The sequence below is a fragment of the Schistocerca cancellata genome, chromosome 3 (genome assembly GCF_023864275.1).
Source record: "Schistocerca cancellata isolate TAMUIC-IGC-003103 chromosome 3, iqSchCanc2.1, whole genome shotgun sequence".
In the NCBI taxonomy this organism is placed as follows: domain Eukaryota; kingdom Metazoa; phylum Arthropoda; class Insecta; order Orthoptera; family Acrididae; genus Schistocerca; species Schistocerca cancellata.
The window spans coordinates 51282704-51426882 of record NC_064628.1 but is presented as its reverse complement, the minus strand read 5'-3'; positions in this window follow the sequence as shown (position 1 = coordinate 51426882).

Below are 144179 nucleotides of genomic sequence, written 5' to 3'. Positions count from 1 at the left end.
GACCACAGTAGTTGAGTCCCATAGTGCTCAGAGCCATTTGAACCACCTCAGATCGGATATTACGTACATATTTTATGTGTTTCATGATAGTAACTTTGAACTAGATCTCGGTAACGGTTTGCGACATCGAAAAAATTTTCAAAGTTTCCAGAGTACATCATTTTGTGAGCGTATGGTGAAAATGACGAGTATTTATCATGAACAGAAGTTATAGAAGTGTCCATCCCCACAATAGGAACTTTTCGTACCCAAAAATCATGATTTTTTTGGGTTTTCCACAGGGACCACCAATGAACAGAACTTGCTTTTATAAGACGCCCCGAAATCCACCCTAGACTACACCTAACGTTCGATTTGCCTGGGCTGGAGAAAGTGCGTAACGTTTACATTTTCTGTCAGACGTGTAGGATAGCTATAGTAAGACCGTTCTTCCGATAGGTATAAAAACGGTCACTAGGCAGAGTGCTACCCAAAACGCTTGCCCACTTATCCTAGCTATCAATAGAACCCGAGATATGACCCCACGAAAAAATCACGTTTTCGCGCACAGCTTTTTGGAAAATATAGGTACAGTGCACTTTCATATGTTAATTTAATCGCGCAAACATTACATGGCAGTAAGCGTAACTTTTGCATCATCCATTGAATATTAAGGTTTTGGGGTTAACATTTAAATAAAGTTAACTCGTAAATAGCCAGTTTCTAGTGGTCTTCTAATTGGAAAATAAGGGCAATGCTCCATAAGACAGACCTGCTAGGTTAAAACACTTTAAGAATGGATATGTGACTTTATATGTACTGTAAAGTACACATATAGTCACAACGAACGCACACTGATTCATTACTCTCTTAATAATAAGGGACGATGAATAATTTACATTCGAAGGCCGTGCAGTCCAGAATCGGTATGACAGACAAAAGCGCCGTGAGCACTGAGGCAATCATCACCCGTTTGGTAAAGCACCATGTCCCGCTGCGTGAAGACGTTCGTAACTGCCTGCTGCACATACTCATCCGACAGGAATCTTCGGTTCTTCAGAGGCCTAAAAAAATGGACCGAAGGCGTGATAATCGCATGGAGAGAGGACTATAGGGTGGGTGCTCGGATTTTGTTGTCCGTAATTGATGAGGCTGGCCTCCCATACTGACCGGTGTCTTGTGTCGAATCGCGATCAGCCTGTAAATTGGCGCATCATTCCACAACGGTGGTTTTGGGCACACATGCTTCTCCAAGCACAATATTTATTCTTCGATGAATTTCTACACGTGCTTGTCCTTCAGCAGCTAAGAAAAAGAATAACAGCACGTCGGTTCTGTTTGAACGCATTTGGTGACAGCGTCACCAAAGCTCACGTTTCACATTTACTGCAGGCACTTCGGAACGACACGAATGCCACACTAATCCCTTGTCTGCAGGTCGGTGCCTGCATACCCGCTCCGGAGTCACGCTACGTTGTATGTACGCTACAGCAACGCCCTCAAATGGATCCTTGTACATGTGTGTATTTGCCATGTTCACAGGACCTACTATGTGGGCGAAGAGGGGAGGCCACAAAGCCATGCTCTAGTCTGGTATGCCTAAATACACTCCTGGAAATGGAAAAAAGATCACATTGACACCGGTGTGTCAGACCCACCATACTTGCTCCGGACACTGCGAGAGGGCTGTACAAGCAATGATCACACGCACGGCACAGCGGACACACCAGGAACCGCGGTGTTGGCCGTCGAATGGCGCTAGCTGCGCAGCATTTGTGCACCGCCGCCGTCAGTGTCAGCCAGTTTGCCGTGGCATACGGAGCTCCATCGCAGTCTTTAACACTGGTAGCATGCCGCGACAGCGTGGACGTGAACCGTACGTGCAGTTGACGGACTTTGAGCGAGGGCGTATAGTGGGCATGCGGGAGGCCGGGTGGACGTACCGCCGAATTGCTCAACACGTGGGGCGTGAGGTCTCCACAGTACATCGATGTTGTCGCCAGTGGTCGGCGGAAGGTGCACGTGCCCGTCGACCTGGGACCGGACCGCAGCGACGCACGGATGCACGCCAAGACCGTAGGATCGTACGCAGTGCCGTAGGGGACCGCACCGCCACTTCCCAGCAAATTAGGGACACTGTTGCTCCTGGGGTATCGGCGAGAACCATTCGCAACCGTCTTCATGAAGCTGGGCTACGGTCCCGCACACCGTTAGGCCGTCTTCCGCTCACGCCCCAACATCGTGCAGCCCGCCTCTAGTGGTGTCGCGACAGGCGTGAATGGAGGGACGAATGGAGACGTGTCGTCTTCAGCGATGAGAGTCGCTTCTGCCTTGGTGCCAATGATGGTCGTATGCGTGTTTGGCGCCGTGCAGGTGAGCGCCACAATCAGGACTGCATACGACCGAGGCACACAGGGCCAACACCCGGCATCATGGTGTGGGGGGCGATCTCCTACACTGGCCGTACACCACTGGTGATCGTCGAGGGGACACTGAATAGTGCACGGTACATCCAAACCGTCATCGAACCCATCGTTCTACCATTCCTAGACCGGCAAGGGAACTTGCTGTTCCAACAGGACAATGCACGTCCGCATGTATCCCGTGCCACCCAACGTGCTCTAGAAGGTGTAAGTCAACTACCCTGGCCAGCAAGATCTCCGGATCTGTCCCGCATTGAGCATGTTTGGGACAGGATGAAGCGTCGTCTCACGCGGTCTGCACGTCCAGCACGAACGCTGGTCCAACTGAGGCGCCAGGTGGAAATGGCATGGCAAGCCGTTCCACAGGACTACATCCAGCATCTCTACGATCGTCTCCATGGGAGAATAGCAGCCTGCATTGCTGCGAAAGGTGGATATACACTGTACTAGTGCCGACATTGTGCATGCTCTGTTGCCTGTGTCTATGTGCCTGTGGTTCTGTCAGTGTGATCATGTGATGTATCTGACCCCAGGAATGTGTCAATAAAGTTTCCCCTTCCTGGGACAATGAATTCACGGTGTTCTTATTTCAATTTCCAGGAGTGTATATAAGTTTCCTTTCCATTCAAATTGCATTTCGGTTATGGTATGAAGGGAAGCCGATCCGTTACCTGATATGTGACACCTACAAATTATGTCTCAACGTATGCAGTTTTCAGCGTATTTTAGGCAAAACATGACGAAGGAAATTGGAAACTTTTAAACACGGTGAAATCAAATACAATATGGTGGACCTTATTTTTCTGCCATAAGCCAACTGCAGTATAGCTTGTTCCAGTATAGCTTGTTCTACTTTCTTTGTGATGTCTCAGTGGAGAGCTCGCGGAAGGAAGGCATAAGCACTTTGGCCCGTCGCCGTGAGAGATATTTTGCAGGTTGAAATCCCCCACACTGCAAATTGCACTACAATCTGACCACTTGCATTGGTGGAAATAGTGCAGGGAAGTAACAAGGTCTCGTGAAAGCGCGTTACAGCAACGTTCATGTTCACATGTCGTACTTACTTGTAGCTACGAATCTCAAATGAAATAAAATGAAAAAAATTAAACAAATGCCACAGCAACAAGGTAAAGCAGTTTACTGTGTAATGTCCAGTGCAGTGCCACTTAGTGTCACCTCATGCAGACAGGCAAGCACCGTGGTGTATGTCATGAAAACTTCAAAATTCTACCAATGAATATCAAGCAGTACTTGGGGTCATTGCTTCAAAAAATTTTTGACAAGGTATGTATTTCCTCCTTCTCATTCCTTCTTTTCCAGCTACCATTATGCCCCTACAACTTGCATCTGCCTCCTGCATCTCCTCATCCTCTCCTTTTCTCTGTCCATCTCCTCTGTTCAGTTACGCCACATCCTCTGTCCACCTCATCCTCCCCTCCCTCTCTCTTTCTTTCCTCTTTCTGTCAGTCCACTCCTACCTTCTATATGTTCATCACCTCCTCCCCTCTCTCTATGTCCACATCCTCCTCTCCACTCTCTCCATCTTATCCTAATCACTTTCTCACAATCCATTTTCCCCACCCCATTTCCCATTTCTCTGCTCAGCTGTGCCCATCTGCACATATAGCCACTGCAGTGGCATACTGATACTAGGTGCACAACACTCCTGTTTTGGAGAGCAGCCTACATGTGAGGGGTGGAAACCATTTTCTGCCTTTGGGAACTAGGAAATTTTAACTAGCATGGTAATGATGCTCAAACAGCAAGTAGTTTATGTATTAAATATGGTTGAAATCAGTCCAATGGCTTAGGTACGTATACTAGCCTTTTCATTGGAGCTTTGCACACATATGCATTCAACACATATATTGCACAAACCTCCTCCTTTGCACTTCCTATGTCCACCTTTTTCTCCCACTGTCTACCTCTTCTGCCCAAGTCTGTTTGTACACTCCTCCCCACTCTCTCTCTCTCCCCTTGTCTTCTCCTGATTCCTCTATTTTCGACTCTGCCCCCTCTCTCTGACCCCCTCTCTCTTCCTATTCCTTTTCCTTCTGCCCACTATGACACTATACATTTTATCTGCCTCCTGCATCTTCCCCTCCTCTTCCCTGTCTCTGACACCTACTCCTCTCCTCTTATAAACTCCTTCTCCTTCTCTCTCTGTCACTCCACTCAGTCCTCAATATCTCTGTCTATCCCCTCCTGCCTCACCTCTTTGTCCATCATTGACTTTCCCTCCCTATCCATCCCCTCCCGATTCCTCTCTGTCCATCCCATCTCTTACCCATCTCAATATTCTAGCAGCCATGCACATCTTCACTTGTAGCCCCTGCAGAACAGGCAAATAAATAAAAACTCCAAAGCACACAGATCATGAAGGACAACTTACAGGTCAGGGGCTGGAGAACTGTCTGTTGCTCTGGACTTTTAGGCCACCCTGCAAAGCAGATTGATAAGGCAGGTCGATACTACAACTACACAGCTCACTTGTTGTACAGGGCAGCCTATATCGCTAGGGTTGAAAAAATGGAGCTAGGAGATTATAAACCTCACAGTGGTAATATTCAGAAAGCTTACTGTTTGGGTGCCAAATTTGGTTTGGGTTTGGCAAAAGATCTCAGACTGACAGATTCATCTGTAGAACAATACACTTAGTTTCTATATTGCCAATACTTCGTACAATCATCAATACACATCACACTTTTTCTACTTCAGTGCTTTCATTTCCATTCACTTGTAAAAGAATTTTCAGTTCTAAGTATTGAAAAAGTTTCCGACAATTCAGCAGCTAATATGTTGAGATACTGATCTGAATCAAGATCTTGTACTTGAAATGAAAAGAACTGATCGCTCTTCTCCCAGAAGAAAAAGTTATCCAAGCCTCTGACGACAACAGTGGGTAACAAGTAATCTAACAAGACTCCCCTCACTAGAAACTGATAGAAATTAGCAAATCGAATCGATCCAGTTTCAGTCCATGTCCTGCCCAACATCACAGGAAGAGTCGATGCGATGGTACTCGACATTCTTTGTATCTGGCATACACTGTCAAGTTGTTACCTCAGCCCAATAAAGGAGAAAGTAATGGTGTTTTGGTCTTTTGTCAGCAGAGCGTGAAGGTCTCATTTTCTACCAGCAAGAGAGATACGCCACCCAGAAAAAGGCGTAGCAAGCTGGGTGGACCTTCATATCCCAACGAAAAACTGAACTGACTTATTTAAAATTAATATTTGGGTGCTAAATAAGACACTGGTGTGAGTAACAGTAAACAATTTTACTATGGGAAATGTAATAGAGCCCTCGAAGAAAAAGAATAGTACGACATGTTTGGCGTGCGTAAACACCCTTCAGGCGTTGACTGTTGGATTACCTCTCCTGCACTCTGTCACCTGACCAAGAGGCTCTAAACACCAAATCCTCAATTTATGTGAGTTCACTGGCATAACACAACATCTCACAAGACTTTGCCTTATTGTCCAGAAAAAGAGACAACATATTGGGTGCATCATAAGAGGTAGCGAAAAGTGACAATGATGGAGGTATACGGTAATGAAAGCAAAAGCACTCCCGTAAAGAAGGGTCTGAAAAGGAGCCATTTGTGAGAGATAACTGAGAATATATGGTTACTAGCCGCCACTGACTTTCTCATGGAATCTCGTCCTCGTTAGTACAAGTGCACATTCTAAAACGAAGAAGAGGCACATCACCAAGGAATTATCTGAATGGGACGAAATGAGTAGATGTGATGTACAGGTACAGACAAATTAATAATTTATTCAATAGAAAGAGCTTCAGAAATTGGGCAAGTCAATAACGCATTGATCGACCTCTGGTCATGATGCAAGCAGTTATTCGGCTTCGCGTTGATTGGTGGAGTTCTAGGATATCTTCCTGAGGATATCGTGCGAAATTCTGTCCAACTGACGCGATAGATTGTCAAAATCCCCTGCTGGTTGGAATGCCCCACCTATAATTCTCGAAACGTCGACGTATCGCTGTGCTATAAATGTGCTGTAGACGACAACCAAAGCGGTCCTGCTGTGAAAAGGAGTGGCACATCAGTCCATCACCCCTGGTTCTCGGGCCCTATTGCGGGCGACACTCAGGTTGGTATCGCATCTCTATCAGGGACGCCTGCAGACACGTCTTCTCTGGTCATCGGGGTTCAGTTTTAGGTGGGACTCACCACTGAAGACAATTCTACGAGGGCAGTTCAATAAGTAATGCAACACATTTTTTTTCTCGGCCAATTTTGGTTGAATAAACCGGAAATTTCTTGTGGAATATTTTCAAACATTCCCGCTTCGTCTCGTATAGTTTCATTGACTTCCGACAGGTGGCAGCGCTGTACGGAGCTGTTAAAATGGCGTCTGTAACGGATGTGCGTTGCAAACAGCGGGCAGTGATCGGGTTTCTTTTGTCGGAAAACCAGGGCAACTCAGATATTCATAGGCGCTTGCAGAATGTCTACGGTGATCTGGCAGTGGACAAAAGCACGGTGAGTCGTTGGGCAAAGCGTGTGTCATCATCGCCGCAAGGTCAAGCAAGACTGTCTGATCTCCCGCGTGCGGGCCGGCCGTGCACAGCTGTGACTCCTGCAATGGCGGAGCGTGCGAACACACTCGTTCGAGATGATCGACGGATCACCATCAAACAACTCAGTGCTCAACTTGACATCTCTGTTGGTAGTGCTGTCACAATTGTTCACCAGTTGGGATATTCAAAGGTTTGTTCCCGAACTTCTCCTTCTTCATGACAACGCAAGACCTCACTCAAGTCTTCGCACCCGAGAGGAGCTCACAAAACTTCAGTGGACTGTTCTTCCTCATGCACCCTACAGCCCCGATCTCGCACCGTCGGATTTCCATATGTTTGGCCCAATGAAGGACGCAATGCGTGGGAGGCACTACGCAGATGATGAAGAAGTTATTGATGCAGTACGACGTTGGCTCCGACATCGACCAGTGGAATGGTACCGTGCAGGCATACAGGCCCTCATTTTAAGGTGGCGTAAGGCCGTAGCATTGAATGGAATTCCGTTGAAAAATAGTGTTGTGTAGCTAAAAGATTGGGGAATAACCTGGTGTATTTCAATGCTGAATAAAACAACCCCTGTTTCAGAAAAAAAGTGTTGCATTACTTATTGAACTGCCCTCGTACTACAGTCATTGAGTTTCCAGGCCGACGAAGAGTCTGGCGATGCCTCAGACAGGTGTGGTATACCAACCTGCCGTAGCCCGCCATATGGTCCCACAAGCAACAGTAATGATCATTCTTTTAGTGACATTTATTTCCATAACAGGACCCCTTTAATTGTTGTCCGCGACACCCTTACAGTACAGTGGTGCGTTGACGATAATCTAGATCCCGTTTTGTTGCCCTTTTTAGAGAGCCTATCTCGGCTTACATTTCAGCAAGATAATGTCCGCTAGCATACGGTGAGAGTCTCCACTGCTCGTCTTCGTGTTTGCCAAACCCTACCTTCGCCAGCAAGGTTGCTGGTTATCTCCCCAATTGAGAACGCTTGGAGCATTATGGGCAGAGCCCTCCAGCCATCTCGGTATTTTGGTGACCTATGGAACCAGTTGGACAAAATTTGTCACGACATCCGTCAGGAGGACATCCAACACCTCTGTTAATTAATACTAAGCCGAATGGCTTCTTGCATCAGGGCCAAAGGTTGACCAACGCGTTATCGGCTTGTTCAATTTGTGAATCTCTTTCTCTTGAATAAAGTTGCCAGTTTTCTGAAACTGTAATCATTTGTTTGTACATGTACATCGCATCTACCGATTTCCGTACCATTCGTATATTTCCTTCGTGGAGTGTCATTTTTCTTTTTTGTCTTAGAGTGGATCTAAAATGTAAATATGTTGTTGCTAAATTCTTCGAAGTGCAAGGAGGTCACTGTGAAAGTAATGTATCTCTTGTTAAAGGCTCCCTGTTAAATGTATGTAAGGCACTATAACTCGTTGCTGATGCTTTACGTATAGACTGTCTTGTCGAACGTGGAGTCTATGACTGTATATGTGGCGTCGGTTCTTTCAGATACGTTAGAAAGGAAAGGTACCACATATACAGGGTTGTCCAGAATTTTTAGTTCCAGTTTCGAAACGTTGCAGAAAGAGAACCACTGCTTAAAATGATGTCAAATATGAATAGCTTATTCATTACGCAGGGGAAAATGTCATGGGGCAAAAAAATCTGACGAATGTTTGACCGATATATGGAGCTGTAAGCGCCATATCACGCACTCCAACAGACGCGCGGCACATGGCTATTCTTTAGTTTGCGCCCGACACGTCCAACCTGACTCTCTCTGTGATGGATTGCCCACTGCTGGTAATGCTTTTTTGCAAGGAGCCCTACACAAGGGTATGAAAAAAGGATTTTGTCCGATATCTGCTAAGGGTTTGAAGAAACTGATTACAAAATAAAAAAAAAAACAAGTTCTTTTGAAGTGCAATGTGACAGAGGGAGGGAAGCATTTGATACGACATCAGTCGAAGATGTGGCCACAGCACTGCAGGAGGGGTCGAGCTGTGGTATGCAAACATGCAGAGCACGGAGAATTGCTCGAACGTCGGGCATGACAGCGAGCAAGCTGCATAAAATCCAACGAAACATCCTGCATTGCTATTCATACCAAATCACCCATGTTCAGCAGCACCTTCTGAGCTGCTAGCAAGAATAACGTCCGCTCTGGGATTTCTTACTCGCATGGAAGTGGCCAATGAGTGGCCATGGAACATTCTGTGGACAGCCGAAACCCATTTCCATCTCCGAGGACGTGTCAGTACGCAGAATTGCAAAATATGGGCAACAGAAAATCCGGACGCACATCCACCGTATCACTTCATTCTCCAAAGGTGACTGTGCGGTGCAGGTTGACGGCATCATTTATCGTAAAACCGCATTTTTTCGATGATTTCTGCGGGTCCTGTTACCCGTACCGTCACTGGTAAATGCTTTGCGAGTCTTCTGCACACCAGCGTCATTCCAAATCTTCAACAGCGCGGATTTGTGCGTAGTATCATTTTTATGCAAAACGGCGTTTCCCCGCCCAGACGGTGGAGCTGCTGCTTCAGAGGCATTGCGGAAATGTTGGAATTATCTGCGGTTATTTTCCTACAGTCTGGCCGTCCAGATCACCTGATCTTAATACGTGTGACTTCTGGCTGTCGGATTGCCCAAATAATGTTGTGTTCCAATTACGAACGTAGCTGAACTGCAGACACACGTTGCGCAACATATCCTGAACGTGACTCCCAAGACGCTCCGATCTGTTGTGAAACATGCTACGAGGAGGAGTTGGAAAATAAGTTGCCCCTGTCGACTGTGGGCAGAGTTTTGTGATATGGGCGAAAGACAACACGGCAGGTGAACGCGCAGTTGCAAGACACCGATACACCATTGGGTAGAGGTCGACCGCGGTCAAGCAGAAGGCGCTGTCGCAGTGCCTGCGCAAAGCGGAGGGCAGCCGCTCGGTCTTTTCCCGGAGCTATGGAGCGAAGGTGCGTGTTGGAGTCGTGGCCAGAGGCGGAAGTGAGAGCTGTTATCAGCTATGAATCGGCACGTGGAGTATCAGGCACAGAAATTCATAACCGCCTTGGTGAGGTGTATGGGTCAGGTGTGGTGTCGAGGCAACTGGTGCGGAGATGGTGCCAGCAATTCAGTGGTGGACGTCAGCAAGTGCAGGACATACCGAGACCTGGATGGAAGCGCGCGGCCACCTCAGATGCAAATGTCAGGAAGGTGGATGACATGATTAAGGGGCTCCGGAACGCCCTATACTTGCAATGTTAAAATAACGCTTATAAATTACATCTTTCCTCACAAAGTATTTGAGGTAGGAAGTTGAACTTCTTACAGATTATTTATTGGAATATGGGCTACAACTTAACACAGGGATTTTACAAAATTTTAGTTCAGTTATTAAAGATGATTTTTTTTCAATTGTAATGAAAATTCACAACATTTTTTTGCAATTTTTTATTTATATATTCAAAAATATACAGTTTTTTGGAAACAGGCTGTGTTAAATTATGCAGAAGGTACTGTGTAACATTTACTGAAAGTTTGAAACAAATATGTTTGGAAGATCCTTAGAAAACATGTAATTAGTATGAGAAAATAAAAGTTTTGGGAATCGAGCGACAAAGATTGGATTAACTTTTTAGTGCAGGTCCATAGGATGGATTATCTTCATCCTCTGCAAACTCCTCCTCCAGCTTTCTCTTGTTCCTCCTCCTGTTTACTCTTGCTTGTATTTCTAGACTCTTTACAGCCCTGTCTGCACCCCGCAGGCATTCCTTGTCTAAAGCAAGCATCGCTCGTACCATGTTAGAACCTATCTTCATTCCCATATTTCTAAATACCTTGCACCTTACAATGTTGCCATCATTGAAAGTCGCAATAGCATCATACACACCAAAGTGAAGTGTTTCTATTCCAACAAATACACTCTTGGGGATTCTTGACCATATAACACTATTTACATTTTCATTGGGGTTTTGAGTTTTTCCGTGAATACACTTTTTCAACAATTCAGGTGCTGCTAAGTCTCTGAAAATAGGTTAGCCACAACACATACTTTATCTCACATCACTAAAATGTACCTGATGAACACGGACGTTAATAATAACACAATTTGACAGCAGTTTAACAGCGCCACAGTGGGTCACGCCCATGTAGAACACATTTCAAAAAAAATTTAAAAATATTTGTAGTCTTCGGAATTGAATAAATTCTATATCTATTAAAAGGTAATAGTCTGCAGATTCAGAAAACGCAAAAAAGTAAAAATTGAACTTTTCATGATTTTGAGCCTTTCCGGAGCCCCTTAAAGGGAACCGGCGTATCACCATCGATTGAATAGCGGCATAACTTGGAATCGGATATGAGCGAGCTCACGAGATCATCCACGACATTCTTCGATACAGGAAGGTGTTAGCACGATGGGTGCCCCGCCAGCTGACTCCGACACACGTGGAACAACGCATGGCGTTCAGCCTGGAACAGCTCGTGCGTTACCATGAATCAGGCAATGACCTTCTGTTTTGGATTGTGACGGGGAATGAAACGTGGGTCCACCATTTACACGCCAGAATCGAACGCCGCATCCATGGAGTGGAAACATCCGTCATCACCTGTCCGAAAGAAGTTCGAAAGCACTCCGTCTGCAGGTAAAGTGCTACTCACCGTTTTCTGGGACGCCAAAGGAGTTTTGCTGCTGGACTTTCTGGAGGATGTAACCATCAATGCATCGCGGTACTGTGCCACTCTGTCGAAATTGAAAGAGGTGATTCGGAAAAAGCGGCCTGGCCATCTCAGATCTGGCGTTGTGCTGTTGGATGACAATGCGAGACCACATACGGTGACGGCAACGCAAAACCATATTGCAACTCTTGGTTGGGAGCGCCTACACCATCCGCCTTACAGCCCGGATCTCGCACCAAGTGACTTCCATCTGTTTCTTGCTTTGAAGAAGACACCCGGCGGAGGGCGCTTTGGCAGCAATGCTGACGTCAAACAAGCCGTTCAACGCTTCTTCCGTATGCAACGCCCTGATTTTTTCCTGGAAGGCTTTATGAAGCTTATAAAGCGGTATGACAAATGTATCAATGTACTTGGAAATTATGTAGAAAAATAAAGGTATTTCTTATCTTTGATGTCTCATTCTCTTTCTTTTTCCTTTCACATGCAACTCCGACCACAGTCGACATGGGAAACTTATTTTCCAACTCCCCCATGTACATCTCGATTTCAACTTGGTGGTGGTAAACGGAGGACAGCATACTGAACATGTCTTGCGCCAGTCTCACTACAATTAGAAACCGTTGCCATTTAATTCTTTACGCGGTTTAGGCCCCAGGGCGATAAAAACTCATTTTGACCATCCGATGTGGTATGACCTTGCCGTGGTGGGTGGGCTTGCCTGACCAACAGTGCCACAGCTGTTGATTGCCGAACTTGTGCAGTTATGCACATTGAACAGTACGCAGGGTGTAACGTGCAGCTCAAACCATTCTTCTATCGCTTCTACACAGAGTACGCGAAAGAACTTGTCCCCCTTCTAACAGCCGTGTACCGCAAGTCTCTAGAGGAACGGAAGGTTCCAAATGATTGGAAGAGAGCACAGGTAGTCCCAGTCTTCAAGAAGGGTCGTCGAGCAGATGCGCAGAACTATAGATCTATATCTCTGACGTCGATATGTTGTAGAATTTTAGAACATGTTTTTTGCTCGAGTATCATGTCGTTTTTGGAAACCCAGAATCTACTATGTAGGAATCAACATGGATTCCGTAAACAGCGATCGTGTGAGACCCAACTCGCTTTATTTGTTCATGAGACCCAGAAAATATTAGATAGAGGCTCCCAGGTAGATGCTATTTTTCTTGACTTCCGGAAGGCGTTCGATACAGTTCCGCACTGTCGCCTGATAAACAAAATAAGAGCCTACGGAATATCAGACCAGCTGTGTGGCTGGATTGAATAGTTTTTAGCAAACAGAACACAGCATGTTGTTATCAATGGAGAGACGTCTACAGACGTTAAAGTAACCTCTGGCGTGCCACAGGGGAGTGTTATGGGACCATTGCTTTTCACAATATATATAAATGACCTAGTAGATAGTGTCGGAAGTTCCATGCGGCTTTTCGCGGATGATGCTGTAGTATACAGAGATGTTGCAGCATTAGAAAATTGTAGCGAAATGCAGGAAGATCTGCAGCGGATAGGCACTTGGTGCAGGGAGTGGCAACTGACCCTTAACATAGACAAATGTAATGTATTGCGAATACATAGAAAGAAGGATCCTTTATTGTATGATTATATGATAGCGCAACAAACACTTGTAGCAGTTACTTCTGTAAAATATCTGGGAGTATGCGTGCGGAACGATTTGAAGTGGAATGATAATATAAAATTAATTGTTGGTAAGGCGGGTACCAGGTTGAGATTCATTGGGAGAGTCCTTAGAAAATGTAGTCCATCAACAAAGGAGGTGGCTTACAAAACACTCGTTCGACCTATACTTGAGTATTGCTCATCAGTGTGGGATCCCTACCAGACCGGGTTGACGGAGGAGATAGAGAAGATCCAAAGAAGAGCGGCGCGTTTCGTCACAGGGTTATTTGGTAACCGTGATAGCGTTACGGAGATGTTTAACAAACTCAAGTGGCAGACTCTGCAAGAGAGGCGCTCTGCATCGCGGTGTAGCTTGCTCGTCAGGTTTCGAGAGGGTGCGTTTCTGGATGAGGTATCGAATATATTGCTTCCCCCTACTTATACCTCCCGAGGAGATCACGAATGTAAAATTAGAGAGATTCGAGCGCGCACGGAGGCTTTCAGACAGTCGTTCTTCCCGCGAACCATACGCGACTGGAACAGGAAAGGGAGGTAATGACAGTGGCACGTAAAATGCCCTCCGCCACACACCGTTGGGTGGCTTGCGGAGTATAAATGTAGATGCAGATGTAGATGTAGATGTAGATTACCCCATTTGCTTTAAGACACGTACAGCACCACCTATTTTTATAATTGCCGTTAAATTTTCTTGTTCCATGACGTTTCCTCCCGCGTCATTAATATGCTGCTCAAATTTGACGACATTATGAGTAGTGGTTCTGTTTCTACGGTGTTTTGAAACTGGAACTTTAATTATGGAGACCCTATATAACCAAGGCCAGGACGGACAATGATCACTTCCGTGCAGGTGCATACCACGATCTAACTCTTACGGGAATCGAAATGCTGCGAGTACTGACGATAATGGACAGGGGGCTCTACATTGGTATTGCTTGGATAGCTTGAGAAGTTATTTCTGACGGAAGGAATGTTAGGATAGTCCGTGCAGAGTCGATGATCATTGTGTGCAGATGGCGCAGCGGTTAGCGTAGTTGCCTATTCAAACGCAGTGACTTGGATTCGTGGTCTGACTGTGCTTTACCTTTTACGAGAGGGCAGTAAGAATGTACTCGATTTTTGGGCCTTCCTTCAGGAACATCACTCACAGATTATGCGAAGTCCGAGATATAGAACATATTACGCTAATTTTTTAGGGAGTGCCTTGCTTGATTCCTCACACAGCTGGGGTGTACCGGGTAAGAGAATGTAGTTATTGCCTATAAGTATTGAGAACCAGAAAGGACCAGGACAGTGGAGAGGACCCACCACCATACGTGAAGACGTACCCGCCACCAACGCCAGGTACAATGGGATTGGCGAGGAACGCCCCCAAGAAGAGGGACACGGTCCGTTATTGTTTTGTAGTGATAGAAGCAGTTTGTATTTTTTATTGTTACACCATTATGTAAAAAAAGTAAGAAGGAGATTCGGGTTCAAATCTCGGTTCAACATAAATTTTCAACTTTCCTCATCGATTTAAATCAGTGCCCACTGGCGGATAATGTCATTAATTCCGGTGTGCCTTTGACCAAGGTCTGAAGGACGAAAGAAGATCCCTGACAGTTATAGTGGGCTTTAAGCTGGTGCTTCGCGACTCTCCTACGACCAGTCACATACCATGATTTTGTTTACGTTGCTATGGCAACATATCAGTGTTGCCGCAGTTGTAGGTGACTATGGTTTTCATACGGTATTGATGGCAGACTTTTGCACTTCCCGATTGAAAGCTGGAAACAGTATTGTCATTTGTCAGCGATATTCTCTCTCTGTAAGCGTATACCGAACGTATTGAATTTTCGTTGTTTCAAAATGAAATTTTGTGCAACGCATCAAGTGGTAAGTTTCGATTATATTTCTGTCCAGTGGTTGAGAATTTTCCTTCAAGTAATACTCCTCGCGAATTTTTCGTGTTTCTCTGTTCGCTTCATCCTTCAAAATACTGTACCGTGCAACTGTTGAACACATAGGACTTCAGAAACAGTGTATACTACAATGTTATTGAACAGAACAGAGACTCAAATGTATTTGAAACCTGCACTTCGCATATGTTAAGTGAACACGATAGTAACTTCTTTAACAGGCCATCTAAGTTATACTACACTGAATGAAGATTGTGACCGAACATGCCACTACGGTGTTGTCTTTCATGTTCTCTTTGCTGAAAATATGCACAGGACGAAATTATATTACATTCGTTTACGTACCCAGTTTGCAAGTACTCCTGCGGTAAAATCCATCTGTGCGATTTTCTCACCCTGTACGCGTGTACGCGCGCGTGTGTGTGTGTGTGTGCGTGAGTGTGTGTGTGTATGTGTGTGTATGTGTGTGTGTGTGTGTGTGTGTGTGTGTGTGCGTGTGTGTGAAGAGATGACTTAAAGAGGTTTCAATTTAGTCTAAAAATTTTTTTGTTGGATGCGCATTGTAAGAAGTTCTTGAAACTGTTATACATAAATCTGTCTTCTTCATTTAGATTATTTCTTCAGCGACTATGGGTAACAAGTTACTGAAGCAAATAGATTAGCGACAGGGAATCCATTAAATTGCTAATCTGAAACCTAATTTGTATTACAAGGACGGCGCGGCCGTGTTCTGTGACGTTCTGATACGCAGCAGCACGCGTAGATTGCAGCACGCAAAGGCTGTCCGCTTTGTGGTTGTATGATCGGACGACGACGCTACTACGTCAGCAGTTCTGTCTGATGTAACACCGGCTGGATAAGGCATCACAGCACAAAGTACTCTGTTCGGTTTGCCACAATGGCGCCTCCAGATCTTCTGTGTTTATGGATCAGAGAAGTTGTAGTGTGCTTTCATAACAATTTTCGCGGTTTGGCTAGGTTTTAAGTCGAGATGAATCCAAGGTAAAGCAGGTTTTTGCAAATTTCATCTTAATATCGCCTTGCTTCCCTAAAAAAGGCTACTGATTTACTTTATTCGAGTTTATAACAAATAGGCAATACATTGCAGAGAAAGTACTGCACTAATATTTAATACATCTACATCTACATCTACATCCATACTCCGCAAGCCACCTGACGGTGTGTGGCGGAGGGTACCTTCAGTACCTCTATCGGTTCTCCCTTCTATTCCAGTCTCGTATTGTTCGTGGAAAGTAGGATTGTCGGTATGCCTCTGTGTGGGCTCTAATCTCTCTGATTTTATCCTCATGGTCCCTTCGCGAGATATACGTAGGAGGGAGCAATATACTGCTTGACTCTTCGGTGAAGGTATGTTCTGGAAACTTTGACAAAAGCCCGTACCGAGCTACTGAGCGTCTCTCCTGCAGAGTCTTCCACTGGAGTTTATCTATCATCTCCGTAACGCTTTCGCGATTACTAAATGATCCTGTAACGAAGCGCGCTGCTCTCCGTTGGATCTTCTCTATGTCTTGTATCAACCCTATCTGGTACGGATCCCACACTGCTGAGCAGTATTCAAGCAGTGGGCGAACAAGCGTACTGTAACCTACTTCCTTTGTTTTCGGATTGCATTTCCTTAGGATTCTTCCAATGAATCTCAGTCTGGCATCTGCTTTACCGACAATCACCATTATATGATCATTCCATTTTAAATCACTCCTAATGCGTACTCCCAGATAATTTATGGTATTAACTGCTTCCAGTTGCTGACCTGCTATTTTGTAGCTAAATGATAAAGGATCTATCTTTCTGTGTATTCGCAGCACATTACACTTGTCTACATTGAGATTCAGTTGCCATTCCCTGCACCATGCGTCAATTCGCTGCAGATCCTCCTGCATTTCAGTACAATTTTCCATTGTTACAACCCCTCGATACACCACAGCATCATCTGCAAAAAGCCTCAGTGAACTTCCGATGTCATCCACCAGGTCATTTATGTATATTGTGAATAGCAACGGTCCTATGACACTCCCCTGCGGCACACCTGAAATTACTCTTACTTCGGAAGACTTCTCTCCATTGAGAATAACATGCTGCGTCCTGTTATCTAGGAATTCCTCAATCCAATCACACAATTGGTCTGATAGTCCATATGCTCTTACTTTGTTCAATAAACGACTGTGGGGAACTGTATCGAACGCCTTGCGGAAGTCAAGAAACACGGCATCTACATGTGAACCCGTGTCTATGGCCCTCTGAGTCTCGTGGACGAATAGCACGAGCTGGGTTTCACATGACCGTCTTTTTCGAAACCCATGCTGATTCCTACAGAGTAGATTTCTAGTCTCCAGAAAAGTCATTATACTCGAACACAATACGTGTTCCAAAATTCTACAACTGATCGACGTTAGAGATATAGGTCTATAGTTCTGCACATCTGTTCGACGTCCCTTCTTGAAAACGGGGATGACCTGTGCCCTTTTCCAATCCTTTGGAACGCTACGCTCTTCTAGAGACCTACGGTACACCGCTGCAAGAAGGGGGGCAAGTTCCTTCGCGTACACTGTGTAAAATTGAACTGGTATCCCATCAGGTCCAGAGGCCTTTCCTCTTTTGAGCGATTTTAATTGTTTCTCTATCCCTCTGTCGTCTATTTCGATATCTACCATTTTGTCACCTGTGCGACAATCTAGAGAAGGAACTACAGTGCAGTCTTCCTCTGTGAAACAGCTTTGGAAAAAGACATTTAGTATTTCGGCCTTTAGTCTGTCATCCTCTGTTTCAGTACCATTTTGGTCACAGAGTGTCTGGACATTTTGTTTTGATCCACCTACCGCTTTGACATAAGACCAAAATTTCTTAGGATTTTCTGCCAAGTTGGTGTTGGTGGAGCGCCAAGTTTTCAAAATGCTCAAAACGTAGAAAAAAAGGGGAACAAATGTTATATTTATTTACAGAATGTGACTGACACTATTTTCAGATTTATGATATACTGTAGGCCGAAGATAGGTATTTCAGATGTCTTACTCGTTAATTCTCTAATTAATAATTAATAGTCTACGTGCAATGAACTGATTATAATGTCGTCGAGGACTACGTGCCCATTTTTTGGTCTACTGAATGTTGTCCTTTTTATGGGGTTTTCCAGCCATAGGTTATATAACTGCTTTTCTGATATTTCGTCAGTAAAACGAACTGCGGCAGTCAAAGATTCAGCCCCGGTTACACTGCGGTGACAGAATATACGGCACACATAATGGAGCGAGAACTTCTAACGATGCGAGTAACTGATGGTAGTGAAACGTCGGAAATATCCAGCAACCGTCTGCTGAGGAACCTGTCAACACGGACCGAATCAAAGGCATTCGTAATCTTTCGCATGTCCCAGTCATTGCACTTTATTAGCCTCTACAGCAGTGGTTATTACAGCCTGAGGAGTAAAATGTAATTTTAACATATGACACTTTGTTGTGAAACGTATGTACGAACACATTACTGCTTATGAAACGTGTGTATGAACATCATCTTTCTCGCGTACACCACGCATTACACACATACTTTGTACTTTGTACCCTGCATCTGTGACAGTAAAACTGAGACATATAAGTCACATATGCTTAAGCATCTAATCAAAATGCCCTCTCCGAGTTGGAGGTAGTTCTAGCAATAGATCAGAAATTGCTTCGTTATTCAATTCGCAACAATAAGCGAACTAACTGACAGCACAACAGCAAGTATGTAATGGCTACTCCAGTGCTGTGGGCCTACGCTGTATTATTATTATTATTATTATTAGTGGCAGTGGCCAGACTGAAAGCATTGGAGCCAGCTAAGAAGTAAGGAGTCCATCAGTCGAGTGATATAAAAACACTAGGCCTAAGTAAAGTTTACACATTTTAATTCAGTAAATTTTAAATGGAGGCGCAGGAGATGGATGAAGCAAAGTTGCTAGGGAGAGGTCTGGTACAAAGGAACCATGCTTTCTAACATATATTTACCTCAATGTCGATAGTGAGCTTTCTTTTGTGAGAAGTAGTTTTGAGTAAAACTCGCAATGCACTGAGAATTGATTTATCATTCTATAAAAAAGGTTATTCTAAATAAGTGTACCTATAGTCTAACTGACTCATTAGTTTGTGGTTTAACAAACACCTATAAACAGTCATATATTATTTATCATCCGTCATTTTAAAACTGAAAGTGTTCAAATATATTGTTTTTCATTATAAAGTGTAGTAAGGTAGCAATCTGCCCACCTGAGTAGCAGCGCCTTCTAACTCGCTGCTTCCGTAGCGGGAAGGTGTGCCGGTCACCGGCACGAATCCGCCCGGCGCATTAGTGTCGAGGTCTGGTGTGCCGGTCAGCCTGTGGATGGTTTTTACGATGGTATTCCACCTACCTCGGCGAATGCGGGATAGTTCCCCTTATCCCGCCTCAGTTACACTATGTCGACGATTGCTGCGCAAATACTGTCCCCACCTATGCGTACGCGCATCATTAATCTAGCACGCAAACATTTGGGGTTACACTCGTCTGATATGAGATGTTCCCAGGGTGTTCCACTGGGGGGCCGAACCGCACAATAACCCTGGGTTCAGCGTGGTGCACCGGTGAGGTGGGTGGACTGCTGTGGCCTGTTGTGGGGTTTTGAACCACTGAGGGCTATGGCAGGGCTAAGCCTCTCCGTTGTTTCTAGGTCTTCGGTTTAATATACGAGGTGCATTCAAGTTCTAAGGCCTCCGATTTTTTTTCTAATTAACTACTCACCCGAAATCGATGAAACTGGCGTTACTTCTCGACGTAATCGCCCTGCAGACGTAAACATTTTTCACAACGCTGACGCCATGATTCCGTGGCAGTGGCGAAGGCTTCTTTAGGAGTCTGTTTTGACCACTGGAAAATTGCTGAGGCAATAGCAGCACGGCAGGTGAATGTGCGGCCACGGAGAGTGTCTTTCATTGTTGGAAAAAGCTAAAAGTCACTAGGAGCCAGATCACGTGAGTAGGGAGCATGAGGAATCACTTCAAAGTTGTTATCACAAGGAAACTGTTGCGTAACGTTAGCTCGATGTGCGGGTGCGTTGTCTTGGTGAAACAGCACACGCGCAGCCCTTCCCGGTCGTTTTTGTTGCAGTGCAGGAAGGAATTTGTTCTTCAAAACATTTTCGTACGATGCACCTGTTACCGTAGTGCCCTTTGGAACGCAATGGGTAAGGATCACGCCCTCGCTGTCCCAGAACATGGACACCATCATTTTTTCAGCAATGGCAGTTACCTGAAATTTTTTTGGTGGCGGTGAATCTGTGTGCTTCCATTGAGCTGACTGGCGCTTTGTTTCTGGATTGAAAAATGGCATCCACGTCTCATCCATTGTCACAACCGACGAAAAGAAAGTCCCATTCGTGCTGTCGTTGCGCATCAACATTGCTCGGCAACGTGCCACACGGGCTGCCGTGTGTCCGTCCGTCAGCATTAGTGGCACCCACCTGGATGACACTTTTGGCATTTTCAGGTCGTCATGCAGGATTGTGTGCACAGAACCCACAGAAATGCCAACTCTGGAGGCGATCTTTTCAACAGTCATTCGGCGATCCCCCAAAACAATTCTCTCCACTTTCTCGATCGTGTCGTCAGACCGGCTTGTGTGAGCCCGAGGTTGTTTCGGTTTGTTGTCACACGATGTTCTGCCTTCATTAAACTGTCGCACCCACGAATGCACTTTCGACACATCCATAACTCCATCACCACATGTCTCCTTCAACTGTCGATGAATTTCAATTGGTTTCACACCACGCAAATTCAGAAAACGAATGATTGCACGCTGTTCGAGTAAGGAAAACGTCGCCATTTTAAGTATTTAAAACAGTTCTCATTCTCGCCGCTGGCGGTAAAATTCCATCTGCCGTACGGTGCTGCCATCTCTGGGACGTATTTGACAATGAACGCAGCCTCATTTTAAAACAATGTGCATGTTTCCATGTCTTTCCAGTCCGGAGAAAAAAAATCGGAGGCCTTAGAACTTGAATACACCTCGTACAATGCGCAAGTAGCAATTTGGTGATGATGGGGGGAGCGAGGGGGTAGTATCTAATGACTGATTGCGCTTGTGGATAACAATCTCAGAAAGGTTGGGAATCATTGCTCTGTAGGATATCTTAAAACTTTAATTTAAAAATTATGTATATGGTGTAGATTCCTTAACCGAATAAAATAAGTAAATTTTGGTAGGATAGGAATGTTAAGCAACAACTGCTAGTCTCAATGCAGGTGTCAGAGCACTCACTGAGGAGTCGAACCGCTTACTACTGTCATGGTCCACCTTTGGAATGTAACAGAGCAGAGATTACACGTAGTGTGTGAATTCGACAAGTTTTAAGTGGGTTTTCGAAGGCATGTTGCAGCAAATGCCTATGCACAGGTTATACAGTTACGAGCCTATAGTTTACGACTTCCAAGCGCTACTTACTCTCTGGGAACACTTATATCAGTGTCCATGATGTTACATCTAAGAAGTGTAATTGGAACGTTTTAGGAATGGATCTACTGCTTACTGGTTTGGCGGGCAGTTACACGGAGGGTGGGGAGTGAGTCATTGCCTTGTCCTTGAACGCCAACTTACAGGAAACTGCGTTTCCTTTATTCACTTCGTTGTGGCAGCTGGTTGAGTGCGGGTTGTTAGGGCTTGTTGCCGGATCCTGTCTGTGTGAAAATGGACGTAGAAATGGAGCAACGAGTTGGTGTGAAATTTTGTTTTAAAACCGTGAAATCAGCTTCTGAGACTTACGAAGTATTAAAAACAGCTTTTGCAGATAATTTTATGAGTGGAGCCGAGGCTGTTCCCCGGATAAGTTACTGCAATATGACGATGTATTACTATATTATAGTTTTTAGTTTTTGACGTTGTCCATTACGGACAAATCGTAGTTCCTTTTATTCTGAAGAAGGTTGGGTTATCCCAGCTGAAACCTTGGTAAATCTAGGTAAACATTGCAATTGAGGCTGTTGCTAATTTAAAATTAATATTTATACAGTTACTTGCAGGGCCACGAAATGTTGAAAATATTAAAATTGTATGAGCCAGTCAAATGTCTAGTTCAACAGATTTAAAAATGGCCGCGAATCATTTGAAGATGAACCACTTTCTGGCCGTCCTTCCACCTCAAAAACGAATGAAAATGTCGTAAAAGTTCGCTACGTAGTGCGCTCTGATCCTAGACTTGTAATTAGGGAGACGGCTGATGAACTTAAGTTTCCATGCAGTTCAGGCAATTTTAACTGAATATCTGAACATGTGTCGGGCGTCTGCAAAATTCATTCCAAAAGTGTTGTCAAGTGACCAGAGGCAATAGCGACTTCAAGTGTGCCAAGAACTGATTAATCAGATTAAAAATTACCCAGATTTGTTAAATAGGGCAATCAGAGGTGAAGAATCGTGGGTATACGGATACGATCCCGAAACCAAAGTGCAGTCTTCGCAGTGGAAGACTCGAGGTTCACCGCAACCGAAAAAAGCACGGCAAAGTCGGTCGAAGGTGAAGACAATGTTGGTGATTTTTTTCGATTCTACCGGTATTGTGCATCATGAATTTACCCCTCGAGGGCAGACGATTAACCAGGAATACTACAAATGTGTCCTTGAGCGTTTGCGCGAAAAGGTGCGGAAGAAAAGGCCTGCATTGTGGAAAGACAGGAGACGGGTGCTAGACCCTGAGAATGCTACGGCTCATCGTGCCTTCTCCATCGTTGGATTTTTGACCAAATTCAAAATTCCTGTGCTTCCACAAACGCCATATTCCCCCGATCTGGGCCCTTCGGATTTCTACCTGTTTCCTAAACTGAAATTTTCACTGAAAGGGAATCGATTTGACTCGATTGAAGACATCCAGGCAAATATGGAGAGCGTCCTTAACACACTTCAGGAAAAAAAATTCCAGGAATGTTTCCAAAATGTGCAAATAACGTTGGAGTCGGTGTGATCAGTCAGAAGGGGACTATTCTGAAGGAGATGCATCACAGTAGCATGTAAGTACCACCATTGTACAATTACAAGCCCATTCTTAAAAGTTTCCAATCACACCTCGTATTTTGAAACAAGCGCTACCTATGGCCTTAATACACGGCTTGAGACCTTTGCTTTCATGTTACGCATTACAGTGTCAGGTGACGCCTCAGAAGGAAGTGAGCATGTTGAGTGGTACTTAAATAAATAAATTAGTGAAATCAAAGTGAACTAGAAATCAGAATATAAATGAAAAATTTGGTTTAGTTTAGAGAGTTACATACTGGCAAACAGCGGGCAAAACAGCAGAACAGAAGAGACAATGCCCGTGAAGTCAGCAAGTTCCACATAAGCGGGCGCTGTCGATTCAGCCGTCAGGGCATCGCCCGACCGGCTCACGTGTTTCTCAGTTGTCGCATGTGATCAAAGGCCCTCGCCTACATTCCAAGAGCCAATGACCGACGTTAAGAAGATTCTTCGAGAAGCTTTTCAACGTGACAGAAGAAGCAATGACCGTAAAGTCGCTTACCTCCAGTAAACTGAAGTGAATAAATACGCGAGACGCAGTGGGCCTGACAGACGGAGACGAAGACGGAGACGAGAGACGAAGACGAGAGACGAAGAAGACGAAGAAGTGAAGAAGCGTAGCAGTAATTTTCAGTCGGTTTCGGTGCTGAAGACCGTCATGCAAGAAGAGACTACATCATGCACAGACGCACCAAGTCCGCTGCTGTAATGGAATAGCAAGCAGCAGCCTCGGCGCCAGAAAACAGAAGTTAAAAGGTATTTGAAGACTGATTTTTACGTACCCGGGTGACTCGTGAGGACGGGAAGGAGACGGCCTCACATCAGCAGTCACCTGTGAGCTGGGATGAAGATCTGACAGCCGAAGACTGGCAAGCGGGAGTCCGTTGTTCGAGTCCGGGACACTGGCCTTCCCGCGCCGCGCCGCTCCGCTGGCCGACGCACAACACACGCGGCCGCTTAGAGAAGAGAAACACTGGGACGCCACATCCAAGGTATCGCCATCCGATGCACGACTTCGCTCGCAATAATTATACGGGCCACCTCGCGCTGCGCGTCTCCAGTCAGCCGGGCGAGACGGCGACACGAGATACACACTGCTACGCGTAATCAGACGCCGCCGCCGCCGCAGCAGAAGGCTTCGCAAACGACACAGCTGCCGCTCTCCGAGCCAGTAACATCCAGTAAGATATAGTTGTACGAAACTTTCAATAAAAGTTATCTTATGTAAAAATGCTGTTTCATTCTACCTCATACCCGAGCCAAGGAAGAACCCACCCTGCCCACATGTTGTTAAGAGAGAAAAGTTAATTTATTTAATATTTTCACCCTGACAGAATGCTTTAGAATGCTCATCCTGGCAATTGACAGCATCAAAAGAGAAAACCCAGTTACATTTAGTGACAGAAGTATTACATTTAGTATCAGAACTGTTACAAGCACAGTGTGCCAGTGTTTTCGTGAGGTACACAGATGGCTGTGTCATTTGTGGACATTTTGTTCAACCAAGCACATGCACTCAGACATCTTAATGCAGTGCTAGTTGCAAAGGTGGTTTGTCTAATCCGAAAAAGACGGACTTTCGGTCGTGTTGCTGCATATGCCAGTGAATCTCCATGTATCAATGACAGGGTGTGGACACGCTACAGGGAGGAAGGTCAGTACACAAAGCGAGTTGTAGAAGGTCGCCGACGCATTACAAGCACACGGGAAGACCGATATCTGACCGTGTCAGCGTTGCGGCGTCGAACGGATACCGCCAGAGAACTGCAAGACGGTCTTAGAAGTGCCACTGGAGCCGCTGTGTCCGATCAGACTGTAATCTACATCTACATCTACATCTACATCCACACTCCACAAGCCACCTCACGGTGTGTGGCGGAGGATACCCTGAGTACCTCTATCGGTTCTCCCTTCTATTCCAGTCTCGTATTGTTCGTGGAAAGAAGGATTGTCAGTATGCTTCTGTGTGGGCTCTAATCTCTCTGATTTTATCCTCATGGTCTCTTCGCGAGATATACGTAGTAGGGAGCAATATACTGCTTGACTCTTCGGTGAAGGTATGTTCTCGAAACTTTAACAAAAGCCCGTACCGAGCTACTGAGTGTCTCTCCTGCAGAGTCTTCCACTGGAGTTTATCTATCATCTCCGTAACGCTTTCGCGATTACTAAATGATCCTGTAACGAAGCGCGCTGCTCTCCGTTGGATCTTCTCTATCTCTTCTATCAACCCTATCTGGTACGGATCCCACACTGTTGAGCAGTATTCAAGCAGTGGGCGAATAAGCGTACTGTAACCCACTTCCTTTGTTTTCGGATTGCATTTCCTTAGGATTCTTCCAATGAATCTCAGTCTGGCATTTGCTTTACCGACGATCAACTTTATATGGTCATTTCATTTTAAATCACTCCTAATGCGTACGCCCAGATAATTTATGGAATTAGCTGCTTCCAGTTGCTGACCTGCTATTTTGTTGCTAAATGATAAGGGATCTATCTTTCTATGTATTCGCAGCACATTACACTTGTCTACATTGAGATTCAATTGCCATTCCCTGCACCATGTGTCAATTCGCTGCAGATCCTCCTGCATTTCAGTACAATTTTCCATTGTTACAACCTCTCGATACACCACAGCATCATCTGCAAAAAGCCTCAGTGAACTTCCGATGTCATCCAAAAGGTCATTTATGTATATTGTGAATAGCAACGGACCTATGACACTCCCCTGCGGCACACCTGAAATCACTCTTACTTCGGAAGACTTCTCTCCGTTGAGAATGACATGCTGCGTTCTGTTATCTAGTAACTCTTCAATCCAATCTCACAATTGGTCTGATAGTCCATATGCTTTTACTTTGTTCATTAAACGACTTTGGGGAACTGTATCGAACGCCTTGCGGAAGTCAAGAAACACGGCATCTACATGTGAACCCGTGTCTATGGCCCTCTGAGTCTCGTGGACGAATAGCGCGAGCTGGGTTTCATACGATCGTCTTTTTCGAAACCCATGCTGATTCCTACAGAGTAGATTTCTAGTCTCCAGAAAAGTCATTATACTCGAACATAATACGTGTTCCAAAATTCTACAACTGATCGACGTTAGAGATATAGGTCTATAGTTCTGCACATCTGTTCGACGTCCCTTCTTGAAAACGGCGATGACCTGTGCCCTTTTCCAATCCTTTGGAACGCTACGCTCTTCTAGAGACCTACGGTACACCGCTGCAAGAAGGGGGGCAAGTTCCTTCGCGTACACTGTGTAAAATCGAACTGGTATCCCATCAGGTCCAGCGGCCTTTCCTCTTTTGAGCGATTTTAACTGTTTCTCTATCCCTCCGTCGTCTGTTTCGATATCTACCATTTTGTCATCTGTACGACAATCTAGAGAAGGAACTACAGTGCAGTCTTCCTCTGTGAAACAGCTTTGGAAAAAGACATTTAGTATTTCGGCCTTTAGTCTGTCATCCTCTGTTTCAGTACCATTTTGGTCACAGAGTGTCTGCACATTTTGTTTTGATCCACCTACCGCTTTGACATAAGACCAAAATTTGTTAGGATTTTCTGCCAAGTCAGTACATAGAACTTTACTTTCGGATTCATTGAACGCCTCTCGCATAGCCCTCCTCACACTACATTTCGCTTCGCGTAATTTTTGTTTGTCTGCAAGGCTTTGGCTATGTTTATGTTTGCTATGAAGTTCCCTTTGCTTCCGCAGCAGTTTTCTAACTCGGCTGTTGTACCACGGTGGCTCTTTTCCATCCCTTTCGATCTTGCTTGACACATACTCATCTAACGCATATTGTACGATGGTTTTGAACTTTGTCCACTGGTCCTCAACACTATCTGTACTTGAGACAAAACTATTGTGTTGAGCCGTCAGGTACTCTGTAGTCTGCTTTTTGTCACTTTTGCTAAACAGAAAAATCTTCCTACTTTTTTCAATATTTCTATTTGCGGCTGAAATCATCGATGCTGTAACCGCTTTATGATCGCTGATTGCCTGTTTTGCGCTAACTGTTTCAAATAGTTCGGGTCTGTTTGTCACCAGAAGGTCTAATATGTTATCGCCACGAGTCGGTTCTCTGTTTAACTGCTGAAGGTAGTTTTCAGACAAAGCACTTAAAAAAATTTCACTGGATTCTTTGTCCCTGCCACCCGTTATGAACGTTTGAGTCTCCCAGTCTATATCCGGCAAATTAAAATCTCCACCCAGAACTATAACATGGTGGGGAAATCTACTCGAAATATTTTCCAAATTATCCTTCAGGTGCTCAGCCACAACAGCTGCTGAACCAGGGGGCCTATAGAGACATCCAATTACCATGTCTGAGCCTGCTTTAACCGTGACCTTCACCCAAATCATTTCACATTTTGGATCTCCGTCAATTTCCTTCGATACTATTGCACTTCTTATCGCTATAAACACGCCTCCCCCTTCACTGTCCAGCCTGTCTCTGCGGTATACATTCCAATCTGAGTTTAGGATTTCATTACTGTTTACGTCTGGTTTCAGCCAACTGTCTGTCCCTAGTACTATATGGGCGTTGTGACGGTTTATTAATGAGAGCAGTTCTGGGACATTTCTATAGCCGCTCCTGCAGTTTACTATTAGCACAATATTGTCATTCCCTGTTGCATTTTGTCTACTCCTACCTTGCCGCGTCTCAGGAGGCGTCTTGTCGGGCCTAGGGAGGGAATTCTCTAACCTAAAAAACCCCCATGTGCAAACGTACTCCGCTACCCTTGTAGCCGCTTCCGACGTGTAGTGCACGCCTGACCTATTCAGGGGGACCCTACATTTCTCCACCCGATAGCGGAGGTCGAGAAATTTGCACCCCAGATCTCCGCAGAATCGTCTGAGCCTCTGGTTTAAGCCTTCCACGCGGCTCCAAACCAGAGGACCACGATCGGTTCTGGGAACGATACTACAAATTGTTAGCTCTGATCCACCCCACGAGCGATGCTTTCCGCCTTCACCAATTCCGCCAACCGCCTGTACGAACTGAGGATGACCTCTGAACCCAGACGGCAGGAGTCATTGGTGCCGACATAAGCAACAATTTGCAGTCGGGTGGTTACGAGGAAGGACCTTACGATCCAGACATGCTGTTAGAGTTCGCCGCTTGACACAATAATGCATTGTACCTCGTCTTCAGTTCCGCCGCTCCCATGTCATCTGCCAGTTCCATCACTTATGAAATGTGTTATCCTCAGACGAGTCCAGATATACTCTGACGCAAAGTGATGACCGTGTTTGTGTGCGGAGAACTGGGGTGAGCGGTCTCTGCCAAATGTTGTCCAGGAAATTGAAAGATTTCCAAGGTTCTGTGATGTTGTGAGGGGCTTCAGTGTTGACACCCATACGGATGTTGTCGTTTTCCAAAGTGATCTTACCGCCAAACAGTACTTCAAACGTACGAACAGATCCTGTTGGTCTTCGTACATCCATATTTAAACTGGATGAGGGTGGGACACAGCTTGTATAATTTTTATTAAAAATGGAATTCCTCCATCTGTACTTATGTTTTTTTATTTACTTCGCTACTAGTTTCAACGTTGCGTCAACGACATCTTCAGGCCCATACACTTTGATGAAATCAGTTGTGTTGTAAGTAGGCTGTTTAGTTTTTTTATGTTGGTAGCTCCACGTATCGCTCTGTATGAAAATCACTGGCTGTGCTGTGTGCAGTCTTTGTCTGGTTGGACTCACTGTTGGAACATTCGCTTGTGTACTGTTGGGCTGTTAGATGTGAACAGCACGTAGCGTTGTGCAGTTGGAGGTGAGCCGCCAGCGGTGGTGGATGTGTGGACAGAAATGCCGGAATTTTGAGAGATTACTATGTGAGCACGATCTGGACGTGTGTCCGTCAGAAAAAGGAAATTTGTTTAATTGGATGTCACAAAATTATATATATATATATATATATATATATATATATATATATATATATATATAATGACTTTTGAACGCTATTAAGGTAAATACATTGTTTGTTCTCTGTCAAAATCTTTCTTTTGCTAACTATACCTATCAGTAGTTAGTGTCTTCAGTAGTAGGAATCTTTTATTTAGCTGGGAGTATTGGCGCTCGCTGTATTGCAGTAGTTAGAATCTTTTATTTAGCTGGGAGTATTGGCGCTCGCTGTGTTGCAGTAGTTCGAGTAACCAAGATTTTTGTGAGATAAGTGATTCATGAAAGGTAAAGGTCATTGTTGTATGGACTATTGAAAGTCAGATTGCGTTGCACTAAAATATTATGTTTCAGTTTAGTGATGATCAGAATAAGTAAAGAGAAAACTGTCTGAGTACGTTGAGTTTTGCTCAGCTGTTTGTAAATCAGATAACGTAACAGGTTTACCAGCACAGTAATTCACAATTTTTCAAAGGGGACATTTCAGTGTGTGGCTCAGTCTAGAAGTCCGCGGTGAGATGAACACGTGCTCCACATGGATAGCGGGCAGTAACTAATGTGGGCTTAAACTTGGCCTTAGTTACTGCCCGCTATCCATGTGGAGCGAGTGTTGGTCTCACCGCGGACTTCTAGACTGAGCCACAGACAACATATTTCATCGAAGTGTACGGCCCTGAAGATGGCGTTGACGCAACGTTGAAACTAGTAGCGAAGTAAATAAAAAAATTTAAGTACAGTTGGAGGAATTCGATTTTTAATTAAAAAAAGATCCTGTTGGATCATGTGGTCGATGTTGCATACGGCGGTGGCCCTGAATTCCTTCTGATGTCCACGAGCTATGTGACAAGCGTCAGCAGGAATGTTTTGCGAAACCTGGACATAGAAATAGTGGAATGTTTGACTGTGAATCCCAACGTAAACCCCATCTGGTGTATGTGGGGCGTGCTTGTCAGACGTTTTCGTGGTCGTCCTGTTCCACCACAAAGTCTCCGAGAACTCTTACGGGGTCTCATTGAAGAGTAGGAACGAATAGCGTAGGAAGACCTCTGTAGACTTATACGGAGCATTACGCGTAGATGTCAGGCGGTGATAAACAATAAAAGCTCCCAGCATGACAGGATAAATGATTGTTTCCGATTTGCTTTGCTACACCTGTCGGAAGTTTCAGTTCTTTTTATGTAAACGATCGAGGACGTAATGATGTTTTGTAGTGTACTTAATTTGTGAAAGATAACGTATCCAGTCCTCTATTATTGCTTAATGGAGTATCGCAGAAGCCCAAAGTTACGTTCCTCTCATTCTTGTGAGCGGAGTATTATTTCCTAAGGCTGCACATACACTACTGACCATTAAAATTGCTACACCAAGAAGAAATGCAGATGATAAACGGGTATTCATTGGACAAATATACTATATTACAACTGACATGTGATTACATTTTCACCTTATTTGGATGCATAGATCATGAGAAATCAGTACCCAGAACAACCACCTCTGGGCGTAATAACGGCCTTGATACACGTAGGCATTGAGTCAAACAGATCTTGGATGGCGTATACAGGTACAGTTGCCCATGCAGCTTAAACACGGTACCACAGTTCATCAAGAGTAGTGACTGGCGTATTGTGACGAGCCAGTTGCTCGGCCATCATTGACCAGACGTTTTCAATTGGTGAGAGATCTGGAGAATGTGCTGACCAGTGCAGCAGTCGAACATTTTCTGTATCCAGAAAGGCACGTACAGGACCTGCAACATGCGGTCATGCATTATCCTGCTGAAATGTTGGGTTTCGCAGGGATCGAATGAAGGGTAGAGCCACGGGTCGTAACACATCTGAAATGTAACGTCCACTGTTCAAAGTGCCGTCAATGCGAACAAGAGGTGACCGAGACGTGTAACCAATGGCACCCCATACCATCACGCCGGGTGATACGCCAGTATGGCAATGACGAATACACGCTTCCAATGTGCGTTCACCGCGATGTCGCCAAACACGGATGCGACCATCATGATGCTGTAAACAGAACCTGAATTCATCCGAAAAAATGACGTTTTGCCATTCATGCATCCAGGTTCGCCGTAGAGTGGACCATCGCAGGCGCTCCTGCCTGTGATGCAGCGTCAAGGGTAACCGCAGCCATGGTCTCCGAACTGATAGTCCATGCTGCTGCAAACGTCATCGAACCGTTCGTGCAGATGGTTGTTGTCTTGCAAACGTTCCCATCTGTTGACTCAGGGATCGAGACGTGGCTGCACGATCCGTTACAGCCATGCGTATAAGATGCCTGTCATCTCGACTGCTGGTGATACGAGGCCGTTGGGATCCAGCACGGCGTTCCGTATTACCCTCCTCAGCCCACCGATTCCATATTCTGCTAACGGTCATTGGATCTCGACCAACGCGAGCAGCAATGTCGCGATACGATAGACCGCAGTCGCTATAGGCTACAATCCTACCTTCATCAAAGTCGGAAACGTGATGGTACGCGTTTCTCCTCCTTACACGAGGCATCACAACAACTTTTCACCAGGGAACGCCGGTGAACTGCTGTTTGTGTGTGATAAATCGGTTGGAAACTTTGCTCATGTCAGCACGTTGTAGGTGTCGCCACCGGCGCCAACCTTGTGTGAATGCTCTGAAAAGCTAATCATTTGCATATCACAGCATCTTCTTCCTGTCGGTTAAATTTCGCGTCTGTAGCACGTCATCTTGGTGGTGTAGCAATTTTAATGGCCAGTAGTGTATGATGAACGCAGGCTACCTGCATAACGGAAGCCCGTGTGAGGCGACTTGAAACAGTGCGAACAATATCTCCACGGCCAGCACACAGCAGCGGCTGTGCGACAGCTACAGCCACAGCGGATACTTAACACCTGCCTAGTCGGAATGAACGAAACGCTCTGCCCGCTTCCACGCGACAGGTTGCCAACTTCATACATCTACACCTACATCTACATGACAACTCTAAAAATCACACATTAAGTGCCTGGCAGTGGGTCCATCGAACCTCCTTCGCAATAGTTCCGTTTTCTCGAATAGCGCACGGAAAAAACGGATACTTATATTTTTCCGTGCGAGCTCTGATTTCCCTTAATTTTATTATGACAGTCGTAATTCCATTTACTCTTAGAGTGAAATCAGTGGTTTGATTGCCTTTTCTAGATTAGATTTTTAATAATGCAACTCATAAAAATCGTTCTCATGATTTATGATCAAATGTGGAAAATGTAAAATCCGAAAAGGCTTCAGAGTACCGCGAACTTTCATAGACATCGTGCATTGCATGTTTCGGGACAGAAATAGTACTGAAATATTCAGTAGTAAAAGTAGTATCGACGGACTCATTTGATCCGAATGTTGCATTACAGTCTGAAGATGTCTGTTATGAATGGCAGTCTGTGTTCTGTTTGCAAGTAACTCTTCAATGGAGTGACAAGCCGGTCTGATATTCCGCATGCTAGCGCTTTCTTCATTAGTGCAGAACTGTATGGAACACCATCCGGAAGTCCAAAAAAAGGCGTGCCGTGTAGGCGCTTGCATCTACTTCCGGCAGCGAGATATATATTATAACCATCTTATCTCAAATAACATATTGTCAAAGTCACAGTTCGGATTTCTAAAGGGTTCTGATATGGAGAAGGCTATCTTCACTTACAGTGAATATGTTCCTAATTCATTAGATAAAAAATTGCAGGCAACTGGTATATTCTGTAATCTGTGAAAGGCATTTGACTGTGTAAATCAAAATATCCTTTTAAGCAAATTAGAATATTATAGTGTGACAGGAAATGCTGCAAAATGGTTCAAATCGTATATCTCTGGCAGGAAACATAGGGTGTTATTAGGGAAGAGACATGTATCAAGCTATCAGGCATCGTCCAACTGGGAACTAATTACATGTGTGGTCCCACAAGGATCCATTTTAGGGCTCTTACTTTTTCTTGTGTATATCAATGACCTTTCATCAGTAACATTACCAGATACCAAGTTCGTTTTGTTTGCCAATGATACAAACATTGCAATAAACAGCAAATCAAGTGTAGTCATAGAAAGAACAGCTAATAAAATATTTGTGGACATTAATCACTGGTGGTTCCTAGCCAATTCTGTCTCACTAAACTTTGAAAAAAAAAAAAAAAAACACTACATGCAGTTCACAACTTGTAAGGGGTGTCCCACGAGTATATGCCTAACATACGATGACAAGCATATAGAAGGAGTGGACAGTGTTAAATTCTTGGGATTACAGCTTGATAATAAATTCAACTGGAAAGAGTACACCACAGGACTGCTGAAGCGTCTTAGCAAATCTCTATTTGCAATGCGAATTGTGTCAGACATAGGGGATATAAAAATGAAAAAGCTGGCATACTACGCTTACTTGCATTCCGTAATGTCATATGTGGTAATTCATCAAGCCAAGCTAAAGTTTTCCGGGCACAAAAACGTGCAGTAAGAGTTATATGTGGTGTGAACTTAAGAACATCCTGCAGAAGCCTGCTTAGGGAACTAGGGATACTAACTACTGCTTCCCAATATATTTATTCTCTAATGAAATTTGTCATTAAAATGTCAGTTTTTCAAACCAATGGCTCAATTCATGGAATCAATACTAGAAATAAGAATAATCCTCACAAGGATTTAAAGTCACTTAGTCTTGTACAAAAAGGTGTGCATTATTCAGGAACACACATTTTCAATAACTTGCCAGCAGCCATAAAAAACTAAACAGTCAATGAAATTCAGTATAAGAGAAGCCTAAAGGATTTATTGGTGGCCAACTCCTTCTACTCCATTGATGAATTTCTCAGTAGAACCAACTGATTTGTACGTATATGTATGTATATAAATACAATATAACTTCTGCACCATTTCAGTACAGTAATGTGTTCTTCGTAAATAAGTATTATAGTAGTTGTATTGGACGTTTATTACCTTATAAATAAATAAAAAACATTTTTTATTTTAAATTTAGTGCATTAGTATTTGTAAAATGATCTTTTCATATAGTGTTCATTAAAAAATGACCATCACGCCACTTGGGACATGTGGAATGGTACGTTAGCTTATTTGCTTGAGTTGTAAATATTTGTCTTGTATTGTTATTTTTCTGAGATGTTCTCTATCCTGGAGGACCCCCTCACTACGGATCAATTGGAATGAAAGAAAATCTAATCTCATCTAATGGATTTTACACGATCGTTGTTTTTGAAACCCGTGTTGACTTCTACAATGGAGATTTTCGGTATACGCGAGTATAAAACATGATACAAAATTCTACAGGAGACTAATATTAGAGATATAAGCCTCTAGTTTTGTGCGTTTGTTCGACGACCCTTCTCGAGAACTGGAATGACGAGCGCTTTCTTCCAGTCACTAGGAAACGCTTCGCTCCTCCAGCAACCAAAGGTAAGCTTCAGTTAAAAGAGAGTAAGTTCTTCCTCACAGGCCATATAGAACCTAATGGGTATCCCATCAGGTCCAGTCGTCTTTATTGTTTTGAGCGATTGTAATTGACCTCCTATACCGCGGCCTGTTATTTCGATTAAGGGGCTCCGGAAAGGCTCAAAATCATGAAAAGTTCAATTTTTACTTTTTTGCGTTTTCTGAATCTGCAGACTATTACCTTTTAATAGATATATAATTTATTCGATTCCGAAGACTACAACTATTTTTAAATTTTTTTTGAAATGTGTTCTACATGGGCGTGACCCACTGTGGCGCTGTTAAACTGCTGTCAAATGGTGTTGTTATTAACGTCCGTGTTCATCAGGTACATTTTAGTGATTTGAGATAAAGTATGTGTTGTGGCTAACCTGTGATGGTTCAATATATATCGCTGGTGTGATTGTCGATTGTTTCATGTTTATTTACTCTGTCGTTATCTCGAAAATATTCGTAATTAATTCTGTTTCTTGAGTCTCTGTTTTGTTGAAGTATAATAATGAGTAAAAGTAAAGTTATTAGAAATCCTCTGAAGGCTTTTAAGAAAAGGAGAAATGTTGGAAAGCCAAAGGTATGTGTTATTACTGTAAATAATAACATTCTAACATGGTACGAGCGATGCTTGCTTTAGACAAGGAACGCCTTCGGGCTGCAGACAGGGCTGTAAAGAGTCTAGAAATACAAGCAAGAGTAAACAGGAGGAGGAACAAGAGGAAGCTGGAGGAGGAGTTTGCAGAGGATGAAGATAATCCATCCTATGGACCTGGAATGCACTAAAAAGTTAATCCAATCTTTGTCGCTCGATTCCCAAAACTTTTATTTTCTCACACTAATTACATGTTTTCTACAGATCTTCCAAACATATTTGTTTCAAACTTTCAGTAAATGTTACACAGTACCTTCTGCATAATTTAACACAGCATTTTTCCAAAAAAACTGTATATTTTTGAATATATAAATAAAAAATTGCAAAAAAATGTTGTGAATTTTCATTACAATTGAAAAAAAAAATCATCTTTAATAACTGAACTAAAATTTTGTAAAATCCCTGTGTTAAGTTGTAGCCCATATTCCAATAAATAATCTGTAAAAAGTTCAACTTCCTACCTCAAATACTTTGTGAGGAAAGATGTAATTTATAAGCGTTATTTTAACATTGCAAGTATAGGGCGTTCCGGAGCCCCTTAAATTCAGTTTGGCGTCCGTGCGACTGCTGAAAGGGTCGTATACCTTCGTATTGTTGAGCCGCGACGCTTACGCGGGCGCGTGGGCGACTCACTCGCAGCGGGCCACCCCGGCAGCACTTAGAGCTGTCGGCGATCTCGCATCAGCGGTGATGGCGGCGTGCGCGTGGAGTGCACGCCAAACACAGCGTCAAGTCACGTCCGTTCACGTCACAGGGCGACTATTGCCGTCCGATAAGCGTCGCATCTGCGCTGTTGACGCACGCGCACTATTTAATAAGCGACGCTGCTGGCTGAACCCTGAAGAAGGCTTGCTGTTTGCCCAGCCCCTGATTAGCGGTTTCACGCGTCACAATCACACTACGCTGATCGGCTTCTACTGCGACCTTCCAGCATATTTGCGAAAGATACATCCGCCCTTAGGAGGGTGTTGCAAGTTTTGCCAAGCGAGATTTATCTGCCTGTACTGCTGGTATTTACTTATTGATTATTATTTCACAGTTTCACGTCTACTACACTTACATCTGCATACTTACTGCACAAGACAGTGTACTGTGCATGGCGCAGGATACATCGTACCAAGCGTTCGGTTTAGTAAAACATCGTTACAAAATACTGACGCTAATTATTTACAGAGTAATGGAAATCTGATGCAAGCCTAGTTCCGGAGAAATGCGAGGCAGTACTGCTCCTACGACTTAGTAGAAAGGTTAACCCTAGATTATTAAATGTTTGTAAAATATACAATTGCAGTTAGTAGCTATTTGCGGTTCCCGCCAATCTCGGATTGTCAGGATGGGTGTAAAACAGTACACTCTGTACTTATTTTGTACTTGATATAACATTGGAGACCTTATAACTGTAATTAACTAGTGTGTAAACTATAAATTGGGACTTTCTTTGAATAATATATGGAGTAGCAAAATTTAACAATGGTTTAGTGACAAAGTAACATTTGAAACTTCCTGGCAGATCAAAACTGCGTGCCGGACTGAGACTAGAACTCGGGACCGTTGCCTTTCGCGGGAAAGTGCTCTACCAACTGAGCTACCCAAGCACGACTCACGCCCCGTCCTCACAGCTTGCAGAACTTTCAAAGGTCCCGAGTTCGAGTCTCGGTCCAGCACACAGTTTTAATCTGCCAAGAAATTTCATATCAGCGCACACTCCGCTGCAGAGTGAAACTCTCGTTCTGGAAACATCCCCCAGGCTGTGGCTAAGCCATGTCTCCGCAGTATCCTTTCTTTGAGGAGTGCTAGTTCAGCAAGGTTTGCAGGAGAGCTTCTGTAAAGTTTGGAAGGTGGGAGACGTGGTACTGGCAGAAGTAAAGCTGTGAGGAGGGATGTGAGTCGTGCTTAGGTAGCTCAGATGGTAGAGCACTTGCCCGCGAAAGGCAACGGTCCCGAGTTCGAGTCTCGGTCCGGCACACAGTTTTAATCTGCCAGGAAGTTTCATATCAGGGCACACTCCCCTGCAGAGTGAAAGTCTCATTCCGGAAAGTGACATTTTCCTCCCTTTATTGTCTAGAGTTAAAGAAAAGCAAACCAACGTTTATAGTATATGTAGAATTCGAGGAAGCTTTTGACAGTGTTTACTGGACTAATCATCGTAAAGGTAGCAGGGATACAATTCTGGGAACTAAAGGTTATTTACATCTAGTACAGAAACAAGGCTGAAGTTATAAGAGTCTAGCGATATGAAAGGGAAGTAATCGTTGAGAAGAGAGCTACACAGAGTTGTATTCTATTCCCCTTGTTATTTAATCTGAACACTGACCAAGCAGTAACGGCAACCATGCAGAAATTTTATTAAGGGAAACTGTAGTGCAGAATTCAAAACTCTGAGGTATGGTAGAGTAGCTGGACGGAATGAACAGCGTTTTTCTTTTCATTTCTGTTTAAAAAGTGGTAATATGGGCATCAAGAAAAGTGAAATCAACAAAAGTGAAACAATGGTAATGGAAGATCTGTATGTACATCTATATTTAGATCTTAATATGTATCTATATAAAGCTGAGCATATGTATGAGTGTGTAAGAACTCCCCCTGGACCACAAAGTGGGCCAAATTTAACGCGTAACCTCCATGCCCCAAGAGGGCCAACATAGGGGACACTTACGAAGCTATGAGCCACGGAAATGGAGGCACCCGAACGCATCACAACAAGACTGGCTCGCCAGAAGAAAAAAGATGACCACAGCATTTACGAAAAGACTATGTAACATCAGTATGACCTTATTGTAAAGTAGTTTTTGTAATACCATTTAGCCTGAAGATGAGGTATTACCTCGAAACATGTCGCTAAATAATTAAGTAATACAAAAGTTGACAAAGTATGTGATTGGTAGCGGTAATTTAAAACAAATTCATTACATATTTCTTGAGACAGTCACGGTCGAAGAATAGTCAAAATGCCTTAAAATTCTTATACACAGTAAGTTTCATAGGCTTACAGGTCCGCTAGAGAAGTGAAGCCATGGATTCTGTGAGGGCAGAGGTATAGGTTCTTCATATAACGACGAAAATATAACTTCCTTTGATGGGTGGTGCAGATCTCTCTGCAAATACTGAACGGAGACATATCTTCATGAATCTTAGTCATATTATCGCCAGTCTGTTACTTTCACCTATCGGAGATGGGCAAATGCTGCTGAGAAACAGGGGACTTGGAACTGTAGATGAGTGTTTCAGCAGATATCGGTACAACGTGGTGGAAACTACAAAAGATGCATGGCTCAGCGTGTGATGGTAGTTTATGGTCGGATGTTTCCTGCTACATGCAAAAATGCAATATTTCAGATTGTTTGTTGTGCCGCAGACGATAATAAAAATCAAAGTAGCGACATTTTATTTACCTGCACAACATACACAAGGTGCTAAATGACAATAGTTGTTCAAAGTAGCTCCGATGCAGACATGGCAGGCATAAAAGAACTTAGCATGAGATCACGTACATGTTGGCCAGACTTCCATATCCAGCAATTTTAAGTAACCACATGATAATGCAATTTATTTGACTGTACAACAGAGATTCGTAGGTTCTAGCGTTCCCGTGGTAGAGGTATAGCATACACTCCTGGAAATTGAAATAAGAACACCGTGAATTCATTGTCCCAGGAAGGGGAAACTTTATTGACACATTCCTGGGGTCAGATACATCACATGATCACACTGACAGAACCACAGGCACATAGACACAGGCAACAGAGCATGCACAATGTCGGCACTAGTGCAGTGTATATCCACCTTTCGCAGCAATGCAGGCTGCTATTCTCCCATGGAGACGATCGTAGAGATGCTGGATGTAGTCCTGTGGAACGGCTTGCCATGCCATTTCCACCTGGCGCCCTCAGTTGGACCAGCGTTCGTGCTGGACGTGCAGACCGCGTGAGACGACGCCTCATCCAGTCCCAAACATGCTCAATGGGGGACAGATCCGGAGATCCTGCTGGCCAGGGTAGTTGACTTACACCTTCTAGAGCACGTTGGGTGGCACGGGATACATGCGGACGTGCATTGTCCTGTTGGAACAGCAAGTTCCCTTGCCGGTCTAGGAATGGTAGAACGATGGGTTCGATGACGGTTTGGATGTACCGTGCACTATTCAGTGTCCCCTCGACGATCACCAGTGGTGTACGGCCAGTGTAGGAGATCGCTCCCCACACCATGATGCCGGGTGTTGGCCCTGTGTGCCTCGGTCGTATGCAGTCCTGATTGTGGCGCTCACCTGCACGGCGCCAAACACGCATACGATCATCATGGGCACCAAGGCAGAAGCGACTTTCATCGCTGAAGACAACACGTCTCCATTCGTCCCTCCATTCACGCCTGTCGCGACACCACTGGAGGCGGGCTGCACGATGTTGGGGCGTGAGCGGAAGACGGCCTAACGGTGTGCGGGACCGTAGCCCAGCTTCATGGAGACGGTTGCGAATGGTCCTCGCCGATACCCCAGGAGCAACAGTGTCCCTAATTTGCTGGGAAGTGGCGGTGCGGTCCCCTACGGCACTGCGTAGGATCCTACGGTCTTGGCGTGCATCCGTGCGTCGCTGCGGTCCGGTCCCAGGTCGACGGGCACGTGCACCTTCCGCCGACCACTGGCGACAACATCGATGTACTGTGGAGACCTCACGCCCCACGTGTTAAGCAATTCGGCGGTACGTCCACCCGGCCTCCCGCATGCCCACTATACGCCCTCGCTCAAAGTCCGTCAACTGCACATATGGTTCACGTCCACGCTGTCGCGGCATGCTACCAGTGTTAAAGACTGCGATGGAGCTCCGTATGCCACGGCAAACTGGCTGACACTGACGGCGGCGGTGCACAAATGCTGCGCAGCTAGCGCCATTCGACGGATAACACCGCGGTTCCTGGTGTGTCTGCTGTGCCGTGCGTGTGATCATTGCTTGTACAGCCCTCTCGCAGTGTCCGGAGCAAGTATGGTGGGTCTGACACACCGGTGTCAATGTGTTCTTTTTTCCATTTCCAGGAGTGTATTTCCACGACGGGTAAAAAGAAACGGCCAACAGAAGGTGCTTTCTTCGCTGAAATGCAGGATGTTGGTTTTCAAGCTGTCAGCGTGGCGGGTGGAAGGTGCGCCGCTATGTTACAGAATCGCATCATCAGTAGCCTGGCTGATAAACTCCTGCTGGAAGGTGCGACTTTTGTGCAGGATGGCGCCCCACCCCACGGTGCTACTCAAGTGATAGATCTCTGGCGCACGTCGTTTGGTGAGTGTCGCCTACCGGGCCGCCATTTCTGTCACTTCTTCAGTGTGTGTGGTTATTGGTTGTGGGGTTACCTGTAGTCTACCGCTATCGTCCGATCTCATTCGGCATGTTACAAGTCAACATCCGACGGCACTTTCCCACCAACCTAATGATATGCTGTACGGTGCTGTTCACAACATTGTCCCTTGATTACAAAAAAAAAATGGTTCAAATGGCTCTGAGCGCCATGGGACTTAACTTCTAAGGTCATCAGTCCCCTAGATCTTAGAACTACTGAAACCTAGCTAACCTAAGGACATGACACACATCTATGCCCGAGGCAGGATTCTAACCTGCGACCGTAGCGGTCGCTCGGTTCCAGACTGTAGCGCCTAGAACTGCCCGGCCACCCCGGCCGGCCCTTGATTACAGATATTATTTATGAATGACTCTCCGAATGTTGAGCATTTGTTATAAATATAATGAAACAGGCGAAATACCCTCAGACTTCAAGAAGAATATAATAATTCCAATCCCAAAGAAAGCAGGTGTTGATAGATGTGAAAATTACTGAACAATCAGTTTAATAAGCCACAGCTGCAAAATCCTAACACGTATTCCTTACAGACGAATGGAAAAACTAGTAGAAGCCGACCTCGGGGAAGATCAGTTTGGATTCAGTAGAAATACTGGAACACGTGAGGCAATACTGACCTTACGACTTATCTTAGAAGAAACATTAAGGAAAGGCAAACCTACGTCTCTAGCATTTGTAGACTTAGAGAAAGCTTTTGACAATGTTGACTGGAATACTCTCTTTCAAATTCTAAGGGTGGCAGGGGTAAAATACAGGGAGCGAAAGGCTATTTACAATTTGTACAGAAACCAGATGGCAGTTATAAGAGTCGAGGGACATGAAAGGGAAGCAGTTGTTGGGAAGGGAGTAAGACAGGGTTGTAGCCTCTCCCCGATGTTATTCAATCTGTATATTGAGCAAGCAGTAAAGGAAACAAAAGAAAAATTCGGAGTAGGTATTAAAATCCATGGAGAAGAAATAAAAACTTTGAGATTCGCCGATGACATTGTAATTCTGTCAGAGACAGCAAAGGACTTGGAAGAGCAGTTGAATGGAATGGATAGTGTCTTGAAAGGAGGATATAAGATGAACATCAACAAAAGCAAAACGAGGATAATGGAATGTAGTCGAATTAAGTCGGGTGATGCTGAGGGAATTAGATTAGGTAATGAGACACTTAAAGTAGTAAAGGAGTTTTGCTATTTGGGGAGCAAAATAACTGATGATGGTCGAAGTAGAGAGGATATAAAATGTAGACTGGCAATGGCAAGGAAAGCGTTTCTGAAGAAGAGAAATTTGTTAACATCGAGTATAGATTTAAGTGTCAGGAAGTCATTTCTGAAAGTATTTGTATGGAGTGTAGCCATGTATGGAAGTGAAACATGGACGATAACTAGTATGGACAAGAAGAGAATAGAAGCTTTCGAAATGTGGTGCTACAGAAGAATGCTGAAGATTAGATGGGTAGATCACATAACTAATGAGGAAGTAATGAATAGGATTGGGGAGAAGAGAAGTTTGTGGCACAACTTGACCAGAAGAAGGGATCGGCTGGTAGGACATGTTCTGAGGCATCAAGGGATCACCAATTTAGTATTGGAGGGCAGTGTGGAGGGTAAAAATCGTAGGGGGAGACCAAGAGATGAATACACTAAGCAGATTCAGAAGGATGTAGGTTGCAGTAGGTACTGGGAGATGAAGAAGCTCGCACAGGATAGAGTAGCATGGAGAGCTGCATCAAACCAGTCTCAGGACTGAAGACCACAACAACAACAACAACATAATTGTTGTTGATGAGAATCACTTGCTTTGCTAATTATTGCTTTCGTGTCATATGAAGCGTCATTGGTTTGTCATTTTTTGCACATTTCTTGGTTTCATTACCACCTCATGTAATATCAAGCACGTGAGTCAATTTGTACCTCTCTATTTACATTATCTTGTGAGGTACAGAATTTTCAAATTGTAACGGACTTCTCGGTCACTCTGCAGATGTAAAACTGTGGTGCTCTGTACTGGGGTTCCTAAGCATTAAAATTCCGATAAATTAGACCTAGAATAATTTTGTGGTCATGTTACATGTTTGGCCGCAGCCATCTTACTTGAGCTTTCATTACAGCTCATTACATTAACAGTTGAAATATACCATATACATAATATGTTTCTGGATAGAAATTGTTTGTAATAAATACTAATATTTGATATAGACTAATACTTCGAAATACAAGAAAAAATATTAATTCATATTACTGCAAAACTATCACTCACCAATTAAACCAACTACTGCTACAATGACTACCAACACTAAGGTTACTGTTTCTTTGCCGGTCGAAGTGGCCGAGTGGTTCTAGGCGCTACAGTCTGGTACCGCGTGACCACTACGGTCACAGGTTCGAATCCTGCCTCGGGCGTGGATGTGTGTGATGTCCTTAGGTTAGTTAGGTTTCAGTAGTTCTAAGTTATAGGGGACTGATGACCTCAGAAGTTAAGTCCCATAGTGCTCAGAGCCATTTTTTTTACTGTTTCTTTAGTTTTCTCATTCGAATCACCACATCTTTGGAGAACTTATATGATTGTTGTGCGTTATTTTCAGCTACTGGATCTGCCCTGGAACTTCACCGATCAATTCGCGGTTGTGAACGTGATTATTACGTAATTAAACTCTCCTTCTTTGTATGGGACTGGCCCACACTGCTGCTGAGGTCACTCCATGTGGTTTCTATGCCTTAGAAAAGTCTCAGAGTTATAAAATGAAGACTCGTATTCTACAGTGGAAACGTGCCAGATTACGTGGGTACTGAAGAGGACACCAACAATGTTTCCACTGCAGAATACGAGTCTTCAGTTTATAACTCTGAGACTTTTCTAAGACATAGTACCCACATGGAGGGACCTCAGCAGAAGTGTGGGCCAGTCCCACACAAAGAAGCAGAGTTTAATTACGTAATAATCACGTTCACAATCGCGAATTCACACTGTACTTGTAACCACAATGTCAGTGATAGTAATCATGGGCATATTGCTTTGTTAATTAAAAAGTTAATAAAATCACTCGAGTAATTTACACATGAAAATCAATATTTCTAAGCCACTGGAAATGACCAATGGGTCGTCTAACTAGAGGACAATTAAATGCTGACAACAGCTTAATTTCCATGTTCACCGATCAGTTAATGTAGAAAAGGTACAATATGACGAAAATTAGTAGAAGTTTGTGCCGTCACGTTTAGATTTCGGCTGCAGAAACGCCACTGTGTAGCAACGCTAGTTTCTGCCACGTCCGTTGATCAGACGTCAGGACAAGATAGCCAACTTGAATGCCATGAGGAGAAGCCGGCCCTATGGGCAACAGCATTAGGAACCGTACTCATTGCAACCCTCAGTTAAGTCGGCTATAGGAACCTTTTTCTCTGGGAGGGGGCACAATGCGATGCTACACCCAAGTTTATAAAACCATGTATGAGTGCTCTCTGGGACCCATTCCATTGCAGACAAGAGTCAGTCCCCCATTTCGTTGCAGTTCTTAGTCAGTATCTCACTACTATTGGAGCCTGCCGTTGTGGTCGAACGGTTCTGGGCGCTTCAGGTTGGAACCGCGCGACCGCTACGGTCGCAGGTTCGAATCCTGCCTCGGGCATGGATGTGTGTTAGGTTTAACTAGTTCTAAGTTCTAGGGGACTGATGACCTCAGATGTTAAGTCCCATAGTGCTCAGAGTCATTTGAACCATTTGAACTACTATTGGTAAGAGTGTGGAAGTTGCCAACATCTTTTTGTACATATATTGGCTATGATCACCTTGGAAGCAGCCGTGTGCACTGTCAACACATTTTAGTTACTATGCTTCTGGATACAATGTTCGTGGCCACTACAACCGTTTTTGTTATGTGCTTGCACTGCGAGCAGCTGGCATCGCAATTTCATGGACACTGAGAGGGTGAAGCTTTATCGTGCTGTCCCTGTCTTTGTGTTTGACATTCGATTCTGAGAGTTCATCTAAATCCTCTACCTCAAATTTATTTTGTTTAAGTGAACAGTATATTGATTCATTTTAAATTTGACTTTTCTCCCTGTCCCCTTCATTCTTTTCGTTATTTATTCTGCTACTTGAAACTCCTGTAGTAGGAAGACAAGTCTCACATTTCCACAGCCAGGAGACAGAAGATTGGCAGGAGAGATTACTTTTATCTGCTAACAGGGGGACAGTAGCAGTGTGGTACTGGGCATTCTGTCAGAATGTGACGACGCAGCATCTGTCAGCACTTTACAGCTGAGACAATTGTGCGTGTCACTTCATCAGCGATTTCTTATCTTCAAGGTCACTCGGAGAATTACGACATCTGGCCATTTGCCAAGCCAAGGGGAAGGGCCTGCTCCCCATTCTCAAAAAAAAAAAATGGTTCAAATGGTTCTGAGCACTATGGGACTTAACATCTTAGGTCATCAGTCCCCTAGAACTTAGAACTACTTAAACCTAACTAACCTGAGCACATCACACACATCCATGCCCGAGGCAGAATTCGAACCTGCGACCGTAGCAGTCACGCGGTTCCGGACTGAGCCCCTGAATCGCTAGACCACCGCGGCCGGTTCCCCATTCTCCCGAGCACCGCTGCTGTTACGCAAACCCAATGGCATGCAATTTGCATGCTTGTTGTCAGCTTGAAGTACCTCCAACCCGAGCACCACTACTGAGCAGGAATGGCGTGCAAGCTCAGCTTCCCACCTTTGAGCAGTATGTTTCATAATAATGTGATAGTGACTGCATCATCATTTGCTGTCCAGTATGAAGTGATGCCAGCAGCAGCAGCAGCGATCAGCTGGAGAGAAGAAGATTATCAGTATGTACTATGTCAATACATCTCTAATTATTATTATTATTATTATTATTATTATTATTATTTTTATTATTATTATCTGTGCACTGTAGACTTCATTATACTTTTTCCTATTATTGTTTCTGACTACGTTCCATTGATAGATGAGGACATGCAATATCTCTCAGGTCCTGAGCCCATAACTACAAAGTCGGTGCAGGCTGAATTTACTGAAGGAATGTCCATGTATGAACCTCATATATACGCTCGAATACAATTCAGGCTGAATTCGAAGCATATAAAAACAACTATTTGTATACTTCTATAAACCTGGATGATTGTGTGTTAGTAAAAAAGTTCTATAAACTAAAACTGTTATTATTTGCGGTAGCTGAGTGGTCAGCGCGACAGAATGTCAATCCTAAGGACCTGGGTTCGATTCCCGGCAGGGTCGGAGACTTTCTCCGCTCAGGGACTGGATGTTGTGTTGTCCTAATCATCATCATTTTATCCTCATCGACGCGCAAGTCGCCGAAGTGGCGTCAAATCGAGACTTGCACCCGGCGAACGGCCTACCCGACGGGAGGCCCTAGTAACACGTCATTTGCATTTATTTATTCATAGTAGAGAGATCAAATAATAATAACACAGATATAGCAAATTAGCTGACACTTTATTACCAGAAAAAACACATTTTTTCAAAAAAAGATGCCATAAAAGCAGAATGCTTTTACGAGGGTTGACTGAAAAGTAATGCCTCCACCTTATTAACTCTTCAACAGTTGGCAGAATTGGTATGCCGCAGGCACTGGTTTGTTCCGTAGCCTCTTCTCTACAGTTCCCGTTGGCGGGAAGCCTTAGCATTGAACGGTTATGTTATTACAGTTTAAAATATGGAACCCTGCGCAGACGGTCGCTCAACGCGATTTAAGCAACGTGCACTCATTGAATTCTTGACAGCAAAAGGTACCACCCCAAAGGAGATTTCATCAGAGAATGAAAGCAATTTATGGTGATTGCGTTGATGTGAGTACTGTACGTCGTTGGGCGAGTAAGTTTAAAGATGTTGAGGCGGGAACATCTGACCTGCGTGGCAAACTCCTGTGACAGCAGCCACGAGTTTCACAAGCAAAATGTTGACAGATTGATTCAGGACGATCTTCGTATCACTCAGAGAGAAACTGCAAGCACAATCGGCATTTCACAAGAACGTGTGGGTCACATTATTGCTTCGCTTGTCTATCGGAAGATCTGTGCACGATGGGTACTCCAGATGCTGACTCCTGAAATGAAAAATTGGTTGGCACATATGATAATATAAAATTCAAATGTGCGCGCGCACACACACACACACACACACACAATTTACTCAAGTGAATAGTGTGAGAACGGGAGGTTTCTGAACTCATCTGCACAGACGAAGCATTTGTTGTCATGGTGCGAAAGACTGACTTTAGTTGGAGTACAGTATGCACGTCATGGCCCTCTGACCAAAAGACTACTTACTGCATCATATGAGGCGATTTATCATGCTTATAGTCTTCAATCATGAGCTCCTGTGAGACATCACGATGCCCGCCCTTAGCCTGCCTCTGGGTGGCACCTACATCTACACGTTCTTAGCCCTAAAAACTCCACAACCTGTGAGCAATTTGCCTTGTCTTTCATCAGGCCGATAACCTGGTCGACCTGAGGTGTTACACTGAAAGGATTATCAGCCTACATCTAGACATGTCGAATTTATTGCGATCGCACTCAACGACTTTATATGTGTCACAGCCTTACACTAAGTAGATAAAACTATATCTATATGAAGTAAGCTGACATCAGCAAAGTTTGATTTAGCACACTTGTAGTGGAATCGCTGCATACACAGTTTGGAGTGGTGCAGAACACACACATCGAAATAGACAGGCTTAATTAACTTCGCTGAAACGTTAGCTATCTCCACAGCGACTAGACCTTCATTAAATATCTTCGTATATCCATAATTAAAACGGACGACTTGGGACGTCAGCTGGTATAATATATGTTAAAAATGACGTAATTCCTCCAGCTGTATTACGGTGTTGGTTTTATTGGCAACTAGTTTCGATGTTGTTACATCATCATCTTCAGGCCCTAAACACAACATACCATACATAAACAACCAATGCAACAACGGTATGTTATGAGTTATTCCGCAAAACAATTCTATTATAACCATATTACATAATGGATAATTTTAATGAAGCTAATTACATTTTTGGTCCTTTCCGTTAAAATTCAATCACTCTGGACATTAGCCATTTACGTGGTATCACTAAATACAAATGAAGCTGTATATGCACAATCGTTTTATTATAGGTTAATATCAGGTATTAAAATGGGAGTATATAAATGCTTAAGCGACAAGCCGTTATTCTAATGGATAATAATATATGTGTGGAACATTGTACATTATTTTTTTAATTTTTTTAAAATAATGAACTATCAAAAGGAGAACATACGCATTGCCAATCAGACATATGTTAGGTAAACTTCATTGTTTACTAGCAGTGAAAGGTGGGCAAGGTAGATTGGAGTTATGTTTGCAAAATTCTGTACTGTCGTCGTACTAATGTTACAGTGGCATAATTTACTTAGACAACTTCATTCCTAACACCACGAAAGAAATGATAAAGGACCGAGGCAGATGCAGCGACAGGGAAGTGACTGATTTTGTGTCTTTTACAAGTTCCTAACCAGAAACTAATTTTAAAATATCTTCTGTGTGCTTTAATAGTTTAGTTTCTTGAGTTTCTGTGTGTTACTTTAATATCTAATAGCGACAGTTCTCGCTTTTTCGTTTGCATCGGAAAGTAAACAGATTTTGTGACAAATTACAAGTTCCTAATCAGGGGCGAATTATTTAGTGTCACCTGAGTGCTTCGGCAGTTAGGCTTTTGAATCTATACATATTAATCTAATTTATTAAACAAGTTCCTGAGTTTCAGCCAGTGTCTGCAGTAGAGTTCTGCAGCATGTGCCGATACTCCATTTATATGGGTAGTTTAGTTTTCCACAGTCTTTAGTATGGGTAGGGACTGTAATTGTTGTGTGTGGATGCGAGCCGACTTGGTGACACTTTGCTCTCAGCTCCAGGCTGTGATGGCTTCAGTCACACAGCTTGAGGCTGCAGTGGATGGGCACCACTGTTGTGGGTCGGCAGTGGGGATCCAACGGACGTCCAGCACGTCTGAGTCCACTGATCAGTCCTCACCGGTGGCCATCCCAGTTACTGCTTGCACTAAGGTTGACCCCTCACCTGTGGTCGCGTGGGAGGTCGCCCCAGGGTATAGCAGGCGGCGAAAGACTTCCCAGATGGCCGCACGTAAGGCCTCGCTGGTTAGTCTGACAAAGAGGTTCCAGTTGCTGTCACTGACACTGTCACTGAGCCAGATGCCATCGCCTGTCCTGTTTCAGAGGAAACCACTCAGCCTGCGAGATCCAGACAATCACAGAGGGTGGGATTATTGATAGTTGGCAGCTTCAAGGTTAGGCGCGTTATGGGGCTCCTTAGGGACGTGGCTGCCAAGAAGGTTAAGAAAGCCAATGTGCACTCCATCTGCATATCAAGAGGAGTCATTCCAGATATGGAACGGGTCCTCCCAGGTGCCATGAAGAGCACAGGGTGAAGCCAACTGCACGAGGTGGCTCACGTCAGTACCAATGATGTGTGACACTTTGGATCAGAAGAGATTCTCTCTGGTTTCGAGGGGCTAACAGAAGTGGTAAAGGCTGTCAGTCTTGCTTGCGAGATGAAAGCAGAGCTGATCATTTGCAGCATAGTCGACAGGACCGATTGCGGACCCCTGGTACAGAGCCAAGTAAAGGATCTGAATCAGAGGCTCAGACGTTTCAACGACCGTGTAGGCTGCAGATTCCTTGACTTGCGCCAAAGGGTAATTGGGTTTCGGGTTCCGCTGAATAGGTCAGTGGCGGCTACACGGGTATCAGGGGCTGTGTGGCGTGGACTGGGCGGTTTTTTAGGTTAGAGGGTCTCGGGAAAACACAAAAAGGGCTTCAGTCACAGAGGGTGCAGGCCGAACACAGGAAGAACATATATACAAGAATCATCCATATAACATCTGTAAATTGCCGTATCTTTGTTGTGAAAGTACGAGAGTCCCGAGCGCTAATAGAAAGCACTTATGCTCAAATCGTTATAGCCGCTGAAAGCTGGCTAAAGCCAGATATAAGCTCAGCCGAAATTTTTGCGAAGAGCCTAATGGTATTCCGAAAGGATTGGCTAAACACGGTTGGAGGTGGCGTGTTTGTTGCTGTTAGAAGTAGTTTATCTTGCCACGAAATTGATGTAGATAGTTCTGTGAGCTAGTATGGGCAGAGGTCATTGTTGGCAACCAGAATAAAACAAAAATTAAGACCTTTTACCGACCTCCCAAATCAGATGACACAATTGCTGAAATGTTCAAAGAAGACTTGAATTTGATTTCAAACACGTACCTGACTCGTACGGTTTTAGTTGGTGGTGTCTTTAATTTACTCTCGATAAGTTGACGAAAATAAATGTTTAATTTCGGGGGTACGAATAAAACAACATCCGAAATTATGCTAAACGCATTCTCTGAAAATTATTACGAGTATTTAGTTCATGAGCCCATTCGAATTGTAATCGGTTGTGAAAACACATTTGACCTCTTAGCAGCAAATAATCCTGAGTTAATAACAAACTTCAAAACGGATGCAAGGATTAGTGAACACAGGGCTGTCGTAGCGAGAATGAATATTGTAACCCCCAAATCCCCCAAAAATAAACGAAAAATATACCTATTCAAAAAAGCAGATTAGAAAATCACTTGACGCCTTCCTCAGAGACAGTCTCCACTCTTTTCAAATTAACGATGTAAGTGTAGACCAGATGTAGCTTGAATTCAAAGAAATAGTATCGGTAGCAATTAAAACATTTATACCAAATACATTAACAAACGACGGAGTCGATCCTCCTTGGTACACAAAACGGGTCAGAACACTGTTGCAGAAACAACGAAACAAACATGCCAAATTTAAAATCCCCAAGATTTGCGATCTTTTACAGAAGCTCCAAATTTTGTGCCTACTTCAGTGCGAGGTGCTGACAATAGTTTCCACAACTAACTTTGTCTCGAAACCTGGCAGAAAATCCAAAGAGATTCTGGCCGCATGTTTAGTATGGTAGCAGCGACACATATTTAATGCCTTCTCTGCGCGATAGCAATGGAGGTACTATCGAAGACAGTGCTGCCAAAGCAGAGTTATTAAACGTACCCTCCCGAAATGTCTTCACAAAAGAAGATGAAGCAAATAATCCAGAATTCGAATCAAGAATAGCTGCCAACATGAGTAACGTAGACGTTAATATCCTCGGAGTAGCGAAGCAACTTAAATCACTAAATGAAAGCAAACCGTCTGGCCCATACTGTATACTAATTAGGTTCCTTTCAGAGTATGCTGATGCAATAGCCCTATACTTAACACTCATATACAACCGCTCGCTCGACGATGGATCCGTACCCAAAGACTGGAAAGTTGCACAGATCCTACCAATATTAAAGAAAGGTAGTAGGAGTAATCCACTAAATTACAGGCCAATATCATTAACATCGATGTGCAGCAGGATTTTGGAACATATATTGTGATCGAACATCATGAATTACCTCGAAGAAAACGGTCCATTGACACAGAATCAACATGGATTTAGAAAAAATCGTTCTTGTGAAACACGACTAGCTCTTTATTCGCATGATGTGTTGAGTGGTATTGACAAGGGATTTCAGATTGATTGCGTATTTCTGGATTTCAGGAAGGCTTTTGACACTGTAGCACACAAACGGCTTGTAGTGAAATTGCGTTCTTGTTGATTATCGTGATGACGTTTGGTTTGATGATGTTTGGTTTGTGGGGCGCTCAACAGCGTGGTTATCAGCGCCCGTACAATTATCCAATCTTTGCTCAGTCCAATTGCGCCACTTTCCTGGATGATGATGAAATGATGAGTACAACACAAACACCCAGTCATCTCGAGGCAGGTGAAAATCCCTGACCCCGCCGGGAATCGAACCCGGGACCCCGTGCCCGGGAAGCGAGAACGCTACCGCGAGACCACGAGCGGCGGACAGTTGTTGATTATCGTCACAGTTATGTGACCGAATTTGTGATTTCCTGTCAGAGAGGTCACAGTTCGTAGTAACTGTCGGAAAGTCATCGAGTAAACCGGAAGGTATTTCTGGCGTTCCCCAAGGTAGTGTTATAGGCCCTTTGCTGTTCCTTATCTATATAAACGGTTTGGGAGACAATCTGAGCAGCCGTCTTAGGGTGTTTGCAGATGACGCTGTCGTTTATCGACTAATAAAGTCATCAGAAGATCAAAACAAATTGCAAAACAATTTAGAAAAGATACCAGAATGGTGCGAAAATTGGCAGTTGACCCTATCTAACGAAAAGTGTGAGGTCATCCACATGAGTGCTAAAAGAAATCCGTTAAACTTCGGTTACAAGATAAATCAGTCAAATCTAAAGGCCGTAAATTTAACTAATTACCTAGGAAATACAATTGGAAGGAACACATAGAAAATGATGTGGGAAAGGCTAACCGAAGGCTGGGTTTTATTGACAGGACGCTTAGAAAATCTAATCTATATCTACATCTACATTTATACTCTGCAAGCCACCCAACGGTGTGTGGCGGAGGTCACTTTACGTGCCACTGTCATTACCTCCCTTTCCTGTTCCAGTCGCGTACGGTTCGCGGGAAGAACGACTGCCGAAAAGCCTCCGTGCGCGCTCTAATCTCTCTAATTTAACATTCGTGATCTCCTCGGGAGGTATAAGTAGGAGGAAGCAATATATTCGATACCTCATCCAGAAACGCACACTATCGAAACCAGGACAGCAAGCTACACCGCGATGCAGAGCGCCTCTCTTGCAGAGTCTGCCACTTGAGTTCGCTAAACATCTCCGTAACGCTATCATGCTTACCAAATAACCCTGTGACGAAACGCGCCGCTCTTCTTTGGATCTTCTCTATCTCCTCTGTCAACCCGACCTGGTACGTATCACACACTGATGAGCAATACTCAAGTATAGGTCGAACGAGTGTTTTGTAAGCCACTTCCTTTGCTGATGGACTACATTTTCTAAGGACTCTCCCAATGAATCTCAACCTGGCACCCGCATTACCAACAATTAATTTTATATGATCATTCCACTTCAAATCGTTCCGTACGCATACTCCCAGATATTTTACAAAAGTAACTGCTACCAGTGTTTGTTCCGCTAATCATACAATAAAGGATCCTTCTTACTATGTATTCGCAACACATTACATTAGTGTATGTTAAGGGTCAGTTGCCACTCCCTGGACCAAGTGCTTATCCGCTGCATATCTCCCTGCATTTCGCTGCAAATACCTAGGAAATACAATTGGAAGGAACACATAGAAAATGATGTGGGGAAGGCTAACCAAAGGCTGAGTTTTATTGACAGGACACTTAGAAAATCTACATCTACATTTATTAAGCCAGACAGAAGCTCAGCCGAAATTTTTTTGTAGAGCCTAATGGCATTCCGAAAGGATTGGCTAAACACGGTGTGTGGTGGAGGGCACTTTACGTGCCACTGTCATTACCTCCCTTCACCTACTAAGGGTATTGCCTACACTATGCTTGTCCGTCCTGTTTTAGAATACCGCTGCACGGCGTGGGATCTTTACCAGATAGGATTGACAGAGTACATCGAAAAAGGTCAAAGAAGGGCAGCACGTTTTGTATTATCGCGAAATTGGAGAGAGAGCGTCAGTGAAATGATACCAAATTTGTGGTGGACATAATTAAAGTGAAGGCGTTTTTCATTGTGGCGGAATCTTCTCACTAAATTCCAATCTCTAACTAGCTTCTCCGAATGCTTAAATATTTTGTTGACACTGACCAACATAGGGGGAAAATATCACAATTATAAAATAAGGGAAATCAGAGTTCGTAGGGAAAGATATAGGTGTTCGTTCTTTCTGCACACTATACGAGATTGGAATAACAGAGAATTGTGAAGGTATTTAGATGAACCCTCTGTCAGGCATTTAAATGTGATTTGCAGAGTATCCATGTAGATGTAGATGTAGATGTAGATGTAGATCATATGAGCATATAATTTGGTATGCTGCTACGTATGGTATGTGAAAGTGGTGTGAGAGGCATTGGGATCACCTTCACAATGTACCACAGCAACAAGTAAGCACTCAAAGTCAGCATATAAAACAAAGGGACATCTGGATGTGTGTGCTCTCAAAATCAATCAGATTTATTTCTAGAACTCGCTCGTAGCAAAGGAATTGAGGCAACTATGGCGAAAGTGTCTCGCTCCAGCATGTTTCAACATTTGAGTGGAAAGTAGGGATGACATGGTTTTGATCAACACATAGCGTTGTTTCTCGCCTTTGGAGAGTAGCAATAAATGCAGGTGTTTAGGACGCTGACCGCTACTTGGAAAAAATGGAGGGGTCCAACTTCTTTATGCTTTACATCTCCTGGCTTGTTTCTTTTCTCATCTACATTCAGACTGTAAATGTGAGCCAAATAGTTATGTTGTGGCCACATGTAGTAAGCGTTGCTTCACGCAGTGGAGAATGGGAAACAGAGGCACGCTGGCGACCGGGGCGTTGCGAAGTAGGCAGGCACAGATAGCCTTGCTGACAGCAGTAGTCTACCAGCAGGCTGACGCAAGGACGCACACAGACCGAGCGCCGAGCGAAGTCTGGAGAGTGCCGAGTAGTGGGAAGTGAGGCCAGCACGCTAAGTTACGCTGCAATATACTGCGGGAGTAATAACAAAATGCTACCACCGAGGGTAAAAAAACATCCTCCGCCGGATATAAATAGTGGCAGCAACAGACAGAAGCCATTAGGAAGCAGTTCGGATCTGAGGACGGACGTGGTCCGTGTCCTAATGTTCAATCTTCGTAGGTGACGATTCCGGAAGTCTGTTCCAGCTCGCAGGAGTCATCCGTTCGCCGCCAGATGTCAACTTCAGCTCTGGAGGTCGGCCCGAGTTCGGTCGGCACCACGGCTGACTAACTACAGCGAGAACTTCCAGCAGGACCGGCCGCAGCGCGGTCTCGGTCACAGGCGCCGCCGGGGACTGACGCCCGGACTTCACGGCAAACCGGCCCACGGCGCGTGGTCCGTCCATGAAGGGACCTCGCGGACATCGCGACTGACGGCTTCCCAGTAGAGATGGGCAAAACTGTTCTTTTCAGAGATCGGATCAGAACTGTTCACTCCCTGAAATGAATTAGCTCTTTTTCAAGACTCACCACTCATTTACAATAGAAAATAAATGGAAGGCACATTGCCCTTTAAACTTGGTTTATTCCAGTACTATACCTGTATTTGGATCTTATTTGATCCTATTTTGAAGTAACACAGATAATGAGTAAGAATTTTGTATTGTTTATTGAAATTTCCACGATATGACAAAGTTTTTGGTTATTGATTTATTTTGCACTATCGTGGTTTTTTGGGTGATCGGAAAATGTTGTAACTTGAGATTTACATTAACAATATATTTGGCTACAATGTATTAAAATTTCATGAACCTCATACAAATACATCGCAAGCCATATATTTTTAAAGTGAACGTTTCCTTCCGAAGACGCCTAAAATCGCAAAATCCGTACCAGAATAAGAAACAAAATATAAATTTCACTGTAAAACGAAAGTGCTGCGTATAGCCTTACGCAGAATAAAACAAGGAAAATATTGGTGTATCACATTTTGCGATACGTTTATCGGTTCGCTCGTAATTAAAGCGTAAATTCGAGTGTCCATAATAAAAATCCTATAGTAAGAGGAGTCGTCAGGAACCTAATCTGATCAGTTTAAACAAATAAAAAAAAAATGATGTATACATAACATAATAATGTAATATACGTAGCGGTATTACTACGAAGAACAATATCCAGTATAGATGAACTCCGATGCAGAGGCGCCTAGTCGAGCAGGTCGAGCCGCGAGCTGTATTACTGCGTGAGCTGAGACCGCAGAGACCAGAGTGACACCCGAGTCGCTTTGCTCAACGCTCTGGCTAGAGTCGAGACGGTGGGGTGAGCGTTGAGCGGGCGAGTTCCGAGGGTGGGGGGAGCGGTGAACTCACCCGCTCCGAGACAAATCGTCCGTTCTCTTGCGAGCAGGTTGTTGCAAGTAGTTCCTATGTTATCCGCTAGGTGGCTCTCTGTCCTGTTGGTCGCATTAACTGCCCAGAGGGCAGGACGTGCGACTGAAATGATCACCGACAGAGTGCGATGCGAAGTCAAGCTGCGCCAGACACTGCGCACGCAGACGACGCACAGAGACGGCACGGCATATGTGAAACACAAAATCCAATGGGGCACTGCACAATGCAGGCAGCCAAGGTAGAAGCAGGGCAGAGGCCGGCGCTGGCTGTGTTGTGTGGCGTGCACTGTGCTGTGACCAGCAGAGGCGCCGCTGATATGCTCCGTCTCTCTCTCTCTCTCTCTCTCTCTCTCTCTCTCTGCTGTGGGAAACGTTTGGAGCTACCGTTCTTTTTTTCTGAATCACTGATTGTTCACTCCTTTGAAAGATTCAACTCTATGAATTAGTTCAAGAGTGCATCCCCCATCTCTACTTCCCAGCCGCCAGCGGAGCAGGCGTCGGCAGCTGACCTCACGGCGACAAGTTTATCTCAACCACAGGTCGTCCTGGCTTCAGCGGAGCACTGGTCACCTGAGCCTCCCGAGTGCGCGTTGCGCACATTGTCGGAGAATCTACACTGCAGCAGCCAGGCAGAGGGATCCGCAGGGCTGGGCAGCGACGACAAGGGAGAAATTGTAAAGAAAGTTCAATAAATAAATGTAAAACTGCACGCTGTCTCAGTCTTTGGTGCAGCCACTGTGTCTGCTGCTAACAAGTGACGCAGAAGTCGTAACAGTTAGGTTTCTGCCCCTCGCATTCTCGCAGCTCTGGGGTCGTGGCACGGAATGAGATACATTTAAGTTATAATGCCCACAGATGTTAGTTGTTTCATACGCGTTTGTACAACATGTATCTTTTTTTAATATAATCCATTATGGAGTCGAGGTAGCAGTTGTCGTTATACTGGTTATCAGTGTTAGCATTCAACTGCGATTCTTATACATGTATTTTAACAACGCGTTTCAAGAGACAATGCTCCCATCATCAGGTTGTAAATTCTATTTCGTGAAATTAAACGGATTAAAGAGACAAAATACCATCACAAATAGTTGGGAAGTCCATAGAGTAAAACAGAATTAAAAGTATATTGGACCGTGGGTCCTCGTCTTACATTGAAGCTGTTGACACAAGTCGATGGCCTTCCCATAGCTACCAAATACGCTGTCGCACTGTGCCGGCTCGGGAGCTGTTGTGGACTGACGTGCCTAGGTGTTGTGGCGTGGTCACAGCCGTGTGCTTGACGGTAACGCTATGCTATTGGGCGCCTGGTTTCCTTGTTGCATTGGTCTGCCATCGTTAGTCTCTCGCAGCTCCGTCAGTGACATGCTACAAGTTTAAAATCTCATACCTACCCTAAAATAATTCTAAAAACCCGCTAAAAAATCTCATTTCTTTAAAATTATCTTGTGCATTTAGAATATTGCTTTGTTTCTTTTCATGGATAGCTATCTCGAATTCCTCTAGTAGATCAAGTTTCCTCCCTTTCTTTTCTACATGCAATATTTCTACGGTGTCATCTATGCTATTAAGGGGATGGCCTGTTTCATATATATGGTTCGCAACAGCTGATTTGTCATAATTTCCTAACCTGAACGCATCTTTATGTTCTTTATACCGGAATCCAACGGCCCCAAAATAAATATCTGCATCCGGTTCGTCCGATTGTTAACGGTCGAAATAGTCCAGCATATAAAATAACGAAACTGTTGGACCAAATTCTGAAAAAGACTTACGTGTATAAAAATTCCTATTCGGTGCGTGGTAGTATGACCATGCTAGGTGAAATTAAAGATACGCCAGTCACTGACACTTCCCGTTTGGTTTCGCTGGATGTTAAGAACTTATACTCCAGTGTTCCGGTTAACGAATCTATGGAAATCATTAAGAGAAATTTCCTTAAATACGGCAAAATTTCAACGCAAGAGACAATTGAATTTATTAAATTCCTACAGCTCAGACAAGTTTTAATTATTTTGCGTTTAATAACAAATTTTATATTCAGGACGATGGATTAGCCATGGGGTCCAGTATTTCAGGAACTATGGCGGACATTTTTATCAATGACCTTGAAGATAAAGTTCTAAATTCTGACGATGACAATATGGATAAAATTGTTTATTACAAACGTTATGTAGACGACACTCTGTTACTTGTCGATGGTTCCCGTGAGGACATTGAGGAAATAGTAAAAAAGTTCAACGACGCACATAGTAAAATGGAATTTACCGTGGAGTATGAAACTGACAATTGTTTACAGTCCCTGGACCTGAATATAAAAAAGCAGGGCAACAAACATGCGTTCTCCGTTTATAGAAAACAAACTACGACTGATGCCGTGATCCCGAATGATTCATGCCATCCGCAGGCTTATAAACTAGGGAGACTGAAATTAATACCGTTAAGAGAATAGCGATGAATAACGGCTACAGAATAGATGTGGTTAAAAAACTCTTACGGAAAAGTAATAAGCGCAAAAAGAATAAACCTGATGGAGAGAAAGTGATTATCACGATGCCATACTACGGAACAGTCTCACAAAAGATAGCAGATATTTTTAAGCCATATGATGTTAAAATAGCTTTTCAGACTAACAACCTAGTGAGGTATAGCCTTAAGCACGATATTGGCGAGAAGAGAAATAAGTTTGAAAGATCGGGAGTTTATAAGATTCAGTGCAGAACTTGTGATGCAAAATACACTCCCGGAAATTGAAATAATAACACCGTGAATTCATTGTCCCAGGAAGGGGAAACTTTATGGACACATTCCTGTGGTCAGATACATCACATGATCACACTGACAGAACCACAGGCACATAGACACAGGCAACAAAACATGCACAATGTCGGCACTAGTACAGTGTATATCCACCTTTCGCAGCAATGCAGGCTGCTATTCTCCCATGGAGACGATCGTAGAGATGCTGGATGTAGTCCTGTGGAACGGCTTGCCATGCCATTTCCACCTGGCGCCTCAGTTGGACCAGCGTTCGTGCTGGACGTGCAGACCGCGTGAGACGACGCTTCATCCAGTCCCAAACATGCTCAATGGGGGACAGATCCGGAGATCTTGCTCTCCAGGGTAGTTGACTTACACCTTCTAGAGCACGTTGGGTGGCACGGGATACATGCGGACGTGCATTGTCCTGTTGGAACAGCAAGTTCCCTTGCCGGTCTAGGAATGGTAGAACGATGGGTTCGATGACGGTTTGGATGTACCGTGCACTATTCAGTGTCCCCTCGACGATCACCAGTGGTGTACGGCCAGTGTAGGAGATCGCTCCCCACACCATGATGCCGGGTGTTGGCCCTGTGTGCCTCGGTCGTATGCAGTCCTGATTGTGGCGCTCACCTGCACGGCGCCAAACACTCATACGACCATCATTGGCACCAAGGCAGAAGCGACTCTCATCGCTGAAGACGACACGTCTCCATTCGTCCCTCCATTCACGCCTCTCGCGACACCACTGGAGGCGGGTTGCACGATGTTGGGGCGTGCGCGGAAGACGGCCTAACGGTGTGCGGGACCGTAGCCCAGCTTCATGGAGACTGTTGCGAATGGTCCTCGCCGATACCCCAGGAGCAACAGTGTCCCTAATTTGCTGGGAAGTGGCGGTGTGGTCCCCTACGGCACTGCGTACGATCCTACGGTCTTGGCGTGCATCCGTGCGTCGCTGCGGTCCGGTCCCAGGTCGACGGGCACGTGCACCTTCCGCCGACCACTGGCGACAACATCGATGTACTGTGGAGACCTCACGCCCCACGTGTTGAGCAATTCGGCGGTACGTCCACCCGGCCTCCCGCATGCCCACTATACGCCCTCGCTCAAAGTCCGTCAACTGCACATACGGTTCACGTCCACGCTGTCGCGGCATGCTACCAGTGTTAAAGACTGCGATGGAGCTCCGTATGCCACGGCAAACTGGCTGACACTGACGGCGGCGGTGCACAAATGCTGCGCAGCTAGCGCCATTCGACGGCCAACACCGCGGTTCCTGGTGTGTCCGCTGTGCCGTGCGTGTGATCATTGCTTGTACAGCCCTCTCGCAGTGTCCGGAGCAAGTATGGTGGGTCTGACACACCGGTGTCAATGTGTTCTTTTTTCCATTTCCAGGAGTGTATATAGGGCAGACAGGAAGATCATTCGCGATCCGGTATAAAGAACATAAAGATGCGTTCAGATTAGGAAATTATGACAAATCAACTGCTGCGAACCATATATATGAAACAGGCCATCCCCTTAATAGCATAGAAGACAACGTAGAAATATTGCATGTAGAAAAGAAAGGGAGGAAACTTGATCTACTAGAGGAATTCGAGATAGCTATCCATGAAAAGAAACAAAGCAATATTCTAAATGCACAAGATAATTTTAAAGAAATGAGATTTTTTAGCGGGTTTTTAGAATTATTTTAGGGTAGGTATGAGATTTTAAACTTGTAGCATGTCACTGACGGAGTTGCGAGAGGCTAACGATGGCAGACCAATGCAACAAGGAAACCAGGCGTCCAATAGCATAGCGTTACCGTCAAGCACACGGCTGTAACCACGCCGCAACACCAAGGCACGTCAGTCCACAACAGCTTCCGAGCCGGTACAGTGCGACAGCATATTTGGTAGCTATGGGACGGCCATCGACTTGTGTCAACAACTTCAATGTAAGATGAGGACCCACAGTCCAATATACTTTTAATTCTGTTTTACTCTATGGACTTCCCAACTATTTGTGATGGTATTTTGTCTTTTTAGTCCGTTTAATTTCGTGACATAGATTTTACAACCTGATGATGGGAGCATTGTCTCTAGAAACGCGTTGTTAAAGTACATGTATAAGAATCGCGGTTGAATGCTAACAGTGATAACCAACATGTATCTTTGTATTGCAAGCCAGTAGAGACCATGCAGAGCAATATTTCTCCTACTCATCTAGATCCTGGGCACTGATACACGCCTTTTAGTGGCAATATTGGAGGAAGAGGGGTTAAACTGGATCTGCCTCCCTCATTAACTGGATCAAAAACATGTGAGTTCACATCAAGATGGAGTACACAGCTGACCGCCTTACCAGACTCTCTTGTCTTGATATCAGAAAAACGCTACAGTATGCCGCTCTTGGTAAAAGTTCCACATCACTCTGCCACTGACATGTCTCACGATATCACCCTTCTCCCAAAATTTGATGATGCTTTTCTCTGCAGCATCATTACTATCTTCTTTAAAGGGATGCATCAACTCGCTTCTCCTCACCTGACGTTGGGATACCACTGGGTGCTGATAATTTTAAGGAGCTCCCTTTCCGATGCTGCTTGACATACGTGAAGGAAGGTAACTGCCTGTCGATATCCGGCATTGATGTTATCAATGCGTGACTGTAGGATCCTGTCCCTGAAAGCACCAGCGATAACAGAGAAGCCTAATGTGGTTTCATGTTGGTGAACAAGATGGGCTGTGGGGCATGTCCTGTCCTGCTACTGCTAAGTGCAGGCAGAGCCAGACAGTCCTGGACAAGGTGCCACAGCTGTCGATGATTGTGGTGTTGTAAGATGGCCTTCAGACACATTGCGCAAAGGCGGCAATGCCAGGTCACTGAGTGATTCTGAACTTATGCATAACAACACACTATAAGCTGTAGAAATTCTGTATCACGCCCTGTTAATTGCACATGCATGTGAACCGACATACATGGAGATGGCAAGACGTTATCACCAGTGTAAACTGAGACAGGTTTTGTCTGGATGGTTCTTCTAGGTAGCCGGCCGCTGTGACCGAGCGGTTCTAGGCTCTACAGTCCGGAACCGCTGTGCTGCTACGGTCGCAGGTTCGAATCCTACCTGGGGCATAGATGTGTGTGATGTCCTTAGATTGGTTAGGTTTACGTGGTTCTAAGTCTAGGGGACTGATGACCTCAGGTGTTAAATCCCATAGTGTTAGAGCCATTTGAACCATCTTCTAGGTAGCAACCAAGGTCGAGAACTGTTGTGTCTACTTCAGACTGCTCTTCATATCTTTCTTCAAAATGAGCGGAGGAAGCGCAAGTTAAATATTTATCTGAAGGCTGTACTCGAGGAAATGGAAAACAGGAAATGAGCAAATAAATAAAAAGCTTTTTTTTTAAAAAAAGAAAAGATTTATTTATTGGTAATCCATTTCAATAACAGTTTTACATATTCTGAACCGTTCGTAAATTCATGTCTTCCGTATCTCTTCATCTGCTTCAGTGGAGGACATCTTTGTTTTCTGACTCTGAATACAAGTTTTCCATCATCTCGGTTCCGAGAGGTTCCGAGAGTTTCGCAACCTGTACAGAAAATTGGAATTGAGTTCAACATAAACATCATTTCCGCCCCTTTTATTTCTCATGAAAACCACACATTGCATGTTGTACCACCATACAGCGAGACCTTCAGAGGTAGTGATCCTGATTTCTGTACACACCGGTCCCTCTAATACCCAGTAGCAAGTTCTCTTGCATTGATGCATGCCTATATTCACCGTGGCATAGTATCCACAAGTTCATCAAGTCACTGGTGGTCCAGATTGTCTCACTCCTGGACAGCGATTCGGCGTAGATCCCTCAGAGTGGTTGGCGGGTCACGTCGTCCATAAACAGCCCTTTTCAATCCATCCCACGCATGGTCGATAGCGTTCATGTCTGGAGAACATGCTGATCACTCTCGTCGAGCGATGTTGTTATCCTGAAGGAAGTCATTCACAAGATGTGCGCAATGGGGGCGCGAATTGTCGTCCATGAAGACGAATGCTCGCCAATATCCTGCCGGTATGGTTACACTATCGGTCGGAGGATGGCATTCACGTATCGTACAGACATTACGGCACCATCCATGACCACCAGCGGCGTAAGTCGGCCCCACATAATGCCAGCCCAAAACATAGGGAAACTCCACATTGCTGCAGTCGCTGGACAGTGTGTCTAAGGCGTTCAGCTGACTGGGCTGCCTCCAAACACGACGATTTTCTGATTGAAGGCATAGGCGACGCTCGTCGGTGATAAGAGAGTGATGCCAATCTTGCGCAGTCCATTTGGCATGTTGCTGGGTCCATCTGTATCGCGCTGCATGATGCCATGGTTGCAAAGATGGACCTCGCCATGTACATCGGGAGTGAAGTTGTGCATCATGCAGCCTATTGCGCACAGTTTGAGTTGTAACACCACGTCCTGTGGCTGCACGAAAAGTATTACACGGTGGCGTTGCTGTCAGGGTTCGTCCGAGCCACCGAACCATAATCAGTAGGTAGCGGTCATCCACTGCAGTAGCCCTTGGGCGGCCTGAGCGAGGCTTGCCGGCCGCGGTGGTCTAGCGGTTCAGGCGCTCAGTCCGGAACCGCACGACTGCTACGGTCGCAGGTTCGAATCCTGCCTCGGGCATGGATGTGTGTGATGTCCTTAGGCTACAACAACCGAGTTAGAAAACTGCTGCGGAAGCAAAGGGAACTTCACAGCAAACATAAACATAGCCAAAGACTTGCAGACAAACAAAAATTACGCGAAGCGAAATGTAGTGTGAGGAGGGCTATGCGAGAGGCGTTCAATGAATTCGAAAGTAAAGTTCTATGTACTGACTTGGCAGAAAATCCTAAGAAATTTTGGTCTTATGTCAAAGCGGTAGTTGGATCAAAACAAAATGTCCAGACACTCTGTGACGAAAATGGTACTGAAACAGAGGATGACAGACTAAAGGCCGAAATACTAAATGTCTTTTTCTAAAGTTGTTTCACAGAGGAAGATTGCACTGTAGTTCCTTCTCTAGATTGTCGCACAGATGACAAAATGGTAGATATCGAAATAGACGACAGAGGGATAGAGAAACAATTAAAATCGCTCAAAAGAGGAAAGGCCTCTGGACCTGATGGGATACCAGTTCAATTTTACACAGAGTACGCGAAGGAACTTGCCCCCCTTATTGGAGTGGTGAACCGTAGGTCTCTAGAAGAGCGTAGCGTTCCAAAGGATTGGAAAAGGGCACAGGTCATCCCCGATTTCAAGAAGGGACGTCGAACAGATGTGCAGAACTATAGACCTATATCTCTAACGTAGATCAGTTGTAGAATTTTGGAATGGAGACTAGAAATCTACTCTGTAGGAATCAGCATGGGTTTCGAAAAAGACGGTCGTGTGAAACCCAGCTCGCGCTATTCGTCCACGAGACTCAGAGGGCCATAGACACGGGTTCACAGGTAGTTGCCGTGTTTCTTGACTTCCGCAAGGCGTTCGATACAGTTCCCCACAGTCGTTTAATGAACAAAGTAAGAGCATATGGACTATCAGACCAATTGTGTGATTGGATTGAGGAGTTCCTAGATAACAGGACGCAGCATGTTGTTCTCAATGGAGAGAAGTCTTCCGAAGTAAGAGTGAATTCAGGTGTGTCGCAGGGGAGTGTCATAGGACCGTTGCAATTCACAATATACATAAATGACCTGGTGGATGACATCGGAAGTTCACTGAGGCTTTTTGCAGATGATGCTGTGGTGATCGAGAGGTTGTATCAATGGAAAATTGTACTGAAATGCAGGAGGATCTGCAGCGAATTGACGCATGGTGCAGGGAATGGCAATTGAATCTCAATGTAGACAAGTGTAATGTGCTGCGAATACACAGAAAGATAGATCCTTTATCATTTAGCTACAAAATAGCAGGTCAGCAAATGGAAGCAGTTAATACCATAAATTATCTGGGAGTACGCATTAGGAGTGATTTAAAATGGAATGATCATATAATGTTGATCGTCGGTAAAGCAGATGCCAGACTGAGATTCATTGGAAGAATCCTAAGGAAATGCAATCCGAAAACAAAGGAAGTAGGTTACAGTACGTTTGTTCGCCCACTGCTTGAATACTGCTCAGCAGTGTGGGATCCGTACCAGATAGGGTTGATACAAGACATAGAGAAGATCCAACGGAGAGCAGCGCGCTTCGTTACAGGATCATTTAGTAAACGCGAAAGCGTTACGGAGATGATAGATAAACTCCAGTGGAAGACTCTGCAGGAGAGACGCTCAGTAGCTCGGTACGGGCTTTTGTCAAAGTTTCGAGAACATACCTTCACCGAAGAGTCAAGCAGTATATTGCTCCCTCCTACGTATATCTCGCGAAGAGACCATGAGGATAAGATCAGAGAGATTAGAGCCCACACAGAAGCATACCGACAATCCTTCTTTCCACGAACAATACGAGACTGGAATAGAAGGGAGAACCGATAGAGGTACTGAAGGTGCCCTCCGCCACACGCCGTCGGGTGGCTTGCGGAGTATGGATGTAGATGTAGATGTTAGTTAGGTTTAAATAGTTCTAAGTTCTAGGGGACTGATGACCACAGATGTTAAGTCCCATAGTGTTCAGAACCATTTGAACCGTTTTTTGAGCGAGGCTTATAATCGACAGTTCCTGTCTATGTGTATCTCCTACATGTTCGAACAACATCGCGTTGGTTCTCTCTAAGACGCCTAGACACTTTCCTTGTTGAGAGCCCTTCTTGGTACAAAGTAACAATGCGGACGCGTTAAACCGCGGTTATGACCGTCTAGGCATGGTTGAACTACATACAACACGAGTCTTGTACCTCCTTCCTGGTGGAATGACTGGAACTGTTTGGCTGTCGGACCCCTTCCATCTAATAGCCGCTGATCATGTATGATTGTTTACATCTTTGGATGGGTTTAATGACATCTCTGAACAGTCAAAGGGACGGTGTCTGTGATACAATATCCACAGTCAATGTCTATCTTCAGGAGTTCTGGGAACTGGGGTGATGCAAAGCTTTTTTGATGTGTGTATAAATTGATCGAAACCAGGATGTCTTCTCATGGTCTTTGATGCAAACTATGCTGTCTCTGTGACCATACCTTCCTAGCGATGACACCAAATCTTCATACAACATTCCTTCACCATCCCAGCAATTTACGCGGAAATCTCGTGTCAGCCTCTCTGCCATGTTCCGAGTCTTAGCGCACTGCGCTGAGCTAAGCGGTTCGGGTGAAGCGACGATTGACGAGTACCTCGTTATTACATGTCTGGCGTCAGAGAATGCAACGAATCCACCATCCTTAAACACGATATGTCCACCCTCATTGGAAAACCCTTGTGTGACTGCAACAATATTTGTATAGTTGAACAATGCGCCATATGCTGGATACTAACTCCACTTTGATACTAGACGTTTTTCAACTGCCTGTTTGTGGCAAGTAGTTTATAAGACGGTATTGTAGTCCTGATGCATACGCTCCAGTGTCTACTGGGTAGGTCTGTGACGATTCGAATTTAATATGTATGTCCACAGTTCCAATCTTCACCACCTTGCATTGCCATGAATAGTCTGTGCCACTATGGGTGAAAATTCCTTAAACTTCTATGGGCTAAGTGCGCATGCAAAGCCAGCATCAGTCTCTTGACATGATACGTAAAATCTTGTATACATTTGGTACAACAGTCAATATGTACTTCTGTTTCAGTCAAGCTGTAAGCTGTCGTATTAAAAAAAAAAACTGAGAGTTTACATAAGCTCTAGCACTGGTTAGTTTACCATTGTCAAATATGCTCAAATCGTTTTCGGTATTCCCATTCTTGCTTGTTTGCAGTACTAGAGCAATAAACTGAGGCGTATCTAGCGGAACAGAAGTCTTAATCATCCTTGCTTGGTGGGGTGACTGTGGAAGGATTCGATATTCAAAAAACACCCATGAATGGAATGTTGATGGCAATTTGACTCGGGAATTCGGTATACATAAGTTTCAAATTTTCTTCATCTGATAGAGATAAGTGAGGTACTTTACATATCAATTTATCCATCATAAATGTATGCTCTCTTCTCCCTAATCTAGAATGCATCAGTACCACTTAGAACTACAATCAGTTCCTGCTAAGCAATACAATTACTGTCTTCAAAGAAGCCCATAAACTTTTTGAGTAGAATGCGCACAATAAAGGACTTATCTATCAGTCTATGAACCATCCAGCATTTTGTAAGGCACTCACCTCCCATGTCGATGCGGAGACGCATGCCGCGAGCATCAATATGATACCAATATTTCTGGTGTGGTCAGTTTCAGGCCCATTAATTTCGTATCTGATTTCTTGAAACGGAAAGGTGGATGCATTACACGTAAGGTGTGAAGTTACTGATGTTGCTGAAGCATTATTAAGTGTAACTACCTCTTTTAAATATAGGAAGCTCTTGCCTGGAAGTGTCAGTCCATCTTTTTGTTGAATAAGAATTCATATCACACAATTATTATTAAATGCTGCTCAGGCAAACTGTCGTGGGAAATATATTCCTCGCTAATTATTCGCTTGTCATATTGCATTGGAGTTATTAAATCAAGTGACCTCACTGCGAGGTTTCAGTCCTATGGATCGGTAATTTTCACGTGTTATGATGTTCTGCTTCCGCTGCAAAGTCGTCTTCTGATGGCTGGATATGCCATATTTATACTAAATATTCATAATGCTGCTTCCGGTGAAGGTGTACTATAATTTACCCGCCACAAAAAACGGCTAGATCCGCGATCTGACGTATGATATTCAGCTTGTTGTTGTTGTTGTGGTCTTCAGTCCTGAGACTGGTTTGATGCAGCTCTCCATGCTACTCTATCCTGTGCAAGCTTCTTCATCTCCCAGTACCTACTGCAACCTACATCCTTCTGAATCTGCTTAGTGTATTCATCTCTTGGTCTCCCCCTACGATTTTTACCCTCCACACTGCCCTCCAATACTAAATTGGTGATCCCTTGATGCCTCAGAACATGTCCTATCAACCGATCCCTTCTTCTGGTCAAGTTGTGCCACAAACTTCTCTTCTCCCCAATCCTATTCAATACTTCCTCATTAGTTATGTGATCTACCCATCTAATCTTCAGCATTCTTCTGTAGCACCACATTTCGAAAGCTTCTATTCTCTTCTTGTCCAAACTATTTACCATCCAGGTTTCACTTCCATACATGGCTACACTCCATACAAATACTTTCAGAAATGACTTCCTGACACTTAAATCTATACTCGATGTTAACAAATTTCTCTTCTTCAGAAACGCTTTCCTTGCCATTGCCAGTCTACATTTTATATCCTCTCTACTTCGACCATCATCAGTTATTTTGCTCCCCAAATAGCAAAACTCCTTTACTACTTTAAGTGTCTCATTTCCTAATCTAATACCCTCAACATCACCCGACTTAATTCGACTACATTCCATTATCCTCGTTTTGCTTTTATTGATGTTCATCTTATATCCTCCCTTCAAGACACCATCCATTCCGTTCAACTGCTCTTCCAAGTCCTTTGCTGTCTCTGACAGAATTACAATGTCATCAGCGAACCTCAAAGTTTTTATTTCTTTTCCATGGATTTTAATACCTACTCCGAATTTTTCTTTTGTTTCCTTTACTGCTTGCTCAATATACAGATTGAATAACATCGGGGAGAGGCTACAACCCTGTCTTACTCCCTTCCCAACCACTGCTTCCCTTTCATGTCCCTCGACTCTTATAACTGCCATCTGGTTTCTGTACAAATTGTAAATAGCCTTTCGCTCCCTGTATTTTACCCCTGCGACCTTTAGAATTTGAAAGAGAGTATTCCAGTCAACATTGTCAAAAGCTTTCTCTAAGTCTACAAATGCTAGAAACGTAGGTTTGCCTTTCCTTAATCTTTCTTCTAAGATAAGTCGTAAGCTCAGTATTGCCTCACGTGTTCCAGTATTTCTACGGAATCCAAATTGATCTTCCCCGAGGTCGGCTTCTACTAGTTTTTCCATTCGTCTGTAAAGAATTCGTGTTAGTAGAATGAAGGCTTTCACGACCGGTTGACATGGCTGTTGATATACTTTTCGGGATGTGAGGTCGTGGTCCAAGAACTTTTCTGCTCCTTACGTTTCGTCCAGGACTACGCTGGACTACGTGTCACCTGAACCACGCCCCCCTTTCTCACAATATATAAGTCGCTCTCAGACACCCGACCAGTCAGTCGGCAAGACTCAGCGGAGCAGCGCCTCTGAGGAAGTCCAGCGTAGTCCTGGACGAAACGTAAGGAGCAGAAAAGTTCTTGGACCACGATCTCACATCCCGAAAAGTATATCAACAGCCAATTCGTGTTAGTATTTTGCAGCTGTGGCTTATTAAACTGATTGTTCGGTAATTTTCACATCTGTCAACACCTGCTTTCTTTGGGATTGGAATTATTATATTCTTCTTGAAGTCTGAGGGTATTTCGCCTGTTTCATACATCTTGCTCACCAGATGGTAGAGTTTTGTCAGGACTGGCTCTCCCAAGGCCGTCAGTAGTTCCAATGGAATGTTGTCTACTCCGGGGGCCTTGTTTCGACTCAGGTCTTTCAGTGCTCTGTCAAACTCTTCACGCAGTATCGTATCTCCCCTTTCATCTTCATCTACATCTTCTTCCATTTCCATAATATTGTCCTCAAGTACATCGCCCTTGTATAGACCCTCTATATACTCCTTCCACCTTTCTGCTTTCCCTTCTTTGCTTAGAACTGGGTTTCCATCTGAGCTCTTGATGTTCATACAAGTGGTTCTCTTATCTCCAAAGGTCTCTTTAATTTTCCTGTAGGCAGTATCTATCTTACCCCTAGTGAGATAAGCCTCTACATCCTTACATTTGTCATCTAGCCATCCCTGCTTAGCCATTTTGCACTTCCTGTCGATCTCATTTTTGAGACGTTTGTATTCCTTTTTGCCTGCTTCATTTACTGCATTTTTATATTTTCTCCTTTCATCAATTAAATTCAATATTTCTTCTGTTACCCAAGGATTTCTATTAGCCCTCGTCTTTTTACCTACTTGATCCTCTGCTGCCTTCACTACTTCATCCCTCAGAGCTACCCATTCTTCTTCTACTGTATTTCTTTCCCCCATTCCTGTCAATTGTTCCCTTATGCTCTCCCTGAAACTCTGTACAACCTCTGGTTCTTTCAGTTTATCCAGGTCCCATCTCCTTAAATTCCCACCTTTTTGCAGTTTCTTCAGTTTTAATCTACAGGTCACAACCAATAGATTGTGGTCAGAATCCACATCTGCCCCTGGAAATGTCTTACAATTTAAAACCTGGTTCCTAAATCTCTGTCTTACCATTATATAATCTATCTGATACCTTTTAGTATCTCCAGGGTTCTTCCATGTATACAACCTTCTATCATGATTCTTAAACCAAGTGTTAGCTATGATTAAGTTGTGCTCTGTGCAAAATTCTACCAGCCGGCTTCCTCTTTCATTTCTTACCCCCAATCCATAATCACCTACTACGTTTCCTTCTCTCCCTTTTCCTACACTCGAATTCCAGTCACCCATGACTATTAAATTTTCGTCTCCCTTCACTATCTGAATAATTTCTTTTATATCATCATACATTTCTTCAATTTCATACATTTCTTTCAATTTCTTCAATTTCTTTCTTCATATTCAGCTTGAGATGGCGTAATGTTTGAACAGTCACTGAGAGATATGTTGGTTTACCGAGCCCTTCTGCAGTTTTATAATCGGGGCCCACTTTAGAAAAATATGTATGTAGTATGGACTAATCTGTTGTTAAAGTATGAAGTCGTCGCGATAGTACGGTCTACACGAATTGTACTGACTGGTAGTATGTCTACTGGCTGATCCGACTCATAAATGGTTGGCTCTGAGCACTATGGGACTTAACATCTTAGGTCATCAGTCCCCTAGAACTTAGAACTACTTAAACCTAACTAACCTAAGGACATCACACACATCCATGTCCGAGGCAGGATTCGAACCTGCGACCGTAGCAGTCCCGCGGTTCCGGACTGCAGCGCCTATAACCGCAAGACCACAGCGGCCGGCGACTCATAAATGTTATCAGAATTATGTTACAGCACTAGTGCCTTCGAGAAACCTAGTAGCAATCCTACTAAGCTTTGTGATCACAAAATATTTTCTTTTGTTGAACCTTTCTGACTAAAATCTATTGTCTTACTTGTTGTTTTTATCTTTCTTTTATACGTATTTATGTTTGTAAGCAACTCAAATCCTTTTACGGATCGTTTTATGCACATATTTAAATCGTCAGTGTCATAGAAACCAAGAGATATTACCACAGCTTTAAATTCAGACTGTTCTTTTCGAAAATGATAATAAGGTTTACTTATCCTGCACAAACCGCTTCATGATTCTTGAGTACATCTGGCTCAAATGCCGAATAATCAAAGTATGTGTGTTATTGGGAAGTAATGGTCCATCGTTCTTGATCTACCAATTTCCGGAATTATGACTGCCGGACCAGTCGATTACTACACGAACCACGTGCTGGTGTTGTTCCACCCACACAGTCATGGTGGTAACTGTTAGTTTATATTAGGATGCACGGAGTTTTATAGGGAAATAAGTAACACACACATGGCTTTTATACTTTATAAACTCGTACATATAGCTCAATATAAGACATACTTAAATAAAATCTGCCCACATCTGGTAATGTTGAATCATACTGTTCCTCTTCCATCGATACACAGAACGCATCGTAGAGTTGAGCTATGGTTTCTGCCGATGGGCAGAGCGCCTGGTGAGCTAGCTTCAACAGATTACAATGTTTCACAGAATGAGCAGACATATGGTTGCCACCTTTGTTGACACTCTGTGTTGCATAGCTGGCATCCATTAAACACTTAAAAGTCTGCTGCTCTAGATGCATGCATTCTCTGGCAAATACGAGAGTCGTCCACAAAGTAAGTTCCGTTTGGATATATAAAATAAACATGTAAAGATACAGAAACAATATGTATTTATTGTACAAAAATCTACAACTGTTAAACTACTTTTCTACACAGCTTCCGAAATTTTGTAGGCACTTGTCACAGCGTGGCACAAGTTTTTGTATGCCTTCTTCATAGAAGGTTGCCGCCTGTGTATGCAACCATGTGGTGACATGTTCTTTCAGCTCGTCATCATCGTTGAAGTGTTGACCAGCAAGGGCAGATTTTAAGTGTAAGAAGAGATGGAAGTCGCTAGGAGCGAGGTCCGGGTTGTACGGAGGATGATCATATCCGTCCCAGTGAAATTCCCGTAAGAGTTGATTGGTCACGTTCGCCGTGTGAGGTCGAGCATTATCGTCCTTCATTGAACAGTCGGACTCATCTTCTAACCATTGAATCCCTCGTAGCATTTTGTCCGTAAGCCTCGCAGATTTGCCGATAAATTTCATTTGGTTTAACTTTCTTTGCATTTAGAAAACGAATCACAGATCTGAGTTCACACGCGGTGGCATTTTCAATTACGGCTGACATTATAAAAAAAAACACTACAAAGCACACGTCGGCAGGAGCGATCTGAAAATGGCGTAAATGTCTTCTCCTTGAGTCAGAGTAACTGCCGCGCATGCTCGGAACTGCAATCGTAGCGGACGACCCTCGTATTTTATCTGTTCCAGGGAAGTCCCCTACAGAGATTGTATGTTCATTCAGTATCACCAACGGAGAGTAAACATTTACGTGGAACAAGGCTGACATCTCGAGTGACACATTGCATATCTATACCAATCATCCATGGATAATATTCCTTTCATGTCACTAAATCGACGGTTTTCAAATAGTATCACTGATTAGAACTTACGATTCGACATCATAGCAACACTGATACGCTTACACCCACTGGTGTTCAAACACTAGATTTAATTGAACAACTATATTACCATGTCAGTTGGCTATTACTGGAATGACCCCACCTCACCTGCAAGGAAACCTGCACATCTGTCTTGTTTTGCTCTAGTCATCACCATCGGCATTTAATTTACACTAGCTTTTTCTTTGCTGAACACAAGGATCTTGTCTTATGCATGTAATATTGTCAAATTGTAAAAAAAAAAAACGTTAATACACATTGGTCATAATATTATGGCATTCCCTGCTGAGTGAGGGTGTGCAGGTGCTTTGGATTCTGCGTACTCAGCACATGCACATGGGCACATTAGATTAAAGATATACGGTGGTGAGCATGCATTTTGATCGGATTATTGATAAGCGTGCTGCATGTTAATGTGAACTATAACTCACTCTCGCTCCCACAAAAAGCATGAACGTAATGACATGTGTAGATAAGTGCTACATGTGTGTTTCTCACACCTATGAAAAGCATCAACATAGCTACATTAATTCTGTGTTCCATGCTGACATCATGCTATTGACTCCTATGAGGAGGCACTTAGAGTGGGTGTTGCTTCATGTTGACTACACACATCCAGATTGTCTCCTGTTGGCTGTGCATTAGATGATGATGATGATAATAATGTTGGTTTGCAGGGCGCTCAACATTGTGGTAATCAGCGCCCATACAAGTTAGCCATATTTCCAGTTCCAATCTCCCCACTTCTTAAATGATGATGAGATTATGAGAACACCCAGTCCGTGGGAGGAGAAAATCCCTGACCCAGTCAGGAATCGAACCCGGGACCCCGTGATCCAGAGGTAGCAATGCTAGCCACTAGACCACGAGCTGCGGATGCTATGCGAATAATGTGTGTGCTTGGAGATGTGGGACCTTGGATATAAGGAAGTTGTCATGATAATATGACATACACGATTGTCTCATCTGTAACGTGACACCGTAGATTAAAAAAGTGCTGACGGATGATGCATCAGCACCTTCCACCAGAATGCCAAGTGCCATTCTACTAACAATGACAGGCAGTGCATCTGATTTCTTTCATTAATGAAGCGTATACACACTTGATGACACCTACCAACACCACAGCATCTACAGGGTGTTTCAACAATGACCGGTATATTTGAAACGGCAATAAAAACTAAACGAGCAGCGATAGAAATACACCGTTTGTTGCAATATGCTTGGGACAACAATACATTTTCAGGCGGACAAACTTTCGAAATTACAGTAGTTACAATTTTCAACAACAGATGGCGCTGCAAGTGATGTGAAAGATATAGAAGACAACGCAGTCTGTGGGTGCGCCATTCTGTACGTCGTCTTTCTGCTGTAAGCGTGTGCTGTTCACAACGTGCAAGTGTGCTGTAGAAAACATGGTTTATTCCTTAGAACAGAGGATTTTTCTGGTGTTGGAATTCCACCGCCTAGAACACTGTGTTGTTGCAACAAGACGAAGCTTTCAACGGAGGTTTAATGTAACCAAAGGACCGAAAAGCGATACAATAAAGGATCTGTTTGAAAAATTTCAACGGACTGGGAACGTGACGGATGAACGTGCTGGAAAGGTAGGGCGACCGCGTACGGCAACCACAGAGGGCAACGCGCAGCTAGTGCAGCAGGTGATCCGACAGTGGCCTCGGGTTTCCGTTCGCCGTGTTGCAGCTGCGGTCCAAATGACGCCAACGTCCACGTATCGTCTCATGCGCCAGAGTTTACACCTCTATCCGTACAAAATTCAAACGCGGCAACCCCTCAGCGCCGCTACCATTGCTGCACGAGAGACATTCGCTAACGATATAGAGCACAGGATTGATGACGGCGATATGCATGTGGGCAGCATTTGGTTTACTGACGAAGCTTATTTTTACCTGGACGGCTTCGTCAATAAACAGAACTGGCGCATATGGGGAACCGAAAAGCCCCATGTTGCAGTCCCATCGTCCCTGCATCCTCAAAAAGTACTGGTCTGGGCCGCCATTTCTTCCAAAGGAATCATTGGCCCATTTTTCAGATCCGAAACGATTACTGCATCACGCTATCTGGACATTCTTCGTGAATTTGTGGCGGTACAAACTGCCTTAGACGACACTGCGAACACCTCGTAGTTTATGCAAGATGGTGCCCGGCCACATCGCACGGCCGACGTCTGTAATTTCCTGAATGAATATTTCGATGATCGTGTGATTGCTTTGGGCTATCCGAAACATACAGGAGGCGGCGTGGATTGGCCTCCCTATTCGCCAGACATGAACCCCTGTGACTGCTTTCTGTGGGGACACTTGAAAGACCAGGTGTACCGCCAGAATCCAGAAACAATTGAACAGCTGAAGCAGTACATCTCATCTGGATGTGAAGCCATTCCGCCAGACACGTTGTCAAAGGTTTCGGGTAATTTCATTCAGAGACTACGCCGTGTTATTGCTGCGCATGGTGGATATGTGGAAAATATCGTACTATAGAGTTTCCCAGACCGCAGCGCCATCTGTTGTTGAAAATTGTAACTACTGTAATTTCGAAAGTTTGTCTGCCTGAAAATGTACTGTTGTCCCAAGCATATTGCAACAAACGGTGTATTTCTATCGCTGCTCGTTTAGTTTTTATTGCCGTTTCAAATATACCGGTCATTGTTGAAACACCCTGTAGCTCACTATAATCTCACAGAATCTGTGTTTATGGAATTGCTTCACTAGTCTTATTCACCAGCACCTTCAGTGGTAACTAGCGCTGTCCTCCTGACTATCTGCACGGAAACTCACTAGCAGAGTAGGCTGCATTTTGTCGTGTAGCTGAATGCGTCCTGAACTACTCTTTGGCCTTCCTGGATACTGCAGGACAAACCTTCAAACTGTACCGTGTCGACTCGTTCCACAGTGCTACTGTGAGAGTTAGCATACTTAACGTCAGTCATCATTGATCTGCTACATCTTTCTAGAGTGCACAGTCCTACAAAGTGTCCTAAGCAGTTCCCAAACTGCCATTGGTGCCAGTATACAGGGCTATTACAAATGATTGAAGCGATTTCATAAATTCACTGTAGCTCCATTCATTGACATTTGGTCACGACACACTACAGATACGTAGAAAAACTCATAAAGTTTTGTTCGGCTGAAGCCGCACTTCAGGTTTCTGCCGTCAGAGCGCTCGAGAGCGCTGTGAGACAAAATGGCGACAGGAGCCGAGAAAGCGTATGTCGTGCTTGAAATGCACTCACATCAGTCAGTCATAACAGTGCAACGACACTTCAGGACGAAGTTCAACAAAGATCCGCCAACTGCTAACTCCATTCGGCGGTGGTATGCGCAGTTTAAAGCTTCTGGATGCCTCTGTAAGGGGAAATCAACGGGTCGGCCTGCAGTAAGCGAAGAAACGGTTGAACGCGTGCGGGCAAGTTTCACGCGTAGCCCGCGGAAAATTGGCTCATGCCACAACTGGAGACCGACAGCGCCGACTTCATCTTTCAACAGGATGGTGCTCCACCGCACTTCCATCATGATGTTCGGCATTTCTTAAACAGGAGATTGGAAAACCGATGGATTGGTAGTGGTGGAGATCATGATCAGCAATTCATGTCATGACCTCCACGCTCTCCCGACTTAACCCCATGCGATTTCTTTCTGTGGGGTTATGTGAAAGATTCAGTGCTTAAACCTCCTCTACCAAGAAACGTGCCAGAACTGCGAGCTCGCATCAACGATGCTTTCGAACTCATTGATGACATGCTGCGCCGAGTGTGGGAGGAACTTGATTATCGGCTTGATGTCTGCCGAATCACTAAAGGGGCACATATCGAACATTTGTGAATGCCAAAAAAAACTTTTTGAGTTTTTGTATGTGTGTGCAAAGCATTTTGAAAATATCTCAAATAATAAAGTTATTGTAGAGCTGTGAAATCGCTTCAATCATTTGTAATAACCCTGTACTTTATCTGTCTTTTGAGTTAGTACTGATACATAGTATATGGTATATGAACTGTTAGGTTGTGAATCAGGTCACACGCCTGCCCACAACACATGTCAATCTCTTCCTAATGTTAGTCAGAAATTTATAAATTCTTCCTCCTGTGACAGGAGTGTCTTATTCATTTAGCCACAGTTGTACAATGTAATATTGTATTTCTTTCTGTTTACTGATCTCAGTTCGAGTCCCATTATGTAATATGTTCAGCTTTTGTCGCCTTCGTATTACCAATATGGATCATCAGATACCTTTTACCTGGAACATGAGAATAAAGAAAAGAGCTTTCGGGCGCATACTGAGACACAGTAGCATCATCTACCTCTACAGAACGTATAAAAATGGGACTCACAGTGTTGGAACAGTAAAGCCTCTCATGCTCTGTGAGTTGGACTGAGATGTGTGTAAGTTGATTCGATGGTTTGCGTTCTGTTAGATATGTAAATAATATTGATATTTTTGAAGTGCTTAGCAAGTTAAATAACCCCCAGATAGAGGTCAGCAGTTGAAGTTGTGTTACGCTATTTGTGTGGTATTCTACCTAAAGTCTTGTTTGATACAGCTCTCCACGCTAATCTGTGTGAAAGCCTCTCCATATCCAAATGAATACTTCAGCCTACATGAATTTAAACCATCTCCCTTCATTTGAAGTGATGCGACAAGGGCTCAATACGCAAGAACAATCTCCCTGTTAGACGAATAACAATAAAAACTTTATTAGCAATAACGTGAAAGAGTCACTTCTCCTTCAACCACAAGGCTGCAGGCAATTCAGTCACAGAAACACAACGAGACTCTTGTACGAATTGGAAAGCCGTCAAACTCTTGTACTGCTGTATAATCACTGGCAAGTCTGAAATTAGAGGTTTATAGTGGAATGCTGTCACTGTGAATCTAACAGAAGGAATGCTATGTCCAGATGGGTTACTGAGTGGATGTGCAGAATTCACAATCACAGAAAGAGTCTAAGAACTTTGGATAACAGATCGTGGCGTTGAGGTTGTGGCTTAGAGGTCAAGGTCACTGAACATTGTCGTGGTAGACTGCTGACAGCTCGTGAGGGCTCTGAAAGCGATGGTGTCCAGAATGGTGCGTCAGCTTCAAATGGCACAGCTGTGGATGTGCGGCATTCTAAATACAGTAGTGGGGGAAGGATACAGCGTAGATGACTTGCAGCCACGGACTGCGGACTGAAGTAGGTCCGTGGTAGCTGCTCCTCGTGATACCGACATGGTCTCCGCCTGTTAGCACAGTGGTGACCTCTGGTCATAGCGGAAGCTGCCGGGGGGTTCCCACAACGACAAGCCGTTTCTGCCTCTTGACTCTGTGGCGCCTACAGGGCTATGTATCGCCACCTATCCCACAGGCCTGTTACGCTCGTGCACTATACATCCCGACACAGCAGTATCCATCCCTTGACCTCTTTCTACGATTTAACCCACCACACTTCCCCCAGTTACAGAATTCTTTGATGCTTCAGGATGTGCACCGTCAACCTCGTTTTTCTACTAGTCAACTTGTTTAATAAATTTCATTTGTGCACAATTCGATCCTTTACCGCCTCATTACTTACCAGCCTGTCAATCTAATCATTACCATTCTTCTGTAGAATCACATATCAAAAGCTTCAATTCCCTTATTGCCTGAACTACTATCCTTCCTTCAAGGATGTAGCCCAGACAAAAACCTTCACAAAAGACTTTCTAACAACTATACGCTTGAAACATTAACAAAGTCCTCTTTTTTAGAAATGCTTTTCTTGTTGTAGCGTCTGCGTTATATACCCTCTCAGCTTCGGCCATCATCAGTTATTCTGGAGTCCAAACACCAAAACTCAGCCGTCCGAAGTGGCCGAGCGGTTCTAGGCGCTACAGTCTGGAACCGCGCGACCGCTACGGTCGCAGGTTCCAATCCTGCCTCGGGCATGGATGTGTGTGATGTCCTAAGGTTAGTTAGAGTTAAGCAGTTCTAAGTTCTAGGGGACTGATGATCTCAGCAGTTAAGTCCCATAGTGCTCAGAACCATTCGAACCATTCTGAACGAAAACTCATGTACTTCTTTTGGTGCTTCATTTTCTAATCCCATCAGAATCACCTGATTTAATTCGACTATATTCCACCACCTCTGGTAATTTTCCTCTTACAAGCTATCTCAAAGTACTCCATTCATTCAATTGCTCTGACAGAATTACAATGTCAGTCTCAAACCTCTGTAGTTTTCACGTTTGTCAGCATACTTTAAAATTGAAGTTACTTTGAGTGTGTGTGTGTGAAATCTTATGGGACTTAACTGCTAAGGTCATCAGTCCATAAGCTTACACACTACTGAACCTAAATTATCCTAAGGACAAACACGCACACCCATTCCCGAAGGAGGACTCGAACCTCCGCCGGGACCAGCCGCACAGTCCATGACTGCAGCGCCTCAGACCGCTCGATTAATCCCGCGCGGCTGAAGTTACTTTATTCTTCTCGAAATATGAGGGTTTCTCGCCTGTATTTTATACAGAGTGATTCTGTGACGATATTACAAACTTTCAGGGATGACGGAGAAGCGAAAATGCATCAATTGGAAGCAATGGAACGCGATCTGGACTCGACTTAATCGAAAGTTATAAGCGAAAATCGCACTGATATTTCTGAGAATGGAATACTTATACCGGCACTGTTGTTGCTAAGATTTTAGGGTGGAAAACTTTTAGAGGTGCTAGTATTGACAAAAACAAGTCCAGTAAACACGGGTTCTGAAGTGCATACCTTAAAAGCTATCAGCACTCGTTTATATTCACTAATGTGAATACATCTCTTCTATTAAACAAGTCTCCGTAGCTCTTAAGATATGCATTTTACAGTCCGTGTTTACTCGATTTTTTTCTTGTTTTGGTCTATACTATCGCCTCCAAAAATATGGAAACAAAAGAGCCTGCAATAGAAGAGATGTGGTTCACAGTACAGAAGATGAGTAAGTGGTCATAGTTCGTAAAATGTGCATTTTAGGCCCATGATTACTTGAGATTTTTTCTTGGTTTGGTCCATACTATCAACTCTGAAAGTTTTGTATCCTACAATCTTAGCAACAACTATACTGTATTCAATATTCAGAGGTATCAGAACGATAGTCGCTTATAACTTTCGACTCTGTTGTTTACAATCAAGGGTCTCTTGCCTCAAACTGATACATTTACTCTTCTCCATCATCTTTTTTTCGTGGCGGGCTCTCCCAAGCATCTCAATCCTTCTGAGGGAGTTCGTCCGACTGTGAGACCTTGTCTCAATGTAAGTCTTTCAGTGTTCTCACAAATTCAACTAACAGTATCGTATATCCTATCTCATCTGTATCTACTTCCTTTCCCCGTTATATAAAGTTGCCTTCAAATTCGTTTCCCATGTATGACCTTTCTTTATACTTCTTCCAGCTTTTCCTTCTTTGTTGAATACTAACTTGCCATGTGTGGCCTTCATACTCATAGAGCTGCTTTTCTTTCCTCGACATGTCTCTAATTTTCCTACAGACAGCCATGCACGCTTCAACAGTGATAAATTTTTCCTGTAGTCATTCCTGCTTAGCTATTTAGGACTTTTGGCCAATATCAGTTTTTGGAAGTCTGTATTCCCTTTCACCTGCTTCATTTGGAGAATTTTTATATTTTCTAGTTTCTAGAAATAAATTCAGTATCTCATGATTACCCCATGGTTTCTACAAGGCTTGTGTTTGCCCATATTATATTCTCTGACGCCTTCACAATTTCATCTCTCAAAGCTATCTATTCATCTTCTATTGTATTCCTTTCCTCTGCCTCAGACAATCAATGCCTGATGCTCCCTCTGAAACTTTCAAGATACTCTGTTCCATTCAGTTTAGCCAGGTTTCATCTCCATAATTTCTTGTCTTTTTTAAATTTGTTCAGTTTCAATCTACACATCATATCGATTAAATTACGGTCAGGATCCACACCTACCACTGGAAATTTCTAGAATTAAAAACCCAGTTTTGGAAGTCCTATTTAACCAATACATAATCAGTGTGAAATTATCCCGTGTCCTCAAGTATCTTCCACGTAAACAATTTCTTAGGGGATTTTTATTCCAAGCGTTAGCTATGATTAATTTGTGCTCTGTACAGGATTCTGTTAGTCGGCTCCCTATTTAATTCTTTTCCACAGTCCAAGTTCTCCTACTGATTTTGTTTCCCGTCATTTTCCTGCTACAGAATTCCAGTTACATATAACAATTAAGTTTTCGTCTCCCTCAACATCTGAATAATTTTCTTTTTGTAATCGTATATTCTTCCACTCTCTTCATCCTCTTCGGAGCTAGTTAGCGTACAAACTTATACTATTTCTGTGGGTGTTGGCTTCTTATCTGTGTTGTGTTATGAAGTTTAATACTCTCCGACGAAGTAGTTTCAGACACAAAATGGTGTTTATAAATGGTGGTTATAAAGTGCTAGTAACTGAAATCGATCTTAATTTACGACTTTTAGAACAACTGAGTGTCCGCTTGAGTGTAAAGTGATTGGGGAATTGGGAGTGTGATATTTTCGAGGAACGCAGTTTGTTTCCGGTTGCAAGCAAATGGACTCGAGTGATAAATTCTCGTAGGCAGCCACTTACCGGCAGCAACACGGCAGCCAAGTGGCGGCCAAATTCGGTGTTAACAGCGTTAAGGTGGCCGTTGTTGGGTAAACTAGCTCGCCGCGCCAAAATTCAATTCCCAGCGGCAGGCAGCAATTAAACTTGAGCGTTCCGCCGCGCGCCAGAGAGGACCAATATGCGCTGCTCGGCGCGGCGCACGGCGCCAGCCCACACCGCCATGGCGCATCACATGTGGAGGTGAGCAGCTGGAAACGTACGAAAACTGGTTCAAATGTAATTCTACTGGTCGCCGTATTGACCAGCTTCCGTACCATACCGTATCGACAGTGGTATTGCCCCTATCGTTATCTTGTATGGAGAGTCATCTACAGATGAAGGCTACCCGATATTATCAACCAGATCATCAGAGTAGGTAGAATACCTTCAGCCTGCCAGCGGAGCATCACTATGCCAATCTTCAAAATGAAACGAAGCTCTGCTCAGTGCTCTAATTACCGCTCGATAAGATTACTGAGCCATGACCCGCCAGTCTAGCCGAGAGGGCTAACGGGCTGCTTCCTGCACTCGGGTAGGCGCGCCAGCCCCGGATCTAATCCGCCCGGCGGATTAACGACGAGGGCCGGTGTGCCGGCCAGCCTGGATGTGGTTTTTAGGTGGTTTTCTACATCTTGCTAGGTGAATACTGGGATCGTCCCCACGTTCCGTCTCAGTTACACGTGTCGCAGACATTTGAAACACGTCCGCACTATTTCACGATTTAAACTAGACGCAGACAGTTGGGGTACACTGATTCCGTCCTGGGGGGGTACGGTGTGGCGGCAGGAAGGGCATCCGGCCATCCCTAAAACCAACATTGCCAAATCCGTTGTAACCACGCCGACCCTGCGATGGCTGCGAGACTATAGCGTAAGCGAAAGAAAGAAAGAAAGAAAAAAAATTGCCACCTTCTGAAGAAGACAAATTTAAATTTGTTGAAACCTAGGTAAAGGTTTCTTTATCCATTGCAACTGGTCGGCTGTTTATAATTTTATTACGTGGAACCGTTGCTGTTGTGCAGCTATGTTTAAAATACTGATAGAAAGAAAGATTACTGAGCCATGCGATAAAGATCCTTGTACTTATTCTAAACAAAAGGATTCACGAGATATCTCAAATCACAAGGACCCTAGTCGGATTTGTAAAAAAAAATTGTGGCACAACTGACTCAATCCTAGAATGCGCAGCTGCTGCTTGAAAAATACCGCGGAAAGAACAATCGACTGCACCTCGCTTTTCTAGACCCGGAAAAAGATTTCGATTGGTTGTGATCTAATCTGGTTAGCACTTCGAGACCTTATTAAATGGGTACGGCTTCTGTATGTAGAACCGAGGGGGTATGACGGAGCTACCCCAGTGTCAAATGACTTTTGCATCACAGTAGGAGTCCACCAGGCCTGCACATGCCACTACCATGGACACTTCTCCATGATGATGATGTCGTGTTGGCTGCGGAGAACAAGTCTGACCTCCATCTCCCAAAATAAGAGTGGAACGAGCGACTCGCTGAACAAAAAGAAAACGGGCTTCATGACATCAGATCCGCGAGAGGTCGAGACCATAAACGTTGACGGAGAAGATCTATCTAGAGTAGCAAATGTTATCTCGGTTCTACAGTCTCTAGCGATCGACAGCTTGTAGACGAGGTCAACGAAGGACACAGGCAGTCTGGATGACGTGGCGCGAACGACAGCAGGCGTCACCTGCGATCATGGGGAGTGACGATCATCTGAAGTCAAAGATCTACTGGACTGCCTTCCGTCCCGTTGCTAAGTGTTGGCCATCTACAAAAGAGGCAGAACGACGACTGGTGATCACGGAGACTAAGATGCTTGGATGGACAGGTGGTGTCGCAACGACTGGGTCACGTTTCGAACAACACTATCAGGAAATGTTTCGTGGTCGCACCGATCCAGGAGAAAATTCGAGGAAGCCGGCTGCGGCGGTTTGGAAACGTGCGGTGCGCACAGGACGGTACCACGGCAAGGGCAGCGTACACAGTGGACGTAATGGGAAAGAGATACAAGGGAAGACCTAGACAGCTGTACTAATATCCGAACTGTATGAAGTTATTGTCAATGTTCGTGTAGCACAAGAAATAATTAAGATGACTTAGTCTCAGTATCAATGGTAAATGCCGTTGTAAATGCAGAGTACTCAATTCTACTAACACGTAATGATGTTCTCTGATATGAAAAGTTGCAAATTAGAAAGTGCAGCACTATTAAAGCCACCTTAATGGAGCTTTCCTCATCATCATCATCATTATCATTTCAGACTGATTATGCCTTTCAGCGTTCAGTCTGGAGCATAGCCCCCCTTATACAGTTCCTCCATGATCCCCTATTCAGTGCTAACATTGGTGCCTCTTCTGATGTTAAACCTATTACTTCAAAATAATTCTTAACCGAATCCAGGTACCTTCTCCTCGGTCTGCCCCGACTCCTCCTACCCTCTACTGCTGAATCCATGAGTCTCTTGGGTAACCTTGCTTCTCCCATGCGTGTAACATGACCCCACCATCTAAGCCTGTTCGCCCTGACTGCTACATCTATAGAGTTCATTCCCAGTTTTTCTTTGATTTCCTCATTGTGGACACCCTCCTGCCATTGTTCCCATCTACTAGTACCTGCAATCATCCTAGCTACTTTCATATCCGTAACCTCAACCTTGTTGATAAGGTAACCTGAATCCACCCAGCTTTCGCTCCCATACAACAAAGTTGGTCGAAAGATTGAACGGTGCACAGATAACTTAGTCTTGGTACTGACTTCCTTATTGCAGAAGAGAGTAGATCGTAGCTGAGCGCTCCATGCATTAGCTTTGCTACACCTCGCTTCCAGTTCTTTCACTATGTTGCCATCCTGTGAGAATATGCATCCTAAGTACTTGAAACCGTCCACCTGTTCTAACTTTGTTCCTCCTATTTGGCACTCAATCCGTTTATATTTCTTTCCCACTGACATTACTTTCGTTTTGGAGATGCTAATCTTCATACCATAGTCCTTACATTTCTGATCTAGCTCTGAAATATTACTTTGCAAACTTTCAATCCAATCTGCCATCACAACTAAGTCATCCGCATATGCAAGACTGCTTATTTTGTGTTCACATATCTTAATCTCACCCAGCCAGTCTATTGTTTTCAACATATGATCCATAAATAATATGAACAACAGTGGAGACAGGTTGCAGCCTTGTCTTACCCCTGCAACTACTCTGAACCATGAACTCAATTTACCGTCAACTCTAACTGCTGCCTGACTATCCATGTAAAGACCTTTAATTGCTTGCAAAGGTTTGCCTCCTATTCCATAATCTTGTAGAAGAGACAATAACTTCCTCCTAGGAACCCGGTCATATGCCTTTTCTAGATCTATAAAGCATAGATACAATTCCCTGTTCCACCCATAACACTTCTCCATTATTTGCCGTAAGCTAAAGATCTGGTCCTGACAACCTCTAAGAGGCCTAAACCCACACTGATTTTCATCCAATTGGTCCTCAACTAATACTCGCACTTTCCTATCAACAATACCTGAGAAGATTTTACCCACAACGCTGATTAAAGAGATACGTCTGTAGTTGTTACAATCTTTTCTGTTTCCATGTTTAAAGATTGGTGTGATTACTGCTTTTGTCCAGTCTGATGGAACCTGTCCCGACTCCCAGGCCATTTCAGTTATCCTGTGTAGGTTTGCTATTTTCAATAAAAAGAAATGTGCTTTTCTTGGGCGCCGTGGCCCCAGACGCTTTAGTTTTCTAAGAGCCTGTCGTTATTAGAATATTATGTTTCATGCACCTTTCGTCGTTTGCAGAGGCGTAGTGCCGCTCTGCAACACGAAGCTGAAATGCTGTGTTAAAGTGCACCAAAATATTGACGGTTACGTGAAAGGCCTTGATTGTTGTGCGAGTAATGTTAATTTCAAGTCAACTGCGAGTTTAAGTAGTCTAGCATGTTTGTGTTGAACGTTGTTGTTGTTGTGGTCTTCAGTCCTGAGACTGGTTTGATGCAGCTCTCCTTGCTACTCTGTCCTGTGCAAGCTCCTTCATCTCCCAGTATCTACTGCAACCTACATCCTTCTGAGTCTGTTTCGTGTATTCATCTCTTGGTCTCCCTCTACGACTTTTACCCTCCACGCTTCCCTCCAATACTAAATTGGTGTCCCTCTACGATTTCTAGTCTCCACGCTGCCCTCCAATAGTAAATTTGTGATCTCTTGATGCCTAAGAACATGTTCTACCAACGGATCCCTTCTTCTAGTCAAGTTGTGCCACAAATTCCTCTTCTCCCCAATTCTATTCAATACCCCCTCATTACCTATGTGATCCACCCATCTAATCTTCAGCATTCTTCTGTAGCACCACATTTCGAAAGCTTCTATTCTCTTCTTGTCCAAACTATTTATCGTCCATGTTTCACTTCCATACATGGCTACACTCCATACAAATACTTTCAGAAACGACCTCCTGACACTTAAGTCTATGCTCGATGTTAACAAATTTCTCTTCTTCAGAAATGCTTTCGTTGCCATTGTCTATATTTTATATCCTCTCTACTTCGACCATCATCAGTTATTTTGCTCCCCAAATAGCAAAACTCATTTACTACTTTAAGCGTCGCATTTCCTAATCTAATTCCCACAGCATCACCCGATTTAATTTGACTACATAGACACGAAATGTAGCAAAGCTAAATGTCATGACATTAAAATCCGACCAGCTTCATTGTTCTGTTAATGAGAAGAGACTCTGGGCTTCCTGTGAGGTTCGCATTGAAATCTTGTTATAGAACTGATTAAAATTCTTTGAAAGCTATTTTCTATTTATATCTGAATTGGAAGTATTTTTATGTAGTGAATCGTGTGAGACCTGATCCGTATTGACTGGTCCAGGATAACACGAAAACTGTTTCTGCAATGAAATTTTAATTCACTTTCACGTGAAACACTTAAGCAGATAATTCTCAGCGAGTGAGTTCCTATTTTTAAGCCGTGTGGCGTAATGAAAAACTTAAAATTATGTTGTCGCCCGTAATGGCGTCTTTGATGGTTGTAAGCACTATGAAACTTAACTTCTGTGGTCATCAGTCCCCTCAACTAACCTAAGGACATCACACACGTCCATGAACGAGACAGGATTCGAACCTGCGACTGTAGCAGCAGCGCGGTTCCGGACTGAAGCGCCTAGAACCGCTCGGCCACAGCAGCCGGCTCATGGCGTCTTTGAAAGAAAATGAGCTCAGTATATGAAAACTGCAAATTATTCAGTAATAATGGGATGCCTTTCCGTACATTACTGAAAAGAAAACACAAGTTTACACATTTATAGAAATAATGATTATTATCCTGAGAATACTTTTCTTTACAGTATTAGGAACAAACATATACCGTTCTCATCACGAATCGTCAATGGCGTCCTTCGACAATGAAGAACAAAACGAAGAGTAGTTAGTTTCTTCTTTTCTTCTCTTCCTTCCTCGTTAGAGGACTGTCTATACATTTTTATCTTTGTTCACAGATTATCCTTGAAATACATAGTTTTCGTATTAATAGTAATTTTCATTGTTCTTTTTTGTATCTTATTTTCCAATATTTCACTGCGATAATCACAACACATCGTCTTTATGGGTTTTATCAATATTTTCGTTATTACGATTGTTTTTGTATCGTCGCACTAGTTTCGTGACCGAGCGAGGTGGCGCAGTGGTTCGACACTGGACTCTCATTCGGGAGGACGACGGTTCAATCCCGCGTCCGGCCATCCTGATTTAGGTTTTCCGTGATTTCCCTAAATCGCTCCAGGCAAATGCCGGGATGGTTCCTTTCAAAGGGCACGGCCGAATTCCCTACCTGTCCTTCCCTAATCCGATGAGACCCATGACCGCGCTGTCTGGTCTTCCCCAAAAACAACCAACCAACTAGTTTCGTAAATTTTCACAATAACGCCATGAGGATGGCACACAGCGATGGGTCAACACTCTGCACAACTGGCTGAAGGCTGTAAATCTTCATCAAGACGTGGCCCACGATCGAACAAAAGGGAGACAGCGAATTCACTCAGCGCACGCTACCCCCAGCCGGGACAAATGCTAAAGAAACGGAAGAAGAAACTCTATGCGTGCTCTAGGGATGTGTGTTGGATCCTTTATAACGTGTTGGGACTTGGCAGACAGTGTTAATAATACTTGACGCAGTTGTTTACAGTCAAGTACTATAAGAAAAGCTCTACATATGTCAGCTGTTGATAATACAGGGTGATTCAAAAAGAATACCACAACTTTAGGAATTTAAAACTCTGCAACGACAAAAGGCAGAGCTAAGCACTATCTGTCGGCGAATTAAGGGAGCTATAAAGTTTCATTTAGTTGTACATTTGTTCGCTTGAGGCGCTGTTGACTAGGCGTCAGCGTCAGTTGATGCTAAGATGGCGACCGCTCAACAGAAAGCTTTTTGTGTTATTGAGTACGGCAGAAGTGAATCGACGAGAATCCGCGGGAAACAACTCAGTATGAACGTGACTCGCCTAAGGTGAACGTTTTCTGTGCCATTTCAGCCAATAAAGTTTTTGGTCCCTTTTTCTTTGAAGGTGCTACTGTAACTGGACTACAGTATCTGGAGATGTTAGAGAATTGGCTGTTCCCTCAGCTCGAACAAGAAGCACAACAATTCATATTTCAGCAGGATGGAGCGCCACCACATTGGCACTTATCTGTCCGTAACTACCTGAACGTCAACTACCCGAGGCGATGGATCGGCCGCCAGGCAGCCCGTGACAGAGCACTTCATCACTGGCCTCCAAGAAGCCCTGATCTTAGCCCCTGCGATTTTTTCTTATGGGGGAATGTTAAGGATATGGTGTTTCGGCCACATCTCCCAGCCACCATTGATGATTTGAAACGAGAAATAACAGCAGCTATCCAAACTGTTACGCCTGATATGCTACAGAGAGTGTGGAACGAGTTGGAGTATCGGGTTGATATTGCTCGAGTGTCTGGAGGGGGCCATATTGAACATCTCTGAACTTGTTTTTGAGTGAAAAAAACTTTTTTAAATACTCTTTGTAATGATGTATAACAGAAGGTTATATTATGTTTCTTTCATTAAATACACATTTTTAAAGTTGTGGTATTCTTTTTGAATCACCCTGTATTTCAAAGTGCTGCAAGGATTGGCAACTTAATTTAAATGTTCAGAAATTTCAAACTGTGCATTACATAAAACGCAGATATGTGGTATCCTATGACTACAATATCAATACGTTTTAAATGGAATCCGGTAACTAAGAGAGATACCAGAGTGTAACCATTTGTACAGCTGAAGAATGATCGTATAGGCTGAGTCTTATGAAAAGCAGGAGGCAGACTTCGAGTCATTTATGGGGCACTGGGAAAATGAACTCAATCTACAAAAGATATAGCTCACGGACCACTCGTGCGTCCCATATTACAATATTGTGTGTGACATATTTGAAATAGGAGTGATAAGGACTACTGGACGTATACAAGAAGCGCAGCATGAATGCTCAGAGCTTTGTCTGACATGCTGAACCACGTCACTGAATTTGCTTACTCTTGAGGGTAGATGTCGATTATTCCGGGAGAGCCAAGTTTTAAGATTCAAAATTAAGAGAGGAATCTAGCAGTAACCTGCAGCTGACTACATATTGTTCCCTTAGGGACGGGAAAACGAGATTGGCGTAATTGTAGGGCACTTAGAGGCGTTACAGCGGTCTTCCTTCTAGCAATCGATAAGAGAATGGATGAGTAAGAGAACCGTGATACGTTTTCTTATGGGAAGTGCGCCTGCCAGGCCGCAGCTCGTGGTCGTGCGGTAGCGTTCTCGCTTCCCGCGCCCGGGTTCCCGGGTTCGATTCCCGGCGGGGTTAGGGATTTACTCTGCCTCGTGATGACTGGGTGTTGTGTGATGTCCTTAGGTTAGTTGGGTTTAAGTAGTTCTAAGTTCTAGGGGACTGATGACCATAGATGTTAAGTCCCATAGTGCTCAGAGCCATTTGAAACATTTTTTGCGCCTGCCATGAATTTCACAGTGATCTTTCTTTACCTAATCATTGGAACAAATTCGACAAGAACATTTCAGCCCTCCTACAGTTGCCCAGTTCGACTGTCGGTGATTTGATAGTCAGGTAGAATTGCGAAGGATCAACCACAGCTGAACATGGGCTGGGCAGATCTCATGTACTGACGCACGGCGATCGTCGAGCATTGCAGACGATGGATGTGAGAAGTCGTACGAAATCTTCGGGAGGAATCACTCGTGACTTCCAGACGTGATACATGCAGTTCAACCAACACATGGCTGTGCGTAAGCAGGTAAAACGAATGAGGCTTATAAGTCACATATTTCTGTGGTCAATATTAAACGACCCTTGAGGTGCTATAAAAAGCAATGGCCACTGGAAGCGAGTGATATGGTGTGGTGATTCACGGTATACCCCGTGGACGAGATAGTTTTACGGTAGGGGGATTTTTCTTCGCGATTAGGGTGTGGTCAGTTGTTGGGCTACAGAAAACGCTAAGTGCTAAAGGACATCAACACACTGTACAGCACTGTCTACTGCTTGCAGTAGAGCAACGTACGTGAATGCAGACTTTCCAGACACGTTCTGCTGAAGAAATCTTCTCCTGATTCCTTCCGGGTGGCTGTGTTGAAATTCCGCGACGTTCCGATAGATGTCACTCTCATCATTGATGAGGATAGTGTGTTATCGCTGGTTCCCTCTCCGTACTTGTTCAACTGAGTTGTAATTCTGTCTATCATGGTTTTCTAGTGAGTAAACGATTTGAATTTTGCGTAGTTTGTGGAATTCATCGTGTTTTTGCGTTTGTAGATGATAACTTTCGCATCTGCGCCTGTGATCTCAGGTAGTACCACAGTACGGTATGTCAGTTGTTATTTGAACAGTATAGGAATAAACACTGATCTGAATCCGGCTCTTGCTGACTGAGATTCTGAGATTCCGATGTCACTGCCTCAGCTCCCTCGGTTTAATGACTGCTTACTGGTTTTATATAAAATATGTTAATTAACGTACATGCAAACCACCACGATTGGCGTATAATTTGCTTCATTACTAGTTTCGCGTTTCAGACGAGAGAATCTTGAGATAGTCACAGACTCTGAAGGCAGTACGTCACACGTGGAAAAGTCCGCTCGCCACCATCGACATAACGAGCAAGGCAATGAATTTCTGGAGATAATCTCGCCTGAAAGGCGTAACTAGTAATAAAGCAAATTACACCCCAACTACGGTGGTTTATCTGTACGTCAATTCCTAATGGTCACTGCGTACCGTGCAGGCGTTACGTATGTAAAATACCTTAATGACAAGGAAAAAGGCTCGTGGGCAGGGGACTGCCGGCATAAGGGAGGTAATGCAAAAAATGCCTTTTAAGTTAAACGTTAATGGTTTAATCATTTGTCACGGCAGCATTTGGTATGTTTACTTGATGTTGAAAGTGGAAAGTGCTTTAAGGCATCTGGAAGTGATCTCTAAGTTCCCTGCTAATTTACTGGGAGACGGGTAATGTTAGAATATTGCTCCTTAAGAATTTGGGGGCGTGCTTATTATATATCCCAGCTTGACGGTGATTTGACCTTTTCTTCATTGCAATCCATTTGTGCTGCAGGCCATTTGTTATGACTGCTCGTTCCCTGGCGTCGGCGCGGTTATGGATTCTTGTAAGGACCGCTCATTGTGGGGCCGGTCGGATTATATATAAGTAATATACCGCCTGCTATGTGACCCTCTGTACAAGCCGTGGGGAGTGAACGCTCGTATTGTCTGCTGGCCGTAGCGTTATTGCTACCAAACACTGCTATGGGCCTTAACGCTGTTCTCTAAGGTTAAGTGCAATTTGGAAATCATTCTGAGTCATTATGTCCGTTGGTTAAGCGAGGCCACTTTGTTAATATTGGCATTTCTGTAAGTCATTTTATTGGTTGAGTTATTACTAGCCCCTCTTATTTAACACTTATGTTAATCATTTGTGTATAATGAAGGTGCTACTTGTTGTTATTCCTGTGTGCAAGTTTTGCGACCTTGGTTGGCCCACTTTGTATTTTTAGTATAAGTATGTTTCACTGTGGACCTTTATGTGGGCAGTTCGGTTTTATTAAGCTTTAAGATCTCTTTGTTCTTTATGAAGTTGTGGTATTATGTGGCTGTTTAGCTTTGGTTGGAAGTGTAGTGTTATTAGTCTCTTGAGACATGGTTAAACAAGAACGAATGTTTGTGACTGATTATTCACCGTGCCTACTACCAATGATTTTGGTTGCGGACGCAAAATAATGATTCTTATTAGTGTTTATGTAATTCAATTAAAGTGAAGATTTATATATTGCATCAGTAAGAGGGCAAATGTACGATTTGAAATTTATAATAAAGTTTGTTTCGAGTCAAATTAAAAACTGTAAAACAATCACAAGCTTGTCCATCGCCAGTGATCTCTTGCTTCCAATTTCCTTTAAATAACTGTAGTGAGATTGTAATTTTGATTTTATAAAGAATTGGGTAGTACCACGGTTCAATATTATAAAATTCTAAAAGTGATTTCTTACATATTATTATTAATACGAAGGAAAGAAACGCTATATAGTGTTATTGTTCAGTATTAATAGTATTTATACGGGCTATATTAGAGCTCAGAAATGCTCCCCTCGGATTGAGAAGTTAACTTTTCTACTTGAGCCAGTGTATGATTGTGCAGTTATCATGGTCAACCCATCTAGTAGACCTAATTAGTTGACAACAAATGCTTATTAAGTATTCTGGAGCAAAGAGCGTTAACGACAGAATCAAGTGCCTAACTTTCTCATGCATCAGTCATTCATGTTGTTATCTGTGATATACGGCAGGAATATGAGCTCATGCTACTGAGTCATGTATGTACCGAACCAGTCTGACGATCTACTAAAAAACTACGCGTATGAACTAGTGCTTCCAGAACACAGCTTACAACAACAACAGCTTACTTGCATTTTACCCTGCTTTCTTGATTAAAGGATTGGTCTCCGTGTAAAATTTCTACCATTCACACTTCCACACGTAGTTAACTACCCCTTGATGCCCAGAGCTAGTCTACCCCTTCTTCTGGTCATGTGGTACCATGACTCTCTTCTCCCCCTCTCCCCCCTCCCCCGGAATCTATAGCTATAGAACTATGCAAACATGATACTAACTTCACGAGAAAGAAGACGCCTCAAGCGGAACGGATCCTGGATTCCCGGGCAGAAAGTAGAAAGGAAGGTACCGCACGGAAAAGCCCTTGGACGTTGGCGCGCCAGGTACATATAGTCTGCGACCGCGAGCTGGACTCCAGTCCACCACCAGCAATGGAGGGTGAAGCTTTGTCAGTGTCAGCCACTCGGACTGACGAAACGTTAGAAAAATTGTCATCAAACATACGTCCGCCGTAGAATCCGAGACAGATGCTAACAGACAATTTGTCAACAAGTGTCCACGAAACATACCAATTCTTTATTCCTAGCATTTACCAGGACGGCGTACCGTATCGCCTCTCATACGCAGTCCATCAAGTCTTCAATAGTAGTGAACGCCACCGAGCCTACATAAGAAACGGGCTCTTTTGCGCCACCGAAAGCTTTGAAAGCGGATCAAGGGCTGATGGTACGTTCTGCTAGGTAAGTATTTACAGATGAGCGCCAATTAACTCGCCAGCAGCCAAAAAAGTTAAACTACTAATAAAGTTCAATTTAAGAGGAGCTTAAAGAATTTGTTAGTGGCCAACTCATACTCCACTGATGATTCATTAGTGGAACCATATGATGTGTGTATGACACTAATACTATGAAATAATGTCAGTATTATGTAGAATCTGACTTCTGTAAAAATTCAGCACTCTAATGTGGCTCTGAGCACTCTGGGACTTAACAACTATGGTCATCAGTCCCCTAGAACTTAGAACTACTTAAACCTAACTAACCTAAGGACAGCACACAACACCCAGCCATCACGAGGCAGAGAAAATCCCTGACACCGCCGGGAATCGAACCCGGGAACCCGGGCGTGGGAAGCGAGAACGCTACCGCGCAGCACTCTAATGTGATCATTGGTAAATAAGGCTGTAAAATGATTTTTTTGTTTGTTGATGCGTGGGCACAATAGTCCAAGAATTATAATATGCACGACAGTGTATTAAACATTTACATGTTTTGTGGCAAGTTTTGGTATTTGTTATATGAAAATATCATTGATGGTTACGATTTCTGTATTTATGAAATGATGTCTCTGTCTTCTCAACGCGGTTCCAGGCATGGAACTGTGCAAGCGTAAGGGTTGTGGTTATTTGACATATACAGGGCTATTATAAATAATTGAAGCGATTTCATAAATTCACTGTAGCTCCATTCATTGACATATGGTCACGACACACTACAGATACGTAGAAAAACTCACAAAGTTTTGTTCGGCTGAAGCCGCACTTCAGGTTTCTGCCGCCAGAGCGCTCGAGAGCGCAGTGAGACAAAATGGCGACAGGAGCCGAGAAAGCGTATGTCGTGCTTGAAATGCACTCACATCAGTCAGTCATAACAGTGCAACGACACTTCAGGACGAAGTTCAACAAAGATCCACCAACTGCTAACTCCATTCGGCGATGGTATGCGCAGTTTAAAGCTTCTGCATGCCTCTGTAAGGGGAAATCAACGGGTCGGCCTGCTGTGAGCGAAGAAACGGTTGAACGCGTGCGGGCAAGTTTCACGCGTAGCCCGCGGAAGTCGACGAATAAAGCAAGCAGGGAGCTAAACGTACCACAGCCGACGGTTTGGAAAATCTTACGGAAAAGGCTAAGGCAGAAGCCTTACCGTTTAGAATTGCTACAAGCCCTGACACCCAATGACATAGTCAAACGCTTTGAATTTTCGGCGCGGTTGCAACAGCTCATGGAAGAGGATGCGTTCAGTGCGAAACTTGTTTTCAGTGATGAAGCAACATTTTTTCTTAATGGTGAAGTGAACAGACACAATATGCGAATCTGGGCGGTAGAGAATCCCCACGCATTCGTGCAGCAAATTCGCAATTCACCAAAAGTTAACGTGTTTTGTGCAATCTCACGGTTTAAAGTTTACGGCCCCTTTTTATCTGCGAAAAAAACGTTACAGGACACGTGTATCTGGACATGCTGGAAAATTGGCTCATGCCACAACTGGAGACCGACAGCGCCGACTTCATCTTTCAACAGGATGGTGCTCCACCGCACTTCCATCATGATGTTCGGCATTTCTTGAACAGGAGATTGGAAAACCGATGGATCGGCCGTGGTGAAGATCATGATCAGCAATTCATGTCATGGCCTCCACGCTCTCCCGACTTAACCCCATGCGATTTCTTTCTGTGGGGTTATGTGAAAGATTTAGTGTTTAAACCTCCTCTACCAAGAAACGTGCCAGAACTGCGAGCTCGCATCAACGATGCTTTCGAACTCATTGGTGGGAACATGCTGCGCCGAGTGTGGGAGGAACTTGATTATCGGCTTGATGTCTGCCGAATCACTAAAGGGGGACATATCGAACATTTGTGAATGCCTAAAAAAACTCTTTGAGTTTTTGTATGTGTGTGCAAAGCATTGTGAAAATATCTCAAATAATAAAGTTGTTGTAGAGCTGTGAAATCGCTTCAATCATTTGTAATAACCCTGTAGAACTATGGGTCGGCCCTGGAGGTGTGTTCGAATAGCTGAATTGGCAGTTGACTGGGAGCATAAATACCTTTTATAATGCAATGAGAAAGCCTGCCTTCGGCAGTGGTGAGGCGAGCACACATTGTTCGCGTATCTCCTGTTGTGTTGTTCGTGAGCGAGCGCACGTTTGTTCACTTCCCCGTAGTGGCTTTTGTTCGCGTCCGAGTTCATCGGCCATAATGGCCTTTTCCTACCTCCAAGCCACGACTAAAACAACATTCCCTTTGGATATCATGAGCGACCAAAAGCGTATCAAGTACAACAGTTTATACGGGACGAAGTGCGTCTCCCGCTGCAAAGTGTTCTCGGAATTCATTCTGTGATCCTTACTACCAGTGTGTACATAAAGCTGGCGAATGAAGAGCTGTGCGCCGACGTTGTGCGGCCCCATGATACCGACTTCAAGTTCCTTTTGACGGCCATATAGGAGCTATCGTCGTCGATCACGCTAGTTCTCGCCTCCGAACGTTGCGGGCTTTCGAACTTCCGTTTGAGGTGGCATCGGACGTTGTGGTGGCCACTTTTAAACCTTGAGGTAACGTCGTCAGTCACGTTGCTGAAACTTGGAAGACTTTCGAAGCCTACAATGTCCTCAATGGTCTCCTTCAGATATAAACTGAACTGCGGAAACACGTGCCTTCTTACTTGGTTATTGGAGGGTGCAAGGCTATTGTCATGTACGATGCCCAGCCGCGTTCTTGTTTAGGTGTGGCCGGGAAGGCCATATTTTTTTTTTGTCATCAGTCTACTGACTGGTTTGATGCGGCCCGCAACGAATTCCTTTCCTGTGCTAACCTCTTCATCTCAGAGTAGCACTTGCAACCTACGTCCTCAATTATTTGCTTGACGTATTCCAATCTCTGTCTTCCTCTACAGTTTTTGCCCTCTACGGCTCCCTCTAGTACCATGGAAGTCATTCCCTCATGTCTTAGCAGATGTCCTATCATCCTGTCCCTTCTCCTTATCAGTGTTTTCCACGTATTCCTTTCCTCTCCGATTCTGCGTAGAACCTCCTCATTCCTTACCTTATCAGTCCACCTAATTTTCAACATTCGTCTATAGCACCACATCTCAAATGCTTCGATTCTCTTCTGTTCCGGGTTTCCCACAGTCCATGTTTCACTACCATACAATGCTGTACTCCAGACGTACATCCTCAGAAATTTCTTCCTCAAATTAAGGCCGGTATTTGATATTAGTAGACTTCTCTTGGCCAGAAATGCCTTTTTTGCCACAGCGAGCCTCCTTTTGGTGTGCTCCTTGCTCCGTCCGTCATTGGTTATTTTACTGCCTAGGTAGCAGAATTCCTTAACTTCATTGACTTCGTGACCATCAATCCTGATGTTAAGTTTCTCGCTGTTCTCATTTCTACTACTTCTCATTACCTTCGTCTTTCTCCGATTTACTCTCAAACCATACTGTTAGTCATTAGACTGTTCATTCCGTTCAGCAGATCATTTAATTCTTCTTCACTTTCACTCAGGATAGCAATGTCATCAGCGAATCGTATCATTGATATCCTTTAATCTTGTATTTTAATTCCACTCCTGAACCTTTCTTTTATTTCCATCATTGCTTCCTCGATTTACAGATTGAAGAGTAGGGGCGAAAGGCTACAGCCTTGTCTTACACCCTTCTTAATACGAGCACTTCGTTCTTGATCGTCCACTCTTATTATTCCCTCTTGGTTGTTGTACATATTGTATATGACCCGTCTCTCCCTATAGCTTACCCCTACTTTTTTCAGAATCTCGAACAGCTTGCACCATTTTATATTGTCGAACGCTTTTTCCAGGTCGACAAGTCCTATGAAAGTGTCTTGATTTTTCTTTAGCCTTGCTTCCATTATTAGCCGTAACGTCAGAATTGCCTCTCTCGCCCCTTTACTTTTCCTAAAGCCAAACTGATCGTCACCTAGCGCATTCTCAATTTTCTTTTCCATTCTTCTGTATATTATTCTTGTAAGCAGCTTCGATGCATGAGCTGTTAAGCTGATTGTGCGATAATTCTCGCACTTGTCAGCTCTTGCCGTCTTCGGAATTGTGTGGATGATGCTTTTCCGAAAGTCAGATGGTATGTCGCCAGACTCATATATTCTAGACACCAAAGTGAATAGTCGTTTTGTTGGCACTTCCCCCAATGATTTTAGAAATTCTGATGGAATGTTATCTATCCCTTCTGCCTCAATTGACCGTAAGTCCTCCAAAGCTCTTTTAAATTCCGATTCTAATACTGGATCCCCTATCTCTTCTAAATCCATGTCTATTCTGAATGTCTCCGACGTTGGCTAGTTGAGACGCCGATCGGCAAAATCTCTCTCCCGGCGACGCCCACTCTGTTACCTCCTTCTTGCGCGTTCGCAACGGGGCTGCCTGGTGCGCCCATTCTGAATCAGTCGGTACCAGAGTCCACTCCTCTCGAAGAAGCCACGGACATTTGACTGTCTCCCCTTCATTTTCCCCGGAGGCAGCACCAACAGACGTAGACCGTCAGCAGACGTAAGCTGTCTGTCCCGACCCTCCGGTTGTTGATCGTGGAGGTGAGAAAGGTCTCCTCGATGTTTGGCACTCAGTGAACCGCATTGTGCAGTTTCCGCTTTTCCGCCATCTGGCAGCATGTCGGACGTCAGACACCCGCCGCCCGACACTGAACACCATGTTAGGAAACAGCGGTCGCAGAGGAAACGAAAGAGACAAAGCCGCAACACTTCTGATGACTTCCTCCATCGGATGTGTTCACAGGATCCTACTGATGATGGACTATCCTCTGACGCCCTAGCAACAGAAGACGAGACGTCTCTCCTCGCTTCCATCTCCAGTCAGCATCCACTTAAGGGCCCCGGCTTTCCTCTGCCTGCATGTGATACGAGGTGTGGCTAGAAAAAAACCGGACTAGTACTGATGAAACAATAAAACGAATGCAATAAGGCTGAAAGTCGCGTGGCCTGTCACGTGACTCTCGCTGCGCCTACTGCTCGAGTCTCATCTGCCTCCTGCACTCAGTCTGCCCGTGGCGTCTGTTTTAAGTAGTTGACGTTTTGTCTGTGCGTCGGAAAATGTTGAGTGTACAGAAAGAACAGCGTGTTAACATCAAATTTTGTTTCAAACTAGGAAAATCTGCAAGTGAAACGTTTGTAATGTTACAACAAGTGTACGGCGATGATTGTTTATCGCGAACACAAGTGTTTGAGTGGTTTAAACGATTTAAAGATGGCCGCGAAGACACCAGTGATGACACTCGCACTGGCAGACCATTGTCAGCAAAAACTGATGCAAACATTGAAAAAATCGGTGAACTTGTTCGACAAGATCGCCGTTTAACAATCAGAGCAGAGCAGCGATCTTGTCGAACAAGTTCACCGATTTTTTCAATGTTTGCATCAGTTTTTGCTGACAATGGTCTGCCAGTGCGAGTGTCATCACTGGTGTCTTCGCGGCCATCTTTAAATCGTTTAAACCACTCAAACACTTGTGTTCGCGATAAACAATCATCGCCGTACACTTGTTGTAACATTACAAACGTTTCACTTGCAGATTTTCCTAGTTTGAAACAAAATTTGATGTTAACACGCTGTTCTTTCTGTACACTCAACATTTTCCGACGCACAGACAAAACGTCAACTACTTAAAACAGACGCCACGGGCAGACTGAGTGCAGGAGGCAGATGAGACTCGAGCAGTAGGCGCAGCGAGAGTCACGTGACAGGCCACGCGACTTTCAGCCTTATTGCATTCGTTTTATTGTTTCACCAGTACTAGTCCGGTTTTTTTCTAGCCACACCTCGTACAGCTGGCTGACTACCTGTGGGCGTATCTCTGATAGTATTCCGGTGAACCGGACTCGTGAGACGTTTGTCTGCTGGGCGGAAGACGTCGATGCTAAGGATGGACGTTCTGGAGACATACAGAGCCATGCAATCCCCTTGGTGGAGCCCACTCTCTCCTCGTCATAGCGATGTGATCTTCCACAGGGGCCTAAAAGTGAACTTCCTGTGCTTCCCCCGTGGTCGTGGCGATAACAACTTTTGAAAGTCATTGCATAGCCACAGTGAACGCCAGTACCCCTCAAGCACACCTCAAACTGGCTTTACTCCATGAAATGCTGCACGCTGCGGACGTTGACGTTTCACTCCTTTGGGTGATGCATGCCGCTATTTTTGCGTTCCCCATGGCTTTAGGGGGCACGTCTCCCTCGCTTTCCCTATTGATACTGGGGTGGCGATTCTTCTATGTGGCCAGCCGGTGTGGCCGTGCGGTTCTAAGCCCTTCAGTTTGGAACCGCGTGACCGCTACGGTAGCAGGTTCGAATCCTGCCTCGGGCATGGATGTGTGTGGTGTCCTTAGGTTAGTTAGGTTTAAGTAGTTCTAAGTTCTAGGGGACTGATGACCTCAGTAGTTAAGTCCCATAGTGCTCAGAGCCATTTTTTCTTCTATGTGACGGTATCTTTGCTGGTGCAGTTGCCTATCTCCCCGATACCAGAGGTATGGCTCTCACGTTTCGAGTATAGACTGGGACGTCTGTCCGCAGCTCGTGGTCGTGCGGTAGCGTTCTCGCTTCCCACGCCCGGGTTCCCGGGTTCGATTCCCGGCGGGGTAGGGATTTTCTCTGCCTCGTGATGACTGGGTGTTGTGTGATGTCCTTAGGTTAGGTTTAAGTAGTTATAAGTTCTAGGGGACTGATGACCATAGATGTTAAGTCCCATAGTGCTCAGAGCCATTTGAACCATTTTTGAACTGGGACGTCTGTGGATTCATTTGAGGAGGTGCAGACAGACAGTCTTGTGAAATATTTTTGAACACCTTTTCAGAAGCTAGTTTGCTGTCACAGGCAATGGAAGTACTTTGGACCTTGTAGGTACAAACAGGCCGGTCCTTATCGATAGTGTCAGTATAGAGACGGGGATCAGTTATTACGATGTCATCATAGCGACTATGGTTACGAAAGTTAATCAATCAGTCAAGAGCGCTAGGAGAGTGTTACTTCTTATAATCTCACTTAGACAATGAACTGCCATCATTTAGTTCCAGAATGATGGACATAGAAGAATTATGGGCAAAGTTTGAACAGATTGTAAATCCTGCTCTGGACAAGTATATGCTTAATAAGTTAATTAAGGACGGAAAAGATCCACCGTGGTTTAATAACGAAATTTGGAAAACGCTGAGGAAGCAAACGCTCTTGCATTCGTGGTTCAAAAGAGGACGCGCGGATGACGACAGGCAAAGATTAGTAGAGATTTGTGCGTCTGTGATAAGATCTGTGCCTGAAGCATACAACAGCTACCACCATCATACCTTGTCTAAAGATCTGGCGGAGAACCCGGAAAAATTCTGGTCCTGTGTAAAATCGCTGAGCGGTTCCATCCAGTCACTTGTTGACTACTCTGATTTGTCAGCAGAAGATAACAAAAGGAAGGCTGAAGTTTTAAATTCCAGATTTAAGAAACCATTCACGCAGGAGAATCGTACAAACGTACCGTCGTCTGACCATCGCACAGAATCGCGTATGGATGACGTAGTAGTAAGCATCCCTGGCGTAGAGAAACAATTGAAAGAGTTGACGATAAATAAGTCGCCAGGCCCGGATGGAATCCTAATTCGGATTTACAAAGAGTAATCTTACTGAGTTTGTATTTATCGCGAGCCTCTCGACAAGGGCAAAGTGCCAAGGGACTGGGAAAAAGCACAGGTGACTTCTGTATATAAGAAGCGTAAAAGAACGGAGCCTCAAAATTACAGGCCAATATCCTTAACATCGGTTTGATTCTAGAGCATATTCTGAGTTCGAATATAGTAAATTGCCTAGAGACCAAAAAGCTCATGTTACTGTGAAGGTGGTCCGATGAACCCTCTGCCAGGCACTTAAATGTGATTTGCAGAGTAGCCATGTAAATGTAGATGTAGAAGGTACGAGCATACGAAATAGGCTTCAAGACATGTGCTGGTTCGAAGATTTCTTACGTAATAGAACCCGGTATGTTGTCTTCGACGGCGTGTCTTCATCGGAGGCAGAAGTAACGGCTTTAGAAAGCATTGCGTGTCCGAAACACAGCTGGCTTTTTCGTCACATGATATACTGCGAACTATGGATGAAAGGCAACAGGCAGTTTCCATATTTCTAAATTCCCAAAAAGCATTAGACACGGCATCCCACTGCAGGCTGTTAACGAAGGAAGGAACACATAGAAGAAAATGTTCTGAGGAAGGCTAACCAACGACTACGTTTTATTGGCAGGACACTTAGAAAATGTAACAGATCTATGTACTGGTTAATAAAAAAAAAAAGAAAAGGAAAAAGAGAAGAAAAGAAAAAGAAAAGGTTGAAAATGGTGGGAAGAAATGGTGAATAAAAAGGGGGTTTTAAAATCGTAAATGACCGTGAAAAAAGGAAAGAATGAAATGCAAATCGGACTTCGTATTACAGAAAAGCTATAGTTGGGGTGGTCCTTGTGGCGTTTTTGAGCAAAAGTTAAACCAATTTCCACTACAAAACTTACTGAAAAGAAACAGAGAATAACAAAATGTAACTGACAGGGGGAAGTGGCGTAGATAAATCATCCTTTACCAGGTTAATTTGTCTTCTTTCGTGCGGCGTCCAGGTCTTCAAAAATCTCCTTCATTTCGGTGTGAAAAGTCTGCTCCGAAATCTTGCAATCGTCCAGGAATCACTAATTTATATCAATTAAAATCATCTTGATACTGTATGCAATTTAATTTACTTTGCTACTTCCATCCTCCGAATTTCTTAACAACTTCCACAATATGTCTACACATTAAAATCAGATCAAGACTAGCTAAAAAGTTTTTTTTTTAACGTCTTCATCAGATCACGTCTGCCTTAAGCTTCGGCTATCAAGACACAAACGAAACGGATAGAAAAACAAAAAAGAGTTACAATTTTAGTATTTTCTCTGCCGTCGAGCGCTCATACCGCTGCCACGGCACAATTCATGTCTGAGGGAACGAGTGCAGCGCGGCGAAATGCAAAGTCCCGCTACATCTACTAAGGAGACTGCACACAGTACGCTTTTCCGTCCTCTTTTAGAATACTGCTGAGCGGTGTGGGATCCTTACCAGATAAGACTGACGGAGTACATCTAAAAAGTTCAAAGAATGGCAGCTTGTTTTGTATTATCGCGAAATATCGGAGAGAGTATCACTGAAATGATACAGGATTTGGGCTCGACATCAATAAAAGAAAGGCGTTTTTCGTTGCGACGGAATCTTCTCGCGAATCATTAACTTTCTCCTCCGAATGCGAAAATATTTTGTTGACACCGACCTACTTAGGAAAAACGATCACCACGATAAAATAAGGTAAATCAGAGTGTAACCTCCCCCTCACTTATCGACCTTAATGACAGTGAAAAATTAAACCGCGTGTACCTAATGGAAATTTGGGAAAAGCAATCGTCACCGAGGTTAATTTGTCGGTAAAGAGGGAGGAAAGGGTTACATCTAAATGAAAGGAAAAATGCTAATGAAACTGGTGGAAATTAATTTTGAAAAAGGGGTAACGTTAATAAAGAAAGTAAATGTGCGGCCGTTACGTTAACAATCAACTAGCGGTAATTAGATATTTGAGATTTGGGGGAAATTACGGTCGCCAGTCCTAAGGACAATTAATATAGTAACTGAAAAAGAAAGATTATTACACATATAATTAGCACTAGAAGCGCGGCAACTGAAGGTTGACACGTGTAGTGTGAAAACTGAAAGTTTGTCAGAAGTAATAAATTTCGCTAGACTCTGACTTAATTTAGCAAAAGAATTAATAAAACCGGAAAATCGAAAGTTAATTTAGTGACTGAAGTTAATAGTGAGCTTTCTTTCTGAAGCACATCGAAATTCAGTGAAATAAGGTTAGTCTTGGACTACCTCAACAATCATTTCAAAAGCTACTTGAATCTACGCAATTTAGAAATAAGAGATTTAACTTTGAACTTGAATTAAATGATTCTGAACAATTAACAATAGTAAAATTTAGTACGTACGAAGCTGAGCTGCAGTCACAGGTAAGCTAAAATACGGTAACAAAACTCGCACTCTTAATTTGTGCTTGTGTAATCTGAATATTGTAGCCAGCTATGAATACTTTAACTGAACTTTGAAATTAAAGGAGTGAAGTGGAATGATGCTGGCGTTTGAATTTCAACGACACTCGGGTTCATTCCGGAAAAGGAAGGGACCCTGCGTGGTAATGCAATTGGGACAATGAGCAACAAACGTTCATGCTAAGTTGCTGTAATTTTGTGATGCAACAATTTTAAAAGTTTGAAAAGCTGAGGTCTGCCATACAGTTCTAAAACTTTACGTGCTTCCAGTCTTCCTTGTTGGTTGATTGAAGGTTTGAAGCCGTCGATCGAGGAGGTGGCGACAGTCACTTATTGTCGGCCGTCGCTGTTGCAGAAGCTGGATGTTCGCGCGCCTTCTTCTCGACACGGTCACCAGACGAAACGGGCTCTTGATGTGCGCCGGCTAATGCTTCCCGTCCGCGACACCATGTCAGAAACTATCATCGCAAGTCGAGCGCAATTACATGCTGCCAAACCCCGAAAGCGCGGCAACTCGCGGGAGCTTCACACAAAACACCTGCTCCACTCGCTACTCCAGCCAGACTCTCTCTCTCTGCCCGCGCTCCACGCGACAGAGTTAACACTACCAAAGATCCTACACACTTTGATTCTTCACACGACCTATCGATGTAATCGTTCGATAGCAGTTTTCCCTAGGCAAGACCCAGCGTAAAAATACAAATAATATTTACGAAACAAACCAATTATACATCGACATAAATGCATAAATATATATATACAAATAGTAAATTACAATATGTGAAGACACAGAAATGTCATATATTCAGGTAACAAAAATAAGGAAAACAAATTTATAGTACAATAGATGGAAATAGGAGGATATGCATTTCCGGCGTTACAAGAGCTCCTACGGAAAGATATAGGTGTTCGTTCTTTCATAGCTATACGAGACTGGAATAATGGAGAATTGAGAAGGTAGTTCGATGAAACCTCTGCCAGGCACTTAAATGTGATTTGCAGAGTATCCATGAAGATGTAGACGTAGAAGGCACAAGCATGCGAAATAGGCTTCAAGATATGTGACTGGTTCGAAGATTTATTAAGTAATAGAACGCGGTATGTTGTCTTCACGGTGTGCCTTCATCGGAGACAGGAGTAACATTAGGTGTGCCCCAGGGAAGTGTGATAGGACCGTTGCTGTTTTCTGTATACATAAATGATCTGGCAGACGGGATGGGCAGCAATCTGCGGTTATTCGCTGATGATGCTGTAGTGTACAGGAAGTTGTCGAAGATAAGTGACTGTAGGTTTATACAAGGTGACCTAGATAAAATTTCTAGTTGGTGTGATGAGTGGCAGCTAGTTCTTAATGTAGAAAAATGTAATTTAATGCGGATGGGTAGGAAAAACAAACCCGTGACATTCTGATACATTATTAGTTGTGCCCTGCTAGAGATAGTCACGTCGTTTAAATACTTGGGCGTAACGTTGCGAAGCGGTATGAAATGTAACGAGCATGCGACCTATTCTTGAGTACTGCTCGAGTATTTGGGATCCGCACCAGGTCGGATTGAATTCAGAGGTGAGCTGCTAGGCTTGCTACAGGTAGGTTCAATCAGCATGCAAGTGTTACCGATATGCTTCGGGAGCTCAAGTGGGAATCCCTGGAGAGTTTTTTTTTGTTTTTTTTTGTTTGTGGTTTTAGGGCGCAAAACTTCTATGGTCATTAGCGCCCAGCCCGTGACTTAAGACAGTAAAAAACCGAAATTGAAAACCAGCAGCAATGGGAACAAAGTCATAAAATTGGAGAAACTAAAAATAAAAGGAATGCTTAAAAATCCACTACAGAAAGGGGGTGGTTGTCCCCAAAAAAAGCTTCAAATGACTGATGTCATTTCACTGTCACTAATAAACTGGAGAACGCGGTCGGCTGAGCGCGTGTCATCTGCTAAAATCGACGATAGATCCGGCGATAGCTGTAGACGGGAGCGTAACGGATTAAAATAGGGGCACTCAATTAAAAGGTGTCTAACCGTCCACAGCTGAGAGCAGTGGGGACAGAGTGGGGGAGGATCGCCGCTTAAAAGATGTCGATGGCTAAAAAGACAGTGCCCTATCCGGAGTCTAGCTAAAATTACCTCCTCCCGACGACGCGTTCGGGAGGAAGGGGTCCAAGCGCAAGGAAGGGCTTTCACTTCCCGCAATTTATTACGGGGAAGTGTTGACCAATGCGCATGCCATAAATGAACAACTTTGCGACATAAACCGCTCCGTAGATCGGTGAAGGGAAGCGACTGAATAACTGGCCGAGGAAGAGAGACTGCAGCCTTGGCCGCTATACCGGCCGCCTCATTCCCACAGATACCAGTGTGTCCCGGGAGCCAGAGGAACGCCACCGAGACGCCCCCCAGGTGGAGCAAGCGCAGACAGTCCTGAATCCGGTGGACCAGAGGGTGCACAGGGTAAAGAGCTTGGAGACTGAGGAGAGAGCTGAGAGAATCTGAGCAGATAACGTACTGTATCCGCTGATGGCGGCGGATGTAGTGGACAGCCTGGAGAACAGCGTAAAGCTCCGCAGTATAAACCGAACACTGGTCGGGAAGCCGAAAGCGATTTGGGGTGTCGCCAACAATATAGGCACTCCCTACACCTAACGATGTTTTCGAGCCGTCGGTGTAAATAAATGTGGCGTCCGTCATTTGTGCACAGAGAGCAGCAAATGCCCGACGATAAACAAGTGTACGGGTACCATTCTTGGGAAATTGACAAAGGTCACGGAGCAGGCAGATCCGGGGACGGAGCCAAGGCGGTGCTGTACCCCAAGTTGTCAAAAAGGTTTTAGGAAAGCGGAAGGAAAGAGAATGGAGCAGTTGACGGAAGCGGACTCCCGGGGGTAGTAGGGAGGAGGAGCGGCCTGCATACCCTACATCAAAGGAGGCGTCGAAAAAAAGGTCATGGGCTGGATTAGCAGGCATGGAAGACAGATGGCTAGCATAACGACTCAGGAGGACTGCTCGCCGATTGGACAGCGGAGGTTCAGCAGTCTCAGCATAAAGGCTTTCCACAGGGCTAGCGTAAAAAGCTCCAGACACTAAACGTAATCCACGGTGGTGGATAGAGTCGAGACGCCGAAGAATAGACGGCCGAGCAGAGGAGTAGATTATGCTTCCATAGTCCAATTTCGAGCGCACTAAGGCGCGAAATCCCTGGAGAGAAGAAGTCATTCATCTCGAGGAACACTACTGACAAGGTTTACAGAACCGGCATTTGCAGCTAACGGCAGAACGATCCAACCGCCGCCAACGAACATTCCACGTAGAGACAGTGAATGTAAGATAGGAGAAACTAGGGATCACGCTCTACCTGCGAGTGGAACAGGACAGGAAGTGACTAGTTGTGGTACAGGCTACCCTCCACCACGCACGATATTCTGGTTTGCGGAGTATGTATGTAGATGTAGATGTGTCTTTTTTTAAAAGGAAAAATAAATAAAAAGATCATTTACGTTCTTTGTACCTCTAGTGCACGTTAACTACGTTTAGATTAGATTTACTTTCATTCCAATTGATCCGTAGTGAGGAGGTCCTCCACGATGTAGAACGTCAGAAAAACAACAATACATGACAAATATTTACAACGCTAACAAATAAGCTAATGTACCATTCCACAGGTCCCAAGTGGCATGGTCGTCATTTTTTAACGAACGGGACGTGGTGGTCAGGCCTCGGACTGTGACCCTGCTCACTTTGCCTCCTCTCCCTGGGCGCCAAAAAGGTACATTTGGGAAAAAAAATGAGACTAGGTAGTGCAGTGGGAAACGCATATGCAGACGTGGCGATGTTCAAGTTACGCTCTTGCCAAACTCTTTTTTTTCAGTTAAAGAATTAAATTGTATCCAACTTACACCTCAACAATGCTGTATCTTGTGTATTTCTTTCTGTTACTGTTAACTTTACTTAACTTCGTTTCGTCCATGACACAAATAACGCCAACAGAAACAGTAGTGGATACATTAGCATCGTCTGCATCCAATGAGGAACAAAAGACACAAGACACTAGTTTGCTCATTATGCACAGAAACTCCGTTTTGTACGTTTGAAGTGCAGGAATTCATGTGTCGCAAATAGCCGGCGTATATGTATAGTCGCAGAATGCGAATCTATTTCGAAATGAAAATATGTCTCAGTTTTTTGACGTGTTCCACGTCCATGAAGACTATTTCACTAGGAATCTGTGGAAGGTGCATTGGCATGTTACTATTTCTTTGTAAATATTTATTGTGTATTTGTTTTCTGACATGTTCTACGTCCTGGAATATGTCGTCACTAGGGATATATTGGAACGAAAAGTATATCTAATCACCTAATCTAATAACACGTCAGCCATCCCCATCGCTGCCTACTTTTGACGTCAGGATTCGCTTATATTAAATTCCTCTTTTCTTGTGCCGGTCAGTATAGTCTCTATCTTAAGCTTCTATTTTTCTCTTATAAACCTTAGCCTTAATTGTTGGGTGTAACTAATTATCACTGTTTTATGCTTATGCTTCTATGCTTTGATGCGAGTGTATTTTGTTTAATTGAGACAGCTACATGACAGAAAAAATAAAGTTGTACTTAAGAAATTGTAACTCCTTGGTATAACTCTCTGGAAAAAAAAAACAAACTATTGACAGTCCTGTAGAGGTCAACGTTTCTTACATTCATCTGTCCAAATTAACAGTCTTTTCATTTATTATTCGGTAAGTTAAACAGAAAATCATCTAATCTACATTGCACGTCATGTAAAAGGACATCTTTAAAAAGCTAAGAGATGGGACAGACAGATATATCTGTAATAGGTATAGCTGTGAAGAAATTGTGGGTAACAGAAGAAACACGTCAGTTGTTTGACAGAAGGGAAATTTTCAGAAAGAGGAAGGACTATCGAAATACGAATGACTTAGAAATGAAATCAATAGGAAATTCTACAGAACTGAAGCGAAACAGCTGTAGGAAGAATTTAAAGAAATCTGGAAGGAATCGACAGTCAAAATGACAGATTTAGTTTATGGAAAAGTAAACACAACTTTCGGAGAATTTGTAAAGAAAGGCGTCAACATTAGACAGTGTAAACTGAAATGGATGCGCTTGATCGAGCAATGGGCATCTCTGTCCACCTCCGGCGGCTGCCCAGCGGGTTCCATTATCAAGTCAACATCCACTACACTCCTCCGCGGTTCTCTTGTTGGCATGGGGAACGCCTCATGCAGTTTATAACGTGCTCTTACCATATATTCGGTACGTACCAATGTTAGGCTACCATGACTCTTTGTCCACGCGATATTATTCCTTAGCTGGTAGCTGTGAGGTGCGCTCAGCAGTGGTACAAGTGTGGGACGGTGGTTTCTGTATCCAAGAGCGACGACTTGGTTCTGGATGGTATGGATGCTACCGGTTATTGTTGTCCAGCACTGATGCCGAGTGAATAAATGGATTGTGGCATGTCTCTTCACTGTTTCACTTCACGACATTTTACGATTAGGTCTGACTTACACACACCACTTGGCTGCGCGGGACTAGCCGAGCGGTCTGAAGCGCTGCAGTCATGGACTGTGCGGCTGGTCCCGGCGGAGGTTCGAGTCCTCCCTCGGGCATGGATGTGTGTGTTTGTCCTTAGGATAATTTAGGTTAAGTAGTGTGTAAGTTTAGGGACTGATGACCTTAGCAGTTAAGTCCCGTAAGATTTCACACACATTTGAACAACACACACCACTTGAAACTGGCGGCGGCGGGTTTCCTCGAATCTAAATATGCGCTATACAAATGAGCTACACTACACTCAGTAAAACATTGTGCAATACTTGGCAGAGGGTACTTCCCATTGCAAGGAGGTGTCTGAACTTCTGGTACACTCCGAAATCAACCATACCGCAGCACCATAACATGCCGCTAGAGGACTCCCAACAAAATGGTGTAGCCCTTTGATAAAATAGAGCAGCCTGTGGTTACTCTTTTTCTGTGTCTTAAAGGAAGAAGGAAGATTAGTGTTTAACATTCCATCGACAACGACGTGCTTAGAGAAGGAGCATCAGCTCGATGTAGGAAAGAACGGAGAAGGAAATCGGTAGCGCCCTTTTCAAAGGAACTATCGCTAAACATCCGCGTATCGACTGCGCGTGGCTGCCGCGTGTAACAGTTCGTGGGCTGAAAATCTGTGCATTTTAGCACGCGGGAGCCGCGTTCTGTCGATACCAGGCTACAGTCCGTGGCGGGTGTTCATTGCTAATCGCTCGATACTCAGTGCGTGCGAGAACTTCATCAATATGACAAGTCCAGCGGCTGCGTTCACACTCGTGTATAACATCGAGAACAGTAGGAAACCGAAACGCAAATTACGTTGGTGGATGAGATAATTGTATCACCAAAGAATGGAGTATGGTAAGAAACTTACGCGAGATGCTAATTTCAAAGTGGTGGGAGATGCAATGAAAAATGTTATTCGACTGTAATTACTTGATTTCGAACGATTGAAAGCGACAATTGAGCAAAAAATAGGAAATTGGAGACCCAGTTTTGAGAACTGATTAGTATGAAGCAGAGGCTTTTCACTATTTCGTTTAAAGCCAATAAAGGTGACAAAACACCTCTTGTTTCTTAGAACCAGTGTTTTACTCTACCAAAAAAAAAAAAAAAAACTACAGTTTGGTAGTTTTGGTATAATACCTAAATGACGTATTAAATGATAGGATTACCGGTGCTATTGGCAGATTTGGTAGAAACATAACTGAATGAGTCAGGGAGAAACTGGAAGCTGACGACTTCTCCTAGTGTTTTTTCTTTGTTCGTCTGTTTTGCACATAATTAGAACCGCGGTTCGTTCAGTGTCAGACAGCTTGTAACATTACGAGTCAAGATAGCTGTAACGGAAATTGAATAGCGTAAAGTTATCATTAAAAACGCACGCCGCGCGATTTAATTGAATAGCGTAAAGTTATCATTAAAAACGCACGTCGCGCGATTTGTGACGATTTGGTTGGTCATAATAGTAGTAACATGCTTTTGAATACCATTAAAATATAACGGCGATACCTGTTTAGTGTTATTGGAAATAATATGTAGTAAATTAATGAGTAAGGTACCCGATCCTATAAGAAGAGGTGAAATTGGGCATATTAAGGTGTTTTGCTTTATGTCGACTAAGCCGATGATACGGCGTCTTTTTTTTTTCGTTTACTCTTAGAAAAAAAAAACAAGTAACGAAGTGCTAATTGTGCGTTGTGAAAAATATAGGGGCGAATTTTAAATAGCTACAGTGTATAATCAGACTAACAAATGGACATTCAGTTACGCGAAATAGCAGACAGCGAAGTGTGGTCATTAAATTGAGTACACTTACAGGGCGGTCAATTCCGGGATAAGTCTATTCGCATCTCACGAGGGACGCGGTATTGAGACCGGTTTTTTTCTTATTATATCACGGAGAGCGGGCTTCAATTTATGAAAAGGAGAAAAGCTGTATCATTATCATTGACTGTTGGTGTTAAGCAACCAAAACTGTTCATCAAAGGGTTTCGGTGAATGAGTGGTGAATGCGAAATGAAACTGTGAACGAAGTTATATTAAATAAAGCAGAAGAGACAAGACAGTTTGGTCGTATCTGTTATTATTCCATCAACCGTAACATTTCTTCTCGTTGTACGAAGCCTTTATAGACGATCGTTATGACAATTTGCTTTGAAGGGATCTCGTTACGAGTTAAGTTTTGGGGACCTGGTCAACAAGGGATAGTTCGTAGATCTTAACTACTGCAGCTATTCTGGAATCAGGTGCTACCGTGACCGTTGTGTGTTGTCAATGGCTTAAGGTCATCATATCTCATGCTCTAAGATCGACGCGCCTTTCCTCTTGGTATAACGGTGTCTCATGGTAACAACGACAACGCCGACGGCGAATGAAGATACGGTAGAAGCTGTGCATTTCATATCCTTACAAAATACGAGGGGCGTTTGAAAAGTCCGTACAAAGTCCGAGAGATGGCACCACCGGCGCGTATCGTGTTTAGTTAGTAGCAACTTTGGAAAAAAATGCACGCCAAGTTTCAGCCATATTGGTCTATTTATTTGTGTTTGGCATTCGTGTGAATCAAGGAAGTGGAGTGATTGTCAAAAAATGGACGAAAAGGAATTTCGTGTGGTGATTAAACATTACTTTATAAAAGGCAAAACGCCTCAAGAGACTAAATAGAAGCTTGATAAACATTATGGTGACTCTGCACCTTCGATTAGAACAGTTTATAAGTGATTTCAAAATTTTGGTTCAAATGGTTCAAATGGCTCTGAGCACTATGGGACTTAACTTCTGAGGTCATCAGTCCCCTAGAACTTAGAACGACTTAAACCTAACTAACCTAAGGACGGCACACACATCCATGCCCGAGGCAAGATTCGAACCTGTGACCGTAGCGGTCGCGCGGTTCCAGACTGTAGAGCCTAGAACCGCTTGCCCACCCCGGCCGGCCTCAAAATTTTGGGAGTGGCCATATGGGCACAAGTGATACTGAGCGTTCTGGACGCCCTGTGGAGGTTACGACTCCAGAAATCATTGATAAAATCCATGACATCGTGATGGATGACAAAAGAGTTAAGGTGCTTGAGATTGATAGTGCTGTGGGAATCTCGAATGAACGGGTACATAATATTTTGCATAAACATTTGGACATGAAAAGCTATCCACAAGATGGTTTCCGCGATTCCTCACGCTTGATCAAAAACGGAATCGTGTGAAGTGTTGCGAGGATAGTTTGCAGCTGTTCAGGAAGAATCAGCAGGACTTTAAGCGTCGTTTCGTCACTGTAGATGAAACATGGATACATTACTATACTCCTGAGACCAAACAACAATCTAAACAATGGGTTACCAAGGGAGAATCTGCACCACAAAGGGCGAAGACCATTCCTTCGGCTGGAAAGGTTATGGCGATTGTCTTTTTGGATTCGCAAGGGATAATCCTCATCGACTATCTGGAAAAGGATAAAACTATTACAGGTACATATTATTCATCGTTATTGGACCGTTTGAAATCCGAACTGCAAGAAAAACACAGGCGATTGGACCGCAAAAAAGTCCTTTTCCATTACGACAATGCACCAGCACACACCTCAGCAGTTGTGGTCGCAAAATTAATGGTAATAGGATACCAACTCGTTTCACATCCCTCCTATTCTCCAGACTTGGCTCCCTCGGACTACTACTTGTTCCCCAATTTGAAGAAATGGCTGGCAGGACAAAGATTTTATTCAAACGGGGAGGTGATTGCAGCAACTAATAGCTATTTTTTAGACTTGGACAATTCCTGTTATTCGGACGGGATCAACAAATTAGAACAGCGTTGGATGAAGTGTATAAGTCTAAAATGAGACTATGAAGAAAAATAAAAAAGATTTACCCAAAACACGTAGGTAGTTTTTATTTTTGCACGGACTTTTCAAACGCTCCTCGTATAAATTGCATTTTATAAGTAATAAAACTTAGTTGATTGCGCAACTTCTGCGCTTTTATGCAACCAAAGCAATTACTTTTGATGGGGGGACAGTCTGCACGCCGGCCGGTGTGGTCGAGCCGTTCTAGGCGCTTCAGTCTGGAGCCGCGCGACCGTTACGGTCGCAGGTTCGAATCCTGCCTCGGACATGGATGTGTGTGATGTCCTTAAGTTAGTTAGGTTTAAGTAGTTCTAAGTTCTAGGGGACTGATGACCTCAGATGTTAAGTCCCATAGTGTTCAGAGCCATCTGAACCATTTTTTTCAGTCTACACAGAAAAATATAAAAAATATGTATAATTATTGTTCTTATTTTGTATTCAATAACACGTTCTTCATCATGATCAAAGGCAAGAGTTTCCTATTTTGCTGATAATTATGAAAGGTGCTTATCAATAACAGAAACAAGTTTTACGAGGTGCATTCAAGTTCTAAGGCCTCCGATTTTTTTTCTCCGGACTGGAAAGAGATAGAAACATGCGCATTATTTTAAAATGAGGCCGCGTTCATTGTCAATACGTGCCAGAGATGGCAGCACCGTATGGCAGATGGAATTATACCGCCAGTGGCGAGAAAGAGAACTGTTTTAAATACTTAAAATGGCGACGTTTTCCTTACTTGAACAGCGTGCAATCATTCGTTTTCTGAATTTGCGTGGTGTGAAACCAATTGAAATTCATCGACAGTTGAAGGAGACATGTGGTGATGGAGTTATGGATGTGTCGAAAGTGCGTTCGTGGGTGCGACAGTTTAATGAAGGCAGAACATCGTGTGACAACAAACCGAAACAACCTCGGGCTCGCACAAGCCGGTCTGACGACATGATCGAGAAAGTGGAGAGAATTGTTTTGGGGGATCGCCGAATGACTGTCGAACAGATCACCTCCAGAGTTGGCATTTCTGTGGGTTCTGTGCACACAATCCTGCATGACGACCTGAAAATGCGAAAAGTGTCATCCAGGTGGGTGCCACGAATGCTGACGAACGACCACATGGCTGCCCGTGTGGCATGTTGCCAAGCAATGTTGACGCGCAACGACAGCATGAATGGGACTTTCTTTTCGTCGGTTGTGACAATGGATGAGACGTGGATGCCATTTTCCAATCCAGAAACAAAGCGCCAGTCAGCTCAATGGAAGCACACAGATTCACCGCCACCAAAAAAATTTCTGGTAACCGCCAGTGCTGAAAAAATGATGGTGTCCATGTTCTGGGACAGCGAGGGCGTAATTCTTACCCATTGCGTTCCAAAGAGCACTACGGTAACAGGTGCATCCTACGAAAATGTTTTGAAGAACAAATTCCTTCCTGTACTGCAACAAAAACGTCCGGGAAGGGCTGCGCGTGTGCTGTTTCACCAAGACAACGCACCCGCACATCGAGTTAACTTTACGCAACAGTTTCTTCGTGATAACAACTTTGAAGTGATTCCTCATGCTCCCTACTCACCTGACCTGGCTCCTAGTGACTTTTGGCTTTTTCCAACAATGAAAGACACTCTCCATGGCCGCACATTCACCAGCCGTGCTGCTATTGCCTCAGCGATTTTCCAGTGGTCAAAACAGACTCCTAAAGAAGCATTCGCCGCTGCCATGAATCATGGCGTCAGCATTGTGAAAAATGTGTACGTCTGCAGGGTGATTACGTCGAGAAGTAACGACAGTTTCATCGATTTCGGGTGAGTAGTTAATTAGAAAAAAAATCGGAGGCCTTAGAACTTGAATGCACCTCGTACATAAGCTCGATAAAGTATTGAAGCGCTGTTTGATATGTTTTAGTTCTTTCTTATTTTTAAATTTTGCCCTTTTTTCAGGAAATTGCGTTTTCTAACCCTACGTTATAAATCTGTGTTGTTTTTTATTTTTACTACAATACCCCTCCGTTTCACGTTACAAATCAATTAATTTCGAATAAAATATGAATTAAACACTGACAGTTTTAGTTTTACTATATATTTAATGTTTATTTTTAAGTATCAGACAGTAGGATAACTATGTTGAATAATATTCCGTGGATTACGCAGCCTTTTGTATACCGTCGCTCTTTTTATAGATAGTTCACCGCTTCTGGTTTCTAAGGGATTCTCGTAAGACACTGATCGCAAACACAAACAAAGTGTTTGAAATGAGGTAACCCCCAACAGCTATGCAACACACTTAACGTACATGCAACACGGCTACCATCTTAACTGACCAATGATATTAGAAAAACTCCCGTTGTCTGCGCTTACTTATGGCAGCCTGCAGTACCTTACGTACTTTTATGACAGACATAGAACTCTGGAAGGGCGAGAAACGTCTCATTGTTCATTTTTGCTGTGCAGGAACAGTAGAGCTATTGCCTCGACGGCAAGAGCAGAGCACTCTAAAATCTCTTTGTCGTGCGACGATAGATCGCTCCACTAGGGACCGCTGCGCGGTAAGTTCGACGGCTGCAGCCGTGGGCTGCAACGTAATACTGGCTGCGAGAGGCAGAACTGTCAACGCTGCCGCAGGGCGCTGCCGGGCTCAGCGCATACGCGGCTTAAGCGACTTACAGAAATCACGGTCAACTTAAATCTGGTTGGCCAGTTAGGGATTTGATACAAAGTCCTCCAGAACGTGAGTCCAGTTTTAAAACCACTGCACGACCTTGCTCAGTGAATTTGAGGGGGACCAATACAGCAGCAATCCATTCCGAGTTGGTGGAACCGCACCACAACAATGCAGTACCAAATGACACAGTGGTTAGATGTGCAGATGCTTCCTGTGTGGTCAGACAAATCTGAGTGACAAAGAACGGAGTGGCAGACCATCTATCTGTGAAGAATGGAGACTCACAAGAGAAGTGCTGGCTAAAATGGTGATAGTCAGTCATGGAACAGTTTTCAAAGTGCTCCAGGACATTTTGAACAAATATAAAAACTATATCTAGGACGGAAGTGAAACCTGCAGTTCACCTAACGAACAGATTTTCTTCAGTCTCGCGTCTCAGTGTTCTTCTTTTGCAAATATTCTCCCAAAGGGCTTCGTTTTTCTTCAATGGCGAACACATACAACGTGCGGTTCAGCTCCGATGGTGGGCTGTACCCGTTGTCGCCATTCTGGTGCCATCAGTCAAGGTAAACATCGTATCGGCCTAACTGTTTCAGTCTGTAGGTGACGGAATGCGCGCTTCTCTTCAATTCTAGTTTCAGTTTTACGCTGATCATAATTTTATTTTATCTTTGGTACGCACTGTTGCCGTAAGGTTGCTTGGAAATGGAAGGACCAGGCAAAATAAGGTTTGAACATCATTCGTATCAAGATTTTTATTAACATTCCTCACGAAAAGTGGCTTTGCCAGTTACGTTAACAGGACCTTGACATATTAGGACAAAACAATCCAATTAGATAAAACAATTTTATAACAATTACTGGTAATCGAATAACATTCTGTAACAAGTATAATATGATAGGAAAACAGTCTTCAAAACAGTCAGACAATAAACATTTTTAGAATGTGTTTGATTAAAATACAATAAACAGTTCAGTTTAACCAAAAGTGAGCTCATTGAAAGGTAAGGAAAACAGTTGAAGCTGCCTGATATGAAACGACCATGCTTCGGGCAGTGTGGTACGGACAAACAGCCCCGAAATTACTTGGGGTAAGCCCGACATGCTGCTCACCACAGTCCTTCTTTTCTAAGCAACCACTGATCAAATGCCCCAAGGCCGAACATAAAGTGGTAGCCTGGTGAACAGAGAAGTAACTTGTAAGTAAAACAGGCAAAATCTGAAATCATCAGATTAAACGCTGTCAGTGTAGGCAAAAAAGTTGTGATAAGATTAAAAGGCAACCACTCTCAGTTGCACGTTTAGCGGTCAGCCGAGATTCAAATCACGCCACGAGGTGTAGGCGGTAAATACTTAACCGTCGCACGGTATGAAAATCATAGGTAGAAGGGAGACGCGAACGGTTGGCTGGTGAACCTCACCTATGTTCAAGACAAAGGTGGCTTTGAAGTATAACCTACCAAAATACATACAATAAGATTTACCCCCGTAAGATGCATGGGCTTGTGAGCTCCAAATCACTGAAGAAAGAGACTTGCTCATTAAGTGCACAACATACTGGCCAAAAATGTATTCAACGTCATGAATAATGAGAAATTAACATAAAAAATTTACATAACCCAATAACTCCAAAACCCCTATAATTTAAAACACACATTCAAATCATAACTTTCTGACAATTACCAAACTGAAGCTACTATGTTTTCATATGAGAGACTCGCCTCTCAAATCGCCTGGCCAGACACAGGAACAGGGAACAGAAACAACAACAGGAGGCTTAACCGTGCCTGATATAGAAGCATCACGACATAAACATGAGCAGGAACGAAAGCAGTCAGAACCATTACACTCATAGCAGGAAGCAAGAACAGTCCTTACGAATGCTGCGTTGTCTCAGCACCGAAGCAGTGAACTAAAAGTAGCTCTCCGAGCATCCGAAGCCGCTGTGGGGTGACAAACAAGGAAAACGTCTCTTGTTTCTAGAAGATACTCAGCCTGACAAACTTGGAAGTCACATGCGTGGCAGAACGCAGCTGAAACAGTGAGTCCGCCGCCCCACAGAACTGCGCATCTTCACTCACCACCCTTGCCGGAAAACGACCTCAACGTCACTCGTAGCAAATGTGCCACGCCCTCTTCACGCCTGACTCTATATTCCAAGAAACGTGGCGCAAGCTATCAGTCGCCCAACGCTCCAATCTTTTTAACTAATTTGTATTAACACAACGATTATGATCTTGTTGTGCCACGTATAGAGAACAACAGTTCCTAATATGCTTGACCACACTCCTGACATCATAATTTATTACATTAATAACTTTTGGAGGCTGCAGACAGAACATAAAACTGACATGTTTTCTGAAACTACGATGGCTTTTGCGTATACTTTTATCAGTGTTTTACGTTGATTACGCGACATGATACTTAGCATGACTTTTATTTGTTCTAAGAGATCTTAAGATTTTCAGACTGTGAACGCAACTGTTAATGATTATAAAGACAAATTTAATAATAGACTGCAATAAAAACTGTTATAAATAAAATTCAGTTGCCGAAGATTTATCTTCGCTCGACATCATGTAAAGCATTAATCAAGAGTTTGCTGCAGCTGCTGGAACTCCTTACGAGTTGCTACAGCCTCCGTTTCGGCCATTCGTACCCTCCCTCACCTCTTCGACCGCCGCTCGAACCCAAAACACCTGGGTCGGACTCAACCATGCCATCCTGGCTGACAACAGAATTGCTCTCCATCCCTCCAGTAGCAGTCTTTAGACTCCTGGATATTACATCTCCATTTCGTAAAACGAAAATTGTTGTTGTTGTTGTGGTCTTCAGTCCTGAGACTGGTTTGATGCAGCTCTCCATGCTACTCTATCCTGTGCGAGCTTCTTCATCTCCCAGTACCTACTGCAACCTACATCCTTCTGAATCTGCTTAGTGAATTCATTTCTTGGTCTCCCCCTACGATTTTTACCCTCCACGCTGCCCTCCAATACTAAATTGGTGATCCCTTGATGTCTCAGAATATGTCCTACCAGCCGATCCCTTCTTCTGGTCAAGTTGTGCCACAAACTTCTCTTCTCCCCAATCCTATTCAATACTTCCTCATTAGTTATGTGATCTACCCATCTAATCTTCAGCATTCTTCTGTAGCACCACATTTTGAAAGCTTCTATTCTCTTCTTGTCCAAACTATTTACCGTCCATGTTTCACTTCCATACATGGCTACACTCCATACAAATACTTTCAGAAACGACTTCCTGACACTTAAATCTATACTCGATGTTAATAAATTTCTCTTCTTCAGAAACGCTTTCCTTGCCATTGCCAGTCTACATTTTATATCCTCTCTACTTCGACCATCATCAGTTATTTTGCTCCCCAAATAGCAAAACTCTTTTACTACTTTAAGTGTCTCATTTCCTAATCTAATACCCTCAACATCACCCGACTTAATTCGACTACATTCCATTATCCTCGTTTTGCTTTTGTTGATGTTCATCTTATATCCTCCTTTCAAGACACTGTCCATTCCGTTCAACTGCTCTTCCAAGTCTTTTGCTGTGTCTGACAGAATTACAATGTCATCGGCGAACCTCAAAGTTTTTATTTCTTCTCCATGGATTTTAATAGCTACTCCGAATTTTTCTTTTGTTTCCTTTACTGATTGCTCAATATAAAGATTGAATAACATCGGGGAGAGGCTACAACCCTGTCTTACTCCCTTCCCAACCACTGCTTCCCTTTCATGTCCCTCGACTCTTATAACTGCCATATGGTTTCTGTAAAAATTGTAAATAGCCTTTCGCTCCCTGTATTTTACCCCTGCCACCTTTAGAATTTGAAAGAGAGTATTCCAGTCAACATTGTCAAAAGCTTTCTCTAAGTGTACAAATGCTAGAAACGTAGGTTTGCCTTTCCTTAATCTTTCTTCTAAGATAAGTCGTAAGGTCAGTATTGCCTCACGTGTTCCAGTATTTCTACGGAATCCAAACTGATCTTCCCCGAGGTCGGCTTGTACTAGTTTTTCCATTCGTCTGTAAAGAATACGTGTTAGTATTTTGCAGCTGTGGCTTATTAAACTGATTGTTCGGTAATTTTCACATCTATCAACACCTGCTCTCTTTGGGATTGGGATTATTATATTCAACGAAAATTATATTCAACGAAAATTATCTCTACAGAAAAGAAACCATGAACAATGTGATACACTAGAAGTAATCTTGAGATTCATTATGAAATTTACAATTGTTCCTTATGAATTTTACGATTGTTACAGTTGTGGCCGAGCGGTTCTAGCCAGTCTGGAACCGCGCGACCGCTACGGTCGCAGGTTCGAATCCTGCATCGGGCATCGATGTGTGTGATGTCCTTTAGGTTAGTTAGGTTTAAGTAGTTCAAAGTTCTAAAGGGGTGATGACCTCAGATGTTCAGTCCCATAGTGCTCAGAGCCATTTTTGAAAATGAGGCTCTAGCCTTGAAATAGTGACGAAACAGATAGATAAATAATTCAATTGTAGTTATATATGACTGTAGTATCTGTTCCCGAAAGAACAATTACCGTGGATGACCATGCAGCTTTGCTAGAAATGAAATGATAATTAAATGGACACCCTAGCTGCAAACAGGCGTTGATGTACTTCATTGGGGACATGTTGAAAATTTGTGCCCCGACCGGGACTCGAACGCGGGATCTCCTGCTTACATGGCAGACGCTCTATCCATCTGAGCCACCGTGGGCACAGAGAATAGTGCGTCTGCAGGGACTTATCCATTGCACGCTCCCCGCGCAGCTAGGGTGTCCATTTAATTATCATTTCATTTCTAGCAAAGCTGCATGGTCATCCACGGTAACTGTTCTTTCGGGAACAGATACTACCGTCATATATAGTTAAAATATGGCTTCCCGGCCATTGACCTTCTTGTGCGAACGCACACGCTATGCGCGAACTCGTACGGGACTTGGTAGATTAATCTGCCACGAGTAATGAGTATGATGGGCAAACATCCATTAGGCGCACTACGAATGTAGTGGTGTGGACATGTTGGGAATGTGGATCTCACGGGGAGCGTGCAAGGGATAAGTCCCTACAGACGCACTATCCTCTGTGCCCACGGTGGCTCAGATGGATTGAACATCATAATTAACGGTTAAATGCTTCAAATACAATATTTCGGATCGCAGAGGTTGCCAGTGACCTGTATGTATGAATCCCATTTGCTTCCTGGGACTTAAGTTCTTGTCGGAATTTTACGATAGTATTCAGATGCTCACCAATGCAGAAGGCATTTTTTCTTTCCCATTTTCGTTTTCACATTTCCCTTCTCTCGCAGAGCAGCGGAGCAACCTTCCTTCAATTATGAAGTGATAGTCTTTTGTGCACCATAAAAATTTCTGTTTACTACTAGGCAAAAAAAAAGCAGCGGGCTGGGAAGTTACCATAGCTGGCGTCTCAAAGACGCGGCTGCTACGGCCTGGAATACGTAATCCGTCTGATTCACATTTCTGTAACTAGGTTTAGGGACTGCAGCGTAGTTACTAATAATACTCAGAACTAACTGCTAACTAAGCATCATAAATCAGTAACTGTCATAGTTGTTTTTGTATTTCTTTCGTAAAAAAAAAAGAGGGCCGTGGTTCAAGTGTTCCCTTACTTTCTTTATTTTCGCAAAGTTATGATATGTCCCTTCGTAATAAAAAAAAAAGGAAAAAAGGAAAAAAAAGGTGGATAGAGCGCCTGCCATGTAAGCAGGAGATCCCGGGTTCGAGTCCCGGTCGGGGCACACATTTTCAACATGTCCCCAATGAAGTACATCAACGCCTGTTTGCAGCTAGGGTGTCCACTTAATTATCATTTCATTTCAACTGTAGTTCGTGTGCCGTGCATTGTGGCACAATTGTACTTTGTGCCACTGCTGGCTAGGTCTGTGGTGGTTTGTAGTAGCACGCTCTACGAGAGGCCACCGCCTGCCTCGTGGAGTGGCCGTGAGATTTGAGGCGCGTTGCACGGACTGCGCGGCCCCTCCCACCGGAGGTTCGAGTCCTCCCTCGGGCATGGAATGTTGTTCTTAGCATAAGTTAGTTCAAGTAGTGTGTAAGTCTAGGGACCGATGACCTCAACAGTTTGGTCCCTTAGAAATCCGCAGACCTTTGAACATTTTGCCACCTCCTGTGTGTGGCTGGCCGACCTCTGGAGGCGTGGCTGAGAGAGCGTCAGTTCATTGACGACCAGGAAGCGAGAGAATGGAGGTAACAGCGGAGCCGAGCAGCACGATACTGCAGCAGTCTCAACGGCCGACGCTGTTCGTGGGCATCATTCAGCTGGGTGGTGAGTGGAGTTCTTCACCGGTGTCCAGGAGAAGATGGCAGCTCAACGTCAGGGAAAGGAATAGCGGAGAAGTCACTTGCCGCAAAACACTGCAGATCACAAAGTGACGTGTGCTTTTGCCAGCCACAGCTGTTATTGACAGTCAGTGATAGTATCTGGCGGGGAAGATAACAGTGAGGTGGCGTACTGAGATAGGTGAAGTTGCCTTGTGTCTGTAGCGGTGCTGTTGGAGCATAGCGAGGTCACAGGAAGTTACGTCATGTGAATTTCAGAATTTCACATTGGTACCATCGTAAGCAAAAGCATTATATCGTGTTACGAAAATTCTGTAGACGGAGATTGTGTATTGTACTGCACTGTCTTGTCTTCATTGCAGTTATTTCTGTGTAGTTATGTTGTCCTTTGGGATTAGTTTCGCAGCAGAAAACAGATGTTAATGGCTCAAATGGCTCTGAGCACTATGGGACTTAACATCCGAGGTCATCAGTCCCCTAGAACTTAGAACTACTTAAACCTAACTAACCTAAGGACATCACACACATCCATGCCCGAGGGAGAACTCGAACCTGCTACCGTAGCGGTCGCGCGGTTCCAGACTGAAGCGCCTAGAACCTCTCGGCCACTCCGGCCGGCCGAAAATAGATGTTAACTCAACGCTTCGCTTATCTGAGTTAGTGAGATTCTGTAAGGCGTGTGTACGTATGTATGTTTTAGAAATAGGTTTGTTTTACATTTGTTATTTTTGCCCATTTTAAGTAAGAGCGATTATTTCTACAGTATATGTGAGTGGAATGTTGCTTATTACTGTTATTAACAAGGTTTTTTTCAAAGTGTTACTGCTGCCGTCATGAACAAAGGTTTTGATTTTGTTATGCGCTCCATGTTGTCATGTTATTATTAATTAAAGGATATAATTAAAGGATATATTTAATATAAGCCCATGCTTGCACAAGTTGAGACATAGCCTACTACACTCAAATCCTGCACTCCATTGCTGTAGACTTGTTTTCTAAAATGCAGGTGTATAAAACTTCGATGCTGGTCAGCAGCATATTTAATATTACAAGCAATGTATGTGGTTTCAGATATTTAATTCTTTTGGTCCTCTTGAACAGTATCTAGATAGTTCCCAGGTACCACTGATGCTCTTCTTTCTATCCTGATACCATCTCAACTGAGCTGACAGTGATGTATGGTAGCTTCTTAAATTTGGACACTGTCTTGAAGAATACAGTTCCACTTCACATTGCGACACATTTTCGGATACTTTGTTTGGTACCCCACATGATCCTCTGTCCCTAAATATGAGTCCGTATAATTTCTCAATTTTTCACTGTTCTCTACAAATTGTAGGTGGCTCAAATGTCTCTGAGCGATATGGGACTTAACCTCTGAGGTCATCAGTCTCCTGGAACTTGGAACTACTTAAACCTAACTAACCTAAGAACATCACACACATCCATGCCCGAGGCAGGACTGGAGCCTGTGGCCGTAGAGGTCGCGCGGTTCCAGACTGAAGCGCCTAGAACCGCGGCCGCACCGGCCGGCCAAATTGTAGGTAATAAGGAGCACATTGCACGTAGACATATCTCTGTCATCAATTGAAAGTAGTACTGAAACATCCCCTTAGAACAATTATACAAGATTGTGCTTAAACTGACACACAATATTTTTAGCGCAACGCAATCTGACTTTCAAAAATCCCTACAAAAGAATGGCCCTGACTAACATTAACCTATTCGTTTCACAAATCACTTACCTCACAAAAATCTTGGTTACTCGAACTACTGCAATACCGCGAGCGCCACTACTGACAGCTAAATAAAAGATTCAAATTACTGAAGGCACTAACTACTAATAGGCATAGTTAGCAAATGAAAGATTTTAATAGAGAACAAACTATGTATTTACCTTAATAGTCATCAAAAGTCATAATATATATAGCAGTTCATGACATCCAGTCTTACAAATTTCAAAACTCCGCCATTTCTCTCCCCACATCCACCACTGCTGGCGGCTCACCTCCAACTGCGCAATGCTACGCGCTGTTCACATCCAGCTGCCGAACACTACAATGGCAGACAACAATGCAAACTAGCCACAGACTGCACACAGCACAGCCAGTGATTTTCATACAGAGCGCTACGTAACGTAGCCAATAAGAAAACACAAACAGCCTACTTACATAGCCCCCATGCTCCCCACAAAAAATTTTACAAATTGTTTTGGACAGTTGCCAATAATGATTTGATAAAATTTTTCATAATTACGATAACAAAGATATCAAATGCACACACTTATTGATACAATGTTGGTCAAAAGCTAAAATATTCTCACCGTCCATAAAGACAGTCCTGATCATTCATCACAGTAAAATTGCAGTGTTTTTTTTTTCTCAAAGTCTGAGCAGTACCCCAACGCAATCTGACTTTCAAAAATCCCTACAACAGAATAGCCCTGACTAACATTAACCTATACGTTTCACAAATCACTTACCTCACAGAAATCTTGGTTACTCGAACTACTGCAATACCGCGAGCGCCACTACTGACAGCTAAATAAAAGATTCAAACTACTGAAGGCACTAACTACTAATAGGCATAGTTAGCAAATGAAAGATTTTAATAGACAACAAACTATGTATTTACCTTAATAGTCATCAAAAGTCATAATACATATAGCAGTTCATGACATCCAGTCTTACAAATTTCAAAACTCCGCCATTTCTCTCCCCACATCCACCACTGCTGGCGGCTCACCTCCAACTGCGCAACGCTACGCGCTGTTCACATCCAGCTGCCCAACACTACAATGGCAGACAACAATGCAAACTAGCCACAGACTGCACACAGCACAGCCAGTGATTTTCATACAGAGCGCTACGTAACGTAGCCAATAAGAAAACATAAACAGCCTACTTACAGTACATAAGCTGTAAGAAATGTGCCTGCCACAGGTTGTGTAATATTGGCAGCGTGCGTGGATACGAATAAATGGAGAAACCACTGCTGGCCATCCAGCTCATACGCGTATGAGTGGGAAACAGAGGGTTATACAACATTCCGGAAGCATCCTGCGAGAGATGCGAGAGACGGAATGCCTCTTGGTCGACGCAACACGTGAGCTGATATGACGGTTCACGTTAAGTGCCAATGACATATATCATACCACTACACACAATATAAGAAAGTGATTATTGTATATAGATGACAGGTAGCCCATCAGTGAAGCACCAGCACATGGTATGGTGAACCAGAGCGTGACAGTACACTATCTGATCAAAGCCCGCCCGGTTGTCCGTGCGGTCTAACTCACGGCTTTCCGGGCGGGAAGGAGCGCCTGACCCCCGGCACGAATCCGCCCGGCGGATGTGTGTCGAGGTCTGGTGAACCGGCCAGTCTGTGGATGGTTTTTAGGCGGTTTTCCATCTGCCTCGGCGAATGCGGGCTGGTTTCTCTTATTCCGCCTCAGTTACACTATGTCGGCGTTGCTGCGCAACCAAGATCTCCACGTACGCGTACACCACCATTACTCTACCACGCAAACATAGGGGTTACACTCGTCTGGTGTGAGACGTTTTCTGGGGGGTTCCACCGGGGGCCGAACCGCACAATAACTCTGGGTTCGGGGTGGGGCAGTGGAGGGGTGAAGTGGACTGCGGTAGTCGTCGTGGGGTTGTGGACCACTGCGACTGCGGCGGGGACGGAGCCTATCCGTCGTTTCTAGGCCCCCGGATAACATACGATACAATGCAATCTGATCAAAAGTATTCGCACACTGCTACGCAATGCGGAACTAACCACTCGACAAATGTCAGAAGAGGTGGACCATCCATTATAAAAGGAGCTGGCGAGTATGGTGCTCTAAACAGAGAAGTGGTAGCAGCAGAAAGGGTCAGTCAGCAGAGCTCAGTGACTCAAACATGGACTACTCATTTCATGTCACCTGAGTAACATGTCGACCAAGAGCGTATCGTTTCTTCTGAATTTGTCCATGTCTGCTGCTGGTTATGTGAATGTGAAGTGGAAAAAGGAAGGAACACAGCTAAACCAAGATGAGCCGTGGCGGCTGGCGCTAGGGTATTGTACTTGCATCGCTGAGATCGATATTCGGCTGTCTTGCTATCTTTGGCTCCTCACCCCCCCCCCCCCCCCCCCCCCACCCCCGGCGTCCATAACCGTGGTGCATGGGCCGTCCTTGTCTTTGTCACTCTGAATGTACGGTGCCGATCATTGGGCGCCCTGACGTGCAAAATTATCGTGTGTTCGTCGTCTCACGTTGAACAGCTTCCCAGCTCGTAATTTTCAAGCTCCAAGTTATTCTGTGTTTCACTAAGAAGATCGTTCGAACTTACTGTGGCATGGGTAGGTGCCGGAGATGGTTCTGAAATTGGTTCCACTGTGACTATTTTAAGGAGGCTGATGTTCCTCATTTCATTTCTTTTCATTTGTGGAGTGATTGTTTTAGGTGGTTTTCATGCAAGTGTTAACTTGTTTTAGGATATATTGACCGTTGTGTACGAGCCCGTCAGCCGTAGAGTTAATGGTTTAATCATTTCTCACGGCAGGTTTTGGTATGTTTGTTTAATGTTGAAAGTGCCTTAAGGCAACTTCAAGTGAACCCCAAGTTCCCTTCTAATTTATTGGGAGACGAGTAATGTCAGAGTATTGCTCCATACGAATTTGGGGGCGTGCTTATAATATATTCCAGTGTGGCTGTGATTTGATTTTGTTTTTATTGCAATCTCTTTGTGCTGCAGGCCATTTCTTAAGTATGCTCGTTTCCTGGCGTCGGTGCGGTTATGAATTCTCGTCAGAACCGCTCATTGTGAGTCCGGTGGGACTGTATTTAAATACAATACTGGCCAATAAAATTGCTACACCAAGAAGATATGCAGATGATAAACGGGTATTCATTGGGCAAATATACTATACTAGAACTGGCATGTGATTACATTATCACGCTATTTGGGTGCATAGGTAATGAGAAATCGGTTGCCAGAACAACCACCTCTGGCCGTAATAACGGCCTTGATACACCTGGGCATTGAATCAAACTGAGCTTGGATGGCGTGTACAGCTACAGCTGCCTATGTAGCTTCAACACGATACCACAATTCATCAAGAGTAGTGACTGGCGTATTGTGACGAGCCAGTTGCTCGGTCACCATTGACCAGACGTTTTGAATTGGTGAGAGATGTGGAGAATGTGCTGGCCACGGCGCAAGTGGGACATTTTCTGTATCTAGAAAGGCCCGTAGAGGATCTGGAACATGCGGTCGTGCATTATCCTGCTGAAATGTAGGGTTTCGCAGGGATCGAATGAAGGGTAGAGCCACGGGTCGTAACACATCTGAAACGTAACGTCCACTGTTCAAAGTGCCGTCGATGCGGACAAGAGGTGACCGAGACGTGTAACCAAAGGCACCCCATACCATCACGCCGGGCGATATGCCAGTATGGCGATCACGAATACACGCTTCCAATGTGCGTTCACCGCGATGTCGCCAAACACGAATGAGACCATCATGATGCAGTAAACAGAACCTGGATTCATCCGAAAAAATTACGTTTTGCCATTCGTGCACCCAGGTTCGTCGTTGAGTACACCATCGCAGGCGCTCCTGTCTGTGATACAGCGTCAACGGTAACCGCAGCCACGGTCTCCGAGCTGATCGTCCATGCTGCTGCAAACGTCGTCGAACTGTTCGCGCAGATGGTGGTTGTCTTGCAAACTTCCCAATCTGTTGAGTCGGGGATCTAGACGTGGCTGCACGATCCGTTACAACCTTGCGGATAGGTGCCTGTCATCTCGACTGCTAGTGATGCGAGGCCGTTGGGATCCAGCCTGGCGTTCCGTATTACCCTCCTGAACCCACCGATTCCATATTCTGCTAACAGTCATTGGATCTCGACCAACGCGAGCAGCAATGTCACGATACGATAGACCGCAGTCGCTATAGGCTACAATCCGACCTTTATCAAAGCCGGAAACGTGATGGTACGCATTTCTCCTCCTTTCACGAGGCGTCACAACAACGTTTCACCAGGCAACGCCGGTCAACTGCTGTTTGTGTATGAAAAATCAGTTGGAAACTTTCCTCATGTCAGCACGTTGCAGGTGTCGCCATATGCGCCAGCCTTGTGTGAATCCGCTGAAAAGCTAATCATTTGCATATCACAGCATGTTCTTCCTGTCGGTTAAAGTTCGCGTCTGTAGCTCGTCATCTTCGTGGTGTAGCAATTTTAATGGCCAGTAGTGTATATACCGCTTGCTTGTGAGGCTGTGCACAAGCCGTGGGGAGTGATCGTTCCTATTGCCTGCTGGCCGTAGCGTTATTGTTTCCAAATACTGCTGTGGGCCTTAACGCAGTTCTCTAAAGTTAAGTGAGGCCACTTTCTTAATGTTAGCGTTTCTGTAATTTTTTTTTCTGGTTATTACTAGCCATTCTTATTCAACACTTACGTTAATCATTTGTGTATCTTTAATTAATGTGCAACTTGTTATTTTCCATGTGTGCCAGTTTTGCGACCTTAGTTGGCCCACTTTGCATTTTAAGTATAAGCATGGTTCACTATGGACCTTATGTGGGCTGTTGAGTTTTATTAAGCTATAAGATCCTTGTTTTTGAAGTTGTAGTATTATGTGGCTTTTTACTTTGGGTTGTAAGTGTATAGCTTTTTGAGATATGGTTAAACAAGAACGATTGTTTATGATCGATTATTCACCGTGCCTACTATTAATGTTTTTGGTTGCGGATGCAAAATATGGTTCTTATCCGTGTTTATGTAATTGGTTCAAATGGTTCAAATGGCTCTGAGCACTATGGGACTTAATATCTATGGTCATCAGTCCCCTAGAACTCAGAACTACGTAAACCTAACTAACCTAAGGACATCACACAACACCCACTCATCACGAGGCAGAGAAAATCCCTGACCCTGCCGGGAATCGAACCCGGGAACCCGGGCGCGGGAAGCGAGAACGCTACCGCACGACCACGAGCTGCGGACGTTTATGTAATTCAATTAAAGTGAAAATTTGTATATTGCATCAGTAAGAGAGCAAATTTCCGAATTGAAGTTTTTAATAAAGTCTGTTTAAGTCAAATTAAATTTGTAAAACAATCACAAGCTTGTCCATCGCCAATGATCGCGGGCTTTATATTTTGTTTAAATAACTGTGGTGAGATTGTAATAGTGATTTTCTAAAGAATTGAGTAGTACTACGGTTCACAAGACTAGAAAGACCTCATGTACCGATGGACACAAACTGTCGAGTATTGGGGAAGATGGCTGTACAAAATCTCATGAAATCAGTGCAAGCAATCACTCGTGCGTTCCAGAATGCTATGGGCAGTCCAGCTAATACACTGACTGTGTGTAGGGAGTTAAAAATGATGGGGTACAATGATCGAACATATCCTCATAAACCACACATTTAATCATTGCTATACGCTTAACGTCTTGTAAACAGGGACACCAGTGGACAGTGGATGACTGGGATCGAGTGATTTTGAGCGATGAATCACGCTATACCCTGTGGCAACCCCGTGGAAATGTTTGGGTTTGGCGAACCCCTGGACAACGTTACCTCACATCACGTGGAGTGCCCACAGTGAAACACGGAGGAGATGGTGTTACGGCGTGGAAGTGACTTTCTTGCCGAAGGTGTGGTCTCCTTACTGAACCTAAGAAAAAGATAAATGAAGAAAGAAACGGACACATTTTACAGCAGTGTGTACTGCACACAGTAGAAGAACAGTTTGTATGAGGATGACAGTGCGTCTTGTCATAAAGCAATGGCCTGTGGACAACAACAATCCTGAAATAAACTGCTCTACCCAAAGTCCCGACCTGAATCCTATAGAACACACTTAGATTGAGTTAGAACGTCGATTTTACTCCAGCGCCAGCGTCCAACATGACTACATTCTATGGTTTCTGCTCTCGAGGAAGAATGGGCCATCATTTCCCCAAAGACGTTCAGACACAACAACGAAAGTGTCACCAGGTGAGTAACAACCATCATTAAGGCGAAAGGTGGCCTCACTCCATTTAATGTCAACTAAGGCGTGTTCAGATCCTTTTGATGAGCTAGTGTATGCTTTGGTAAAATGAACATACTGCGGGCTGATACCCACTTCAAATAGTAAATTTCATTTAGAATTAGATTAATTTGTGATTGTAATAAGATAATTAGTTTTTATTGTTAGAATATATTTCGTTACGTAATTTATTCTCTTATTCTCTAACTGCAATGAAACGTGGACTACGGGAAAGGTGGAACAGAAGCGATTTGGAGGATTTTAAATTTGGTGCTACAGACGAAAGTTGAAAATTAGAGCCGGCCGAAGTGGCCGTGCGGTTAAAGGCGCTGCAGTCTGGAACCGCAAGACCGCTACGGTCGCAGGTTCGAATCCTGCCTCGTGCATGGATGTTTGTGATGTCCTTAGGTTAGTTAGGTTTAACTAGTTCTACGTTCTAGGGGACTAATGACCTCAGCAGTTGAGTCCCATAGTGCTCAGAGCCATTTGAACCATTTTTTTGAAAATTAGATGGACTGACTATAAGGCGAAGAATGAGGAGGATCGGCGCAGAATCGGATCAAAAAAATGGCTCTGAGCACTATGGGACTTAACTTTTAAGGTCATCGGTCCCCTAGAACTTAGAACTACTTAAACCTAACCAACTTAACGACATCACACACATCCATGCCCGAGGCAGCATTCGAACCTGCGACCGTAGCGGTCGCGCGGTATCAGACTGTAGCGCCTAGAATCGGATTGGAAAGGAACATGTGGAAAACACAGTATGATATGACATCTGTTAAGACATCGGGGAGTGACTGCCATGGTATTTGGAAGGCGCTGTAGAGAGCAAAAACTGTAGAGGAAGACAGAGATTGGAATACATTAAGCAAATAATTGAGGACGTAGGTTGCAAGTGCTACTCTGAGATGAAGAGGTTGGCACAGGAGAGGAATTCGTGCCGCATGAAACCAACCGAAAAAAATTGGAATACGAGGGACGTTCAATATGTAATGCAACACTTTTTTTCTGAAAGCGTGTTGGTTTTATTCAGTATTCCAATGCACCATATTATTCCCCACTGTTTTGGCTACAAATGCCCATTTTTTCAACAGAATCTCCGTTCAATGTGACCGCCTTACGCCACGTTACCTGGAGGCTCTGTATACCCATGTGATACCAATTTAATAGGTCGACGTCGGAGCTAACGTCTTTGCTGGATCAATAAACTCTCCATAACCCACATACTGCTTCCAGCAGAGTGCATGCTTCATTGAGACAAACAGATGGAAGTCGGAAGGTGCGAGATCCAGGCTGTAGGGTGGTTGAGAAAGAACAGTCCAATGGTGTCTAGTGAGCTCCTGTGAGGTGCGCAGCCTTGTGTGGCAATGTGTTATCATGGAGAAGGAGAAGTTCCTTTGAATTTTCCTGTCAATCAACGCAAGGCAGTCGTTTCTTCAGTTTCCTGAGGTTAGCGTGATAAACTTCAGACTTGATCGTTGCACCTTGAGGGAGGTCATAAAGCACAATAAACCCTCCAGAGTCACAGAAGACTGTCACCAATACTTTACCAGCTGAGGGTAAGGTTTCTAATAACCTGCAAGGGTAGCCAAGAGCGCTAATGCGCTGCTTCTTGAACTCGGGTAGGAGCTCCGACTCTGGATCGAATCCGCCCAGCGGGTCAACGGTGAGGGTTGGTATGCCGGCCAGCCTGGATGTGGTTTTTAGGCGGTTTTCCACATCCCATTAGGTGAGTACCAGGCTGGTCCCCCGGGATGGTGGCAGGAAGGGCATCTGGCCACCCTCTGCAACTAACACTGCGAAATCAATAGTAACAACGCCGACCCCATGTCAGAGCAGGACTATGGCCCCGAGAAAGAAAGAAAAGGTGCGGTTCCTAACATTTTCTTCTGAGGAGAGTTGCTGTGGCGCCACTCTTTGGATTGCCGTTTTGTTTTCGGTTCAAAACGATTATCCCACGTTTCATCATGTGTGACAATGTCGACAGTAAATGTCACGGTCAGCCTCGTTATGCGCAAGTGTTTTGCACAGATGGCCCTTCGTTGCCCTTTTGTATTTTGTTAGGTGGCGAGGAACCCAGTAGCCAGACATCTTTGTGTACCCCAACTGGTGGAGGAGTGTGTCAACACTACGAACAGAGGCATCCAGTTGAGCAGCGAGGTGCTTCATTGTGACCCATTGATCACGTCAAGTGAGAGTGTCCGCACTTCCCAGCATTGCCGGTGTCACAGCTGTGCGCGATATATGGGACAGGTCTGCGTGATCTTGTTGCAATGATGACAGACGGCTCTCCCAATGAGTCACAGTGCTTTTCTTCACTAGCAGGTCTCTGTAGAAATCGTGCTGTCGGCTATAAACATCTGCAATGCTCTGTTTTTCTTCAGAAAGAAACTCAGTTTCAGCTCTCTGCCTGGAACGCAGCTGCGTTAGAGATGCCCTTTCGAAGGCTATGTACAGCGCCGCCTCCAATCACAACTTTATAAAACTGTGGGGGTAAAAGCGGGAGTATTCCACGATGTCCCACAACTTATTCAGCATTTTTTTGTCAACCGAAATTGGCTGAGGAAAAAATCTACATCTACATCTACATTTATACTCCGCAAGCCACCCAACGGTGTGTGGCGGAGGGCACTTTACGTGCCACTGTCATTACCTCCCTTTCCTGTTCCAGTCGCGTATGGTTCGCGGGAAGAACGACTGTCTGAAAGCCTCCGTGCGCGCTCTAATCTCTCTAATTTTACATTCGTGATCTCCTCGGGAGGTATAAGTAGGGGGAAGCAATATATTCGATACCTCATCCAGAAACGCACCCTCTCGAAACCTGGCGAGCAAGCTACACCGCGATGCAGAGCGCCTCTCTTGCAGAGTCTGCCACTTGAGTTTGTTAAACATCTCCGTAACGCTATTACGGTTACCAAATAACCCAGTGACGAAACGCGCCGCTCTTCTTTGGATGTTCGCTATCTCCTCCGTCAACCCGATCTGGTACGGATCCCACACTGACGAGCAATACTCAAGTATAGGTGGAACGAGTGTTTTGTAAGCCACCTCCTTTGTTGATGGACTACATTTTCTAAGGACTCTCCCAATGAATCTCAACCTGGTACCGCCTTACCAACAATTAATTTTATATGATCATTACACTTCAAATCGTTCCGCACGCATATTCCCAGATATTTTACAGAAGTAACTGCTACCAGTGTTTGTTCCGATATCATATAATCATACAATAAAGGATCCTTCTTTCTATGTATTCGCAGTACATTACATTTGTCTATGTTAAGGGTCAGTTGCCACTCCCTGCACCAAGTGCCTATCCGCTGCAGATCTTCCTGCATTTCGCTACAATTTTCTAATGGTGCAACTTCTCTGTATACCACAGCATCATCCGCGAAATGCCGCATGGAACTTCAGACACTATCTACTAGGTCATTTATATATATTGTGAAAAGCAATGGTCCCGCAACACTCCCCTGTGGCACGCCAGAGGTTACTTTAACGTCTGTAGACGTCTCTCCATTGAGAACAACATGCTGTGTTCTCTTTGCTAAAAACTCTTCAATCCAGCCACACAGCTGGTCTGATATTCCGTAGGCTTTTACTTTGTTTATCAGGTCACAGTGCGGAACTGTATCGAACGCCTTCCGGAAGTCAAGAAAAATAGCATCTACCTGGGAGCCTGTATCTAATATTTTCTGGGTCTCATGAACAAATAAAGCGAGTTGGGTCTCACACGATCGCTGTTTCCGGAATCCATGTTGATTCCTACGTAGTAGATTCTGGGTTTCCAAAAACGACATGATACTCGAGCAAAAAACATGTCCTAAATTCTACAACAGATCGACGTCAGAGATATAGGTCTATAGTTTTGCGCATCTGCTCGACGACCCTTCTTGAAGACTGGGACTACCTGTGCTCTTTTCCAATCATTTGGAACCTTCCGTTCCTCTAGAGACTTGCGGTACACGGGTGTTAGAAGGGGGGCAAAATGTGTTGCCCTTGTACATATGATTGTAGTAGCACTTTCGAAGTTTCTTATTACTTCTAGGTTCCATATCACAAGTACGCTAGCAAATATATTAATATATTAAAGTAATGAAATATACAAAGCTTTTTTCATGTGTGACGGTTGTTTGTCTTGACGGAACTTTTCACTCCTGTACAAGTTTTTTCCGTCATTTATAACGCTTCTTTCATCGCAAGAGCCACTTAAAAAAGAGTAATGGGTGGTATTTTTCTCCTAAAGTGTCGCAGTCTGCAGGATTTGTCGGAGGGTCGCTGCGCGGCGTGGTGCGCCAGCCGCCAGCCGCCAGCCTCCAGCGCGCGGCGCGCCTGCTGACGGGACGCCCTCTTTGTGCGGTGCCAGATTAGCGGACGTCATCGCAAACACAGAGCTGGCGCTAATGAAAGCTCGCAGCCGGCGGCTATCTGCGCGCCTCTGTATCCGTCGCAATTCGCGGCCCTCATATGTCGCCGGCCGCGGCCGCGCCCATGTGCCGGCTGGCGCTCGTCGCCAAACACTTGCTTCATTAGCCGCGCTCTTCGAGGACGCGACGTCGCACGTACGCGTCAGCTCGGTACAGAGTCTTATCGCCATTCGCCCAAGTCTCACTTCCACAAAATCGTGTGGCTGGTACGAGAAATCGAGTAAACCATAGCCACCTCACAAACCCAAAGCAGCTGAGTGCGACGGCATTAGCCCTACACTTTTCGAATCCGTGATGGGGTGGAAATTTTCGTCTCTAGTACTGGCTCAGATACAGCAGGGGATTTCTGTCTCTTTCAAATTTAGAGAAATCAGATTTCACAAGAAAAGAGTTAAGTGTTCGTTTTTCCCGCGCGCTGTCTAAGAATAGAACGGTATAGAAGTAGCTTAATGGTGGTTGGTGGAATCTCTGTTAGGCACTTATTTGTGGATTGCAGAGTAATCGTGTAAATGCAGATGTACATGCAGATGTAGATGAAAAATTGTATGATCAAAACAATAAAATAAAAATTGTGTACATCAAGATCGCCATTCACATGGTCATTTTATGCGAAACTCTTTCCAAAATCAGAGAGATTAGAGCTCATCATGACGGCTACCGACGATAATTCTGCCCCCACACTGTTCGCGAACGGAATAGAGAAGGGGTGAAACGTAAGCAGTACTAAAAGTACCCTCCACCACACGCAGTACGGTAGCTTGCCGAATATACACTCATGCTCATAAATTAAAGATAATTGCAGAATGTGGTGCCACATAACTAGGTACTACACAAAACTGTCGCCAACAGCACAGGCACATAGGGAAACACACACGACACAAATCTGTAAGTCCACACGGTTGGTGATGTGTTGAGAAAATCGTCCCGAAACACATGTGCTACAAAACGCCGCTGTTTTCTGCGCATGTATCCCGACATTAGTATGGAATATGATCACCATGCACACGTACATAGGCCGCACAACGGGTTGGCATGTTCTGGATCAGGTGGTCGAGCAGCTGGTTGTAGCTTCCCATTCTTCTTGCATCAGTACCTGTCGGAGCTCCTGAAGTGTCCTAGGGGTTTGCTGCCTTCCGTATCTACATCTACACGCATGCTCATAAATGAAGGATAACGCGGATACGTGGTGAAACAACGCTCTGGTGGGCGGTTTGCGATTTTAAATCACCACGGAGTATGACCATGCGCTACATTTGACCTGCGGTCGTCGCACGGTGGCGCTGGCAGCAGTCCACATAAGCAGAGGTGTGTTGGTGTATGTCAGAGTATGGTGCAGTGAGTAAGTGTGCAGACGTTTTCAGACACGCTAATGGTAACTTTGTGTTGAAAATGGCTCCGAGAACACATATTGATGATGTTATGAGGGGTAGAATACTAGGGCCACTGGAACCTGATCAAACACAGCAGGTCGTAAGCACGGGCCCTCCGTGTGTCACAAACTGTGATCTCAAGATTATGGCAACGATTCCAGCAGACAGGAAACGTGTCCAGGAGCTACAGTACGGGACGTCAACAGTGTACAACACCACAAGAAGACCGATATCTCACCATCAGTGCCCGCAGATGGCCACGGAGTATTGCAGGTAGCCTTGCTCGGGATCTTACCGCAGGCACAGGAACAGTTGTCTCCTGACACACAGTCTAGAGATGACTGAACAGACATAGTTTATTTGCCTGGAGACTAGCAAGGTACATTCGACTGACCCCTGGTCACAGGAGAGCCCGTAAAGCCTGGTGTCAAGAACACAATAGATGGTCATTGGAACAGCGGTCCCAGGTTATGTTCATGGACGAGTCAAGTTATAGTCTGACCAGTGATTCTCGCCGGGTTTTCATCTGGCGTGAACCACGAACCAGATACCAACCCCTTTATGACATTGAAGGGACCTATATGGAGGTCATGGTTTGATGCTGTGAGGTGGGATTATGATTGGTGCACGTACATCCCTGCGTGTCTTTGACAGGTCAGGTGTAACGGCACGTCATTTTGCACCAGTAAGTCCACCTTTTCAGGGGTGCAGTGGGTCCCACCTTCCTCCTGATGGATGATAATGCACGGCCCACCGAGCTGCCATCGTGGTGGAGTACCTTGAAACAGAAGATATCAGGCGAATGGAGTGGGCTGCCTGTTCTCCAGACCCAATCCCCATCGAGCACGTCTGGGATGCTCTTGGTCGACGTATAGCTGCACGTCTTCAAACCCCTAGGACACTTCAGGAGCTCCGACAGATACTGGTGCAAGAAGAATGGGAAGCTACAACCAGCTGCTCGACCACCTGATCCAGAACATGCCAACCCGTTGTGCGGCCTGTGTACGTGTGCATGGTGATCATATTCCATACTAATGTCGGGATACATGCGCAGAAAACAGCGGCGTTTTGTAGCACATGTGTTTCGGGACGATTTTCTCAACACATTACCAATACTGTGGACTTACGGATTTGTGTCGTGTGTGTTTCCCTATGTACCTATGCTGTTAGCGACAGTTTTTTGTAGTACCGCGTTATGTGGCACCACATTCTGCAATTATCTTTAATTTATGAGCATGAGTGTATATTCGGCAAGCTACCGTACGGCGTGTGGTGGAGGGTACTTTTAGTACCGCTAACGTTTCATCCCTTCTCTATTCCGTTCGCGAACAGTGTGGGGGCAGAATTATCGTCGGTAGCCGTCATGACGAGCTCTAATCTCTCTGATTTTGGAAAGAGTTTCGCATAAAATGACCATGTGAATGGCGATCCTGATGTACATAATTTTTATTTAATTGTTTTGCTCATACAATTTTTCATCTACATCTGCATGTACATCTGCATTTACACGATTACTCTGCAATCCACAAATAAGTGCCTAACAGAGATTCCACCAACCACCTTTAAGCTACTTCTATACCGTTCCATTCTTAGACAGCGCGCGGGAAAAACGAACACTTAACTCTTTTCTTGTGAAATCTGATTTCTCTAAATTTATTGTTATTATCATTTCTCTTTATATAAGCCAACGACCTTGCCACAGTTGTAACACCGGTTCCTGTCAGGTCGCCGACGTTATGCCCTGACGGGCTTGGCCAGCACTTGGATGTCCAGTCTACTGAGCGCTGTTGGCAAGCGGGGTGCACTCAGCCCTTGTGAGGCAAACGGAGGAGCCACTTGACTGTGAAGTAGCGGCTCCGGTCTTGTAAACTAACTTACGGCTGGGAGAGCGGTGTTCTGACCACATGCCCCTCCATATCCGCAGCCAGTGACGCCTATTACGCTGTGGATGACATGGCGGTCGGTGAGTACCGTTGGGCCTTTCGAGGCCTGTTCGAACCGAGTTTAGTGTTCTATTTCACCCTGTATGGAGATGATAAAGTTGGTTGTTGAAAGTTGATGAGAAGGTCCTGCCGCAGCGAAAAATGCCTTTGTTTAAATGATTACCACCACAATTCGTGCATAATTACGTGGCACTCTCTCCTTTCTTTCGCGATGATGTAAAACGAGCTGCCCTTCTTTGAACGTTTTCGATGGCCTCCGTAAATCCTATATGTTGCGGATCCCACATCGCTCAGCAGTACTCCAAAAGAGGGCGGACAAGCGTAGTGTAAGCAGTACCTTTGGTAGATCTGTTACATTTTCTAAGTGTTCTGGCAATAAACTGCTGTCTTTGGTTTGCTTTTCCCACACATTTTTGAACAGAATAACTCGTTATCGCTGTGCAGCAGCCATCTTCATACTCTGCAATAGAAGTAAAAGAGAGCACGTTACTAGCTACTAGATTGAGAGAGGAAAGACAATTGAGATAAATTACACCAATATAGACTATACCTGCGCTGCAAAAAAAAAAAAAAAAAGAAAAAGGAGTCGAAACTGCCATGTGTGGGATGAAAAGCGATCCTCGAAGTCGTTCATATATGCATAACGCACAAATAAATACACAAAGTAATGAAGAGTAATTTCATTTAAAGTGTAAGTAGGCTGTTTATGTTTTCTTTATGTAAGTAGGCTGTTTATGTTTTCTTATTGGCAACGTTACGTAGCGCTATGTATGAAAATCACTGGCTGTGCTGTGTGCAGTCTGTAGCTAGTTTGCATTGTTGTGTGCCATTGTAGTGTTGGGCAGCTGAATGTGAACGGCGCGTAGCGTTGTGCAGTTAGAGGTGAGCCGCCAGCAGTGGTGGATGTGAGGAGAGAGATGGCGGAGTTTTGAAATTACATATATTATGACTTTGATGATATTAAGGTAAATACATTGTTTGTTCTCTATTAAAATCTTTCATTTGCTAACTATGCCTATCAGTAGTTAGTGCCTTCCGTAGTTTGAATCTTTTATTTAGCTGGCAGTAGTGGCGCTCGCTGTATTGCAGTAGCTTGAGTAACGAAGATTTTTGTGAGGTAAGTGATTTGTGAAAGGTACAGGTTAATGTTAGTCAGGGCCATTCCTTTATAGGGATATCTGAAAGTCAGATTGTGTTGCGCTAAAAAAATATTGTGTGTCAGGTTAAGCACAGTCTGTCAGGTTAAGCACAGTCTCGTATACAATTCTTCTAAGGGGACGTTTTATATGGCGACCCTGCCAAAGGGGACGTTTTAAAAGGTACAGTTTTTAATTTTAAGATATTCTCAGTCATGTATAAGAAAGCAAGATTTTTAAAAGAACTTTTGACCATATGAGAAATTTATTCGTCTTCTGACAGTTTAAACTACTCAGAATTTAAGGTTTTTAACATGGCTGTCAATCAGCAACTGTTGTATAATACAAAATTTCGAAAAACACAGCCCTCAGTCGCGAACACAATTAATTTGTAACCTAGGTTTCGGTGTCACAAGCGACACCTTCTTCGGACAAAATTAAAACTAAATGTTACAGCATAACGTACCAAAAAATACGAAAGGTGTGGTAATACCTGACAGCGTCAGATAGTCAGAATTAAAATAAAATGCAACAGAGGTGCAAGCCACTAGGGGCTGCTATGTGTCCTCTGCCACAGTCAACACAAAACTGAAATATCATGTGACTTGTGCGCCACGGCAACTTCAAGAGAATACCGCCATCTTGTGGCTAATTGGTAAAACAAGCTATTTTGTAAACATCTCTCGTAACTGCAGAGAGGGAAATAAACAAACACCTGAACGGTGTACACGAAGTAATTACAATAGCGGGATACTGCATGATATAAAATACAACTAATGAATGACTGGCTGTAGTACAAAAATTCCGGAATAAATGCATAAAGAAGACATATACGAAACAATCCATTAAATGACGTTACTGCTTGCTATAATACACTCCTGGAAATGGAAAAAAGAACACATTGACACCGGTGTGTCAGACCCACCATACTTGCTCCGGACACTGCGAGAGGGCTGTACAAGCAATGATCACACGCAAGGCACAGCGGACACACCAGGAACCGCGGTGTTGGCCGTCGAATGGCACTAGAAGCGCAGCATTTGTGCACCGCCGCCGTCAGTTTCAGCCAGTTTGCCGTGGCATACGGAGCTCCATCGCAGTCTTTAACACTGGTAGCATGCCGTGACAGCGTGGACGTGAACCGTATGTGCAGTTGACGGACTTTGAGCGAGGGCGTATAGTGGGCATGCGGGAGGCCGGGTGGACGTACCGCCGAAATGCTCAACACGTGGGGCGTGAGGTCTCCACAGTGCATCGATGTTGTCGCCAGTGGTCGGTGGAAGGTGCACGTGCCCGTCGACCTGGGACCGGACCGCAGCGACGCACGGATGCACGCCAAGACCGTAGGATCCTACGCAGTGCCGTAGGGGACCGCACCGCCACTTCCCAGCAAATTAGGGACACTGTTGCTCCTGGGGTATCGGCGAGGACCATTCGCAACCGTCTCCATGAAGCTGGGCTACGCTCCCGCACACCGTTAGGCCGTCTTCCGCTCACGCCCCAACATCGTGCAGCCCGCCGTGGTGTCGCGACAGGCGTGAATGGAGGGACGAATGGAGACGTGTCGTCTTCAGCGATGAGAGTCGCTTCTGCCTTGGTGCCAATGATGGTCGTATGCGTGTTTGGCGCCGTGCAGGTGAGCGCCACAATCAGGACTGCATACGACCGAGGCACACAGGGCCGACACCCGGCATCATGGTGTGGGGAGCGATCTCCTACACTGGCCATACACCACTGGTGATCGTCGAGGGGACACTGAATAGTGCACGGTACATCCAAACCGTCATCGAACCCATCGTTCTACCATTCCTAGACCGGCAAGGGAACTTGCTGTTCCAACAGGACAATGCACGTCCGCATGTATCCCGTGCCACCCAACGTGCTCTAGTAGGTGGAAGTCAACTACCCTGGCCAGCAAGATCTCCGGATCTGTCCCCCATTGAGCATGTTTGGGACTGGATGAAGCGTCGTCTCACGCGGTCTGCACGTCCAGCACGAACGCTGGTCCAACTGAGGCGCCAGGTGGAAATGGCATGGCAAGCCGTTCCACAGGACTACATCCAGCATCTCTACGATCGTCTCCATGGGAGAATAGCAGCCTGCATTGCTGCGAAAGGTGGATATACACTGTACTAGTGCCGACATTGTGCATGCTCTGTTGCCTGTGTCTATGTGCCTGTGGTTTTGTCAGTGTGATCATGTGATGTATCTGACCCCAGGAATGTGTCAATAAAGTTTCCCCTTCCTGGGACAATGAATTCACGGTGTTCTTATTTCAATTTCCAGGAGTGTAGATACGTTGTAAAAACCAAATAAAGTTTTTTTAATTTACGTATATGAGCCGTAAAAAGTAGAAAAAAAGGCATCTCTGAATCTGCAGGATTATTTCTATAAAGTAAATAATTGATAGCATAATGTATAATGGGAATGTAGTGAAGTGCAGTGGACGCCGTGGTTTTGTTTTTTACCAAAAAATCATGAACTGGAGTTGATGTATTAGCGAGAACGTTATCATGATGCAATGATTTGCCGCACTTCTGGTCTTTTCTGCGGATTGCTTCGCGCTAACGGCGCATAATTTCCAGGTAGTATTCCTTATTGGCAGTAGGACCGTAAAGCAGGAACTGATGATGCACTATCCCACTGTAATCGAAGAAAATAGTGAGGAGAAGCTTCACATGTGATCTAACTTGTAGAATTTTCTTCGGTTTTGGTTCTTCAGGCAGTTTCTAGTGGATTCATTGGGCCTTGGTTTCGACGTCATACCAGTACACCCAAGTATCGTCACCTGTTTCTTTCGAAGTTCTGGATTGTTGTCAACTTCATTCATCAATTCCTGGGCGATGTCTAGGCGTCGTCGCTTTTGCTCGAAATTCAACAACATAGGAAACAAACTTCGCTGCTACATGTTTCATGCCCAAAATATCCAAAAACAATTGCTTGACATGAGACAAAGGGTATGCCGACTTCATCAGCAACCTCTCTGATGGTGATTCGGCGATTTTCCAGGACCATGCTCTTTACTTTTTCGTCATCAGTAATAATTGATGTGCTTCGGCATCCAGGGCGATCGTCGTCTTGAACACCTTCTTCACCCTCTTCGAATCGTATATACTGTAACACTATCGCCCTGTCGGACGTGCATTAGCTCTATAAAGCCTGTACTGTAATAAGTTCACGGGCTTCACCTTGTAAACAAGGATTTTAGTACGTAATTTGACCGCGTGTACCTAATGGAAACAATTCGGACTTATATCCAGTCAGTAACTACAGTGATGCGTCAAGCAAATGTAAAGTATAATTACGCGTTCGCATGGACAAAAAGTACACGCAGTAGATATTACCAATGATTAATAAAACGGTCGCCAGCCTAATTAGGCATTGAGTGAGTTTTTCCTTGTACAAGTGGGTGCATGTACAAGCATAATGACACGTAGTAATGTGGCGTTTTATAGCAAACTTTGGAACCAGAAAGAATCTACTGAACTAAAGTTTTCTTCTTTTGTACTGATTTGGACAATCTAAAATTACACAACACCACACAGCAATGATTACTACGAATTGCATTTGTATATTGATCAGACTGAAATCGGGCATAGATTACCCTAGAATTAGCAATTTTGAAAGCATACATACAATGTCACTATTAAAATTGGAAAAACACTAATACACTTAGGTTTAATATAGAACTTAACTTTGCTGTTCAAATCTGATCAGTACACTTCAAAATGTGCAAGAATGGGCAAGAGAAGGGGGGGGGGGCCCTGAAACTGTTATGGTCGTTATACTAAAACTAGTAAGTCCTGAAGGTAAATTAACACTCAAAATTATCAATCTATGGATTACTACTCTTTTATCTCGCTTCTGAATTAATTAGTTATCATTCTTTCTGTCTCAAATTAATTAAATAACATTGCTAGCTCAATTCAAAATTTATCTTTCAATTTAATCACACTGTTGTTCTTTACTAACACCTGCGTTAACACACCTAAATTTAAACGTCTTTATAGCATAAATTGGTCTGCAGATAATTTAATACTAACTGTAAACTTTCAATTCGGGATACTCGGGTTGCACAATATGTGGTAAGGACCCTGTCTAGATCAGTGACAAGGATAAGTAACGGCTAAGGCAATTCTGATAAAAGTCACGTTATTATTGAACAGTTAGAACAGTTTCGACACTGGTCCACACAGATACACTTCTAAAGATGAAATAAATGTTTGACCTGTGCACGTCGGTGCGGCGGTTGGCGGGCAGCGAGATAGCGGGCAGCACAGCACACATACAAGCACGGCTAAGGCTCTCACTGCATCGGCACTTTCCTTCTTCTTAGCGTCGTAATCTTTCCAATTTTGTGCCTAAGAATATAGCCATGCCAAGTAGTCGTCGGAATCGGCCCATCCGAGGCTCAATGGAATCCACTTTTCCTAGATAGCCTCCTCGATACAGTACATGTTCCTCTGACCGATGCCCAACTCCGACTGTATTACTGAGCCCGTTGTGCCGAACCGCGCCAGTGTGCGTTTTCCCGCGCTCGCCTGCATCCATCTTTTCCCGCTCCCCTACAGGTAGGGTATTCACCACAGGTTTTCTACTACACATATCCTAATGCATTACCTACGTATGGACCAAGTGTATAAATTACAATTTTCACATCGTTCAATAGTTTTAACATTAAATACACTTCCCTTTGGTTATCAAATTGCTTGAAATCTAACATAAACAATAACATTCATTTTTAAAAGTTGCTTACAGTTTCTTTAACATGACACGAAAAGAAAAAGAAATTCAAAACATTACTTATCTTACTTTATATAAATTCAGAAAGACAAATTTATCTAAATTCATAAAGAAAAAAAATTATTATAGGTACATTATTGTTACAATACCACTCGTAAACGCTTGTCTTAATCGTAGTAGAGTCGCCAAAAGCCACTGTCAACATTTCGAAAGCGGTAGTGCACCTTATTCAGTTTTTCAAAGCTAACTTTAACGCAAAATCTTTGATCCATCTCTTTCGAAATTAAAAATTCGCCGAGCACTCAAAAACACGTATAATTTTTCCGACTGACGACAATAAAGTAAAACTGAAAACAGATGATAATGCAAACATACATCAGAAACATGTGTACTAATAAGATACAAAAAAAATTGGAAACTGTATGTATAAAGCCCGCGAAAATAAAAAAAATTGCATTACTTTTTGATCAAACCCCGTAAATCAGTAGTCCGTGTCGAGTTGAGTTCAGGGAATTCCCTTATCGCAGCTCTGCCAGAGTCCACTTCGCGCGTGTTGCTGAGTGTGTACTGATTCCATGACAGAACTCCTGCTGCGGTTTTTGGGAGCCACAATAACAGTTTTTATAAAATGTAATTAATTTTTTTTTGTATTTACAGTATTTAAAAGTATTCTGGCCCCACTTTTGGGATAACCGGTGAATAAAAGATCATTTTAATAAATGATATTAGACGAACTGTCCCACTCGTAAAAGGATCTAGGAAAAGTGTTATAAAAGTCTTAATAAAAGAGGATATGAAACCAAATTTGTACATGACAAAACTTTATGATTGATAAATGACGGCACAGTTCAAAAGCTGCTCGAAGTGGCCTCCCGCCGCCTGAATATACATTTCAACATGGGGCTGCATGTTTGTGAATGTTGCTGGCAGATGTTCTTGTCGGCGTGGCTGTATCTTAGCCCAGGCAAATTAGACTTCTGCTGCCTGAAAAATATGAACAAACTGGAAATAATTTTAATCGGTGTTACGCTTCCAAAATAAGAGTTCTATGAGTCTTCAACTTTTTCTGGCCTGTGCTTAGCTTTTGAGGGCCGAAAAACAGCAAAACTTTTTGAATTTTTCCAGTTTTTCACCTATAAATCGATAACGATGCATTCTACAGAAAATTTTGCCAATACCAAGGTGAGCGAGCATAAAATTTCGCACAGAATAACCTACTTACATGTTGTAATCGGTTCAAATTTTAGAATACATTCTGTAATTGGAACACAGCGATCGATATAAAATGAAAAACAAATTAAATAAAAATTTATTTGATTTTTAAAATCACTTCAGCTGTTTAGCCACAATCGGCATTTTTTACCAACTTCGTGGGGAAGTAGGTCATGTTCATGTTCCAACGCCTGTAACTCAAAAACTACTACTCCAAATCAAAAACTGCTTTCGAGTACCACAATTATACCGTCTTTAAATATTTCAGACAACTTTGCAGGTATATATTTATAGTATTGGTTAAAAACAGTCTTGGTTGCAATTTTAGTTTTTTTATTTTTCAACGACGCGTTTCGCCTTATTTAGGCATC